Source organism: Equus przewalskii, chromosome 9, assembly GCF_037783145.1.
Source record: "Equus przewalskii isolate Varuska chromosome 9, EquPr2, whole genome shotgun sequence".
Taxonomy (NCBI): domain Eukaryota; kingdom Metazoa; phylum Chordata; class Mammalia; order Perissodactyla; family Equidae; genus Equus; species Equus przewalskii.
In genome coordinates, this window is record NC_091839.1 from 5,833,688 (window position 1) to 5,977,866 (window position 144,179).

Sequence of the window (144,179 nt, forward strand, 5' to 3'; positions counted from 1 at the left end):
GGCTGAGTGGTTAAGTTCATGTGCTCTGCTTTGGTGGCCCAGAGTTTCGCCAGTTTGAATCCTGGGTGCGGACATGGCACCACTCATCAAGCCATGCTGAGGCGGTGTCCTACATGCCACAACTAGAAGGACCCACAACTGAAATGTACAACCATGTACTGGGGGGCTTTGGGAGAAAAAGGAAAAACAAAATCTTTAAAAAAAAGAAAATATGATTTTCCTTCCAGAAAAATGATACTTGAAATGCCAAAGGAAAACCAAAAGAAGGAGCACCAGACACAGTGGCTACATGGGTAAAAGTATTTTGTTTCTTAGTAATTAACTCTCTTTAAAAGATAATCTACTGTTTAAAGAATAATAGACATTTGTTGTGGGGTGTATGACATGGAGAAGCAAAATGTTCAACAATAATGGCAGAGAGAATGGGAGGCAATAAAAAAAGTTTGTGAAGTTCTTACGCTCTGTGTGACGCAGTTTAGTATCACTGAGAGTACACTATAATAAGTTAGAGATGTTTATCAGGAGTCAGCAAACTACAACTCAGGTGCCAAATCTTGTTGTTTTTATGTGGCCCATGAGCTTAGAATGGTTTTCACACTTTAAATGCTTAGAAAAAATCAAGAGGAATAACATTTCACAACACATGAAAATTATTTGAAATTAAGATTTGTTTTCATAAAAAATGCCTTAGTAGAATATAGTCACACTCTTATTTATATATGGTCTATGGCTATTTAGGTACTGTGGTCACAGAATTGAGTAGTTATGAAACAGACGACGTGGTACTTTCACTGCTTCACAATGCTGCATGTGCACGCTTACAGTGATGCAGTTAAAACTTTTTTTGGTAGCAAGGAAAGAGGTTTATTATCAAAAAGCAGCCAGATGAGGAGATGGGAGCTAAAACTCAAACCCACCTGCCTTAAGGAAAAAAGTTGGGGTTTTTGTCTAGGGTTTTGGGTAGGACAGTGAGTAGGAGGGCTTTGGGGATTGAAGTTTGAAGAGTCCTCTGCACAGGCACGACTGTCTTTCATATTTCTTCATAGATCACGTGCAAATTCAGGGGGTTTATGTGTTGCATGTGGTGGATTTTTAGTCTGTGACGCCTAAAGTTTACAATTGGTTGTTCTAGCTTCTCAACACTCCCACACTACATTGAGTCCAGCTGGGGGCTGTCAGCAAGCTGTCTCATCAGTGGTCCTCTTGCTGTCCTACAAAATAAGCTCAGAAACTTTGGTTACTCTGTCTCCCACGCCAACCTTGGGGATGCAAGGCACAGTTGCACGCTAAACCAGGGAATATGTTAACACATTCATTCTCAGTCTCAGGCCCACCCCCTTCCCTCACTCTCTCCTGGAGTCTCACTCAAGCCCCCTCTGCTCCCTGCCTCTGGCTCTCCCTCCCACTTTTTTAAAAAAAAATTTCTATTGAGTTAATGATAGGTTACAATCTTGTGAAATTTCAGTTGTACATTATTGTTTGTCAGTCGTGTTGTAGGTATACCTCTTTACCCTTTGTGACCACCCCCACCCCCCTTTCCTCTGGTAGCCACTAATCTGTTCTCTTTGTCTGCATTTTTAAATTCCGCATATGAGTGGAGTCATACAGAGATTATCCTTCTCTAACTGGCTTATTTCACTTAACATAATTCCCTCAAGGTCCATCCATGTTGTTGCAAATGGGATGATTTTGTTCTTTTTTTACAGCTGAGTAGTATTCCATTCCACATCTTCTTTATCCAGTCATCAGTTGATGGGCACTTAGGTTGCTTCCATGTCTTGGCTATTGTAAATAATGCTGCAATGAACATTTGGGTGCTTGGGACTTTTGGAATTGCTGACTTCAAGCTCTTTGGATAGATACCCAGTAGTGGGATAGCTGGATCGTATGTTAATTCTATTTTTAAATTTTTAAGGAATCTCCATACTGTTTTCCATAGTGGCTGCACCAGTTTGCATTCCCACCAACAGTGTATGAAGGTTCCTTTTTCTCCACAACCTCTCCAACATTTGTTACTATTTGTTTTGGTTATTTTTGTCATTCTAATGGGTGTAAGGTGATATCTTAGTGTAGTTTTGATTTGCATTTCCCTGATGATCAGCGATGATGAACATCTTTTCATGTGCCTATTGGCCATTCGTATATCTTCTTTGGAGAAATGTCTGTTCATATCTCCTTCCCAGTTTTTGACTGGGTTGTTTGATTTTTTGTTGTTGAGTTGTGTGAATTCTTTATATATTATGGATATTAAGCCTTTGACGGATGTATGACTTGCAAATATTTTTTCCCATTAGTGGGTTGTTTTTTTGTTTCAATCCTGTTTTCCCTTGCCTTGAAGAAGCTCTTTAGTCTGATGAAGTCCCATTTGTTTATTCTTTCTATTGTTTCCCTTGTCTGAGAAGACATGGTGTCCGAAAAGAGCCGTTTAATACTGATGTCAAAGAGTGTACTGCCTACATTTTCTTCTAGAAGCCTATGGTTTCAGGTATCACCTTTAGGTCTTTAATCCATTTTGAGTTTATTTTGATGAATGGTGAAAAAGGATGGTCAATTTTCATTCTTTTACATGTGGCTGTCCAGGTTTCCCAGCACGATTTATTGAAAAGACTTTCTTTTCTCCATTATATGCCCTCAGCTCCTTTGTCGAAGATTAGCTGTCCATAGATGTGTGGTTTTATTTCTGGGCTTTCAGTTCTGTTCCATTGATCGCTGCACCTGTTTTTGTACTAGTATCATGCTGTTTTGATTACTGTAGCTTTGTAGTATGTTTTGAAGTCAGGGATTGTGAAGCCTCCAGCTGTGTTCTTTTTTCTCAGGATTGCTTTAGCAATTCGGGGTCTTTTGTTGCCCCATATGAATTTTAGGCTTCTTTGCTCTATTTCTTAAAAGAATGCCATTGGGATTCTGATTGAGATGGCGTTGAATCTGTCGATTGCTTTAGGTAGAATGGACATTTTAACTATGTTTATTCTTCCAATCCATGTACATGGAATGTCTGTCCATCTCTTTATGTCATCATCCGTTTCTTTCAGAAAAGCCTTGTAGTTTTCGTCTATAGGTCTTTCACTTCCTTAGTTAAATCCACACTGAGGTATTTTGTTCCTTTTGTTGCGATTGGGAATGGTATTGTGTTCTTGAGTTCTTTTTCTGTTGGTTCATTACTGGAGTATAGAAATGCTACTGATTTATGCAAATTGATTTTATACCCTGCAACTTTGCTGTAGTTGTTGATTACTTCTAACAGTTTTCCAATGGATTCTTTGGGGTTTTCCATATATAAGATCATGTCGTCTGCAAACAGCGAGAGTTTCACTTCTTCCCTCCCTATTTGGATTCCTTTTATTCCTTTTTCTTGCCTGATTGCTCTGGCCAGGACCTCCAGTACTATGTTAAATAAGAGTGGTGATAGAGGGCATCCTTGTCTCCTTCCTGTTTTCAGGGGGATGGGGTTCAGTTTTTGCCCGTTGAGTATGATGTTGGCTATGGGTTTGTCATATATGGCCTTTATTGTGTTGCGGTAGTTCCCTTCTATCCCCATTTTGTTCAGAGTTTTTATCATAAATGGCTGTTGGATCTTGTCAAATGCTTTCTCTGCATCTATTGAGATGATCGTGTGTTTTTTATTCCTCAGTTTGTTGATGTGGTGTATCACGTTGATTGATTTGCGGATGTTGAACCATGCCTGTGTCCCTGGTATGAATCCCACCTGATCATGATGTATGATCCTTTTGATGAATTGCTGAATTCGGGTTGCCAAAATTTTGTTGAGAATTTTTACATCTATGTTGATCAGCGATATTGGTCTGTAGTTCTCCTTTTTTGTGCTGTCCTTGTCAGGCTTTGGTATCAGCATGCTGTTGGCCTTGTAGAATGTGTTAGGAAGTGTTCCATCCTCCCTAAGTTTTTGGAATAGCTTGAAAAGGATAGGTATTAAATCCTCTCTGAAAGTTTGGTAGAATTCCCCAGGAAAGCCATCTGGTCCTGGGGTTTTATTCTTTGGGATGCTTTTGATTGCTGTTTCAATCTCTTTCCTTGTGATTGGTCTGTTCAAATTATCTGCTTTTTCTTGACTAAGCTTTGGGAGATTGTACAAATCCAAGAATTTATCTATTTCCTCTAGGTTATCCATTTTGTTGGCATATAGTTTTTCCTTGTATTCTCTTATAATCCATTGTATTTCTGTGGAGTCTGTTGTTATTTCTCCTCTTTCATTTCTGATTTTGTTTATTTGAGCTTTCTCTCTTTTTTTCTTTGTAAGTCTGGCTAGGGGTTTGTCAATTTTATTTATCTTCTCAAAGAATCAGCTCTTTGTTTCATTGATCCTTTCTACTGCCTTTTTGTTTCAATAGCATTTATTTCTGCTCTAATTTTTATTATTTCTCTCCTTCTGTCGACTTTGGGCTTTGCTTGTTCTTCTTTCTCTAATTCAGTTAGGTGTAGTTTAAGATTGCTTATTCAGATTTTTCTTGTTTGTTAAGATGTGCCTGTATTGCGATGAATTTTCCTTTTAATAGAGCTTTTGCTGTATCCCATATGAGTTGATATGGCACGTTATCATTTTCACTTGTCTCTGGGCATTTTTTGATTTCTTCTTTAATTTCTTCAATGATCCATTGTTTGTTCAATAGCATATTGTTTAGTCTCCACATCTTTGTGCCTTTCTCAGCTTTTTCCTTGTAATTAATTTCTAGCTTTATAGCATTATGATCAGAGAAGATGCTTGTAATTATTTCAATTTTTTTAAATTTGTAGAGGCTTGTCTTGTTTGCCAACATTTGGTCTATCCTTGAGAATGTTCCATGTGTGTTTGAGAAGAATGTGTATTCTGCTGTTTTGGGGTGAAGTGATCTATATATGTCTATTAGGTCCAACTGTTTTAGCTTTTTGTTTAACTCCCCTGTTTCCTTGTTGATTTTCTGTCTGGATGATCTGTCCATTCATGTGAGTGGAGTGTTGAGTTACCCTATCACTATTGTGTTATTTTTGATATCTTCTTTTAGGTTTGTTAACAGTTGCTTTATGAATCTTGGTGCTCCTGTGTTGGGTGCATAGCTATTTATAAGCATTATTTCTTCTTGATGAAGTGTCCTTTTATCATTATGTATTGGCCCCCTGTGTCTCACTTTACCTGCCTTATCTTGAAATCTGTTTTGTCTGATATAAGTATTGCAACACCTGCTTTCTTTTGTTTGCTATTAGCTTGGAATATTGTCTTCCACCCCTTCACTCTTAGCCTGTGTTTGTCCTTGGAGCTGAGATGTATTTCCTGGAGGCAACAAATTGTTGGATCTTGTTCTTTAATCTATCTTGCCACTCTGTGTCTTTTTATTGGACAGTTCAATCCGTTTACATTGAGAGTGGTTATTGATGCATGAGGGCTTAATGCTGTCATTCTGTCCCTCATTTTCCCGTTTTCCTGTTTCCTTTGTTTCTTGTCCTGTGTGTTTTAGCCTACCCATTGACTTCTACAATTTCTTATGCTGGGTTTCTTGTCTTTTTCCTTATTTATGTTTTGTGTCTCTGTTCTGTTTTTCAGTTTGGTGGCTACCCTGAAGTTTGTATTCAGAATCTCATGCATAACATAGTACATTTTCTGGTGGCCTCTTACGTCCTTAGCCTAAACTGATTCAGTCCCTTTCCTTCTCCCCTCCTAATTTATTATTTTCATCTTTTATTCCAACTTGTGTTGTGAGTTTGTGGTTAGAGTTATAAGATTGTCTTTGCTTTGGTGGTTTCCTTCCCTTTATCCTAATGCTATAATTGAATATTTGCTATCCTGTTCTGGTTCTATGTATTTGTCTCCCTACTCTGTATTTTGTGACCCCTTTCTCCCTTTTGTTCTTTTTTCAGGTATGAGAGCCTTCTTGAGGATTTCTTGCAGGGGTGGTCTTGTGGCTATGAAGTCCCTTAGCGTTTGTTTGTCTGGAAAAGATTTAATTTCTCCCTCATATCTGTAGACATTTTTTCTGGATAGAGTATTCTTGGCTGTAGATTTTTATCCTTTAAAGTTTTGAATATGTCATTCCAATCTCTCCTAGCTTGTAAGGTTTCTGTAGAGAAATCCGCTGAAAGTCTGATAGGGGTTCCTTTGTGGTTTATTTTCTTCTCTGCCTTGCTGCCCTGAGTATTCTTTGTCATTCATTTTTGCCATTTTTACTACTGTATGCCTTGCAGAAGGTCTTTTTACATTGACAAATCTAGGAGATCTGAAAGCTTCCTCCACACACATTTCTTTCTCAATCCCTAGATTTGGGAATTTCTCTGATATTATGTCGTTGAGCACACTTTCTGCTCCATTTTCCTTTTCCACGCCCTTGGGAATTCTGATGATTCTAAAGCTGCATTTTCTCATTGACTCAGATATTTCTCTGAGATTTTCTTCAGTTTTTTAAATTCTTAGTTCTCTTTCTTCCTCTGTTTGGAGCCATTCAGCCTGTCTATGTTTGATTATGCTATTTTTCTCCTCTATGGTGTCTACATGGGCGTTCAGGGAGTCCGTATTCTGTTTTATCTGATCCATTGTATTTTTCATCCCTAGTATTTCTGATTGATTCTTCCTTATAGTTTCAATCGCTTTTGTGAAGTAACTCCAGAACTCGTCGACTTGTTTGTCTATGTTTCCCTTTATCTCGTTGAGTTTTTTGATGATAGCTATTCTGAATTCATTTTCACTTAGTTTATCTATTTCCAAGTCCTCAGGACATACTTCTGTGTTTTTATTGTTTTCCTTTAGGTCTGGAGCTTTTAGAAATGGCTGGATGGTAGAGGAGCGGTTTTTGCACATAGTGCTATTATTCAGTTTCAGTTACAGCCTGTTACCACTAGATGGGGGTCAAGAGCCACGTGTTGTGAGCCCTCCACCTTCAGCCACAATGGCAGTGCACAGCACTGGTTGGGTGAGGAGGGGCACCTTCTCCCGTGTGCAGACCTGGACTCTGATCAGTTGTCGCCCTCTGGGCTCCCAGGGCCCTGGCTTGCTGGAGTTCCCCCATGTGAAAGCCTTCCCCCGTTAGAGGGTTTCCACTGCACGGGTCTGTGGGAGTCCTGGACAATCCTACGGACACTCCTCTCCTCCTCTGCTCCTTCCTGCATGGAGTCTCCTGCAGCAGTGATCCCAGTCTCTAGGGGAGGGAGCGAAGTTCTCTCTTACCCCATTCAGCTCCTCTGAGGGCAGCTCCAGCCTCTCTGCCCTCCCTCGTTTGACTGCTGTGGGTCTCTGACGATTTCTGTGTTATTAGGATTTCTTTGGTTGGAATGCAGTTGCTCCCCTTAGTTGTAATTTGGAGGGGAGAGAGTCCTGGGCGAGCTCACTCTGCCATGTTGCTGATGTCACTCCTCTATAACTTTTTTTTAAAGTTTGGCACCTGTGCTAACGATGGTTGCCAATCTTCTTCTTTTTTTTTAAATTTCTTCTTCTTCTCCCCAAATCCCCCAGTGCATAGTTGTATATTCTAGTTGTGAGTGCCTCTGGTTGTGCTATGAGGGATGCTGCCTTACCATGGCTTGATGAACGGTGCAGTGTCTGCACCCAGGATCCAAACCAGTGAAACCTGGGGCCACTGAAGGAGGACACGAACTTAACCACTTGGCCATGGGGCCGGTCCCAGCTATAAGTTAAAAATAGGTTGAGTGACATGCATATCTCCATACCTTGGCATTTTATTATTGTTTTTACCAGTGTACATCCATCATGTCAAAATAAGAAGGGAAAAGTGGACTTCAAATATGATTGTTTTAAGGCACAGCAGAATGTGTTATTTTGTTATTGAATTAAATGACAGAACATTGTGCTCAATATACAATGAAGCTATAGCTGTGATAGAAACAATAAATCAGTAATACCAGATTAAGCACTCCTCACTATTCACAAAAAATGTGGTCAGAAAAATTTGGAAATTTACATTGGAATATCTTATCACAGTAGGTACTTTGTGGAAAATAATTGAGTCTATCATGTGTGAGTGAGCTAGTAATGTCAATGGTTTATTCATTCACATAGACTTAACTATTATCAGTTCCATGAATTTTGGCAGAAATAGGAACTGAATATCTTGAATTGCTCCCTCATATAGCAGTTCAATCACATAGTAGTGGCAGTTTATTGTGATTTTTTAAACTCAGTGACAAGAATAAAATTTTTTTGAATGAGAAAAACTTTCAATTGCTATTATTGAACACAATACATTTGGAAATTAGCTTTTGCTTCAGACTTGATGTTTCCTAATGACTTCAAGCTAAAATTACAAGGCAAATAAGCACTTACAGACAAAAGTTAAACCACAGAAAATTCTTTTCATCAAAAACTAACCTTTTTGCAATCACAATATCAAGCAGCTTTAGTTATAACGAGAGAGCTTCACTTCACACATTTGCATTTGATATGGTTCCCAGGCTCCAACTACAACTACAGCATGGGTTTCAGACCTTGATGCAAGTGAAAGAGAAATTTCCTTATTTAAAAACCCATTTAACTGTGCCACTGAGGAATTTCCAGACAGGAAATCACCACAATTGGAAGTGATTAATCTGCATGTGATTACATGCAAAAAGGGCAAATGTCAAAAAGAGAATCTAATTGAATTCTATAAATGCCACCCAAGTGATAAAAATGCTCATGGATTGTGTCAGTATTTGATAGTATATCAATGTGTGTCAAGAAAGTTTAAAAGATGAAATAGTAACATTTTATGGGTGCTATATTGAATTTAATTAAAATTCATTGTACTTTTTTTTAAGTGGTATGGGTAAAATCTCATCACAGATGAGCATTAACAGATGAACATTTGTAATGTATTTTGATAAAAACACTAACTTTCATCTATAGTTAAGTGAAATGTTAGCTCCCCCCAAATAATTCTTTTCATTGCATTGATATACCTATATTGCAAAAAAATAGGTCAATTATTATTTTATTTTGACTTTTAAGAATTAAAAATGTGTGGAAATTTGTTTTCTCAATTGTTATATATGTACTGATTTAATATCCTTGACTTTTCCTCTTGGCCTAAAATAATTATTATTTGGCCCATTAGAGAAAAAGTTTGTCAGTCTCTGATGTGTACTATAAACTCTAAATCAATCACTAAACTCAAAAAAGCTAATAAATCAATTAAAGGAGATAAAGTAGAATCATAAAAAATAATCCAAAAGCAGAAAATGAGGGAAAATAAAATAAAGAACAGATGGAATAAAGAGAAAACCAATAGCAAGATAGTTAGTTGAAACCCAACAGTATGGATAATCAAATTATCTGTAAATGGTTTAAATGTTCTAATTAAAAGGCAGAGATTTTCAGAGTAGATAAAAAGTAAGACCCATAATATGCTGCCTATAAGAAAACTGCTTCAACTATAAAGGCACAAATAGTTTAAAAGTCAAAGGGCAAAAAGAGATAAACCATTGTAACAATAAGCTAAAGAGCACCAGAGGGGCTATATTAACATCAGAGAGTTGACTACAGGCAAAGACATATATGTACCTAATAAAAGAGTTTTAAAAATGCATGAAAAAATGATATGCAAGAAATAACAGACAAATGTACCTTTATAGTAGGAGTTTTAAAAACCATTACATAATTAGTAGAACAAGTAGAAAATCAGAACATAGAAGTCATGAACAACACTCTTGACCAACTTGACCAACTTGACATTTACAAAACACTCAACAAGAGCAGAATACACATTATTTTCAGGTAAATGGAACATTTATCAAGATAGTCCACGTTCTGGGTCATAAAACAAATCTCAATAAACAAAAAAGGATTCTTTTTAAGTCATACAAAGTATGTACTCAAACCACAATCAAATTATGTTAAATTGTACAGACCAAAGAATACATCAAAGGGGAAATTAAAAATTACTAGAACTAAATGAAAATTAAAACATAATGTCAAAATTTATAGAATGCTACTCAACCAGTATTTTGGGTGAAATGTATAGCACTAAAAACCTTTATTAGCAAAGAAAAAAGATCTCAAATTAATGATCTCAGCTTTAGAAGGTTGAAAAATTCTAACCAAAATGTAAAACACTCAACTGTAAAATTTTTTTTAAAAACAGGAGAAAATCTTTTGTTTCTGCTGAAATGATCCTATGGTTTCACAGAACAATTAGAATTAAATCCAGATTTCTATGGTGCCTTACCTGTGCATCTGGCCCTGCTACACTACCCCATCAATTATCAATTTCTATTCTCCCTGTCAAGCCAAACTGGCCTTGACCTGGTTCCTCCAACAGACTAAGCTCTTACCAACCTCAGGGTCTTGGATATGCAGTTCTGTTTTCCTGGACTGCTATTCCCCACCTTTGAACCTAGCTAGGGCGTCTGCATGTTGCCTAGGTCTGAATATCACCTAGCTTACCGCTGGTTCCCATTCTTGTGCTTTAAATTTTAATGTCCACCTTCCACCTCCTACAGACAAGAATACTGTGGCCCAGGGCTAAGTGACATGGCCTTGTGTTTACTGTTACATGGTTATAAACAGTGGTTGGTCTGAAATCCCAATCCATCACCAGAGTCTAGGCTCTTAGCCACCAGGATCAGCTACAGGTACAGCCACAGCCATAGCACAGATGGCCATCCTGAGGGAAGACACGGTCTCCGAGAGGCAATGCATTCCCAATGACTAGAAAACTATACTATGCAACATACATATATATATATATATATATATATATATATGTGTATGTATGTATACATACACATATATACTATATATACACACTATATATATCTTTAATAAGCAATCCTCGTTATTTGCAAATTCACCTATTCTCTAAAATATATTTGTAACCCCAAAATCAATACCTGTAGTATTTTCACAGTCATTTGCAGACACATGCAGAATGGTAAAAAATTAGTCACCCAACATGCATGTTACCAGCTGAGGTCAAACAAAGTGTCACTCTGCCTTCCAGTTTCAACTCTCATACTATAAAGTGTCCTTCTCATGAACTATTTAATGCCACATTTTTTGCATTTTTTCAGTGGTGATTTTGCTGCTGAAATTGGCCTCCAAGCCTAGTGGTAAGGTGTTGTCTAGTGTTCATAAGTGAAAGGCTGTGGTGTGTCTTAGAAAAAAATACATGTGCTAGATAGGCATCATTCAGTCATGAATTATACTGCTATTGGGTGTGAGTTCAATGTTAATAAATCAACAATATGGCATATTCAAAAGTAGACAGGGGAAATTCACTGGTACATAAGGCCATTCCAGAAAGTGTTAAAACATTTATAGTGTGTTATGCAGCTATGAAAAAGATGGAAAAATGGCTAAAGTTGTGGATTCATGAAATGAAGACTGATGAAGAAAAAGCACAGGAGACACCATTGTTGTAATGGTAAAAGTCAAAATTTACGATCACATTACCCAGGTCAGGAAAATGTTGAAACCCTGATCAGCTAGTGCTAGCTGATTTATACATTTCAAAAGGCAGTACAACATGACAAATGTTCAACTTGCAGGCAAGTCAGGTTCTGCAGATCAGGGGGCTGTGGAATAATTTTTTAAATGCCTTCTAAGTGTTATACAGGAAACGTGTTATGTGGAAGAGCAGGGTTCAACGCTGATGAGACTGGCTTGCTTTACAAGGCTGTTGGCAAATGAACCCATACGATGCAAATGGCCTCCAAAGCTCCCCAACTTTAAATTTTTCAAATATGATGCAACCGTGCTATTGTGTATCAATGCCAAGGGTAACTTTAAGTGCAAGTCCCTAGTGATGTACAGAGCCCCAAATCCACAGGAAATTAAAGGAAAAACCTGAACCATGTGTCAGTCCACAGTAGGTGGAATGAAAAAGTCTGAGTGATGTCAGAAATATTCTGCTTATCCAAGAAGTTGAATGCTATCTCCAGGGCAAAACTTCTGCCTCCACAGTTTTATTAATTTTGGATGATGTTTCAGTTTATTGCCATGAAGAACTTGAAAATGCCCACCCCAACCTAGACTGTATCTGTCTTCCAACGTTTCAACTAGGGCATAATAAAATCTTTCATGTGCACAACACAAAGGAGCTTTATAGCAAAGCTCTCAACACCAACAAGGACACCATGATGGACTACTGGAAATCAGTCACTATTCGCACTGTTACTGTGTTGGCACAGCCTGGGATAGCATCAAGCAGACTATCAATAACGGTTGGAAAAATGTTTGGCCAGACTGCCTAAAAAATTTCAAAGGCCTTGAAGGTGTTACAGAAAATATAAAGGACTGTGTCATACATATCATGCACATCACAGGGTGAGTTAGTGGAAAAGGCTTCAATGACGTGATGAAAGATGTGGAAAAAATTTTGGCAGAGAAGGCAGTAGAACCCACTAACAAAGACAGCAAAGTAAGGCATCAGCTCAGTGATGATGAGGATGGTGATGAAAACCAGTCTAAGACTCCAAGAATTGTCCCTCGCATAGCAGCCAAAATAGCAGAATGAAATTCTGCCTTGGGAAAATTTTCAATGACATGAAAGAATGTGATTCTATGCTTGAATGCAGTCTTAAATTAAGAACCTAACCTCTACTCGTGTTCACTCCTTATGGTGAGACAATTAGAGATTTGACGCAAAAAGCCAAGCAGACAAGGCTGATACAACTTTTCAGGCTGGTTCAGGAGAGAAAATTGCTGATGCCATCAACAAGTGGCAAGAGTCAGTCCTGAGGTAGAATGGCTAGATGTTGACATGCCACCCTCGTCAATGTCTTCCGCTTCTACAGAGTTAAGTTCCTTCAACCTCTCCCTTGGTTTTCTTGGGGCAAGCCAAGGGCAAGAGGTTTATCCACACAGTGCACTGCCCCATCACACATCCTGCAACTCTATCAAAATTAGAGTTGTAGTTAATGTTGATTTTTAATTCATTTGAGTTAATATTTAATGTTTTTCTAGGACTTTCTTTGCATGACTGTACTGTATAGCATTTCCTGTGTTTATTGTAGGAGCACTGCATCTATTGTTTACATGTGTGTATGACTGAGTGAAAGTTAAAGCAGTAATGATAGAACACATTATACAAAGATGATGTAATTGAAATATTTTTATTATAATGAAATACTGCATATATTTATAAGAAACATATATTAAATAAGGTGTCTTTAAACAGAGAAAAAGCATTCCATAAAGGTTATGTATTGATTGGTTGAGGAAAATGTGAACAGAGGCTCAAAGGAAACGAAACCTGTATTTCCCCTAGGAGCAATGGTCCAGCATTCACTAATTCAGTGTTCGTGGTGAATTTATAGAATCTAACCACCATAACAAGAATTGACTGCACCTATATAGGCGTGTGTGTGTGTATCTGTAAGAAGTATTCCATGACTCAGGCCTTTATATTTCTCACAGACTTATGCTTCTCAAGGGTGGACAGGACAATGTTTTGGAGTAAAGAATACTTTTAATAAATGTTGGCAGAGCTGCCCTGAATGGTCCAACCCACCTGACTATGGATGTATAAAAAACACATAAAGGGGATGAGGCCTTTTTATCTCTTGTATCCCCAACACCACTCCCCCCAATGACAAATTGTTACAAGCTTGGCAGGGAAACTAAAAAGAAGCCATAAACGCATTTCTTTTTCTTTTCTCTTATACATTTCCTCTTCTACCTCTCCTTGTTCTTTTAAAATACTCGAGATGAATTTGTAGTATAAACATGGGCAGAACTGTTGCTGAAATTCTTCCTAAATGCATGATAACCCCTGGGTCTCTCTTGTGGATAATTTTCAGATATAGCATAAGGCTTTAGGCAGGTCAATTTCTAATGACCCTTCAGATGACCTTCCTCAGAAAGCTTTCACATGGATAGCAATTATGATGGTTCTCTTCAGTATGAATTATCAGATACTGAGTAAGATATTTCTCTGGCCAAAAGATTTTCCTGAATAGCTATATTCAAAAGGAAAGGTATTTCACCAGTATGAGTGCACTAAAATTGAAGTGAACACACTTGCAAAAGCTCTTCCTACATCTTTTAAACTCTGGTATGAATCTTTCGATGGTGAGTGAAAGATGAACTGTGGCTGAAGGCCTTTCCACATTCACTGCATTCAAAGGGTTTCTCTCCAGTATGAGTTCTCATGTGTTGAGTTAAGGCAAAGTTGTCACAAAAAGCCTTCTCACATTCTTTGCACTCATAGGGTTTTTCTCCAGTGTGGATCCTATTATGCCGAACAAAATTTGCAGGTTGGGTAAAGGCCTTTCCACATTCTCTGCATACATAGGGTTTTTCTCCAGTGTGAATCCTCATGTGTCGAGTAAAGGAAGAGCTATAGTAAAAGGCTTTTGCACATTCTTTACACTCCAAGGGTTTTTCTCCACTATGGGTCCTGTTATGTCGGATAAAAACAGAGTGGTGTGTAAAGGCCTTTCCACATTCACTGCACTCATAGGGCCTCTCACCAGTGTGAATCCTCATGTGTTGAATTAAGGAAGAGCTGTCACAAAAGGCTTTCCCACATTCTTTGCACTCAAAGGGCTTCTCTCCAGTATGGGTCCTCTTATGCCGGATAAAAGTGGAGCGGTGAGTAAAGGCCTTGCCACACTCGTTGCAGTCATAGGGTTTCTCTCCAGTGTGAATCCTCATGTGTTGAGTGAAGGATGAGTTGAGGCAAAAAGCTTTTCCGCATTCTTTGCACAAAAAGGGCTTTTCTCCCGTGTGGGTCATATTATGCTGGATAAAAGTGGAGCGGTGAGTAAAGGCCTTTCCACATTCACTGCACTCGTAGAGTTTCTTTCCAGTGTGAATCCTCATGTGTTGGGCGAAGGAAGAGCTGTAGTAAAAAGCTTTCCCACATTCTTTGCACAAAAAGGGCTTTTCTCTAGTGTGGGTCATATTATGCTGGATAAAAGAGGAGCGGTGGGTGAAAGCCTTACCACATTCTTTGCACTCATAGGGTTTATCTCCAGTGTGAATACGCTGGTGCTCTGTGAGGTGAGACCTACGTTTGAAGGCTTTTCCACACTCGATACACTTGTATGGTTTTTCCCCAGTATGAAACCTCATATGTCGAATGAAGTCTGCCATATAACGACAGGCTTTCCCACATTCACTGCATTCATAGGGCTTCACTCCAGCATGAATCTGTTGATGCCGAACAAGGGCCCAATTCTTGCTAAACCCTTTTCCACACTCCTTGCATTTGTAGAGGTTATTCCTTGCATCAATCACAGGGTCTTTTCTTGGTCCCTGGGAATCATGTTCATGCAGAGCATCTCGTGTAGTGACTCGCTCCTGTAAAACCCTTAAACACAGACTATCATCTGTTTCCAAATCATGTTTACGGTTCAACTTCCTAGGGCATGTCTCCTCGTCAGGGTCTGTTCCTGGCCTTAAGTTCCCTTCCTGCATTTCTGACAGCTTTTCCTGATCTCTTGCTTGCCCCAATCTGGAATCTCTTGGGGCTGCCTGTGTCACTTGTTCCTTGAAAGGAGCTTCCTCGGTGAAGGCCAGGTGGGAAGCAGCAGTAAGCTCTGTGGTCTCGTGTTTTCTTCTTTCACCTGAGGAAATCCAATACAAAAAAGGTGTCAGTGACATCAACAGAGAACAAACAAAATTACCACTTTGGTGGTAGAATGAAGATGAAAGTAATGCCTCTAATGCCCATGGCATTTTTACATCTCTTAAACCCAGGTTCACAATTTCTTCCTTTACTAATCCTTGGACTCTAGATATCTTTAAAAGGTAACCCAGGAGGAAAAGCTGGGGCAGAGGACAGAGAATCTGGAGTGGAGACTCCTCCTCACTCCAGGATGGGGGCTGGTGAGCAGAGTAATGATTACACTGTATGTAATGTCTGTGCTCTAACATCTCATGGTGCTATGACAGCACAGGGAGGGTGCACCTAAGTTGGCCCAGCTGCGAGACAGAATGAGGTCAGCGAGGACCACCTGAAAGGCTATGTGAGCTTATTTCCAAAGGAGAGTAGGAACTCCCTGACAGAGGAATTAGGAGAGAGATTGCAGCAGGTGACAGGAAGTACAAAGGTTGAGAGTCTTGAGAGAAGGCGAAGTGAAGAGGATGAGAGGATGGTGGAGATGAGGATGGAGAGGCAGGCAGGGACAGAGGAGAAACAAAATCTCAGGATTCTGAACTGTGTGAAAGTACAGGAAGGTGAGAAGCAACTGGGTGCACATGTTGAGTCTACTACTATGTCTGAGTAAAGACTAGGTGAACAGACACAAAAGAGTAAATCTAGATGAAGAAATTATAAAATAGCACATTAATGAAGATCTATATGAAAAGAAAGATTAATAATATAAGTTGTCACTTCTCTTCAAATTCATCTATAAATTCAATACAACTTCAGATAAAATCCCAATAGGGTTTTTCATGGATATTGACAAGCTGATTGTGGAATTTACAGAAAAGCACAAAGAGATCAGGATATCTCTGAAGAAGAAGGGTAAAGTAGGGGACTTGCCCTTTGAGGAATTAGGATTATGATGAAATTATATACATCAAGGTGGTGTGATGTAGGCACAGATATAAGATATACTATCAAAATGTAATAGGAAGAAAACAGAACTGAGAGCTCAGAATGTATATACGAAACTTTGATATATGACGAAGTAGCAGAGACACCAGTGGGAAAGAAGGGACTATTCAATAAAATGGGTCTAGTAAAGACATCTGCCATATGGGGTAAAAGGAAATTGTATTCCTACCTCACACCACACAAAAAATTCTCTCCAGATTGATTAAGACTTAACAGTTAGAAGCTAAACATTAAAAATGTTTAGTAAATAGTAAAAATGAATATCTTTGAGATCTTGGGAATGAGAGAGATTTCATAAACAAGATACAAAAGCATTAATTATAAAAGACTAGTCAATTTGACTAAACTACATAAAATTTTTAAAAAGACAAACAAAGGTGCCTATATTAATATCAGATAACATAGACTACAGGGCAAAGAAAATGAAACAAAGGAGAGATATATTATATAATGATAGAAGGATCAACCCATCAGGAAGACATAACAATCCTAAGTCTGTAGGCACCAAATATCAGAGGCTCAAAATATATACACCAAAAACTGATTTGAAAAGAAAAATACACATAACCACAATTACAGCTGGAAACTTCAACACTCCACACCCAAAATGAAAACTGAACATATTACTATGAACTTACATTTCACAGAAGATGTATACTGGCCAATCAACATATGAAGAGGTACTCAACCTTCTTGGATATGAGGAAAGGGCAGATTAAGACCACAATTAAATTCCACTTTATACTCACCTGACTGAAAAAACTTAAGAACCTGACAATATCAAGTGTTGGAGAGGATGTGGATCCAAGGAATCTTTCATACAATGCAGGTGAAGTGTAAATGGGCATAACTAACCATTTTAGAAAACAACAGAGCATCCTCTAGTGAAGGTCTCCTTTTGTTTACCTTGTAATTCAAAAATTTCAGTCCTAGGAATAGAACTAAGAGAAAGTCCTACACATGTGCATGAGGACACATGTATGTGAATTTTCATGGCAGCACTGTTTGTGGGTAAAAAAACCTGGAAACAAGAAATGCCCATGAGAGTGCATAAATACAAAGTGTTACACTCATGCAAACAGCTACAGAAGAAAAGAATGAGTAAACTATAGCTATATGCATCATGAAGCTTAGTGATATACTGTTGAACAAAAAGTTCAAATCCCCTAAGACAATATAAACTATGGTATACTTTTTATAATCATCTAAATAAAAAAGTGAAATATACTCACATGAGTACAATGAAACAGTTTTGCAAATTTTTTGAGAATGTCAGTTTTTAATGGCAAAAATGATATGTACATATCTTAAATTTATTTTTAGCAGTAAAATATACATAATACAAAATTTACCATTTTAAGATGAAACAATCTTTTTTTTTTAAGATGAAATAATCTTTAAAAGTAACAGATAGGATAATTAGATGAAGCGGACAATTCCTTAAAAGACTCAAATTACCAAAACTGACACAAGAAAAAGCAGAATATCTGAATAGCCTTATATTTACCCAAAAAACAAATTTTGTTATGAACTGAATGTTTGTGTTACCCCAAATTCATGTGTTGAAGCCATAACCTCCGATGTGTATTTGGAGATAGGGCCTTCACAGAAGTAATTAAGGTTAAATGAAGTCATAAGGGTGGAGCCCTGATCTGATAGGATTAGTGCCCCAAAAGAAGAGACATCAGAGAGCTCTCCCTCTCCCCTCCACAATCCCCAGCACCACAGACCACACCTAGGAAAGGCTACGGTCTCTCTTTGTCTTCTTATAAGGATGCTAATCCCATCATGGGGGCTCCACCCTCATGACCTCATCTAAACCCAGTCATCTCCCAAAGGCCCCATCTCCTAATATCATCACACAGGGAGTTAGGGCTTCAACATATGAATTTTGGGAGGACACATTCAGTCCATAACCAAGTTATATGAGAAAAAGTATCTAAATCAATCAGCACGGTGCATGGCAAATGTTCAGTAAATGGTAGACCACTATCTATTATAATTATTACAGTTGCATTTGCCAATGAGAATGTCAACAGTAACCCGAATAAGAACATTTCCAGTACTGTGGTGCTGAGAAATACCACTACTGGGCCTCCAAGAGTAATGGGGAAGATACCTCCTGCTCACCAGTATGTGGAGCAATAAGGACTCTCACACATGACCGGTGGGAATCTGAAATGGTGTAGTCACTTTGAAACTGATTGTTTTTCTATTAAAGCTAATCATATACCTATACCATGACCCAGCCAGTCCGCTCATTTGTATATTCCCAACAGAAATGTGTGCTTATAGACAAGAAAAAATACGATTGAGAATATCCATAGCATTCATAGCATTGAGAACATTCTTTGTAATGTCTGGAAAATGGAGACCAAGCCAAATGCCCATCAACAGAAAGATGGGTATAGTATCTATTCATTCATTGAGATATTGCACAGTAAGAAATTAACTCCAAATATATGCAACCACATGAAGGAATCTCAGAGTCATGATTATCAAAAGAAGACAGGACAGTATTATGTATTGTGGGGTTTATTTATAAGCCTTCAAAACTCATCTATAGTAATAGGGTCCTTTTGTAGAAGGGGATATTAACAAGGAAGGAGCACAAGAAGCCTGTGAGGTGCTGGAAATACTGTATTTCTTGACCTGTGAGGTGAATACTCTGGTTTATATATGTAAAATTTCATAAAGATGAACCGTTAAAATTTGTACCTTCACTATGTATAAATTATACCTCAGTACAAAAATTAAAGAAAACAGTCAAAATAGTAAAGAGGAGTCCTGTGTAGATGTCTCTTCTAAGAATGAGAAAACTCCTCCAAGAAGCTTGGCTGTTCCGAGTCAACAACATTTAGATACTATTGAGGAGCTAAGAACATTTTTTGGTCTATGTTTCCCCCACATGTCAGGAACTTCACAGGTTTTTTTATGTCAAATAGAGAGAAGATGAAGATATAGAAGAGGTAGGAAATAAGAAGCATGTCCCCTGAAGCAGTGAACAGACTTATGTAGGGCTTCCCATAATCCCTGCCTCATGGTGTTCACACCCTTTTAGGATCCCCTGTGCCTGGACCTCGATTTGATTCTAAAGAAGAGAATATGGCAAAGATGATGAAATGTAAATGTAAGAGAGAAAGAAAGAGAGAAAGCGTCCCTCTTGCTGGAGTCTCTCACACCATTACTTGATTTGAAGAAGTAAGCCGACATGTTGTCAGCTGCCTACGATTGCAGCTTTGCAGTTGACCCAGCCAAGTTGTGCCTGGACTTCTGGTCCACAGATGAGAGACAGTAAGTGAGTGATATTTTAAGCTACTGTGTTTGTGGTAATATTGCCACACAGCAATAGAAAACTAATACACCTGAGAAGGCAGGTGAGGTGTGATCTAGACTCTGCTGGGGGAATCGGCCATGGCCAGGGATGAGAACTCCTCTGCAGAAGCGAGAAGGAAGCTGCAGGGATGAGTCAGTAAGGGCTAAGTGCAAGAAAACCAAGTGCACAGCCTTCACTTTCAACAGGAAGTAGGTCGTATGCTGAGATCATCAGTGGCTACGGAGGTGGTGAAATTTGGAACAAGACATGAGTGGGTGGGGAAGCGGATATAAGACAGAGCTAACCAGAGGCGCAGAGTAGATCTGGGGAGACCAGTTAGGAATTTGTTAGAATCATGCAGGCAAGAGATGATGGTAGCCAGGACTAGGGTATTAATGCTGGAACTAATGGAACTGGTGAAGGCAATGGATTCAGGAAACATGTATGATGCAATATGATCAAGATTCAGGGATGGCTGGATATTCAGTATGAGGAAGATGGAGGTGTTGAGGGGTTGTCCAAGTTTGTTTTTGCTTTTGTTGACTTACTGAATGGCAGGACCATTAATTGAAAATGGGAGACAGGAGGAGCAGGCAAGATCATGAAGTCTTTTTTAGGCATGATGGGTGTGAGGTGCCTTTGAAACATTCAAGTGAAGATGTGGAATTGTAGAGAGGGGTGAAGGTGTGAGACAGACTCTGAGGGACTGAGGAAGGGTTGACCAGAGACACTCATGAGCTGTCCGAACAGCCTGAAGGAAGAGGGGAGGGGAAAGATCACGAACCTGCATTGGTGCCTATCCATATACTTGATGGCTCCAGTGGCCCTTAGCAGCCCAGACGTGGGGCTGACAAAGGTAAATATCCCCTTGAGGTTTTACAAGACAGGAAGACAAGAAGGTTAGGGACTACTTCTGAATATCTGATTCACAAATGGAAGGATGCATGCATGGATATATAGATAAATAAATGATTGGATGGAGAAGGTGGAAAAGGGTAGGATGCAAAGTATAGCTGGAGATAGTAATCTGCAGAAAAAGAAAGGACTGTCTTTTCTGAATCCGGAAGTAAGTTTGAGATACCATTATTCATTATGACTAATAATACGTGATTATTACTAACAGGTAACTTCTGTTCAGCCACTTACTTTGGGCCAGGCCATGTGCTAACAAGCAGATTCGTGTTATCTAATTATATTCCCAAACAATTCAATGATGCAGAAACTATTATTACTACCCTTTTCAAATGTAGCTAGGTTTAGCAGACTGAGTATATGTTCATCATACCCACGGCCTCTTCTCCTTGGGCACAAATCTAAACCACATTTCCCAATTTGATACAGAGCCCTAATGTCTAATGCCCAGTTATGATCAATGGAATGCCAACAGAAGTGATGTGCATGTGAAAGTGGTTATGACTACTCCCCTTCTCTCCTATTCGTCTTAGCCAGCTGGATGATGGTTGGCCGGGGCAACCTGAAAGCCAGGTATTGACAACAGAAGGCACCTGGATCCCTGAATAAATATGTGGTACGGAGTTCCCCTGCTGACCCACATTAAACCATGGCATGAATGAGAAAAAACTCTTAATCTGTTGACCCACCAATTTTGGAGTTTATCTTTTGCAGCAGGTAGCATTAACTCAGCCTAACTTGTATACCAAAGGCACAGAGAGATCTTGCAACTTCCCCAGGGTCATGAGGCTGGTGAGTGGCCAAGCATTTAGAGCCTGTCTCTTACCTAATAAACCACATTTCAACCCTAGGAAAGGCAAAGAGTGTGATGGGGGTGGGAAGACAAGAAACACAGTTCAAGGTGCTCCATGACCACCCAAGACCCCAGGAAGGCCACAAAAAGAAGCTGCCCATGGAATTTCAGACACGGTGACCTCCTGGTAGTCTGCCAGCTGCCACGACATGCACCTGCCATGACACCACCTGCCAGACTCCCAGCCACCTACCTGTATAGGTGCTTTTGAAGCGGACTTTCTTCCCTGACCACAGTTCTTGCCCATGCTCCAGAAGGGAGATCAGCTCTGGTTTGGGAACAGGATGCCCTGTGCATAGAGAAATAAATCGGGCCTGGGTTTACAGGTAAAGACAAAAGGAAAAGTCCCAAGTATACACTTTTAACACACCACCATGAAACCCCAAAAAGGGGACTTCTCCTTCCAGGTGTTCCCTAATTAAGTCAGTAGGATTCAACCTCCCTGTGCATCAGAACTGCCTGGAGGTGTCTGGTTCCAGTCACAGAACAAATTAAACCAAATCTCGGGGCATAAGGACTGAACATTGGTAGTTTTTAAAGCTCCCCAGGTGATTCTGGTGCCTAAAAATGGCTAAAACACCGGACTAAATCAACTAGTGAACGGCATCTAGTGATAGCTGTCTGAGGTGGGCCATGACCAAAGACTGCTGCCCATTCTGCAGAGAGGGCCTAACCCAGGCTGGGAAGACAGGGCTGAACGTGGGCACCTGCTGCCCTACTTGCTGCTGCATCACCTTGTGGTCACTTCGAGGATGCTGGCCTGATGACCAAGGAGAGACTGGTCCAAGGCTGGGGCCAGGAGAGAAAGCACACAAACAGAGAGAACTGGGCTGGCATCTACCAAGGCGGGAGCCAGCACCACCTCAGGCCTTCTCCTTAGGTGGAGTAATACATTCTTTTCAGGGACAAACCAGTATGAGGTGATTTTCTGGTATATGCAGCCAGTGTGTTCTGCCAAACGTGAAGGCTTGAAGAAAAACTCTGGAGAGAAGTCAATCACTGAGGCACCAGGATCCCCGGAAACTTCAACCAGAATGCAACCAGTTGTCACACAGCAAATGTTCCCTGATGTCTGCTATGTACCTGGCACGGGCTTGGTGATAGGACAGCGGATAAGGTGAATCAGACCTTCCTTCGTCTCTGTTGAGGAACTCAGCTCCTGCCCCCTCAGGGACTTTGCTCCTGGTGTTCCCTCCACTGGAATACTATTCCCCCGTCTCTTTCCAATAACTTATCACAACTGTCATAAAATAGCATTATATTCACGCTTTTGATGACTGACCTCCCGGGAGGGACTATGTGGACACAAGGCCGGAAGAGCCCTGTCAGAGGGAACCATCTGGGAAAAGGGAGACTCTGGGCCTCCATTCAATTTGTACTCAGACCAATTTCTGGGCAGACTGGCCACTGAAGGTGTAGGTGGGAGAACATGTGGGATTTATTACATTTTTATATATAATAAATATATGTATGGCACTTGCTGTGTTCTATGTTCTATTCTAAGTACTTTACAAGTGTTAGTTCACTTGGGTGAAGTGAAAGGTTACTATAAAAATACGATAAAATCAAAATAATCATATCAAGTCCCAGCAAGCTCATGCTGCCTGCTCAAGGCTGTGAGTCCTTTGGCTGTTCTGTCTGCTGACAGGAAAGTTAGCCAACAGCCATGGGAGCACTAAGGACTCAGCACTAAGCCAGACTCTCTGAACAGCAGTCAGGAGGCAGGAAAGAGAAGGGACAAAGGAACAGCTTTCTCAGAGGCCATCACTGCCATTTGATGAGTGCCTGTGCACCCTCTACAATTACCTCCCACAGCAGCAGAGCTGCAAGACCCAGGCCTTAGGAGACAGGGACAACTGTGCAGGAACCAGGGGCCAAAGAAGCCCCTCAGCTGCGACTGTGTTGCTTAGAAAGATACGAACAGCACCAGTCAAACATGTTCCTGCCTGTCTGATTCACCCCCTTCTCGGAACACCTCCCCTTGCCCACAGGTCCTACTAAGGCGACTGTGAGGACATCGGCCCAACCAACCTGAACCAATCAGTCTTAATGGGATCTGGAATAAGGACATCAGACTGAGGCCAGCTCGTGCTGCAGGCTTGGTAAAAGCGTTGACAGCTCTGTTTCTTATACACCAATCCCTGGGGCAGATACAGGGAAACTAATCAAGAGGAGGTTAGATCAGAACATGCTGAGGCTGCGGGGAGAAGGGAAGCTGGGTTCCTGAGTCCTTCTCAACCAGCCGTGCTTAGAGAGAGAGGGTGGACTGAAAGAGGCCGTGGGTACCACACGGGAGAGAGATGAGGCCTTACCCAGAGAGACCAGGAGCCCACAAGTCTCCAGCATCACCTCCTGGTATAAGGTCCTCTGGGCCAGGTCCAGATGTCTCCATTCCTCCACAGTGAAGGTCACGGCCACATCTTCAAATGATACCAATGCCTGGAAAGTCAAACAGAGGTGGGGTCGTGGCTGTATGGCTATTAGATGAGATTAGAGCCTATTGCTCGGTTACTGGCAAAAGTCCAGAATGACACAAGGCCTGAATCACTGAGTAATCCTGAGAACCTAGCTCTGTGCCTTTGACAGAATACAAAGGTGTGGGACAGAAAAGCCTCTTCTATGGGAAGCCATTGGAGAGTGACCCAAAACAACGATAATCTCGGGTGGACTGTGAGGAGCAGGCAGTAAGTGCTCTGGGACGTTAGAAGAGCGGGGGGCGGGGGATAATAACTCAAATAATGACAACAGCAGCAGCAGAGCCTCACGGGTCCACACTGCCTGCACCTGAGGGCTTTACACTGTGTTCAAGCAACCAGAAGTCTCTAGGTCTGGAGCCAGACTCCCAGGGTTTAAACCCAGCCTTCTAAACCAACACCAGCTAATTTGAGCCTCAGTTTCCATGTCAATACAATAATAGTTCCCACTGCACCAGGTTGTTGTGGGGATTAAAGAGAAAATGTTCATAAAGCAAACACTGCAGTACCCAGCACACGTCCGTGCTCGGCGCATCTGCGAATTTCATTAACTGTCCCACAGCCCATGAGGTAGATGCCATCCTCTCATTTGCAATCAGCAAATGAAGGCTCAAAGTCATCCAGTTACATGTCTAATGAGAAGGGGCAAGATTTGAACCCACATCCCTCTGGTCCAGACATCATGGGGGGTTTAGATTTAAATCTAAGTATGACCGGAACCCGGGAGGGTAGAATCTTTCATTCATCAGCCACTTACTGAGCACCTGGTACAGGCCCAGCGCTGCTCTACGCCTGGGGAATAGAGCAAAGGAGCTCACGCTCTGAGGTCGGGGAAAGATCCTGGGCATGAAACTAAGTAAATGAGCGAGGTAAGTCATATGGCCCCAAGGGCTCCGAAAACAACAAGAGACAGTGACGCGACTGCAGACTGAGGCAACTGGGGACGACCTGAGGGGACACTGAAATGAGGCTGGAATGAAGTCGGGGGCAAGCCAGGCGAGGAAAAACGGACCTGAGACAAGTCCGGAAGGTGATCAGAGCTCTGACGAGAGTAAACAGGCTGAGCGCTGGGGAGTAACTTACGGTCTGTTGTGTGTTCACGTCCCAAGGACGTAACCCGCCTGTACACCGTCATCAATGAATGTTGTAATGGATTCCCTTTGCAAGTATAAGGAAGCGTGTTAAACAGGAAAATGGATTCGCTGCCATAAGCGGCAAGCCAGCTTCAGCTGTAACGCACAGATGGCACCTGCAAACTTACAGCCAGTGACCACCGTGTCTTCCAGCCTGGTCAGGGCCCTTCTACTCCTATTGGAGGAGCAGCAATTCCAAAAGCCGTGCTCCCACCTCACCTCTGCTCTCGAGGCTCTCACCAGCCCCCAGCTTCCAGCTGGGCGAGGCCTGGGGGCCAGACTCCCCCTGGAGTGAGCCTAAGGTAGGAGCAGGAGCAGGGGAGGCCCTCTCCAGAACCGCATCCAGAGTGATGCTCTGGGTCGTGCTGAGCACTGACGGTCACATGCATACCCTCTCGGGTTCCCTGAACTGAGAGAGAACTGTGTCTATTCCAGCTTTATGCCCGAGGGAACGCAGGCCAGGCGCAGCGAAGCGACAAGCTCAAGGCTGGCGCCAAAAGTGGGCGCCTCTGATCACCTGCGGCCGGCATTCAGAACCCCGGGCTGGACGCCATCAGACCTGCCGCTCCCCCACCCCATTCCCCCAGCACCTCAGACGCAAGAGCGTAAGCGGGAGAGGTCGAGTCCCGGGATGCCCTCATGCCCGCGCGCCGGCCCGCGGGACCCCACTCACCCGCGCCGGCGCCGCCATGGGCCAAGTGGGCGGCGCGAGGCCGCGAGAGGCGGCGACAAAGGCCAGTCCGGCGGGCTCAGCCCGTCCCTCACGCCAGCCCTGGGCCGGGCGACCTGGGCCCTCAGTCCACGACGGCTAACAGGCACGCGGGACCGGGGCGCCGCCTCCAGGGGCTGGGGGACAGGGTAGGCGCCGAGGCCCAGGGGTGCGCTCGCGGACAAGCGTCACTGGGGGGCCAGGGCTCAGACAAAAGTGTGGGGGTGGGGCTTGTTCTCCTCACTGCCCTCTGCTCGGGCACCGAGACCCTCTGCAGGCAGCCGCTCCGCAGGGATCCAGCCAGGAGAGCCCGTAAGGACACACCAGTCACAACCAAACGACGTCTTAAGATACGATGCCGGAAGTCCCGCCCTCGCTGCCGCAGGAAACGCCCCTCTCTGCTCTCCGTCCGGGGCCCAGCACCCGCCGCCGACATTCGTGGCACTGCCTTCTGGGTAATGTAGTTTCTGACTGCATTCTGGTGAACAGGGGATGGCACTTCCTGTTTTCTGTGAGACAAGGTCCTACAATTCCAAGGAGGACGCGAGGCGTGGCTTCCCTTCCTCCTAAAGGAGACTCACACACGTTTCAGTGGCCCTTAGGCAATGCCCTGGCCTCAAAGGCCTCTAACTTGTAACCCATGCCCTGGCTTTCCTGTGTCTGCTTGTGTGAGTACTTCACCTCTCTGAGCCAGGATTTACAATGAAAAATTAAGATAATTCTTTAATACAGTGATTTTAAATGTTCCCCTAATCAGTGTTTCCAACCTGCAGACCACATCAGCACTACTTGGGAATTTGTTACAAATACAAGTTCTCAGGCCCCACTTCAGACTGTTGATGTAAATAATCCATAATCAATCTATAAATCAAAATTGGAGTGAGTTTATTATGAGCCGCATCCGAGGACTAGCCCAGGGCTTTCTTTTTCCAACGAAGGAAGGGCACCAAAGAAGTGGGGGTGTACAGAGTGATTATATACCATCTTGGAACAAAGAGCATACATCTTATATGATAGGAATGTCACTTTAACAATAGTCACGAGATTGCTTTGCTGGCACAGATCAGTGAACACAGCAGGGTGGTGGTCATGAGGTGAGTGGTCACAAGGTGAGCACAGCAGGTCAGTGATTAATCCTTAGTTTAGAGAGAGATGCTTATCCTTAAAGAAATCCTGATATGGGGGGAAACTACATCCCTATCTTTAAGGGCACCATTCTTGTCTTTGGGACACATAAATATTTAACGCAGATGTATAATGCATGCTCAACAGACCACATCAAGCCCTTTTGGAAAAACAAGGTCAGGCCAAATTGTTTTATCCCAAATGGCTTCCCCATGTACTCCAATATATCATATTGTTTTTCATTTATTTACTAAGACCTACTGAATCAGATACTCTGGGGTGGGGCCCAACATCTGTGCTTAAACAAGCCCTCCAAGACATTTTAATGCTCCAACATATCTGGGAAAGCACTCTTTCAATTCCAGTGGATAAATGAGACAAAACTACCTACTTGGTGGGCAGGCCTAAGTGGATAGTGGAGTTGATATGGTTTCTAGTTTGTTATTTAAGATGACATGTCATTATTCATGTCTAATTCATAGGAACCAGGACTTCACCCCTCTCCTTCCACTCCTTCAGCCCTCAGGGCAGGCAGGCTCAGGCAGAAATGAATGATCATGAGACAGCCTAGTCTGATGTCCAGCAACTCAGGGTTCTGGGTCTTGTTCTCATAAAATCACTGTCAACCCATTACCTAAACCTGCAGTCCACAAGAAGAGAGCAATACATTCTGGGGGTTGCGAGATGTGAAAGCATTAAGTGCAAAGAGGCATCCCCAGGATGCAGCAGAAACGAGAAAACATAAAGAAGTCACAATTTCCCCCTTCCGGCCAAATTCCATTTTCCACAACTCATTCACATGGTTCCCAAATGTAAGGGAAGCTGGGACATGCTGTCCTCCAGAGCATCCTGGAAAAGTTAATGGGATTGATGAGCACCCAGCCAGTTTCTAGCACAATCCCTTAATTTGGTCACCAGATATCCGCTTTACTATTTATCCTCTACATTCTACACTCTCACTCCTTAATGTGACAAGCCAAAACCCCATCAGTCTCTGACTGCAGCTAAATTCTAGGATCTCAGGGTGATGTGTTTTGTTAATCATCCAGTGTAGGCTTTGTTCCTGTAAGATCAGGAAGCTCTAAACAAAGCTAAAAATGGTCTCCACCCAGACCTGATACACAGTTGAAAGTCAGGGACATGATGGAAGGACATAAACTACTGGAAAAAAAACCCCTGCCAACCTAGATTTCCATGCATAGCAAAAATGTCTTCCAAGAACAGTGTGAAATAAGACTATTTAAAGTCAAAAATGTGAAGTTTAATGGAAAAATAACCCATACAAAATGACAATCTAAAGATTGTGTGTAAGGTCAAAGTAAAGTGATTCTAGTTGAAAAGTTTGCAATGATCAAAGGAATGAGAATCCAAGAGAGAGGTGGTTTTGTGGGTTTATACCATCACTCATTAGCTATATGAAATTATTATATTTCCTTTTGGAATTAGAAAGATGGAATTACCATGTATATCCTCAAAATCACATAAGCTAATATGGGGAAAATTGTTCTAAATCCCCTATATTGTCCAAGTGGAAGGCAAAGCAATTTATAAATCTATAAAGTGTTAAAGATCTAAACAGATGGAAAGATATTTTGTGGTAATGATTTGGAAGATTCAACATAGTAAAGATGTCAAATCTCACCAAACTGATATATAGTTTTAATGCAATTCCTATCAAACTAACAGAAAGATTTTTCTTTATAAATATAGACAATATTATTTTATATTTCACATGGAAATACAAAGAAAGTAGAATAGCTAAAACAGTTTGGAAAAGAAGAATGAAGTGGGAGAAATCACTCTACCCGAAGCTACAGTAATCAAGCCTGTGAGGTACTGGCGGAGAGACTGATACACTGATCAATGGAACAGAACAGAGAACCCAATAGCCCCAAACAAGAACAGCCACCTAAAATATGATAAAGGTGCCCAAAAGCAATTCAATGGAGAAATCATAGTTTTTTAAATAAATGATGCTGGAGCAATTGGCTATCCATAGCCTAAAAAAGTGAACCTCAAACTATAACCATACCCATCATACAAAGTTTAACACAAATGGGTCACAATTGAAATGTAAAATGAGAAACTATAAAATTTTAGGATGTAGGAAAAAATTCTTTAGAATCCAGGGTTTGGTGAAGAGTTCTTACAGATGACAGCAAATGCATGCTACATAAGAGAAAAAATAAATTGGACTTCATCAAAATTTAAAAACTTTGCTCTGAGAAAGACCCTATTAAGAGGATGAAAAGACAAGCTAAAGATCAAGAGAAAATATTTTCAAACTGCGTATCTGACAAAGCCCTCCTACCTAAAATATATAACACTCAACATTAAAAAAAATCCAATTAGAACATAGCAAAAGATAATAAGAGACATTTCACCAAAGATGATAGACAGATTTCAAATAAACATGTGAAACAATGTTCAACATCTCTAGCCACCACCATTAGGCCAATGCAGATGAAGACCACAATGGGCTATCACACCACACCTATTAGAACAGCTTTGAAAAAAAGGAACCATACCAACAACTACCTGTGGAACAGTTTCCTCTGAGAGAGATCTGGAAACTGGATAAAAAGAACCTCCATGACAAAAGACAATACAGACGGGGGTGGAAGAGGCCGAGATACAGCCCTGCTGAGGAAAGTACTACACCCTAGTCGTGGTGCTTCACAGTCAGGAGCGATCTCAAAGGTATGGAGCTTTTCCCACTTTTCCTGGAGAAGCGGGGGATTCAAGCTCCACATTAGGTACCCTAGCCCTTAGATCTAGCACAAGAGAAACAAGATCCCATGATACCTGGCTTTGAAAACCAATGGGGAATATGCCCAAGAAAGCCAGAACTTCAGGGAAAGAAAAACCTGCTTTTAAGAGACCCATGCACAGACTCACTTGACCTGGAAACCAGCACAAAAACACGAGATTGAGAAAAACACATAGTCCATTGGTAAAAGAGACTCACTTACTAAGCCCAGAGTACATCCCAGGAGAGGCAGGAGGTGGCTAGGCCCACCCCCCAGGGATGAAACTGGTGGTAGCCATTATCATGACCTAGCTCAGTCATGCTGACACAGATGCTAGAAGGTACCATTGGAATTGTTCCTTCAGCCCACTAGAGCAGGCCCCACCCACTAGAGGACCTGAGGCAATCAAGTGCAGCCAGGCAGCAGGCAGCCCACTCTAGGGACCAGTCCCAGCCCAGTTGTGAGCCTGCAGTAGACTTGCTCCTGGCAAATAGCCACACAGGGGGCATCCACTCCACCTACCAATGCCTGAAATGGTTGCATGCTGCCATGTCTGTGGTCTGCCCTGCCCATCAGTGCTCCTGAAGCAGCTGTGTACCTATTGCAGAGCTGCATAGCCAGTTCTTGCCTGAGGCCTGTCTCACCCGAAAGTGAGCTGGCAACAGCCATGCACCATGCAACTAGCCTCACTGGAAGCCGGCCAATGCATCCAGGGCAGCCAAGCACTGCAGGGCCATGCAGCTAACCACACTGGGGGCCTGCAGCAGTTGTGTGCCTCCAGGCCTAGCAACCACACTGGGGACCTGACTCGCTTACTAGCAAAACTGCAGTAGTTGAGTGCTCCTAGACCTCATAGCCAGCTATGCCAGGGGATTTCTCCACCCAATAACATGCCCCTAGCAGTCTCACACAGCCAGGTCCCACAACCAGCTGTCCTTGGGGCCAGCACAGTCTACCTGTGTGCCTGCAGTAGTAGGAATCCAACCACAACAGAAGGGAACAAACAGCTCACACAAGGGACGATGCTGGAGCACTTGGCATAGGTGACAAGAGGGGAGCACACTCCTGGGCCCCATAAGACATCTCCTATATAAGGCCACATTTCCAAGATCAGGAGACATAGCTGATCTAGCTAATACACAGAAATAACCACAGAGAAGTAAGCAAAATGAGGAGACAGAGGAATATGCTCCAAGTAAAACAACAGGACAAATCATCAGAAAAAAGAATTAAATGAAACAGAGATAAACAATCTGCCTGAAAAAGAGTATGAACTAATAGTCATAAGCCTGCTCACTAAACTGGGCAGAAGAATAGATGAACACAGTGAGAACTTCAAAAGAACTAACAGGTATAAAAAAGAATCAATTGAAGCTGAAGAATACAGTAATGGAAATGAAAAATTCATGAGAAGGAATCAACTGCAGAGTAGACGATGCAGAACAGATCAGTGATCTGGAAGAAAGAGTAGAGGAAATCACTCAAGCTGAAAAGAAAAAGAAATTAAAAAGAATGAGGACAGTCTAAGGCACCTGTGGGACAATATCAAGCTTACTAACATTCACATTATAGGTGTCCCAGAAGGAGAAAAGAGACAAAGGGGCAGAGAACTTATTTGAAGAAATAATAGCTGAAATCTTCCTAACCTGGAGAAGGAAACAGACATCCAGGTACAAGAAGGACAGAGAGCACCAAACATGATGAACACAAAGAGGCCAAGACACATTATAATTAAAATGTCAAGAATTAAAGATAAAGCAAGAATCCTAAAAGCCCCAAGAGAATAGCAATAAGTTACATACAAAGGAAACTCCATAAGACTATCAGCTGACTTTTCAGATGGAAAAGTCCAGAAGGAAGTGGTATGATATATTTAAAATGAAGAAAAGAAAAACTTACAACCAAGAATTCACTACCTAGTAAGGTTATTATATCAGAATGGAAGGAGAGAAAAAGTTTTCCAGACAAGCAAGAACTAAAGGAGTTCATCACCACTAAACAAGCCTTACAAGAAATGCTAGAGGGACTTATTTAATTGGAAAAAGAAAGACCACAAAGAGGAATAAGAAAATTATCAAAGAAAAAACATCACCACTAAAGGCAAAGATACAGTCATGGTAGTGGATCAAAGACCTCTAAAGCTAGTATGAAAGTCAAAAGACAAAAGTATTAAAGTCATATATACCTATGATAAGAGATTAATGGATACACAAAAATTAAAAGAAGTAAAATCTGAAACAAAAAACATAAAATGGGTATAGGAGAGAGCAAAAGTGTAGGGCTTTTAGTAAGAGATTGAACTTAAGAGATGATCTATTTAATATAGATTGCAATCTACATAGGTTATTATATATGACCACGAATGAAAAATCTATAATAAATACACAAAAAGTAAAAAGAAAGGAACCTAAACATAACACTAAAAGCCATCAAATCACAAGGGAAGAGAGAAGAGAAGAAAGGAACAGAGAAAAATTACAAAAAGATCCAGAAAAAAGTAACAAAATTGCAATAAGTACATAACTGTACTTTAAATGTAAATAGACTAAATGCTCCAAACAAAAGATTGAATGGCTGAAGAAAACAAGACCCATATAGATGCTGCACACAAGGGACACACTTCAGACCTAAATACACTCACAAGCTAGAAATTAAGGGGTGGAAAAACATCCTCCATGAAAATGGCAAAGAAAAGAAAGCTGGGGTAGCAATACTTATATCAGACCAAAAAAAAAGTCTTTAAAACCAAACTGTAATAAGAGCCAAAGAAGGGCTATACGTAATGACAAAGGGAACAATCCAACAAAAGGATATAACACTTGTAAATATCTATGTGCCCAAGAAAGAAGCACCTAAATATATAAAGCAAATATTAACAGACATAAAGGGAGAAATTGACAGTAATACAATAATAGTAGGGAACTTTAACACACCACTTACGTCAAAGGATAGATCATCCAGACAGATGATCAATAAGGAAACACTAGCCTTAAATGACACATTAGACCTGATAGTCTTAAATGATATATACAGAACATTCATCCCCAAACTGAGGAATACACATTGTTTTTGAATGCACAGGGAACATTCTCCAGGATAGATCACATATTAGGCAACAAAACAAGTCTCAATAAATTTTAGAAATTGAAATAATATCAAGCATCTTTTCTGAGCACAGCAGTATGAAACTAGAAATCAACTACAAGAAGAAAACTGGAAAAGTCACAAATATGTGCAGATTAAACAAAATGCTACTGAACTACTATTGTGGCAAGGAAGAAATCAAAGGAGAAATAAAAAAATATCTGAATATAAATGACAAGGAAAATATGACATACCAAAATTATGGGATACAGCAAACGTGGAACTAAGAGGGAAGTTTACAGCAATACAGGCCTACCTAAAGAAATAAGAAAAATATCAAATAAACAATCTACCATTACACTTAAAGGAAGTAGAAAAAGAAAAACAAACAAAGCCCCAAATCAGTAGAATGAAGGAAATAATCAAAGTAAATAAGAGCAGAAATAAATGAAATAGAGATTAAAAAGACAACAGAAAATGTGGATGAAACTAAGAACTGGTTCTTTGAAAAGATAAACAAAATCGACAAACCTTTAGTCAGACGCACTAAGAAAAAAAGAGAGAAGTCTCAAATAAATAAAATCAGAAATGAAAGAGGAGAAATTACAACGGATACCACAGAAATACAAAGGATTATAAGAGAATACTGTGAAAAACTATATGCCAACAAATTGGATAACCTAGAAGAAATGGATGAATTTTTAGACTTATACAACCTCCCAAAGCTGAATCAAGAAGAAACAGAGAATGTGAATAGACCAATCACAAGTAAAAAGATTGAAACAGTAATCAAAAATCTCCCAAAAAACAAAAGGCCAAGGCCAAATGGCTTCTTTGGAGAATTCTACCAAATATTCAAAGAAGATTTAATACCTATCCTTCTCAAAATATTCCAAGAAATTGAAGAAGACAGAATGCTTCCTAACTCATTCTATGAGACCAACATCACCCTAATCCCCAGACCAGACAAGGACAATGCAAAGAAGGAAAATTACAGGCCCATATCACTGTTGAACATAGATGCAAAAATGTCAACAAAATATTGGCAAACTGAATACAGCAACACATTAAAAGGATCATGCACCATGATCAAGTGGGATTCATACCAGGGACACAGGGATGGTTCAACATCCACAAATCAATTAATGTGATACACCACATTAACAAGATGAAGAATAAAAATCACATGATCATCTTAATAGATGCAGAGAAAGCACTTGACAAGCTCCGACATCCATTTATGATAAAAACTCTCAATAAAATGGGTATAGAAGGAAAGTAACTGAACATAATAAAGGCCATATATGGCAAACCCACAGCTAACATCATACTCAATGGGGAAAAACTGAAGCCATCCCTCTGAGAACAGGAACAAGACAAGTGTCCCCACTCAAGCCACTCTTATTCAACATAGTACTGAAGGTTTTGTCCAGAGCAATTAGGCAAGAAAAGGAAATAAAATGTATTCAAATTGGAAAGGAAGAAGCAAAACTCTTGCTGTTTGCGGATGACATGATTCTATATATAGAAAACCCTAAGGAATCCATCAGAAAATTATTAGATAATCAACAACTGCAGCAAAGTTGCAGGGTACAAAATCAACTTACAAAAATCAATTGCATTTCTGTACTCTAATAATGAACTAGTAGAAAGAGAACTCAAGAATACAATCCAATTTATAATCACAACAAAAATAATAAAATATCTAGGAATACTTTTAACCAAGGAGATGAAAGGCCTTTACACTAAAAAATATAAGACATTACTGAAAGAAATAGATGTCATAAAGAAAAGGAAAGATATTCCATGCACATGGATTTGAAGAAGAAACAGTTAAAATGTCCATATTACCCAAAGTAATCTACAGATTCAGTGCAATCCCAATCAGAATCCCAATGACATTCTTCACAGAAATAGAATAAAGAATCCTAAAATTTATATGGAACAACAAATGACCCCAAATAGCAAAAGCAATCCTGAGAAAAAAGAACAAAGCTGGAGGGATCACAATCCTGGATTTCAAAATATACTACAACGCTGTAGTGATCAAAACAGCATGGTGCTGGCACAAAAACAGACACAGAGATCAATGGAACAGAACTGAAAGCCCATAAATAAAACCACACATCTATGGACAGCTAATCTGCAACAAAGGAGCCAAGAACATACAATGGAGAAAGGAAAGTCTCTTCAATAAATGGTGCTGGGAAAACTGGACAGTCACACGCAAAAGAATGAAAGTAGACCATTATTGTACACTATACACAAAAGTTAACTCAAATTGGACTAAAGACTTGAAGGTAAGACCTTGTACAGAGTTCTTTGACCTCCCCGCCTTCCAGGGACACTGGGATCTGGAGCCTACGTGAAAGAATGTGTCTGGGTTTGGAGCCAAAGATGGCCACTTCGACCCTGACCCCAAGGCACAACTTACTAAGACGGTGTCCTGCATCATGTTCCTTGTCTGGGCTGGCCACCCCAATGGGCACCTAACCAGACTATAGAAACATCACATCCATGGGAACAAAAAGATAAAAACATCCCATCCATGAGAACAAGAAGAAATAACTCAAAATATCTAAATGTCTGAAACCTTAAGTCAGAACCCAGAAAATATTAGAATAAAAGGGAGTCACAAGCATAGAACCAATTGGGAGTCTCACTGAGGGAAGGAAACTTTGCCTCAGACCCGGACAATTGGCACCCCTGCCTGCCGTACAAACTATTGGGACTTCCCCAGCTGATTGTGGCATGGATGTTCTAAGTACCAATTTGTTGTTTGCTTCCCCGCTCCTTGTTCTGTTTTCCTTTATCAATAAACTTGGATTGCCTAAACAACCAAGTAGGTACCTGTCATTCCTTGCCCTTTGTGACTGTGGACAACAGACCTAAAAACATAAAACTCTTAGAAGAAAATATAGGCAATACATTCTTTGACATTGGTCCTAGCAGCATCTTTTCAAATACCATATCTACTCAGGCAAGGGAAGCAAAAGAAAGAATAAACAAAAGGGGCTACATCCAACTAAAGAGCTTCTTCAAGACGAAGGAAACCATGAACAAAATGAAAAGACAGCCCACCAACTGTGAGGAAATATTTGCAAATCATATATCTGAGAAGGGGTTAATCTCCAAAATATATAAAGAACTTGTACAACTCAACAACAATAAAACAAACAACCTGATAAATATATGGGCAGAGGATCCGAACAGACATTTTTCCAAAGAAGATATACAGATGGGCAACAGGCGCATGAAAAGATGTTCACACCACTAGTCATCAGGGAAATGCAAATCAAAACTACAATGAGATATCATCATGTACCTGTTAGAATGGCTGTAATCACCAAGACAAAAAAATAACAAATGTTAGTGAGGTTGTGGAGAAAAGGGAACCCTCATCCACTGATGATGGGAATGCAAACTGGTGCAGCCACTATGGAATACAGTATGGAGATTTCTCAAAAAATAAAAAATAGAAATACCATACAACCCAGCTATCCCACTACTGGGTATTTATCCAAAGAGCTTGAAGTCAGCAATTCAAAGAGATTTATGCACCTCTATGTTCATTTGTTGCAGTATTATTCACAATAGCCAAGATGTGGAAGCAACCCATGTGCCCATCAACTGAGGAATGGATAAAGAAAATGTGGCATACATATATACATATACACACACAATGGAATACTACTTAGCCATAAGAAAAGACAAAATCATCCCATTTGCAGCAACATGGATGTTAAACAAAATAAGCCAGACAGAAAAACAAACACCATATGATTTCACTCATATGTGGAAGATAAACAAACGTATGGACAAAGAGAACAGATTAGTGGTTGCCAGAGGGAAAGGGGGTTGGGGAGTGGGTGAAAGGGGTAAATGGTCACTTATATATGGTGATGGACGAAAATTAGTCTATTGGTGGTGAGCACGATGCAATCTAAACAGAAACTGATAAGTAATAACGTACACCTGAAATTTCACAATGTTAGAAACCATTATGACCTCAATAATGTAATTTAAAAAAAAGAAAAAATAGATAACTTGTATAGCCTTACATCTATTACAGAAATTAAATTTCTATTTAGAAACCTCCCCACAAAGCAAACTGCAGGCTCTACTGGCTTCACTGTGGATTCTACCAAACACTCAAGGAGGAAGTAATACCAGTTCTGCACAAACTCTTCCAAAACATTGAAGAGTAGGGAATGTTCCCCCAATACATTCTGTGAAGCTAGCATTATGCTTGATACCACAACCAGACTAAGGCGTTACAAGAAAATGACAGACCAACATCCCTCATGAACATACATGCAGAAATCCCCATAAGATTTTAGCAAATCAAGTCCAGCAATATATAAAAAGGATCATGCATCAAGACAAAGTGGAGTTTATTCCAGGAATGCAAGGTTTTCTTGATATTTGAAAAGCAGTCAATGTGATTTACCAATAAGACTGAAAAAGAAAAAACCATGTGATGGTAGTAGGCAGACTCTAAGATGGCACCCCCAAATCCATACTTCCTGGTGTTTTCACACTTCTGTGGCTCTGTTCCACATTTTACCAGGGTTGGTCTATGTGAACCCTAGACTATAGTAGCAAAAGCGAGGACATACCACTTCTGAGTTTAGGTTATAAAAGACACTGTGGCTTCTTTCTTGGATCCACTTTCCTGTTCTTAGATCACTTGCTTTGGGGTAAGACATGCAATGAGAATCTCTGGAGAGATGCATGTAGGAAGGAACTGTAATCTCCTGCCAACAGCCATATGAATGAACTTGGAAATGAATCTTCCAGCCTCAGGCAAGTCTTCAGAGACTCCAGCCCAACCTGCCTGCATGACTGAAATTTCACAGGGAATCTGAACCTGAACTGCCTAGTGAAGCTGATCCCAGATTGATGTAAAATTCTAGAAAATGTAAACTATAGTGACAGAAAGCAGATCAGTGGTTTTCTGAAGATAAGTGGGTGAGAATGGAGAGATTACAAAGAGTACAAGGCAACTTTGGGTTTCATGGGGATAATTGTGTATTAAAATTTATCAGATTGTACACTTTATGTGTAGTTTATTATATATAAGTTGTACTTCAGTAAAGCTGTTGAAAAAACAAAACAAAGGTAATGAATACTCAAATGCATCATTCCATAATTATTTTACTACATTTTGCATATGATCTAGAGGCTATTTATGTCTATTACATCTGTGTGGTGGAAACAGAATACAACGGTGTGGATATTTCATGAATGAGATTCGACTTCTGCCTGGTGGCCCCCTCATAAAGGCGACTTGCCCAGCTCAGCTCTGGTGTGAGTTGTGTTGAACAAAGAGGGAGCATGTTCCCCACACTTTGCAGGCGTTTCTCCAGAGTGAAATTTCTAGTAAGGGATGAAGTGAAGCCTTTGGCTGACACTTTCCCACATTTCCTGGACTAATAAAGTCTCTACAGGTTATGAATCTTCTGTGCTGAATCAGGGAGTACTTTGGGCTGAAAGCTATCTCACATTCATTGCACCTAAAATGCCCTTCTCTTGTGTGAACGTTTTGTTGGGGACTGAGGTGGGAGTTTGTGTTTTCCCATGTGCATTGCACTCATAAAGCTTTGTTCCAATGTGAATTCTCTAATGTTTTTCTGAGGCTGGATCTTCAGCTAAAGATTTTCCCACATTCCTTAAACTTGCCAGGCCTTTCTCTAGTGTGAACTCCCCGATGCTTGACGAGGATGGGGCTCTGGCGGGAAGGGTTTCCCACAGTCACTGTGCTCATGAGGCCATTCTGGGTTGTGGAGTTTCTGGTGCTGCGTCAGACCAGACCTTTTGCTGAAATATTTACCACATTTGCTGCACTCATAAGGCCCTGCTTCAGTGTGAACTCTGATGCGTAATGAGAGTGGAGGGCTGTCTAAAGAATTCCTCCCATGACCCACATGCACAGGCCTTTTTCCAGAATGGAATCTTTGATGCTGAACAAGTGTGAAATTGTGGTTGAAGGCTTCCAAATTCTCTTGCAATGCCTTCACACAGTGGGAAAAGCCACTGAACATCTGGTGTTCCTGTGATACTCCCCCAAACCCCATAGGCCATGAGTGACCTGATGCTGGAGAAAGTCTGATGCAGTCAGTGGTGCTTCCCAACCTCCCTACCTCTGAAATGTTTCTCTGATGTGTTGTCTCTTAGGTCTTCACAAAGGAGGCCCTGCCCTCCTCCCTTCTGATGGACTTCTCTACATTCTGCTGCCTCTGTTGCTGGTGAAGGTTTCCACTAAACCAGAACTCCCTCCACACACCACACACACGTATAGTTTCTACCCTGGGTGTGTGGCTTGGTATTCAGCCAGGTGCAAAAATTTTAAGAGCAGATCATACATATTACAGGGGAAGGTCTTCTGGGTGGAAGGACTTGCCTTGGGATTCCTGACACGTGACACTCCTTCCATGACACTATGCTCTGAAAGGGACCCCTTACCCTCCACTCCATGCCAAAAAACTGAAAGCAGAGGAATGCTGGAGAAATTCTTGTTAACTTTGGTGGGAGGAAATGGCCCTATCACTGATGCGTGTCTGACTCAGGAACAAGTGCATGGGATTGTTGGTAAGGTGAAGGTGCTGAGGTCAGGGTGAGGGAGGGGTGCTGTACGCTGGGAAGCCTCTAAAGGCCACAGAACCCAGGGGAGGCCCTACTAGTGCCACATCCTTGACAAGGCCAAGGATACAAGGACAAGGTGTAGGACTGGAGGGAGAGGAAGGTCTCCAGCTCACTTCTCTGTAAACACCTTTCAGCAGGGCCTTGGCTGCTGGTAACACATCAGCCCTGTGCAGCAGGGAGTGTCCAGGCCCAGGAAAATCTGGTTGCAACTGCATTGCTGGTGTTTGAGTACTATTAACAGAAATTTGCACAGCAAAAGAAAGGCAATACAAGCAAATATAAACTAGTGAGACAGCTACCCTGGCACACTGGCTCCACAAAATATAAACTGCAACCCCGCTTAAAACAGGCTTAACATATTTTCTTTAGCTTACAGGAAACCACAAACGTAGGAAGAAGAAGATGGCAGAGACATAGAATCAAAAGCAGTTACAGCTGGTTGAGAACAATATGGCCACCTGAGCTAACCTCACATAGACCCCACAGCTGATTATATGCTCATTATAACACACCAACACAGTAAATGACACGCCTTCCTGCAGTCATGTCAAGAAACACCAGACGAAATAAGAGAAGGAAAGAGGTGGCACCCCAATCACCAGAAGAAACCGCCCAGTTCTCCATATTACCATGAATATTCCTCCCCTTCATTGCTTCGACCCTATAAAATGGTGCACAGACACTCCAGAAGGGGAGAAGTTGATTTGTGAACTTTGTTCCCGCTTCTCCATTCTTTGGCCATTGAATAAATCCTGTGCCATTGAGCGCTCAGCTTTGGTCTCATTTCAAAGTTGTGACACCCAACAGAGAAAGGACCCCGAAAGGAAGGGCAGGAAGCTCTTCCTCGGGTCTCTCCCTGGTTGTGGGGGAGAGCTCAGCTGATAAGAGAATTGGCCACCACGGAGGGATTGTAAGCTAAAGAAAACATGTTGAGCCTGTTTTAAGTGGGGCTGCAGTCTGTGTTTCATGGTGGCAATGGGCCAGGGTAACAAATGCCCCTTTCCTCTGTTCTGGTCCTCATTCTTGACGGGTGTAGAGGGACAAAGGTCAGGCTTCTGTAGCCGCTTCCTGCTGAATATGGGTGTTGTCAAGGGGCTGTTGGGGGGGCAGTGCCACTTGGTCCCCAGAACCTTTTTTGTGCTAGTCTCAAGTAAGTCTGGTTGTCACCTGGCTTTAGCCACATCTGTTCATATCCCTGTGATACGACCATCTATAGCTTGATGGCCTCTAGCCGCTTGTTTACAAAGGTAGTTATGAAGGTTTGGCTGGGATCATGTTCACAGCAATGAGGAAAAGACTTTTAGAGTCATGAGCAATAGTAAACCAGGTAAGAGGAAGACATTAGTCAAGGAACAGACTGACCCAGAGCACGATGAAGTCTTCTTGAAAGGCAGCTCTAAGCTCAAAGCTGAGCTACAGCTGTGTTGCATGTGTCCAAAGGGAGGTCTCCTATAACTTAAGTGTAGAAATGATTACAGTCACCAAGGGTGGCCTTGTTTAACTGAGGTGTAGTGAGATTGCTTTGTTGCTCTCTCTCCATGCTGGACAATGGTTCACTTGGGACTTTTGGGTGGGCATGGGCAACAGGCCCAAAGGAACCAGTGAGTGGAGTAGCTGGGCCTGAGGCATGACAAGGTTTTTAGAAATCTGAAGGAATCTAGCAGCTTAAGGTTGTAGTGTTTTATTTCAGGAGAGTTGTCTCTTAGTCTCCAGTCGTCTAGAGGCTCTACACTGCCCTGGGCTGGCCCATAGTTCACCTGACCCCTCTTTCTTTTATGGGAGATTAAGTGTGGTGTGGAGCTTGTATGGTTGAGAGTCCCCCACTGGTTAGGTTTCTGACTGGAGGAATAGGCAGTTACCTGGGGGAGGGGGTCCGACACTCTTGGAGTTAATACCCTGGGGAGATTAGTCATCAGTGTGTGTGAGGATGTATGTCCTGGAATGTTCTATTGATAGCCCTCAGGCTTGATCATGTATTCCCTTGTTCCCTATTTTTGATGGGTAAAATGGGAGTGTTGTATGGGGACGTATATGTCCTGATTAATGCTTGTTTTGTCACTCACAGGGAGGATTTCTTTTGTGTCACTCACAGGGAGGATTTCTTTTGTGGCTCTGGCTTTAGGGAGTATTGTTTTCCCCAAGGTCAGTGTTCTTTTGTTTTAATTTTATTTTTCAGGTATGGTACTGGCCATTTGTCCCACCTGTCCTCATGTCTGTATCTGAGTTAACCTGGTTTAGAATATTTTAGGGAATGTCTTTCTTTTTAGGTATGGGTATGTCTTGTAATAAGGCCATGAGCCTGACTCCCTGATCTCTGGGAACGCGGATTTCTATTTTATCTTGTTTTCGGCTTACTGAGGCCTCCAATTTTGATAGCACATCCCTCCCAAGGAGGGGAACAGGGCACTCTGGAACATACAGAAAAGAATCTCTTAACACTTTTCACTTTATTTCACAGGTTAAGGGCTCCAGAAACCTTTGGTTTCTCCTCTTTGTGACACCCCTTTTATGTCACATTTTCTTTAGAAAGGTTTCCCTTTTAGTATTTAATACCTAGAATATGGATCCAGCATCAAGCAAAGATTTAACAGGCTCTCCTCCTGCTGCTAAGGTTCCCCGGGCTCCTCAGGGGAGAGAAGGATTTTGTTCCTGGAGCCAACTGCGGAGCCCCATGGCCCCTTCGCATCTCGTCTGCAGTCATGGGAAGTAGCCATGACATGGTCTCGTCTGACCCCTTTCCTCTGTGGGGTTTGTCTGGACAATCTCACCACCAGTGCCCTTCCTGCCTGCAGTACGTACAGTGATTAGACCCTGACTCTGTTGGTGGCCTTTTGGTCTCAAGGTGGAGGCTGGGGTCACTCACCAGGGGTGTTTTCTTCTTCTCCCTTGGGTTACCTTGAGCAGACTGCAGGGCCACTGTGAGCAGAGTAGCTTGCCTCTGCATCTTTTGGTCATCTTTTATTTCTTTTTGCCATATTTCAGTTGGTAAACACTCTAAAGGCCACCTCCACTAACTGTGCAGAACTGGTTTCAGGCCGTATTGTCAATCTTTGGAGTTTCCTACGGATATCTGGAGCACTTGGAGATATGAGACAGGAACCAAGAACCACTTATATTAATAACATTTACCAGCATAATACAACCTAAGATGGTTTATCATCATTTATTTGATAATGTTTGCCATGTAGTTTAACATGTCAAATAAGTCTAACTAGTTTAATATCTTTTTCTTTATAGAAAGAGAGAACAAATTATTTTTAGAAGTCTTAGGGCCCCACTGGAAACCCCTAAAAAGAAAGACTTTACTTAGAATTTGAACCTTGAGGAAATTTGTCAAAAAATATCAAAAGGTTTTAGAACACTGTTAGTTATCCATTTAATCAAGGTTACAGAAAATGTCAAAGACAAACAGAGAGAATGGAACAGTTTACAAAAGAAAACCCTAATGGAGAGAACTCAGCCTCCTTAAGCATAGGAAATTATTTTAACAAAACATAGATTTTCTGTCTTTTAGGTAGACTTACTCAAAGATAAAGAAAAGAACCCTTTTGTAATCTCTTTGTCAACAGTACACCAAAAGTTTAAGAAGATTATCCTTCTGAGAGAAAAATCAAATTTTTAATTTTTAAACTTACTTTCGATATTGAAACTAATTTGTTTAGCTCCATTTATTTTACTCTTAGTTGACTTGATCATGTAAAAAATCCTTTTTTCTTTTTTTTTGGTGAAGAAGATTTGCCCTGAGCTAACATCTGCTGCCAATCTTCCTTTTGTTTTTTTTTTTGGCTTGAGGAAGATTATCCCTGAGCTGACATCTGTGCCAATCTTCCTCTGTTTTGTATGCGGGATGCCACCAAAGCATGGGTGCTGATGTGTAGTGTAAGTTCATACCTGGGATCTGAACCCATGAACCTGGGCTGCTGAAGTGGAGTGTGCTGAACTCAACCACTGTGCCATGAGGCTGATCCCCAAATCCTTTTTTTCCTCAGGGTTTTACTTCCACAAAGTTTCTGTCACTTGCTTTTTTACATTTAGAATCTGTCCCATACCTTACTTCTTTTTTTCTTTCCTAGTACTTTAGGACAAGTTTATCTTTCTTAACAAAACAAATAAAAATATCTCTGGTCTTTACGCCTCTGTTACTGAAAACATGCATCTTACTTTCCCTGAACACAAAGATTTTTTTATTAACTCTCTGTAGTTTTAATTACATATATTAATCAGAATTTTTAACCCTTACAGACCTTAACTTTTAGTGAAACCTAAGAAGTAAGCAACCATAAACTGTCTTTTACATTAGTGTTCTGTGGCTTAGCAAATTTATAAGTACTTTTCATAATTTCTAGAAGCATGCTACTTTGTAATACAATCTTTTAGTAAAACATAAGACATGTTTACTATTAAACTTAAATATCTTTTAGTTTCCCTGTAATAAGAAGTCAAAAGTAGATAAACATAGACAGGTTTAGTAATAACATTTCAGTATTGTTTTCTTATTTTAAAATGACCTACATATTTAACGAATTTTCTTATCATTTAATTTTACCTAGTGAAACTTTAACACTTTAAGTTACCAAAAAGATTTTGGAAGTTATTTTAAATATACATGTAATAAAATATAATTATTGTCAAAAGTTTATCCATAAAGTCTTATCTTACTTATATTTAAACCATTTGTTTTCAACAGTCATGCTTAGATTACTCATAAAAACTTTATATGACATTAAAGCAGGTAGCCGTCATCTTAAATTGTTTTAAGTACATTCATCAGAACACATAGTTATTGTTAAAAAGTTCTCCCCAAAAACTTTTACCTTTTTTATATCTACCCTTTTCCACATCTATTTAGTTTACCGGTTTTCAATAATTATTTAGATTGTTTATAAAATCTTTATATCAGACAAACTAGCTATTATTTTTGTTGACAAACTATGTAACACAGACAACACGAGTTTGCTTGACTCATAAAGGCTGTATGTTTACATTATATCCTATGTTGATAACTCTGATGACATGTCTATTTTAATTAAACCAACAAATTTAGACAAGTTTTTATTTACCTAAGATAATTTTATATCATGTTAACTTGAAAGACATCTGGGCTAGTTTTTATTACATTTAGAAATAATTTATATAACCACTTATTATAAGTCAACTAAATAGAGCTCTCTTTAGAAATTATATCATCCGGACACACATGCATAGGCATGTAGACAGTCATAAACAGAGATCTTTAAGATTTTAGCCATGTCTCAGGCACAAATTTCAAAAGAATGCTGGATCCAAATTACGACCTGTTCAGATGGCTGAAGATTTTCACTAAAGATTTTCTTTTTCCTTTTTGTTGTAAGGATCCTTTTTATGGCTGTATTTAAGTTAGAAGCTTCTGTATATTAATCAAAGAATGAGTTCCATTGGGAGAGGTTTTCGATCCTCTTTCTCCAAGGGTGGCCTTAAGGCGAATGTATCTGAAACGAAGGTTCCCCAGGCCAGCCATTACAATTTTAAAATGTTTTAAAAGTTTACTTATTTTCAATTTAATTTTAGATCTGGAATTTGGGGAAGTCGAAGGAGGGGAGCTCAGCAAGAGAGGAGGGAGGAGCCGCAGATTTGGTTTCATTTTGCTGGCATCTTTGCTTATTTAATTATTTTTTCTTAAAGAAGGAGTACGGGATTTTTAATCTTGTTTAGAAGCCTCAACAATTAAAATAGGATTCCCATTGGTTGTTTGATTTTTTTTATAGCCGGTTGTTTCTCCAATTATATTATGCAATACGCCAGTTTGAGTAAACTGAAATTGTCCCATATTGGCCATTTTAAAATGAGATCTCCTTTAGCATGTTTAATTAACGTTGTCTGAAGGGTGGATTTATTTGCTCTCACAGTATCAGGAAGGAGAAACGTTCCCCAGGAAGACACAATATTTATCTCCACAATATAATTTAAAATATGATTAGGCAAAAGAGATTTTACATAAAGCCCATCATTTTCAGCTGGTCCTGCTGGAAAAGGTTAGTGCAAAGACAGAAACAAAAAAATCTTGACAGCTCAAGAAAAACCAGACCAAGCGCTCGGAAGGCAAGTACCTTGGCCCCGTCGTGCATGAGTTCCGTTATGTACCAAAAATGTCTTCTCCAGTTCTGAGCCTAGCTTCTTTCACCACCAAAAGCAAAAGCAACCTCTCAAAGGTGGACGATTAAGGAGACTAAATGACCCCAGGAAGATCTAATCTGAAAGAAGGGAGGTCGATGGAAATTCCCCAGCAGAAAGTTGTGAGGGAAAGAATGGGGATGGGGGTGGTGAGTTTCCCCCAAAGACTGCTGATAAAGAAGCAGAAACAGACAGATGTGAGAGGCCTAGGAGACAGTTTGTTAGGGAAACAGAGAAAGATACCAAATAAGATTTCTGTCATTTTCAAGGCAAAAGCAAAAATAAACAAGTGAGACGACATCAAGCTAAAAAGCTTCTGCAGAGCAAAGGAAACAATCAACAAGGTGAAAATGTAACCTACTCAATGGGGGAGAATATTTGCAAATCATATATCTGATAAGGAGCTATAATCCAAAATATAAAAAGAACTCATACAAATCAACAGCAAAAAACCCAAACAATCTGATGAAAAAAATGGGCAGAAGATCTGAATAGACATTTTTCCAAAGAAGACACAGAGATGGCGGACGGGCACACGAAAATGTGCTCAACATCGCTAATCATCAGGGCAATGCAAATCAAAACCAGCATGAGATATCACCTCACACCTGTTAGAATAGCTATTATCAAAAAGACAAGAAACAACAAGTGTTGGCGAGGATGTAGACAAAAGGGAACACTTGTACACTATTGGTGGGAATGTAAATTTGTGCAGCCACCATGGAAAATAGCATGAAGGTTCTTCAAAAAATTAAAAATAGAACTACCATAGGATCCAACAATTCCACTTCCAGGTATTTGTCCGAAGAAAATGAAAACACTGACTCAAAAAGATATATGCATCTCATGTTCATTGCAGCATTATTTACAACAGCCAAGATATGGAAACAACCTAGTGTCCATCGATGGATGAATGGATAAAGAAATTGTGGTGTATATACATATACAATGGAATATTATTCATCCATAAAAAAGAATGAAATTTTGCCATTTGCAGCAACATAGATGGACCTTGAGGGCATTATGCTAAGTGAAGTAAGACAGAGAAAGTCAAATACTGCATGATCTCACTTATATGTAGAATCCGAAAACAACAAAACCCAAAAAACCAAGCTCACAGATACAGAGAACAGACTGGTGGTTGCCAAAGGAAGGGGGGTGGGATGGGGAAAATGGGTGAAGGGGGTCAAAGGTACAAACTTCCAGTTATAAATAAGTCACAGGGATGGAAGGTACAGCATGCTGACTATAGTTAACAATACTGTAATACATATTTGAAAGTTGCTAAGAGAGTAGATCTTAAAATCTCTCATCACAAGAAAAAATATTTTTGTAACTATATATGGTGATGGATGTTACCTAGGCTTATTGTGGTGATCACTTTGCAATACATACAAATTTTGAATCATTATGTTGTACACCTGAAACTAGTTATAATGATATATGTTAATTATACCTCAATAAAAAAATAAAAAGAAATGTATACACCTCACAACACATTAATTGTAGGCCAGTGTTGGAGAACACTGCAGAATGCGCAGTGGAAAGGGTGAGACATGGAGATCAGAGGGGATGGACTGCCAGGGACCTAATGTCAGAGTAGAAGTGACAAGTGGTAAAGTTTCAAGAATGGGGAAGGGATGATGTGGAAGGGATGATGTATGGCCATTAGCCTTGGAACCCAAACAATAGTGAACAGGGGACAAGTTGCTGGTATACTCTGACCTTAGGCCCGATGTCATGCCCTCCCCCAGCTCCCATTTACCAGGCCAGACACTCTCTGAGTGCCTCTTGCCATGCCTATAGTAACGGCTGCTCTGTTAAGGCACACAGGGCTCTCTTCCCGCATCTCTAGTTGGGGACCTAGAAGATGCAAGTCCTAAGGGAAAGACATTGCCCAGTGAACTACTCCACCACAGACTACAGGAAAGAACTCAAATGGCGGTCCCAGCCAAGTAGTGACCATGTCAGTGCCTGTAACTCCCGACACAGACCGACCCCAGGAAATGTCAGCTAAAAAGGGGACAGACCCTGAATCACAGAACCATTCTGGAACTGGATGACCATCTGAGCAAGGAGTGGCCAAGCCAGATGGGATCCATGGGGCTGAGGTCTAGACTCCTGACTCTGGGCCCCTTACCCGCAAGGCTTCGGGGCGGCAGTTGTTGGGGCTTATAGCTCAGAGTAGTGCAAACAGCTCAGTCCTGGAACCCACAGCTTACATGCCAGGAAAGTGGGGAAGGAAGAAGTGCTCATGCTCTGCTGTGGGAAGGACAGAGCTGCCTCTGGGGAAGAAGGGCAGGCAGAAACCAACTCAGGTCATCTGGTAGATGTGGAGGCCTTACCCAGCGAGGCTGTAAGTGCAAAGTTGCCCAGCATGACTTCACGGTACAGGATTCTCTGAGCCTCAGCAAGCCTCCCCCACTGCCTCCAGGGAGAGGTAAATGGTGATATCCTCAAAGGTCACACAGCCCTGCCATGATAGGGACAGCTGATTCCATGGTCAGCTTCTCTCCACAGGGCCCCTGTCCATCCTGCCATCCATCCATCCCATGCTCACCCTCTTCCCCAACTCCCCAATTCCGAGGAGATACCAGACTCTGGTGCCACTGGGGCTCACTCTCAGCTCATACCCCTTGATCACTGTGTCAACCCACAGCAACAACAGACAGGCAGGCTGAGAGGCACCAACTCAGCTCAGGCCTGGTATGCAGGGTACTTTAAAATGCACCTGGGATTTGTTTTAATCAGGTGTCGTAAGACGACAGACACCGAGACAACTGCCTTTGAAAGAAGAGTTCATTACTTACAGTTCCCAAGAGGAGGGTGCATGGCATCCATGCAGGGTCACCAGGAAAGTGCCAGGGTCAGTCAGGAGGCAGAGGGAGCGACAGGAAAGCAGGGGCCAGAGACTTTACTGTGGTTCTTACAGGAAGGAATGGGCAAAACAGGGTAGGCAAGCTGAGCAGGTTTAGGACGGGATAGTTTGAATAACTGCCGCAAGCTCTGGGCTATAGGGTGGTCCCCAGTTGTCCAGAACCTGGCCCTGGGATGACTTAGGGCAGGGGGATAGTGTCCGACTGCAGGAGCCTGATTAAAGGCTGTGGGTGGGGTATGGACTCAGACTGGTTGGTTTGCACATCAAAGACTTGCTCACAGGTAAGCTGTTTACTGTCTGTAGGAATTAGCTAGCCCTGGGAGGGGCAGTCTCTCCAGGATCAGCAAGGCCCCGAGATGTCAAAGCATCATAAATACAGGAAATAAAAAGACACCATTAATACACAGGGCCCAATGCCATCTCCTGGTGTCACCACGATCACACCTCCCAGATACAAACGAATGTGGGCTCAGTCTTCTTCCTTGACCCCCAATACCAGGGCCCTGGAGCCAACAGTCCCCACCTCCTCCCCACGTGCTGCTCTCTCTTTAGACTGCGCTTCCCTCCCAACTCCCCACCCATGAGTTCCCATCACCACTGCTACCCAACCCCGGCCTCCCCATAGCCATCTCCACAGACTCCCCACAAGTCACTCTGCACACAGCATTCCGAGTGTTTGGCAAACGCAAACAGGATCTCATCTTGCCCAAGACTTTCTGTATTAGTTTCCTAGAGCAGCTGTAACAAAGTACCACAAACTGTTGCCTTAAAATAACAGGAATTTATTCTCTTCAAGTTTTAGAGGCTGGAAGTCTGAAAGCGAGCTGTCGGCAGGACCAGGCCCTCTGACGGCTCTGGGGGAGAATCCCTCTTTGCCTCGCCTGGCTTCTGGCCTTTGCTGGCAGTCCCCGGTGTTCCCTGGCTTGTAGAAGCATCACTCCAGCCACATGAGTGTGTTCACATCATCCTCCCTGTGTGTGTCTGTCTCTGTGTCCAGACTTCCCCGTTTTATAATGCACTCATACTGCATTAAGGCCCACTCTAATGACCTCATTTTCACTTGATTACCTCTGTAAAGAGCCTATGTCCAAATAAGGTCACATCATGAAGTGTGGCGTGTTAGCACTTCAACATACCTTTTGTGGGGAACATAACTGAACCCAAAACACCTTTGATGGCTCCCAATGGCAAGGGCAGCACCTGATGCTGTTTTGAAGGTCTCCCGCACAGCCCTGCTCCTGGCTTCAACGTCAGTCATAACTACACACATATGTCTGATACCCTCGATCCTCTTTCTTGTTTGTGTCATTCTGTCCCTTCATCACCAAAGGTCACCAGGTCAAAAGCCCAGTATGTCCATAGAAGGGTGAATAAGCACCACCCCAGGCCTTATTGTAATGTTACCTCCATTCCTGCTAAGCCTCAGCATCCATCTCAAATCCACCCCCCTTAGAAAATTCAGCTACCTGTCAGACCCTGGTCTTCCCCACAAGCACCCCTCATGGCTGCTATTTTCTCTCACCTGTCCTTGTGACCCACCATCCTCACCCATTTGCCCAGGCAAGCTAACCAGTCCTCAGGGCCCACCCTCCCCTTTCTTTCCTTGTGTTGGCACTGCCAACATGACCAGAAGATTCCTCCTCTTCTAAATCTAACCCAGAAGTCCACACCCATCTGCACAGCAGATGCCACGTTTTGCATGCTTATAAGCTGACTGCTTCCCCAGCACATGATAACTGTGGATCTAGTTCCACCCATTCGTAACCTCCACTCAGCGGTCTGCGGAACACCCGACTCAACATGGCCAAAATCTAACTTGAATTATTTGGCTCCTTTTTAAAATTTTATTTTAAAAAATAAATCACTGGGGGGGTTCCCAACTACAGGTAAGCCTATTGCCTGATGGCCAAATTCTTATGGGCCACGTGACTCAACACTTGAGAACATGTCTAACTGCCCTTAGGCCAAAGTGGAAGTGCAGGTGACATGATTTCAAGTACGTGACAGCAGTTGAAAGTCACTGTTCATCCCTAATTCTCAGGACTGTCACCTGCCTCCTGCCTCCCCTTTGGCCCTCGGGGCAGTCACAGCCAAGTGCAAATGTCTGACCATGAGATGGGACAACCTGATGTCCAGTGACTCTGAGTCACCAGGTACTGTCCTCATACAGACTTCATCAGCCCATCACGTGTAGCACACAAGTGAGCGCCAAATTAAGTGTAAGGGAAGCTAGGTGCGAGGGAAGAGAAAGAGAAATTGCTGAGCACTTAGCCAGTTTCTAGCACAAAACATCAATTTGGTCCCCAGAAACCTATTACACTATTTCTCCTACACTCTCAACACTCTCACCCCCTTTTATGTGACAATCCCAAATGCCATCCAATCATTGCCTCTATCTCAATGTCAGAATTTTTGTTCCTAACCTAACCTCAGACCTGGAAGCTATCAACAAAGTGATAAGCTATTTGTCACCACTCAGTCCCAACTACAGTTGTGGTTCAGGGACATAGTGAAGGGACCTGTTCAAACTACTAGAAAAGTAACTATTAACTTTCTATACACAGCAATAGTGGCTTTAGAGAAATAGTACAAAACAAAACTACTTCAAGTCAAAAATGAGAAGTTTAATGTAAAATTAACCTGCATAAAATGAAATTCTTATCTAAGGATATTCTATTTAAGGACGATGGAAGGTGATCCCAGGTGAAAGATCTTCATTGACAGGAGAAATGAGGATCCAAGAGAGAGGTCTATCTGTAGATTAAAAAAAATGCTCATTATCTGTATAAAACATGAATAATATTCCATTGTGAAGTTACAGTGATGGAATTACCATGTATAGTATAGCCTCAATTATATATATATATACACACACACACACACACACACATATATTGAGATGGGAAAAACTGATTAACGTTCTAAGTCTCTCAATATTGTCCAGGAGAAAGGTAAAGTATTTAAAACTGTGTTCTATTACGTTAAATAAGTGTAATTTTTAGCTTAAGCAATACTAAGAATCAGAGTTTAAACTTGCAAACTGGAAGAAAGAAAATCTGGATTGTAAATAAGTAATTGACAGAAACTTTAAAAAAAATTATCACCTAAAGAACAAATGAGGCAAAACCCCCCACAACATAAAAGGATATATTTAAATCCAAATGCATCACTATTACATTAAATGAGTATGGGAGAAACGTTCAAATTAATAGTGATCTTTACTGGCCCAAAAGACCCTTCATGAGGGATTTTTCATCAGCGAATTTAAATTTTCATTCAAAGCACAACTTATTCCATGGCATCCTCAGCCACTGCCAGTGGAAAAGGAGCCGGGGGTGGGCAGGGATGTCCTAGGTTTGGCTGGTGGGGTGTCAAGATCTTATGTTGAAGGTCATCAGGGTCATGACCAGGGCATTAAGGCCTAAAATCAGCTGAGACATCATGGGGAAACTGTAGTACATATGTTTTTACTCGGAAAATCCCTAGGTCAGCAGCATCCTCCGGAAAGGGGGCTAGGGGCGGGGATGGGGGGTGGTGGCGGTGGAGGACAACACAAAGGAGGAAAACTGTTTGTGATAATAACTAAAAAAGGAGCTTCCATTTAGCAAGCACATCCATGCATCGAGCACCGCGTACAGACACTGTATCCTTTAACCTGCACAGCAGCCTGAGGGGTGGGTCTGCTCAGTTTAAGAGGAGGAAACCGAGGCCCAGAGATCTCTGAGTTGCCCTCAATAATGTGTGGTAAGTAGCTGGGAATGGTGCTCCAAAGAGCCACAGTTCTGGCCCCCACCCACATGGCTTCCTTTCCCAGTTATCATCTAATCTCTGCAGGGCCAGGTCCCCTGTGTGTGAGTAACAAGGCCAAGGGAAAATGAACTGCCCGAGTAACCCTCATGTGAACAGGGAAGAATCCTGCCTTTTCTGTGTCCTGGAAATGGCAGCCTTTGGCTTCACTTGGTCACTCAACATGTTGCTGGGGCTGATCAAGAAACCTAAACATGAGAACAGGTTATGCCCCACAGTCCCAGAGAGGTAGTGCGCTGTCTTTTAAAGACTGAGATGGGAAAAGTCATTCCCCGGGGTTCACTCCATTACCCCAATCATCCATACATCCTATTAGCTCTGCTTCCTAACATGTCCCCAGTCATACCCTTCCAAGTGCAGTCCTGGGCCAGTCCACCATCAACACGCTCCTAGACTGTACAGTGGCCTCCACCATGTCCCCCACTTCAGTTCTTGGCTCCACTGAATACATTTCCCCACAGGCCAGTTAGAGGGAGATTTAAAAATACATCAGATCATGGCGTTGTCCTACTAAAACCCTCCCACAGCCTCCCAGAGCAATTAGGGTAGAATCTAAATTTCTCACAGTGGCCTAGAGAAACCTGTGCATCAACCTCTGTACTCCCCCCTTTTTCACTGCCTGCCACTCTCCTCCTCTAGCCATACTGGCCAAGCTCTTGCCAGTCTCAAGATCTTGGCATATGCTAATCACTTTTGCAGGCATACTATTCCCTACCATTGAACCTGACTTCAGGGCCTGTATCCCTCAGGGGTCTGCATGAAACCTGTTCTTTAGTGTCTGCTCTCCTTACTGTGCTTTACAATTTAATGACTATCTTCCCACTTTGACAGACAAGAATGCCGAGGCCTGGGGAGAAGAGATACGTCCAAGTCTGGTGATGGGAATAGCTCAGAAGTGCTGGAATCCCAATCTACACTCAGTGTCCAAGCTGTCAGCAACCAGCAACTAGACTACTCCTCCCCCTTTACATCTTTCCTCCAAGACTCAAGGTCTGGCCCTGCTGTTCTTTATACCCTTGCACATACGCACTGGTCAGGTTACTATCATAGCAGCAGTGTTGTTTTACTGTACCTGTTTTCAAGGTGTTTCACACACTATACAGTGAGTTGTCCTCTTGCTCAAAAGCCCATGCCTTAGTCATCCATGTGTCTTCACTACCCATGATGTGTCAAGGACACAGTGTGGTAACGTGGATGAAGGATGACTTATAACTCTTGCTCATCATATCAGCAAGAGCATACTAGACCCCTTTGCACACAGAAGTGAAGACTGGATGAGGGAACTAAACAACCCCAAGATGTCCTTCATCCACTGGACTGCACCTCATTCATGCTTTGGAATAAACTGAGGCTCAGGTTTCTGTGTGGGCCATGTTATAGCACAGAACTCCCTGGTACAGAATGGAGGGCCCTCTCTGAGAAGCAAGGTGTGATCTGGGAGAGAGGGCCTCTGACCTCTGTGATGCAGGGGTTCAGCTACAGGTAAAGCCACGGCTACAGCAGAGATGGTGTACCTGAGGGAGGATGGGATTTCTCTTCAGTATGAGTATGGATCTTAGATGTTGAGTCAGATCATTCTACTGGCCAAGCAATTTGCCACAGTGGTTATATTCAGAAGTATGAGTTCCCTGTAGGAGTTCTCTGAAGTACACCAAGGCTGCCCACGTGTGACAGACCTACCTCAATTTCCCACACTCACAGGGTTTCTCTCCACTATGAATCCCTCAATGGCTAGTGAGGGATGAGCTAAGGCTTACGACTTTTCCACATTCACTGCACTCATAGGGCTTCTCCTCACTGTGATACCTTGTGTGTCAAACTAAGGATAGCTTGTCACGAAAGGCTCTCCCACATTCTTTACACTCAAAGGGCTTTCCTCTAGTGTGGGTCTTATGATGCAAGACAGAATCAGAGCAGTGGGTGAAAGTGTTTCCATATTCATGGCATCTGTAGGACTTCTTTCCAGCATGAATCCACATGTGTCAAGTTAAGGAAGAGCTGTCACAAAAGGCTTTCCTACATTATTTGCACTCCAAGAGTTCTTCCCCACTAGATGAAATCAGAGTGGCCTGTGAAGGTATTTCCACTTTCACTGCACTCACAGGCTGCCTGTCCAGTGTGAAAATGCTGGTTCTCTGTGAGGTGTGCCCTGCAGTTGAAGGCCTCTTCACACTCAGTGCATGCATATGGCTTCTCCCCATGGGGGATGCTGTCGTGTTGAGTGAGGCCCACCCTCTCGAGAAAGGTTTTCTCATACCAGTCTCATTCACAGGACTTCACTCCAGGGTGAATCCACAGATGGTGAAGAAGGAAGAAACATGAATTTGGTCATATACTGAGACATCAGCAACTGTGAGTGTGGTGAAGATTTGGAATAAGGTCTGAGTGGCTGGGAGAGCTGATGCAGGAGACAGAGCAGATGTGCAGAGATCAGCTGGAAGTCTGTTAGCATTGTGCAGGTGAGAGCTGGTGATAGCAAGGACGGGGTTAGTGGTGGAGCTGATGGAGGTGATGGATTTAGGAGATGTGTATGATGTAGAATGGACAGGACGGCTAGATGTTGGGTTTGATGGTGATAGAGGTGTCGAGCTGTTGTTTGAGCTGACTGTTTCCTACCTTCTCAATTTCCTGGATGGAAGGAAGCACCATTCATTACAACTGGGGATGTGGGAGGAGTGGGCAAGATCAAGAGTTCCTTCTTAGCCTTGACAAATCTGAAGTACCTTTAAGACATTCACATGGAGACATGGGATTGAGGAGACGGGGGAAACTTTGGAACAAACTCCAAGGAACTGAGGAGGGGCTGGACATGTAGCTGGCTGTGCAGCCAGAGGGAATACCAGAGAAAAAGAGACCGTCACCCTCTGGTGGCACCAGTCAACACAGTGATGGCTTCAGGTGCTCAGAGCAGTCCAGATGTGGAACAGACAAGGCTAAAGACACCTAAAAGTTTTACAGGACAGGAGGGGCAGGAAGACATGGGGAAAGGACTGCTTCTGAGTGTCTGACTGACAAAGAGAACAATGTATGTATATACGGACAGTAAACGGATAAAGAAGGTGGGAAATGGTAGGATGCAGAGTATAGATGGAGGTATTAATGGGAGAGGAAGAGAGGTTCTTTTCATCTGAGCCTTGAGGAAACATATGATATTACTATTACTCATTGGTCATTACGATTAATGTCATTTCATACATAATACCAATACAAATAGCTAACTTTTTTGAGTCACTATGTGTTAGGCACTATGATATGCAGTTCTATATATTTTCTAATTACATCTTCAAACAATCCAACGAGATAAAAACTATTATTACTATCATTTTCTAAATGTAGGATGAGCGTAGCAGACTGAGTAGATGTTTACCAAACCCTTGCTCTTCTCCTTGGGCACACAGCTAAACCATTTCCTAGCCCGGAGAATCCAGGTGTGGCCAAAGGCCCAGTTTCCATCAATGGAATGGCGATGGCAATGTACGTGCAAGTGGGTCTGACTTCTTTCATTCCTCTCATTTCCCCTCTCCTCAACAGAAGATGCCAGGAAAGCCTAACATTAGGTCACATGCTGACAACAGAAGGTACCTTGTTCCCTGAATAACTGTGTGGTACAGAGCTCTCTGCTGACCTGCATGGATCTTGGCATGAATGGGGAAAAGAAAAAAACAAAAAACTCCCTGTGCTGAGCTGCAGAGGTTACCGTTTCTCTGTTATAGTAGCTAGTGTTATCTTAGCCTATTTTTAACACTGATGAGATCTTGCAACACCCTCAGTCACAAGGCTGGAGAGGGACGAAGCCAGGTATTAAGCCCAAAGATATGGAGCCTACAGCCTACCATTTACCCAATACAACCTACTCCTCCTCGAGTAGCAGGGAAGAGTGTAACTGGGTGAGAGGATAGGTCAAAGGGCTCCACGGCCACACAGGGCCCCAGGAAGGTCACAACAAGAGGCTTCCCAGTGGCCCCTACTGATCTGCAGTGACGCCCTACCTGCTGGTTCTTGGCCACCCACCTGGACAGGAACTTTAGCAGAGGCCTCTCTTCACCATGCAAAGATGTTGCTAATTCTCCAGCAGGTGGATCGGTTCTGGTTTGGGAACAGGATACCCTGATCATGGAGAAACAGGACAGTAGTGTTTGAGTAAAGGCAAAAATGAGCCTTTCTATTCAGTATGGTATTCAAGACAAGGATGAGATGTTGGAATGAGGCTGCTCCCATCCACACAAAGCAAATGCTGACCTGGGACCTGGAAACCAAGAGCACAAACACCATCCTTGGACCAAAAGTCTGTAGAGGGTAGTGATGGCTGTCTACTTAACATCCATCCCCCGTGGTCTCCATCCTACAGAATCCAACACTGTTCAGGGGGCACCCTTCCCTTTATCCCCAGAAAGTGACACCCTCATTCCAGAAGCTATTGTCTAATTAACCTAAGTCAGCATCTCAACCTCCCTGGGCATCAGAACCACCTGGGGATGCATGAAGCAAATGGAACCAAATCTCCAGGGAGGAGGCCTGGCCGTGAACACTTTAAAAGCTCTCCAAGGTATTCAGCTGTCCAGGGAGGACTGAAAACCCAGGCACTACTCTACATCAACAGATGCCTGACTGTCTGACCTTTTCCTGTTTTATTTGGGAAATGGTGGGTGTTCTGCTGTTCCGAAGCTATGATATGTGAGGGTGCAAACGGAGGCAAAGGGAATCTGTATGAATCAGGGGACATCTGCATCAACAGTCTCAGGACAGAAATCAATCCTTGGGCTATGAATCTCACAAACAGGATGTTGAGCGAAAGACTCCAGACACAATGCAGAGCACACTGTGTGATTCCATTACATAACGTTCAAGAACGGGCCAGTCCAGTCTCTGAGGACGGAAGTCAGCAGAGTGGTGCCTTTTGGGGAAGCGACTGGGAGATATGGGGAGAACCTGCTGCTCCACAGCATGGTCTAGGAGGAAGGCACATGAGTGGGCACACTGAAAGTGTACACTGAGCTGGACACTGAGGACTGAACATTTTACTGAATAAGCAAGCATATTAAAATAATAACTCACGCTCAAAAATGTCATTGTTGTCTTTGGGCAGCAGCTTTCTAGAGGGGAGCATTGGGTGCAGAGTGAGCAGTTTTGGAGCAAACTCTGCACCTCACAGGGATGCTGTAAGAATTAAATTAGTGGAGCAGCAAGAATCATGTCAGGAGCAGGGCCTGACATGGCGTGAATGCTCAGGGGATGTTAGCTGTGACCCTCATTATAAACTGCTTTTCTAAAGTTGACCCATATTTTGTTTACTTGATTAATTTCTTCAGAAAGGGAATCTCGTAACACTTGTAAATGGTAAAACTAGTTTCACTTTTCACAACTCAGTTATCATCAAAATACAATAACAATGAAATCAAAATAACAATCTAAGTTCCGGCAAGCTTACACGGCCTGCCCTGCACTATGAGTCCAGGGCTACTCCTTCTGCTGAAACAGAGTATTAGCCAAAGCTAGGGGAGGCATCAAAGATTTATCACCAAAGCAAGACTCTCCTGACAACAACCAGAAGGCAGAAGAGAAGGGAAAAAGGATCAGCTTTCTCAGGGTGTCCATCAACGACAGCTGATGATACGCCTGCACGCCCTGTAACATCATCTCCTGTACCAGCAGAGGACTGTGGCCCAGGCCTTACGAAGCAAGAGAAGATCGTGTAGGCATCAGGAAAAAAAGACACCTTTCAACTGAGGCTGGGTAGTTTCAATGTTGCCAGTGGCCTACTTGATTCATGGAATTTTTGGAGAATGGCCCCTCATCTCTGGCCCCTGCTCACTGGGTCATCGGGACACATAACCCAGCAAGGCTTGACCACTCAGTTTCCCTCTCGTGAGAATCTGGAGTAAGGACTGTGCTGGGTACTGCAGTGAGAACGTGGGCTTGGTTTAATTCTTGGTGTAGTTCTTGATTTCACTTTCTGCTTTTTGGCACCTCACAGAGCCTGGCGGGGCACAGGAAGACCAGGAAAGAGCGGGGGAGACAGGAACACAGCAGGAGTTAGCGGTAAGAGGAAGGGTGGGCTCCAGAGGCCTTGTCTACTAGTCAGGCCTAAGGTGAGAGGTGAAATGGAGAAGGAGGCTGTGGGTTCCCCACATGGGAGGAAGGTGAGCCTTACCTAGTGAGACCAGGAGCCCGCAGGTCTCCAGCATTACCTCCCGATACAGGGTCCTCTGGGCCGTGTCCAGTTGCCCCCACTCCTCCCAAGTGAAGGTCATGGCCAAGTACTTAAAGGTCAACGACACCTGGAAAGTCAAACAGAGGCATCAACGTTGGCGTTGGGGCTGCTGGATGAGCTTAGAGCCTGTTGCCCGGTCACTGCTGAAGGTGCAGAGACCCAAGGCCTGAATCACCAAGCACATCTAGTGAGCCAGGCTCTGTGCTGTGCTCACTGTGGACGCAGATGCTGCCTTTGGACATAATGCAGTTGTGCCACAGAGAAAACCCATCAATGGGGGAAGCCATTGGCGAATGACATAAGGTTAGGACAAGCCTACCGGACTATAAGGTGCAGACAGGAAGTACTCTGGTGAGTCAGAGTATGGGGACATAACGATACAAATTCCAACAATAACAGCAGCAGAGTTGGGCCTCAGTGGTCCTCCCTACACGTGGGCACCACACTAAGGGCTTCATATGCTGTGTGAAAGCGTCTGAGGTCCCAGCTCTGGACCCAGATTCCCAGGTTTCACTCCAGCCTCTAGAAACCAAGCTTTGCCAGGTACGTGACCTCGGGGAAATCACTTCATCTCTTTGAGCCTCCACTTCCCCAAAGATAGAATAGTTCCCATTTCACCAGGTTGTTGTGAGAATTAAAGAGAAAATGTTTCAAAAGCAAACACTGGAGTGGTTGGGTTACGTAAGGACCCAATATGTGTGTGTGTTTAAGAGTTTGGAATTTTCTCTTTTGTAACTAGTAGACTTTATTTTTTAGAAGAGTTTCAGCTTTACAGAAGAAGTCAGCAGATAATAGAGCTCCCATATTACCCCCTAACCCCTCAGTTTTCTCTATTAACATCTTACATTAGAATGGTACATTTGTTACAATTAATGAACCAATACTGATACATTATTATTAACTAAAGCCCATAGTTTATTCAGATTACCTTATTATTTACCTAATGTCATTTTTCTGTTCTAGGACCCTAACTGGGATACCATAGTACATTACTTATGTCTCCTTTGGCCCCTCTTGTCTGTGATAGTTTCTCAGATGCCTTTTTTGATGATCTTGACAGTTTTGAAGAGTACTGGTCAGGTATACTGTAGGATTTCCCTCTACTGGAAATTAACTGTTTTTCTCATGATTATGGGTTTTTCTCATGGGGTTATGGGTTTGGGGGGAAGAAGATCACAGAAGTAGAATGCTATTTTCATCACATCATATTAGAGGTACATACTATCAACATGATTTATGCCTGACTGTTGATGTTGACTTTGATCACTTGGCTTAAAGTAGTGTTTGTCAGGACTCTCCACTGTAAAGTTACATTTTCCCCACCATCCATACTGTACTCTTTGAAAATAAGTCACTATGCACAGCCCACACTTAAGGAGTGGGGAGTTATGCTCCGTCTCCTACAGAGTGAAGTATTCACTAATTTATTTGGAATTCTTCTGCACAGGAGATCTGTCTCTTCTTCCCCATTTATTAACTTATTCAATAACCTTTTTACATTAGTATGTACTCATATACTGTGGGCTACAATGCAACATATACATATCAAATTGTTCCATCTTTGGCCATTGGGAGCTCTTTCAGCTGGTTCCTATGTCCCTCTGATGTACCCCCATTGCGTGGTTTTTAAAACATTTTATTGCAGTAACATTGGTTTATAACATTATATGAATTTCAGGTGTATGTCACTGTATTTCAATTTCTGTGTAGATTACATCATGTTCACCATCCAAAGACTAGTTATAATCCATCACCACATACACGTGTCTAATCACCCCTTTTGCCCTCCTCCCTCGCCGCTTCCCCTCTGGTAACCAACACCCCAATCTGTCTTTATGTGATTTTGTTCTTCTTTTCCCAAAGCTCCCCAGTAGTACATAGTTGTACATTCTAGTTGTAGGTCCTTCCAGTTCTGCTATGTGGGCTGCTGTCTCAGCATGGCTTGATGAGTAGCGCTAGGTCTGCACCCAGGATCCGAACCAGTGAAACCCTGAGCCGCCGAAGCAGAGGGCACAAACTTAACCACTGGGCCATGGGGCCGGCCCCTATATGATTGTTTGTTGTTGTTTTTAGCCTCTATTTATGAGTGAGATCATACAGTATTTGACTTTCTCCCTCTGACTTGTTTCACTTGGCATAATACCCTCAAGGTCGATCCATGTTGTCACAAACTGCCATTTTTCATCATTTCTTATGGCTGAGCAGTATTCCATTGTGTATATATACACCATATCTTCTTTATCCATTCGTCCCTTGATGGGCATCTAGGCTGCTTCCAAGTCTTGGCTATTGCAAATAATGTGGCAATGAACGTAGGGCTGTATGTATCTTTATGCATTAATGTTTTCAAGTTCTTTGGATAAATACCTGGCAGAACAGCTGCATCATATGGTAGTTCTATTCTTAATGCTTTGAGGAATCTCTATACTGTTTTCCACAATGGCTGTACCAATTTGCACTCCCACCAGCAGTGTATGAGAGTTCCTGTCTCTCCACATCCTCTCCCACACTTGTTGTTTCCTGTCTTGTTAATTCTGATGGGCATGAGGTGATATCTCATTGCAGTTTTGACTTGCATTTCCCTGATAGTTAGTGGTGTTGAATATCTTCTCATAGGTCTGTTTGCCATCTGTATATCTTCTTTGAAGAAATGTCTGCTCAGATCTTTTGCTCATTTTTTTTCTTGAGGAAGATTAGCTCTGAGCTAACATCTGGCGCCAATCCTCCTCTTTTTGCTGAGGAAGACTGGCCCTGAGCTCACATCCGTGCCCATCTTCCTCCTCTTTATATGTGGGAGGCCTACCACAGCACGGCTTGCCAAGCAGTGCCACGTCTGCACCTGGGATCTGAACTGGTGAACCCTCGGCCACCGCAGTGGAGTGTGCGAACTTAACCACTGCACCACCAGGCCAGCCCCTGCCCATTTTTAATTAGATTGTTAGTTTTTTTGTTCTTGAGATGTATGAATTCTTTCTATATTTTGGATATTAACCCCTTATAAGACATACGGTTTGCAAATATCTTCTCCCAATTGTTAGGTTGTCTTTTCGTTTTGTTGATGGTTTCCTTTGCCATGCAGAGGCTTTTAAGTCTGATGTAGTCCCATTTGTTTATTTTTTCCATTGTGTCCCTTGCCCGGTCAGACAGGGTATTTGAAAACATGCTGCTAAGACCAATGTCAAAGACCATACTGCCTAAGTTTTCTTCTAGAAGTTTCATGGTTTCAGATCTTTAATCCATTTTGAGTTAATTTTTGTGTATGGTGTAAGATAATGGTCTACTTTCATTCTTTTGCATGTGGCTGTCCAGTTTTCTCAACATCATTTATTGAAGAGACTTTCCTTTCTCCATTGTACGTTCTTGGCTCTCTTGTGGAAAATTAGCCATCCATAGATATGTGGGTTTATTTCTAGGCTCTCGATTCTGTCCCACTGCTCTGTCTTTTTTGTGCCAGTACAATGCTGTTTTGGTTACTATAGCTTTGTAGTATATTTTAAAATTAGGGAGTGCGATACCTCTAGTTTTGTTCTTTTTTGTCAGGATTGTTTTGGCTATTCAGGATCTTTTGTTGTTCCATATAAATTTTAGGGTTCTCTGTTCTATTTCTGTGAAAAATGTTGTTGGAACTTTGATAGGTATTGCACTGAATCTGTAGATTGCTTTAGGAAGTATTTGTAGAACCATTTCTGTACTAATCCTGAAAAATATATAAACGACACTTGTGCACAGTAAAGTTGGACTTGCTAACACCAACCCAAGTCTCACGTCCCCTTTATTTTCCCCTCATTGCGCCGACGCCGTCCATCCCTCAGGAACCTGGACTCAGCCGGGGCGGGACCCCGGCAGCTTTCTTTAGTATTATGTTTGGGTTCCTTTCTCTTAATTATTTGTCTATTTATTATAGGTTTCTGTTTGTGATTACCATGAGATCCATATATAGTAACCTACGTATATAGCTCTATATTAAGATGATGGTCTCTTTAGTTTGCTCTCTTGCTAAAAGCTCTTTTACTCCCCTCCTCCCACATTTTATGTTTTTGGTGTCACGTCTAACCTCTTTTTTTTGTGAGTGTGCATTCCATTACCCTCTTATGATGGAAATAGATAATTTTATACTTTTGTTTTTTGACCTTCATATTAGCTTATAGGTGGCTGATGTGCTACCTTTACTGTATTTTTGCCTTTATCAGTGATTTTATTGCTTTTGGGGGAATAATTTTATTATTCCTATTTGTAGTCTTCTCTTTTCCACTTAAATAAGTCCCCATAGCATTTCTTGTAAGGCTGGTTTCTTGGTGATAAACTCCTGTAATTCTTGCTTGTATGGGAAACTCTTTATCTTTCCTTCCATTCTGAATGACAACCTTGCTGGGTAGGGTATTTTTTGCTGTAGGTTTTTTTCCTTTCAGCACTTTAAATATGTCATGCCACTCCCTTCTAGCCTGTACAGTTTCTGCTGAGAAGTCAGCTGATAGCCTTATGGGGTGTCCTTCGTATGTAACTTGTCTTCCTCTTGCAGCTTTTAGGATTCTCTCTTTAATTCTTGACATTTTAACTACAATAGGTCTTGGCATGGGCTTCTTTGACCTTATCTTGTTTGGCGCTGTCTGTGCTTCCTGTACCTGGATGTCTGTTTCCTTCCTTAGGTTAGGAAAGTTTTCAGCTATTTCTTCTTCAAATAGATTCTCTGCCCCTTTATCTCTCTCTTCTCCTTCTGTGACATCTATAATATGGATGTTAGTGTGCTTCATTAGACTGTCCTCGTTCTTTTTAATTTTATCTGTTCGGCTTAGATGATTTCCTCCAGTTTTTTGTCCAACTTGCTGATCTGTTCTTTCGTATAATCTACTCTGCTATTGAGTCCCTCTAGCAAATTTTTCATTTCCAGCACTGTATTCTTCATTTCTGATTGGCTCTTTCTTATATTTTCCAATTCTTTGTTGAAATTCTCACCGAGTTCCTCCATCCTTCCTCCAAGATAAGTGAGCCTCCTTATGACTTTTTGTTTGAACTCTTTGTCAGGCTGATTATTTGTTTTGTTTAGGTCTTTTTCTGGGTTTCCATCCTGTTCCCTTACTTGGAATGAATGCTTTGTCTCATTTTGCCTCTTTCTCTGTGTCTAAATATATGTATTAGGGAGGTAAGTTATGTCTCCCGATCTTGAAGAGATGGCTTTATGTAAGAGATGCCTTATGAGGCCCAGCAGTGTGCTTCCCTCTCATCACCAGTTCCAAACATTCCAGGAGTGTCCCCCATGTGGGCTATGTGTATCCTTCTGTTGTGGCCGGGTTGCTCTTGCTTCAGGTACTCAGGGGGGCTAGGCTGTGCCCCTGGCTGGTTGTAATGCTCAGCTATGTGTGGCTGCTATGGACCCTTCAGTCACTTTATCTGGCATGAGGAGCCCCAGCATAGTTGGCTGCTAGGTCTAATAGCACTTTTTATGTTAAGTGAATAGGCCCCCAGCGTGGCTGGTTCCTAGGCTGAGGGGCTTACAATTGCTGTAGGCCCCCAGCCTGCAAGGCAGTTGTGACCTCTCTCAGTAGTACAGCTGGGTGGGCCTGGCCCCAGGCATGCGGCCCACAATTCTTCCAGGCATTGGAAAGTGGGGCAGATCCCCTATGTGGCTGTTTGGGAATCACAAGTCTGCTGCAGCTGACAAGCCCCACCACCCACAGGGTCACAGACCCAGTCAACACAGTCTTGCCCCGTGCATGTGCCCCAACCTACTGAGGTGGACCTAGCTGCCCCACTGCAGAGGTCCCACACACTCCACCAATGCAGGTCTGCCACTTGTGCATGCCCTGCCCCACAGAAGTGGACCCACTGCCTGGCTGCTGAGGTTCCAGGCACCCTGCCTATATGGGCCCACAGGTTGCTAGAGGGCTTGCTGTTGGGTAGAGCCAGCCCTTAGGGCAGGCTGCCTGCCCTGGCTGAGCTGGATTAAACTGGCACTCTAGTGGGTGGGGCAGACCCCAGGGCTAACAGGCCAGGGGAAGACCTCCAATGGCCTCTGCCAGCGTCTGTGTCAGCACATCTAAAATAGGTCACACTAATAGCTGCCGCCAATGTCTCAGTCCCTGGTGAGGTCTCACCTTTCATGGAGATGCACCCAGAGTCTATGCAGTGAGTCTCCTCTCATCAAAGGACTGTGCAGCTTTCTTTCTGGTGATTCTAGGTTGCTTTCCAAAACAGATGAATTTATGCCAATGGGCCCTTTAAGAGCAGGCTTTTTTCTCCTTATGTCTGATAGCTTTTCTGGGGATATTCCCTTTTGTCATTAATAGCCAGCAAAGCCAGATATTAAGACACTTGTCTCTGTTGTGCTGAGTCCAAAAGCTGCTTATTGTGGTAACACACCTCTGCTCAGATCCTCCACTCCTCCAGGGATCGCTTCATACCTTGGGGTTGCTCCTGGCTGGCTGTGAAGCTCTGTGGCTCACAAAGTGGCTTTTTTCTCTACAGAAAGGAATTTCTGCCTCTTCCACAGTCAGCACTGTCCCTTGTTGAGGGGGTTCTTTTATTCAGTGTTCAGTGGTCTCTCGGTGGTAACTGTTCCAACAGTAGTTGTAGATTTGTTGTATCTGTGGGAGGAGGTGAGTTCAGAGTCCGCCTATGCTGCCATCTTGACACTGTCAATGTTTGTGGGTTTTTTTTACCACTTCCTTACTTTCTGGCACTACAAGATGTTCCATGCTCATGTTGTATATATCCAGCCCCATCCTAGACAGCCATTTCTCCAAGGAGCCCTGGTTTGCTTTATCAGGGAACTGCATTAAAATCAAGATCTAGGCACTAGGTGTGCTCACTGCTACTGGGGTGTTGTTGCTTTCAGGCCTTCTCAGCTGACAAAACAAAGAAATATATGTGTCTGTACTAACCTATGTATATACCATCTGTATCTATATTAAATTAAACATGAGTTCTTATAAGATGTCTCCAACTCTAATCCACTACCACATGGATCACTCTCGCCTTCTCCCTTTGCTTACCTGTGAATTCTTACTCTAACAATGAGAAATCTGGCTCCCATGTTCCACCAATCATTTACTTAATAGTTCCATTCTATTATACAGTCATCTGTTGCTTAACGAGGGGCCATATTCTGAGAAATGCATCATTAGGTAACTTTGTCATTGTGAGAACATCACAGAGTATACTTACATAAACCTAGATGATATAGCCTACAACACACCTGAGCAATATGGTACTAACCTTACAAGACCACTGTCATACGTATGGTCTGTCATTAACCAAAATGTTGTTATGTGGTGCACGACTGTATGTGTAAATCAGTATCAGTATTATTCCCTGTACTCCCATGGGAACAATTTTATCAAGTAAAGTGAATAGCTGCAGTTGATTATGCCTTTAGCCTTATAGACTCCATTTATTTCCAAAGTTCCTTAGGTCAGCACCTTTTCCCCCACTCCCTATGTGAGCTTCTTTCACATGTTCATAACACAGATTCCCTTGTCACAGAGATTCTCTTGCATTATTTTCTGGTATCCTTCAACCTCCTAAATTGTTAGTCTAATTTGCATAACTAAGGTTCACTCTGTGTTGTACAGTTTTATGGGTTTTGAAAAACACGTGACTATTACAGAGAATAGTTCCACAGCCATAAAAATCCCCTGTACTTTATACATTCATCCCTTCCACCTTCCCCTAAACTGGCAACCACTGATCCTAGTTTATCTACAGTTTGCCTTTTGCTGAACGTCACATAATTGGAACCATACAGTCACTTTTCAGATTGGCTTCTTTCACCTAGCAACTTGCATGTCAGAATCCTGCATGTCTTTTGGGCTTTGATAGCTCATTTTCTTTTATCACTGAATTCCATTGTACGTATTTACTACAATTTTGTTAGTTTGTTTTGGCCCATTCACATACAGAATGACATCTTGGTTGCTTTCAGTTTTGGGTAATTAGGAATAAAGCTGCAATAAGTGTTCACGTGTGAGTTTTCAGGTGGACATAGGTTTTCATCTCAATAGGGTACATACATAGGAGCAGGAAGGTGGATCATATGGTAAGATTATGTTGAACTTTTTAAGAAATTGCCAAACTGTCTTGCAAAGTGGCTGCATTAGTGTGCTTGGGCTTCCGTAACAAGATATCACAGACTGGGTGGCTTAAACAACAAAAATTTATTTTCTTACAGTTCTGGAGGCTGGAAATCCAAGATTGAGATGACAGAAGATTTGGGTTTTGGCAAGAGCTCTCTGCCTGGCCTGGCTTGCTGTGTGCTCACATGGCCTTGAGGGAGGGGGGGGGAGGAGGGGAGAGATCAGGGAGGGAGTGTTCTGGTGTCTCTTCCTCTTTTTATACAGACATCAGCACTATTGGGATTAGTGCCCCACCCTTCTGCCCTCATTTAACTCTTTTTTTTGGGGGGGGGGGTAAGAAGATTGGCCCTGGGCTAAAATCTGTGCCAATCTTCCTCTACTTTGTATGTAGTATGCTGCCACAGCATGGCTTGAAGAGCGGTGTGTAGGTCTGTGCCTGGGATCCGAACCCATTAACTCCAAGCCACTGAAGCAGTGTGTGCAAACATAACCACTATACCACCAGGCTGGCCCTGTCCTTATTTGACTTTCATGAACTCCTTAAAGACCCTGTCTCCAAATATAGACACCCCAGGGGTTAGGGTTTCAAGATTACAGAACTGTAACATTTTGCATTCCCAGCAGCAATCAATGGGAGTTCCTTTTGCTCTACATACTCACCAGAAGTCAGTATTATCAGGTTTTAAAAATTTTAGTCAGTCTAATAGCTGTTTGGAGGGGTATCTCATTAATGTCTTAATTTGCAATTCCCTAATGATATATGATGTGCTTCTTTTCACATGCTCAGATCTTTTGCCTATTTTTCAACTGGGTAGTCTGTCTTCTTACTGTTGAGTTTCAGTGTTCTTTACCTTACGTATTTTGATGCTCTATTGTTAGGAGCATCAAAACACAAGGATTTGTTATATATTCTTAGGATTGTTAAGGATTGCTAGATCTTCTTAGAGAATTGACTCCTTTATCATTATGTAATGCCCTTCTTTATCCCTGAAAAGTTCCCTTGTTCTGAGGTCTCATATTAATATAGCTACTTCGGCTTTCTTTTGATTAGCACTAGCAGGGTATATCTTTCTCTGTCCCTTACTTTTAATCTATCAGTGTCTTTATATTTAAAGTGGTTTCTTGTAGATAACATAAAGTTGGGTCTTTTTTTTAAATCCAATTTGACAGTTTCTGTCCTTAGTTGTATTTAGGTCGTTCACATATAAAGTAATTGTTGATATATTTGGATTAATCATAATGTTTATAACTGTTTTCTATTTGTTGTGGTTTCTTTTTAATATTCCCCCTTTTCCTGCTTTCTCTGGTTTCAATTGAGCATTTTATATAATTCCATTTTTTCTCCTCCCCTGTTAATTATACTTCTTAAAAAACTTTTGTCAGTGGTTGCTCCAGAGTTTGCTACATCTATATACTTACTACTAGTCTAATTACACTTTGAAATGACAATATACCACTTCGTGGGTAGTGCAGGTACCTTATAACAGAGTATTCTTAATTCCTCTGTCCAGTGCCTTCTAACACTAACATTTGTTCCACCTTTCCATATGCTATAAACATTCAATATATTGTTACTATTACTTGGAACAAACTTATTAGATCAATTAAAACTAAGAAAAAATAAGAGATTTTATTTTACCTTCATGTTTTCCTTCTCTGACAGTCTTCCCTTCTTTGTGGAGATCTTTCTGACCTATATCATTTTCCTTTTCTCAGGAGAATGTCTTTTAACATTTCTTGCAGGGAAGCTTCCCTCAGACTTTATCTGAGAAAGTTTTTATTTCTCCTTCACTTTTGAAGGATAGTTTTATTGGATACAGAATTTTAGGTTGGTGTCTTATTTCTTTCAACCCTAAATATTTCACTCCACTCTCTGACCATGTGAATGGTTTCAGATGTAATTCTTATCCTTGTTCCTCTATAAATAAGTTATTTTTCTTACCCCTCTTCTGGTTTCTTTCAAGATTTTTTTTTTCTGTTTTATGCAGTTTGAATATGACATGCCTAGGTGTAGATTTTTTGATATTTATCCTGTTTGTCATTCTCTGGGCTTCCTGGATCTGTGCTTTGGTGTATGTAATTAATTTTGGGACATTTTCAGCCATTTTTGCTTTAAATATTTCCTGCTCCTCCCATTTTCTTCTCCCTCTGGTATTCCCATTATGTGTCTGTTACATCTTCTGTAATTATCCCACAGTTCTTGGATATTCCTTTCATGTTTCTCATTCCTTATTCTCTTTGCATTTCTGTTTGGGAAGTTCCCATTGACATATCTTCAAGCTCACTGATTCTTTCTTCAGCTATGTCCAGTCTACTGATGAGCCATCAAAAGCATTCATTTGTTACAATGTTTTTGATTTCTAGCATTTCCTTTTGATTCTTAGCATTTCCACCTCTCTGCTTATATTACCTGTTTTTATATGCTGTCTACTTTTTCCAATAGAACCTTTAACATATTAATCAGTTATTTTGTCTCAATGTAGTTTTGCTACTTTTATCAATCCTCTCACAGCTACAAAGTGAACACCAGCATCTTCTCCGTATCAGAGTCAGTGACTCTAGCAAGTTGTTCAGAATGTCCTCAGTCTAATGAGAAAAGGCAAGATTTGAAGCTAGGATTCTGTGGTCCATGTAAACCCTATTCTCCTCCATAAATTCAGTAACAAGGATGTGACACAGTTCCATTATCTGTTGCTCTTATATTCATTTCAGCCACTCTTCAACATATTTCTGTGGACATGGGCCAAGGAGCAGAGCTGTCATTACACTCCTCACAGAAAAGGCATCTGAGGGGTCCTGACACCTGCCTGGGCATTGGGGCACACACGCCACACAAATGACCTCTCTGGTCTCCTCAACGCCATGTAGGAATTGTTAACATTCCCATTTGGACCTGAGGAAATGGAGGCCAAGTGCAGAGAGGGGAATTTCTCAAATTCCCAGCCAGGAAAGGGGCACAGCCAGAACTCACACTGAGTTTCCCAGACTCTGCAGCTTGTGTGTGGTGAGAGGATTCTGAGCAGCTTCCCGTCTCTCTCACTGGCACGCTGGGGATGGAGAGGTCCAGCAAAGTGAGGGGGATGGGATGGCAGAGGACAGTGGACTGGGTGAGGCACAGAAATCAAAGAAGGCCAGGGGCATGGGGGACAAAGACATGGTTGCAGCTATGGCGTAGCAATAGACCTACTCTCAGGGATTAGATGAGGCTGCCTCTTACCTGGGATGCAAAGGTGACACTGCCAACCGCATGCCCACTGCTCACCAGGCTGGGTTGGTCCAGCTTGGGTCAGAGTGGAGGGAACAGCACAGTGGGGAGGGCGTAGGAAACCTGCAGCCCCCGGAGGGCCTCTGAGCTGTGAATATGTTCTTGTCTCCTCCACAGGACCCTGTTTGCTCCCCCATCTACGCTGCAACTCCAAGATTCCTCTCCTGCCCAGACTATCTGCTGAGCCTCAAACCATTAACTAACCATATCCCAACATCTCTACCTTGGGGCCTGCTATCTCCAGCTGGAGCTCAGCCCCACTTCTATGAGTGTGTAGTGCCTTCCCTGAAAACTTTCTACCCTCACTTCAAAGCTGTTTCCATGGATGGCATCACCACCTCTAGGGCATCCCTAACAGGGTCACTGGCACCACTCAGATGCATCCCTACCTCTCATTGCCACATGCAATGATTTATCCCCAACATCCTGTTGGTCATCACCCAAATATCACTTCAGGGTGCCTCCTCCTCTCCGTGTCTCAATACTCAGCTGTCGCTTCGCCATCACTGTTAATATTGTGGATATTGGGAGAGACTATGAAGGAGTGAGAATTTCTGATGTGGCTCTCCTACGTCTTGGTACCTGTGGTTGTTCTTCCTTATAACCTCACATGTGACCTTAGCCCTGAAGGCTCATCCCTACCTTTCTAGGTAAAATGAAAATTCCCAATAATGGCTGCTAATCCACAAAAGCATTCCCTACCTCTCCTGGAACCATCTTTGATCAATCACATGAGCTGACCCCTATGTGAAACCCGTAAAGCCCCTGCCCTCCTGCCCTGGTCCGACTGCTACTTCCAGGCCTTCCTGTCTGGCATTTTAAAGTAAAGGCTTCTGCTACCTGGTTCAAGCTTGTCTCTTCCAACAATGTGTCCTCTCATGCTCACATTCAATCATCAAATATGAGTGAGTCTCTAGGTTGTGCCAAGATACACATCCCAGCTCCTTGTTCTGACATCCATCAGTGCATCATCAAACCTGAAGGAATGGAGGGACTGTTATTCTCTCCAAGCCAGGGGCTTCCTGCCTCATCACACTCAACCCATGGGAACTATGTGATTGTATGCATGTGGCCTATACACCAGGCATTGGGGCACCTCATCACATGCCTGTCTCCCAAGTCTCCATGGGGTATTTCTATCACCATACTTGCTGTGGTGTGTCAGTACCTCCATCCTGTCTCAGAGGTCTCTGATGTGTTCTGCATGTCAGATGTATGTGTCTCATGTGCGCCACACATCTTTTCTCTTATGGATGTGGTATATGTGTGTGCGGGTCTAGGTTGTGTTGAAGAGTGTCAGCAACCTAACACCTGTCACACAGTCTCCCAAGGGTATGCATGGGAGGATCCCAAGATTGTACTTAGGTTTATCACAAACCTGTCACGCAGAGTCCCCTAAGTATAAATGTATGACTCTTGGTTGTGCAGCGGTGTCACCATGACACACCTGGTACATTTAGTACCTGAAATATTTGTATGTTTTTAGACTGTGCTTCAGTGTACTGGCAAAACATACTGTTACACCACATGTTTCCAGGTGTGTCACCATCACACATCTGTCTTATCCATATACCTCCAAGTGCGACCATTACACACCTGTCTGCCAGGAACTGATGCAAATTATCCATCTCATAAATATTTAGTTTACAGGAAAGATGGGAGTAGGGTAAGTGTGTTAAATCAGAAAGGCGCAAGAAGCCAAATCTAGAATGAGAGCAATTCTAATGGACAAGAGACCCAGAAACTTTGACAAATAAATAAGAATAAAAAGGAGGTATATAGTAGCTATATGTTAAGAAACTTATGAGACATGCCTACTAAAGTCATATGGGGGGCTGGCCCTGTGCCTTAGTGGTTAAGTTTGGCGTGCTCCACTTTTGCGGCCCCAGTTCAGTTCTTGGGCACAGACATATACCACTTGATGGCAGCCATGTTGTGGTGGAGACCCACATACAAAACAGAGGAAGACTGACAGCAGTTAGCTCATGGCAAATCCTCCTCAGCAAAAAAAAAAAAAAAAAAAAAAAAAAGTCATATGGACACATTTTGGCACTGAATGCAATGAATCCACCTTAAAGAACAAACATATTTTGGAAACAATTGAGAAAACTGAGCAGTGATAAAATATTCCATGATATTTTAAAGTATTTTTACTTTGTGTAATAAAGAGCCCTTATAATTTGAAAATGGTTATGAAGAGGTTATGAATTAAATGATATGTGTATGACTATAAGTAACCCAGTAATGAGCATGGGGATAGATGAATCAAGAATGGCCATGAAATGATAAATAATGAAAGACTGGGGAATAGTTCATGGGGCTTCATAACACAGTCCTTTCCAGTTTTATATATATATATATTTGAAAACATCCATTACCAAAAGGAAAATATGTCCTTGTAGTAATAATTTTGTTAATAAAGATGGATTAAAAACAGCAGGAAAAAATATTTTGGTTTCAGGAATGTGAGCATTATCAACAATATCAAACTGGGAGATGCAATCATCATGGCAGTGTGAAAGGATCCCTTTGTCTCTTCTCTTCAATCTAGAGCTAGTAAAACATCCATAACCCAACAAAGGCTACATTGCCCAACACACCAGGACACGAGACAGATCCACACATTGGTAGATACAAAGGTGGGTAGATTAGAGCATAGAGAGGAGGCTAAATGAGGGACAGCAGAGGCAGAACCCAGGACCCTGAGTCCCTGGCAGAGGTGGTTGAGCCAGCTGTCCCCAGCCCGAGAAATCTCAGTGGGCAGCAGCAGAGGCACATGTGCGACTCCAGTCAGCCAGCCATGGGGGCACTCGCAGCCATGGGAAGCAGAGCAGCAGCAGAGGCAAAGCCCTGTGATCCCAAGCTCCCTGCCATGGCTCAGAGCCGAGTAGCAGTGGCAGAGGTGAGCACAGGACTCCTACATCCCAACTGCAGTGGCACCTGCAGTCTCAAGGTAACAGGCAACAGCTGAGCTGGTGCCCTGAAAACACAGCTGTCTCCCCACCCTCCCTCTCCTCCTGCCATGGTGGCAGAGTTTCTGATTCAGGTAACCCCCAAGACGCAGTTGAGGCATCAGCAATCCCTGTGCCCTCCATGGCAAAGCCAGCAACTGCAGTGAGACCAACAAGAGCAAGGCACCAGTGGCCCCCAGAGGTACAGGCAGCGATGATGAGAGTACCAGTGATGCCCCCAAGAGAGGGCATGGAGGGTGGAATGTGCAGATCCTCAAACAGAGTCAGAGGCAGCACAGATTAAAAAAACCAAAAACTAGCACTACAGTTCCACCTACTGAAAAACAAAAGAAAGGCTTCTAATCTCCAAGCAGTTGAAAAGTTTGAATCAAAACAAAGCTATACCTAAATAAGAAACATGTTTGCCACAACAAATGCTCTGACAGAGGAATAACTCAGCAAGCACCACAAAAAGCCATGGTAACACGCATCACAAAAAGAAAATAACAATTCTCCAGAAACCAAAAATAAAGTCCTGGAAGATCGTGATATAACTGATAAAGAATTCAAAATAGCTATATGGAGAAACTCAACGAGCTACAAGAAAACTCAGAAAGACAGTTCAGTTAGCTCAGGAATAAAATCAACGAAGAGAAGAAATACTTTACCAGAGAGACTGAAACTCTAAAAAAGAACTAGACAGAAATTCTGGAGCCAAAGAACTCAATAAATGAGATGAAGAATGCATTAGAAAGCATTGGAAATAGAACAGATGACATGGAAGAGAAAATTAGTGAGCTCAAAGAGAGAAACCTAGAATAATGCAGGTAGAAGAGGAGAGAGAACTAAGACTTAAAAAAATGTAGATATTCTACAAGAATTATCCGACCCCATTAGAAAGGGCAACAGAAGGATAATGGCTATCCCAGAAGGAGAAGCGAAGGGAGCAGAGAGCTTATTTAAAGAAATAATAGCTGAGAACTTCCCAAACCTGGAGAAGGAACTGGACATAAAAATCCATGAAGCTAATAGAACATCCAATTACCTCACTGCAAAAAGATCTTCTCCAGGACATGTGATAATAAAACTGTCAAAAAACAATGACAAAGAAAGGCAGTCAGGGGAAAAAAAGACAAAAACCTACATGGGAACCCTAATTAGGCTATCAGCAGATTTCTCAGCAGAAACACTATACACCAGGAGAGAGTGGAAAGATATATTCAAAATATTGAAAGAAAAATTCAGCCAAGAATACTCTATCCAGCAAAGTTAACCTTCACATATGAAGGGGAAATAAAGGCTTTCCCAGACAAATAAAAACTGAAGGAGTTCATCGCCACTAGACCTGCCTTATAAGAAATGTGAATATGAATAGACTGATCACTAGTAAAGAGATTGAAACAGTAATCAAAACCTCCCCAAAAAACAAAAGTTCAGGACAAGAGAACTTCTCTGTTCTACCAGAATGTTCTACCAAACATTCAAAGAATTAATACCTATCCTTCTCAAACTCTTCCAAAAAATTAAAGAGGTGGGAACACTTATTAACTCATTCTATGAGGCCAACATCACTCTGATATCCAAACCAGACAAGGACAGCACAAAAAAGGAAAATTAAAGGCCAATATCACTGATGAACATAGATGCAAAAATCCTCAACAAAATACTAGCAAGTCAAATACAATACATTAAAAGGATCATACACTACAATCAAGTGGGATTTATTCCAGGGGTGCAAAATCAACATCCACAAATCAATCAATGTGACATACCACATTAAAAAAATAGAGAATAAAAATCACATCTCAATAGACGCAGAGGAAGCATTTGACAAAATTCAGCAGCCATTTATGATAAAAACTCTCAATAAAATGGGTATAGAAGAAAATTACCTCAACATAATAAAGGCCATATATGACAAACCCACAGATAACATCATACTCAATGGTGAAAAGCTGAAAGCTATCCCCCTAAGAACAAGACAAGGATGCCCACTCTTGCTACTCTTTTCAACACAGTATTGGAACTCCTAGCCAGGGCAATTAGGTAAGAAAAAGAAGTAAAAGGGATCCAAATTGGAATGGAAGAAGTAAAACTGTCACTATTTGCAGATGATATGATTGTATACATAGAAAAAACTAAAGAATCCAACGAAAAACTTAGAAATAATAAATGAATACAATAAAGTTGCAGGGTATACAATCAACATACAAAAATTGGTTGTTTCTACAAACTAACAATGAAATAGCAGAAAGAGAAATCAAGAATACAATCCCATTTATAATTATAACAAAAAGAATAAAATACCTAGGAATAAATTTAACCAAGGAAATGAAAAGACCTGTCCACTGCAAACTGTAAGATGTTTTTGAAAGAAATCAAAGACATCAAGCAATGGAAAGATATTCCATGCTCATAGATGGAGAATTAACATAGTTAAAATGTCCAGGGGCTGGGCCTGTACCCGAGTGGTTAAGTCTGTGCACTCCACTTTGGTGGCCAGGGATTCGCCAGTTCAGATCCTGGGCCCAGACCTACACACTGCTCATCAAGCCATGCTGTGGCAGCATTCCACATAGAACAACTAGAATGACTTAAAACTAGGATATACAACTATGTACTGGGACTTTGGGGGGAGGAAAAAAAAGAGGGAGATTGGCAAGAAATGTTAGCTCAGGGCCATTCTAAAAAAAAATGTCCATATTACCTAAAGCAATCTACAGATTCAACCCAATCCCTATCAAAACTCCAATGACAGTTTTCATGGAAATTAGAACAAAGAATCCTAAAATTTATAAGGAACAACAAAAGACCCCAAATAGCCAAAGCAATCCTGAGAAAAAAGAACAAAGCTGGAGGTATCACAATCCTTGATCTCAAAATATACTACAAAGCTATAGTAATCAAAACAGCATGGTACTGGCAGAAAAACAGACACACAGAGCAATGGAACAGAATTGAAAGCCCAGAAATAAACCCTCACATTTATAGACAGCTAATCTTTGACAAAAGAGCCAAGAAGATATCATATAGGAGAAAGGAAAGTCTCTTCAACAAATCGTGTTGGGAAACCTGGACAGCCACACGCAAAAGATGAAAGTAGACCATTATCTTATACCATACACAAAAACCAACTCAAAATGGATTAAAGACTTGAATGTAAGACCTGAAACCATAAAACTCCTAAAAGAAACCATAGGGAGTAGACTCCATGACATTTGGTCTTAGCTATATATTTTTGGATATGTCTCCTCAGACAAGGGAAAAAAAAGAAAAAATAAACAAATGGGACTACATCAAACTAAAAAGCTCCTGCGTGGCAAATGAAAACATCAACAAAATAAAAAGACAACCTACCAATTGGGAGAAGATACCTGCAAATCATATATCCAACAAGGGGTTAACGTCCAAAATATATAAGGAATTCATACAACTTACCAAGAAAAAAACAGACAATCCTATTAAAAAATGGGCAGAGGATCTGAATAAACATTTTTCCAAAGAAGATACACAGATGGCCAATAGGCACATGAAAAGATGTTCAACATTACTATTAGGAAAATGCTAATCAAAACCACAATGATATATCATTTCACACTCATCAGAATGGCTATTATTAAAAAGACAAGAAATACCAAGTGTTAGAGAGGATGTAGAGAAAAAGGATTTAGTGGGAATGTAAACCGGTGTAGCCACTATGGAAAACAGTATGGAAATTCCTCAAAAAAATTAAAAATAGAACTATCATATGATTCAGCTATTCCACTTCTGGGTATTTATCCAAGAACATGAAAACACTAATTCAAAAAGATATATACAGCCCTAATTTAACTGTAGCATTATTTACAATACCCAAGACTTGGAAACAATCTAGGCGCTCTTCAATGAATGAATAGATAAAGAACATGTGGTATATATACATAATGGAATACTACTCAGCCACAAACAAGATGAAATCTTGCCATGTGTGACAACATGGATGGACCTTGAGGGTATTAGGCTAAGGTGAAATAAGTCAGATGGAGAAAGACAAATACTACGCAATTTTACTCTTATGTGGTAGATAAAAAAAATAATAAATACACATGGATACAGAGAACAGATTGGTGGTTACCAGAAGGGAAGAGGGGTAGGGGGAGGATGAAAGGCTAAAGGGGGACATTTGTAAGGTGATGGATGGAAACTAGACTTTTGGTGGTGAATATGAAGTCAAAATACAGAAGTCAAAATACAATGATGTATACTTGAAACTTACATAATGTTATAAACAATGTTATCTCGCTAAGAAAATACCAAACTGTACGCTCTATGTGCAGTTTATTTTAAGTCAATTATATCTCGATAAAGCTGTTAAAAAACCAAAGGTACTGCACACTCAAACCTTGTCCTTCCCCATCATTTTATAGTTATCTATATTCTTGGGTTTATTTACAGAAACTTTATCAGTATGGTTGAAAAAGAATATAATGATGTGCTACCGTGCATCTCTTCTCATTCCATATTCAGCGTCATCGTGTTGGCAGCTTGAAACTGGCCACTGTCAGAACCTGCTAGGTAGTAAAGGTGAGATGCCTTCTACAACAAAAACTTGCAGTGACACGAATCTGGCACGGACCCTAGGTGGACTACAAAGTGCAAGACAGCTCCTGAAAGCTTCCCACAAACTTGGGGCTTATGGAGAATTTCCTCACTGTGGACATTCAGATATATAAGATTCAACTTCAGGTGGACACATTCCTCACAAAGGCTCTCCTCCGGCATTCTTATATTGAACACGGAGACTGCACGTTCCCTGTATGTCTAAGGGGACTCCTCTGTGTGAATGTTCTAGTGCTGAATTAGCTAAGACTATCAGTTGAAGGCTTTCCTACATTCACTACACTCATAAGATCTTTCTGCAGTGTGGATTTTTCTGGTGCTGAATGAGGTAAGACCTTTGATGGAGACTTTCTTAACTTGCTATGCTCATAAAGCCTATCTAGGTGAATATTTGGTGCTGAATCAGAAAAGACCTTTGACTGAAGGCTTTCCCACATTCAGGGCACTTTTAACACTTTTCTCCATTGTGGATTTTCTCATGTGGAACAAGACAGACCTTTGGCTAAAGGTTTTCCCATATTAGTTTCAGCAAGCTTTCAGTGAGAACTCCGAGTAGACCTTGAACCGAAAGCTTCTGCATATGTGCTGCAGTTCATGAGGCCTTTCTCTGGCATGAAAGCTTCAGTGCCGAAGAACTGAATAAGGTAGGTACTTTGACTAAAGACTTCCTCACACTCAAAAGGTCTTACTCCAACATGAACTTTCTGCTATTTAATAAGGCTGGAGCTTTCCCTAAAGGCTTGCCCACTCTCACTGCATTCAGAAGGCCTTTCTCCAGTGTGATTTCTCTTTGGTACAATAAGCCTAAAGTTTGGGCTAAAGAATTTCCTACAATTGCTGAACTTCCAAGGCCTTGCCCTACTGTCAACTCTGTGGTGTTCAATGAGGCCAGAGTTGTGGCAAAGAATTTTCCACGTTACCTGTATTCATAAGACCTTTCTCCAGTACGAATTTTCTGGTATTCAATAAAGTTGTAGCTTTGGCTAAGGAATTTCCCATATTCACTGCATTAATAAGGCCTTTCTCCAGGGTGAATTAACCAGTGAGAACAGGTTTGTATTTGCAGTTCAAGCCTTTCCCACATCTGTGGAACTCGTAAGTCCCTTCTCCAGAGTAGACTCTCGTGCTGAACAGGTGTGTGTTTGGGGTTGAAGGCTTTCCTGCATTTGCCACACTTGTATCAACTTTTCCTACTGTGAATGGCTGCTCCACACTTAGTGCCGCTGTGTGGCTTCTCCTGTTCTAGGTGGCCTGGTGCAGGACAAGGTCCAAACTGACCAGCAAGCACTTCCAAATTTCTTCACAGGTAAAGGAATTCCTCAGCACATGGAAATGGCTGCTCTTCACAAACACGGTCCTGTCACATCCCTTCTGAAAAGTTCCTCTCTACCGTGCTGCTTCTGATGAAGGTTTATATCGAAAGAATTGTTTCCCACATGCCCCATAGGTGTATGATTTCTGCCTGAGATGTGTGCCCCTATCCTAAGCCAAGTGCAACATGTCTTTCAAGACTGAGACACACATCTCACAAGGGTAGGCTTTCTGGGGAAAGGGGACCTGCTTTGGGAGTCCTGACCTGTGACAGTTCTTCTAAAGAAACATTCTGCTCAGAAGGTGCCTCCTCATCTCCCAATTCACACCAACAACCTGAAAACAAAGAAATGCAGGTGAAGAGCAATTAACTTTGGTGGGAAGGGCAACTCCATAACAAATGTGCATCTGAAATGCCAATGAATGAGTCTATGTGAGTCCATAGGACTCATATAGTCCAAAGACACAGAAAGAGGGGAATGAAGGACACAATGAGGGACCGAGTGAAGGACAAAAGGAGGAGGTGCAGCATAAAGAGGAGAGAGAGGTCTGCAACTAACTCTGAATGGTTTTTAGCACTTGTCTTGTCTGCTGAAGACACATGTGCAGAAGGATGTGTCCAGGCCCAAGAAAACCCAACTGCAACAGAGTAGCTCATGTTCAAAGACTATTTGAGGACACGTGCACACCTCACAACACAATATGCACAGGCCAATGGTGGAGAACACTGCAAGAGGGAGCAGTGAAAAAGAATGGATGAGATGTGGAATCCAAGAGTTGAGGATTAGCCCTGGGCTGAAAGTCAAAGTAGAAATGATAAGTTGGTAAAGTGTCGAGAATGACGAAGGAAAGGTAGAAATGAAGTATGGCCACTGGCACCAAAGCAGTAGTGGAAACAGGACAGATTCATGGTATGATGTGAACACAGCCCTGATGTCATGCCCTCTCACCTGCCACTCAATAGGGTTAGGGCCCTTCTGAGCTCATTTTCTGTAGCTGAAATCATGTCAACCCTGAGACGCACCCACTGAGCTCCCTCCTACCCCCAGCTGAACACAGTTCCTGGAGGACCAAGTTCTAAGGGAAATACTGGACAGGTGAGTGGCCAGCAGTGGCCTAGAGCAACTCAGAGTGACACACCACAGGAAAGAAAATTAAATATTACAAAAAGAATCTCAGGGGAGGATCTTTCAAGAACAGCCCATGGGCCACATAAGTAGCGACATGGCAGTGACTGTAATTCCAGGCATAGGCAGATATGGGATACGTCAGCTAGAGGGAGGCAGCAGAACCTGGGGCAGAGAGGTCACCTGGCCAGGTAGAGGGAGAGCAAGGTGGGATCCAAAAGGCTGACTGCAGGACTTCTGACCCGTTCCCCACAAGGCTCAGGGCAGCAGGTATTGGGGCTGCACAGGAGGAGGACAGGACAGTGCAGACAGCTCAGCCCTAGCAACCCAGGGAATTGGAGAAAGAAGCAGTGTCCAGGGTCCTGACGTCAGAAGGCCAGCTCTGACCCTGGGGAAACGGGGAAAGGCAGAGGCCAGCCCAAGGTACTGGGGCAGGTGTGATGATCTCACCTAGAGAGGCCACAAGCGCAAAGTTCTCCAGCATCACGTCGCAGTACAGGAGTTTCTGAGCCTCATCAAGGAGAGCCCATTCCTCCCAGGAGAAGTACACGGCCACGTCCTCAAAGGTTATACTACCCTGCCACGATGAGGAGAGAGAACCATGAACAGCCTCCTTCCCGAGGACCCCCAATCCATCTCCCCACATATCCACCCCACGCTCATACTCCTCCCAAGCTCCACCACTCAGACGAGGTAGCAGACCCTGGTGCCATTTGTGCTGTCCCCTCCCTTCATGGCCCCAGTAATTACTGTGTCTGACCCTCAGCAACATTAGGCAGGAGGATATATGGATGTCATTTAAGCTCTGGGACTGCCATGGAGGGCTCCACCTGTCCTGCCAGGCAATTCCCCCTAAGTCCCCCAGATGGTGCCTCCTAAACACAACTAAACTTGGGCCCACTCTTCGTTCTTAAGTTCCCAATACCAGGGCCATGGCGATACCAGTTCATACTCCCCCTCCGGGTGCATATCGTTCTTCAGACTGTACCTCTCTCACATCTCCAGACCCCACAGCCACCAACACCTTCCTGCGCCAGGCCATAAATCTCTCTGTGGCCTCCCCGTGTATTACCCACCACGCGGCATCAAGATTGTGTTTGGCAAATTCAAACAGGATTCAGTACTACTCCAGACCTCCCATGGCTCCCACTGCCAGGAGCAGCCTGGAATCCTGCTATGAAAGCCTCACTTCCTGGTTCTGTGGCTTGTGTCCACCTCAGCCATTCAGAACCATACGCAGACTTCAGATCCCACCGGTCCTCTTCCACTCCTCTGTCGCATTTGCTGTCCCCTCATTAGTCACAACCTTCCTCTCTCAACCTAACCTATGTTTAAAGCCCAACCCCAGGGCTTCCCTCCCCGAGCCTAGCGATTTACCAGATAACCACATTTTCCCCTGAGCTAATCCACCAGCCTGACTGAAACACTCTAGGGTCACCAAAAGATCCTGGGAATTCCACAGAGATGTGAATAGGAACCTGCCCCAGCCTCAGTGTCACTACTTCCTCAATTACGCCTAGGGCTCTGCATCTGTCTCAATGTCTACTCTTCCCGTGGAAGCCTTGGCCACCTGCCAGACCATCCTCTCCCCACACCCCCCCTTCATGGTCAGTTCTCTCCCTCAATTGTGCTTGTGATGCCCACCACCCCTAACTAGGTGCCCAAGCAAGAGATCCAGTGCTGGGCCCCCATGTTCCCCTTCCTGGCACACTAATAGCATTACCACCATGACCTGAAGCTTCCTCCTCCTAAACGTGACCCACAGCTCCACACAGACTAGCCACCACCTTTTGGATGCCACTCCCCAGAGTTCCAGACCTTTGTGTCCAGCTGCCACCTTGATGCCTTCACTTAGTGTTCTCTGAAACATCTGATTCTTAACACGGCCAAAACAAATCTCCCGATATTCCTACTGAAAATCATTGCCAACTTTCCTTTTTTCCTTCCAAAACCTCGGGATAATCCCTGACTCCTGCCTTTTTCTCTCTTGCCCTCAACATCAGAAAATCCGATCAGCCATACTTAAAAAACAGATCCAGAATCTAAGCACTTCTCCCACTTCCACGGCCACCACGCTGGCCCAGTCACCGCCAACACTCACCTGGACTATTGCATTACCTCATCCCTGGCCCTCCCGCCTCCTCACCCACTCCCAGAGTCTGTTCTCCACTCTGCAGCCAGAGGGCCTGTTGAGACCTGGGTCACAGAACCTCAGTGTCCCCATCATCTCCAGGAAAACACCCAACTTCTCAGGCCGCCATTCCAGGCCCAACCCTTACTCTCCTGATCACCAGAAAGAAAAGAGACAGGTGGTTCTCTGGACACTCGCAGCCCTGCCTCACCTTCAGGCATTAGGACACGCTGGTACCTGTGCCTGGGACAGCCTTCCACACCTGTTTCCACTGGCTGCCAGACACAGGAGTCAGTCGACATAAACCCTGGCCTAGACTCAGGACCTTGGACTTGGGGTTTCTCAAGAGTCTCCAGGCTGACGGGCTGGGAGAGTGGCAGACTGAGTCCCAGGGCATCACCATCCCAGAGACCACGTGTGTGTCTGTGTGGAGGGGGCTGGGACTGGTGGGAGCCCACTCACCTCTGTAGGGTGATTAAGCACGTCTGCGTCCATGGAACCTGTGGGAAGAGGGGGGCTATGAGAAGAGGCCTCCACGGCTCAGGCCTCCTTGCTCCCCTGCCTGGCTCTGGAGCCAGCTGACCTTGGCTGACTGTGGAACCTCTGATTCTCAGTTGTCAGTAAAGCCTCTGACCGGCTGTGTCTCACTGCCCTCATCACTTCTGTTCCAGTTTGCTCTTCCTCTGAGCAGCTTTTGGGAAACTTTAAAACCCCTAACTCGGAAGGCGGCCCGGCTCTGTTCACAAGCCTCCCCGGCTCCAAGTGCCACCAGAACGTAGGTACACCCCTCTGCCTGCCCCCGCCCCACACTCTGTTCTATACAGACACCACATGGACCCCAGACTTCCCAAATCGCTCCTGGACCCGGAGCCCTTCCAAGCCTTTGCACGTGCGGATCCCTCCGGTTATAACGCTCTCACGTCTCCTCACACTGGCTTTCAGAAACGGGGCCATCACATACGAGCGGCCCCACCGTGCTGGACACTTGGGCCTAGGCCGCAGTGATCCAAACAGGTTCCCCCAATTTCGGGCTGCAGGATTCCACAGTGGGAGTGGGGCGGGTGAAGGCCCGAGGGACTCCGCACCGCGAGCGTCGGGTCCATCAGGGGGCCGCTGAGATCGGAGCGTGTGGGCAGATCGTGACAGGAGCGGCGGGCCACCAGGGCGGGGACCAGGGCACCACAGACTCCAGCCCAGCGCTGACGCGGGATCACCCCTTCCGTGCCCCCTGCGAGCCTCAGATTTACCCCTGTGCAGCGAGGACAGCGCTCCCGCTCGAGTTCTCCGCCTCCGCTTACCTCAGACCTCAGGCGAAGCAGCCCCAAACCAGCCAAAGCGACCCCCAGCCAAGTGAGACCGGAAGTCCCGCCCCTATCTTTCGCGCCAAACACGGAACCGCCCCTCTCCTGCGCCTTCATTGGATCAGCGCTGCTGCCGCTCCGCGCAGAGCACTCTGGGTAAGAGGAATCTGTTCCTCGCACGCGGCGTAGGGCGCGCCCCTCCTTCCCGCCAACTCACGCGAAAGGCGTGCTCTGGCTCTGAGCCAGGGGAAGGTGCTTTGCATCCTCTCAAAGCAAAAGCATGCACGTTTTCGGGCAGTGCTGTTGGCAGTTGATCCCCAAAGTGTTGATACATATTGTTTCAGACTCCATCAAGCTCAACATGTTCCCAGAGGCTAAGTATATTATTTCTGATGCTCCCAAAGGCTACAAATCCGATTGGAATTATCATTCCTTAGTGTCACTGAGACCCAAAATGCGTTCACTCGTAGCTGAGAACTAATAAACGTTACCTTACTGTTCTTCAAATGCCTGTAGTCTGAAGTTTTAGAGTCGGTTTTGTGAATTTCTATATGTTCTGTCAGGGATAAGAGAAAAAGGCCTCCAGATGGGGCTGTGACAACGAAGACAGGAGAGCAATGTTATATTAGCCTGAAGCAAGTGGACACACTGAGGGTGTTATGTCCAGATATGATTCTTTTTCATTCTCGAAGACATTAAGCGTTTTCCCTCCACCTTGGAGGGAAAGTTAAAGAGTACATTTAGAGTTACCAGAATGGTGAAAATGAACAGGGATCTATGGTGTCATGTTCATTCACTGCTCAGAAAATGTTCAATGAGCATCTATGGTAGGTGCACGGGAGACATCATGAAACAAGTGAGACAAAGACCCCTGCCTTTGTGGAGCTTATGCTATATTCAAGGAAGACAGACAGGAAACACGAAAGAGAAATACTAAATTGTATATGTTAAGAATGTGGTAGGCACAATGGAAAGGAGACAGTGAGTGTGCTGAGAAGTGGGGAGATGGGATGTAATATTACACAGTGCAGCAGGGGAGGCCTCCTTGTAAAAGGGTAATTGAGTAAACACTTGAAGGACGTGAGCAATGAGCCATGTAGGATTTTTTTTTAAGTTCTAGGTAGAAGAAACAAGTGGCTAGGCACCTTCTGAGGGTGGAGCCCGGCCGGGGTTTGTGATCACCTGCATCCTGGGGCTTCCTCACAGGGTCCCTTAGCAGTGGAGAGCCTGGGATCTCCAGACAGCCATTCCTCTGCTTAACTCACTGCAGAGATCTTTGGGGATGTCGGTGAGAACTCTGGGATCCACCCCTTGGAGTCTGCAAACCTCCAGCCCTGTGGACTGGGGTCTGGGACAACACACAGAATTGCCTTTTCTGGAACACTGGTTCTCTGCGTTTGATCTGTGGGCCAGCAGCAAAACATGACCTGGGAGCTCTTGAGAAGTGCAGACTCTCAGCTGCAGACACAGACCTACCGAATCAGACCCTGGGGTTAAGGCCCCAAAATCTGTTTAAAAAGGTCTCTAGGTGATTTTGATGCAAGTTTAAGAACATTGCATCCTTCTGTGGTGATTCCTGTGGACAGGGCTCATGCATTTTCTGCTGTTAACAGGAATCCCTAAATCTAAATCTAAATCTAAATCTAAAGCTGCAGGATTTTTTTTTTAAAGATTTTTAAATTTTTTTCCTTTTTTCTCCCCAAAACCCCCGGGTACATAGTTGTATATTCTTAGTTGTGGGTCCTTCTAGTTGTGGCATGTGGGACGCTGCCTCAGCGTGGCTTGATGAGCAGTGCCATGTCTGCACCCAGGATTTGAACTGACGAAACACTGGGCTGCCTGCAGCAGAGCTCGTTAATTTAACCACTCCGGCCATGGGGCCAGCCCAGCTGCAGGATTTTTGAACTGAGATTCAAAATGCGTCTGTGCATGTTAGTGTTCCTAATACTTAAAAGAATTAATCTACAAAATGTCAACACTATATACATTTTTAAAATAAGTGAAAAGTCTCTGATAATTCTACCTTCTGGAGCAAAACGTTTGCAGTGTTATATTATCCTTTGAAAATTGTGTCTTCACATGTATGCATCGCTCTATGTATGTGTATGTGTGTTCAGCTATATCCTTATACACGTTTTTCTGAATAAAAATAAAGTTATACTTTGTATACTGATTTGCAGTTTACTTGTCTCTCTTAATATATCTTGGTCAACCTAAAGCTACCTCTTCATTTTACACCCAGTGCCTCCTGATCTACACCTCGTACTCCTAAAGCTGCTTCCTTTAAAAAGCTGCTTGCATTGTTGTCTGCATGCACCGTGGCTGCCCAGATGCGGTGGGATGAGCCCTGCTTGGGGCCACCGGTCGCCCCTTAATTCCTGCAGGACCGCTCCTCTAAGGCCACGCAACATTACGCGGAGGGTCGCGGGGTCTTCCTGCGAGGGTCCGGTGCGCAGGTTGAGGAAGGGAGTCCGAGAATGGCGGAGGCCAGTTGGAACGTCTTCCCAGGTCTCAGGACTCCAATGCGTCCCGGTCCTGGCTGGTTGGTTTCACGTTCGGTCGCGGCCCCCGCCGTGGAGTCCAGGAGCCCGACGGCGATGTCGCATCACGCTAGCTACGCAGTGCCATCACAGGCCAGGTTTCCCGAGATTGTGCAGGCAGATGTAGAGGAGATGGCCGGCTCCCTCCCCACACGGGGGCGCCCTCTGCTGGCGGGGAAGGCCGTCCGGGCGCGGACCGGACCCTTGTGGGGCCTGGGCGCGCGAAGTTCCTTCCTAAAACCTGCTTTCTCTCGAGTCTGGGAGCGGGGTCCGCCGCTCTCTAGCCTCCCAGCTGAGAAGCCACGGGTCAGGATCGCCGCCGCGGCGGGCGGGCGGGCGGCTCCTGTAGGTGGGGACTCGGCCGGCGCCCAGTGGGGAGCACCTGGCGGGTGAAGGGAGAAGCGGGGACTTGACCTCGGAGCGAAGGGTCAAGAGTGGGTCCGCTAGGCAGAAAGCCGGGACTAACCCTTGAGCGAGTGGTGGGGACTCAGCTTCTGGGACCAGCGCTGGACCACTTAGCCTGTGACGCCAAGAGGGTCCCACCCAGGAGGGCACCCCTGGGAGGACTCGGCACCCTCCCGGGGGACCTGGCGGCTCCCCCTACTAGCAGGAGATCCATAATCTACAAGAACTGACAAGGAAAGTGGAAAAGAACTTTGAGGAGAGTTCAAGAGGGGGATAAACCCTTACAAGGTAAAAGAGTGGGTCCAAGCAGTGCCTGAACCACTGTGGTTGGCTGTGCCTGCGCCAGTTCCTCTGAAAACCTGGTTCCTCTGAACCCCTCTACCAGCAGCCAGCAGCCGCTGCCCCTCGGGGGATGGGGCACATATACTAGGGCAGGGGTTACTTCTAAGGTTGGTCTCTCTGGGGTCGCCACTGAACGCCCAGGGAGTTCAGGGAGGTCTCTCCCCTCGGGCTGGTCAGGAATCGAATGTATCTTGAACTGTAGTCCTCTGCAACCTTTGCTCAGTGCTCAGCCCCCAGCAGCTGTTCTCACCAGGCTTTCTGCAATCTTGCCCAGAACCCACTCAGTTTTCCACCCAAAACCCAGGGGACCCCATACAGATTTCTAGGACTGCTTCTCTGCATATCCCATTTTATGGGAGGACCACACACAAATCCCAATTGCCCCTGTGGCCTGAAGCTCTGATCTCTGTTGCCTCCACCCTATCCTCTCTGGGCTCCACTTCCCTGAGCAGTTTTGGAAAGTGTTCATGGAGCTGGGCAGGAATTGTGGAGGCAGGACTTCAGCTGCTGTGCTTTCCTAGCTTCAAGGGTCACAGCCCTGCACTTGATACCGAACCTGAAGTGAGTTCGCTCACCCGTTGTGCAGTAAGCCAATCTCTGACACCGGGGGTGGTGGAAGAAAGTAGGAATTTTATACTTGCACAGCACTGAGCAAGGAGAGAGGGCAGCTAACGCTGAAATCCCAAACTCCCCGAAAAGCTAAAAGGAAGGACTTTTATTTGGGGTTTTAGGTAGGGGAGGGGGAGCATATGGTCTTGCTGGCTGGAGCTTTCCCACCAGCCTGTCTTTGGCCTTGACACTATTTGCAGAGAGGAGGGAGCCCATGACCTTGCTGATCAGCAGCTTCCCCACCACATGTATCTCTTTGCAGGGAGGAGATAATCCAGGTGCTTGTCCTTGGTGGTGTCTGTCTCCATGGAGGATAGTGGATTCTGGAGCCAGGAAGCCAGAGAGTAAGCAGGGAATGAGTGTTTTGGTTTTAACCCCATATATGCTGGATTTTATGTGGGGAAACTGATATCAGGGTTGGAATCACTCTCTCTGTGGTCAAACTTCTGAAAGCAGCTGCTTTGTGTAATTTTGTCCAGTTTTACAGTTACTTATGGCAGGAATGTAAGTCACAACCCTCTACTGCTTTACAGCCAGAGTCTAAAACCAGACACTTAAAGAAAAACAAAGTGATTCAAAAATCTAATTCTCAATGTGGAATGTTATTTAAACTTTGACAAATTAGAGCTAAATTTTGGATTCTAACAGGTATTGGGTAAAATATAAAGCTCCAAACCAATTCCCAAATTTTATATCAGCTGATTTATAGTCATGTGGGATATTCACTGACACTATTGTGTCCACTAGCTTATAACCCTTTTGAAGCTGAGCCAGATAGAAAGATAGACATAGATATGTTTTCTTTGCCGATATGAAACCCACTAAAAGCCAGTGTAAGAGCAAATCATGCAAAGATTGAAAAGGATAGAGAGTGGCGGGTTTAGAGCACTATTGATGCTGGCCCTGATACATCAGTTCTCCTACATTAAACCCAGGATATATGGGGTTAAAACCGAAAGCACTTGGCTCCTTTCCCTCCTTCTCCAAGTTACATTCATATGTAAATATCAGTTTCTTTAAGCTTTGTATCCTTGACATTTATTACTGGGAAACTGATCTCCAAAGAATATCAAGAAGCTGAAGCTTTTCAGACCCCAACTCCTGAACTTCTTGGCACCACAATCCACCCTCCTTTACAGAGGGAAATAAGAGATCTTGTTCACAAACAAAGGTTTATAGCAAGTTTGTCCATTAAAGAAAAATACTGAAGCAACCCAACTGTCTTTAGTGGGTGAATGGTTGAACAGACTCGAGAACATCCACACAACAGAATACCCATGTTCAGTTCTGGGTGCATGGTGACTTCATGCCCCATAGACAAGAGTTCTATTTCTACCTGCCACAGTGACCCAGAAGGAATTGTTTCAAAATGATGTATGAATTTTCCTGCAGAGAATAGACTTTCTCCAGAAGCAAAGGAATGTGCATTGTGATTCTCTGAGACTTGCCAAAACCCTCACACTACATATTTTCCTAACACTGACACCTTCAACACCAAAGCGTGTGCTGACCTATATGGCTCAAGTGGCAGGACTGCTTGTACCACAGCGTGGGCCTGCCACAGAGCCCTTTCCTGCTCTTGGCCTTACTCAAAGCTGGTAGATTTCTATGCCACCTGGTACATGAGCAGCATTCCTAGGTGTAGAAATGTGGCCTCCAGAAGCCAAAGAAGATTGACAGGCATTGTGCTTCACTGTTTTTGCAAGGAGAGTCAAGAACTATCAGAACAGATAAAATTTTAAAGAATGATTATACCAAGTGTTGGAAAGGATGTGGAGAATCTGGGAATCTAATATAATGTTGGTGGGTGTAAAATTGTACCACCACTTTAGAACATAATTTGGCAGTTTCTTAACAACTTAAATATTTCCCTATCAACTGTCGAGGCACTGTACTCCTAGTTATTAACTCAAGAGAAAGGCAACGTAGCTTCATAGAAAGACTTCACTATGAATTTTATAGCAGCTTAATTTTTCATAGCCTCAAACTGCAAACAACCCAAATGTCAATTAACAGATGAATGGATACATAAATTGTGTTACAGTCATACAATAGAACACTCCTCAGCAATAAAAAGAATGAACTACTGATACAAACAACATGGATGGATCTCACAATAATTATGCTGCATGAAAAGAACTGTACAAAAGGGAGTCAATACTTGATGATTAAATTTATATAAAATTCAAGAAAAAGCAATTTAATCTATAGTGAAAGTAACAAATAAAGTCACCTGGGGATAAGAGCCAGGGAAGGCAGGGCCCACAAAAAAATCCTGGAATCCAGACCATAAGATTAGACAAAGTCTTTCAGTCTTTCCCAGAAGATCTTGGTCAGCAAGGAAATTTAGGCCAAAACTGGACTGAGAACTGTTTTCTGTCACAGTGCTATCCACTTCAAGGCACACAATTCTAACACACACAGATCTAGGAGCACATCAAAAGCTGCTCACTTCTTCATGCTGGTAGAGCCCACTTCTGATTTCAATTCTCTCCACATAGTAAAAAGAATTCCCCCAAATTTAAAGATGGATTAAACTCATAACATTAAAAGTAGCTGTTCCAAAAGTCACACAGCAAACCAGAGCAATGCAGGGTAGTCAGTTCCAGGGTCTGAGTGACTGAGGCTGGATAAATCCATCACAAGCATCCATGAGACAACAATGTTCTTAGCATCCAAGGAAGCCTCTGCAAGCTGCCAGAAAAAACCTAGCTCAGGTCCTTGTGGCCAAAGATGGGTTATGTCCACCCCCACACCAGTGAGAGAAAAGGTAGGGAGCCTCCTCTACAGGCTCAGGGTACTCATGAATCTCTCTAGGAATTGGGGAGCAAGCACCGATTTCTGACTTCCTTGAGCACGCTGGGGTGACTGGTGCAACTGTGGGGCCCAACAAGCTGGCAGAGGTGAGGTGGCTTCTAACAGAGGCACTGGCAATGACCTAACTCTAGGAAGGGCTCTGGGCAGGTGAGAAACTGCAATTGTAGCTTCTGAAAGCTTACCACATACCTGGCACCCATAAGGCATCTCTCCAGCATGGAGGTTCAGATGTATGATGCTCTAACTTCTGGCAGATGATGCCTTCACAAAGGGTAATCTCAGAGCTGCCCTCTGGTATGAGCTATGTTGAACAGGGAGACAGCATATCCACTGCACTCCTAAGAACTTTCTCCAGTGTGAACTTTCTGGTGCTGAATGACATCATGCCTTTATATGGCTTTTCTCTAATCTGAACGTTCTGGTGCACGAACTTACAGATGCAGCTGAAAGCACTCCAACACTGGCTACACTGATAAAGCCTTTTTGTTCTGGTGCAGAACAAGAAAGCTCCTGGTGAAGGCTTTCCCGCAGTTGCTGCACTCCTGAGGCCTCTCCCGTGTGAATTCTGCAGTGCTGAATGCAGCAGGAGCTTTGGCTAATGAATTTCCCATATTTGTCATCCACGTAAGACCTATCACCAGTGAACCAGTTTCTAGTGTGCAATAAGAATGCAGCTTTAGCTAAAGACTTTCACACATTAATAGCACACACGAGGCCCTTCTGCACTGTGGGTCCTCTGGTGCTGAACAATGGGGTCTTTGCAGCTGAAGGCTTTCCCACATCGCTGTACTCATGGGGCTTTGCTCCAGTGTGCTTTCTCTGGTGCTGAACAAGGTGGAAGCTTCCATAGGATTTTCCACATTCAGGGCACTTGTAAGGCCTTTCTGTAGTGTGGATTCTCTGGTGCTGAACAAGAGCGTCTTTGTGGCTGAAGGCTTTCCCACATGTGCTACACTTGTGATTCCTTTGTCTAGTGTGAAAGGCTCCCCACATGCAGAGCCCCTGTGTGGCTTGCTCCTGGTGTGAGGGGCCTCTTGCTGGAAAATGCCTTAGCTGGCCGAGAAATCCTTCCCAGTATCCCTACATGTGGAGGGTTTCTCTGACATGTAGGCTCTGCAGCTCTTCATAAACAAGGCCCTGCCTTCATTCCTGCCGAAGAGTTGTCTCCACTCTGCTGCTTTGGGTGTGCTGAACGAGAACTATTTCCCACATGCCTCACCTGGGAGCGGTTTCTCCACAAGGGCGTGTCCCCAGATGCTCAGCCAGGTGCAAACCATCTTTCAAGATGGGGCCACACATCTCTCTGGGGTAGGCCTTCTAGGTGGAAACTCCTAAGAAACTTTTTCTATAGAAACATTGTGCCCAGAAGATGTTTCTCCATCCTCCACACCACACAAACAACCTGAAAGCAGAGAAATGTTGGTGAAATGTATTTTGGTAGGAAGTGGCAGTCCCAACACAAATGTGTAACAGACACACTCAGGAAGGAGTCCACGGGATTGATGGCAGAGTACGGAAGCTGGGTCAGGGTGAGGAAGGGCCTTGGAGCAGTGCTGGAGCTGTTAAGGTCAGAGAATTGGGCAGCCTCTCCAGGGACAAACACCCAACAATGAGGTAAAGTGCAGAGGAGAGAAGCAAGGTGACCAACACGTTCCCCTGCATCAGATTTCAGCAGGGTCTTGTCTGCTAGTAACAGTTAAGTGCTGTGCAGAAGGGTGTGCCCCGGCCCAGAAAAATGTGAAATACAGTCAATCCTCACTATTAGCATATTCTGTATTTGCAAGTTTGCCTATTCACTAAAACTTATTTGTAACCCCAAAATCAATACTTTCATACTTTCACAGTCACTTGAGCACATACACATGCAGAGAACAGCAAAAAATTTGAGTTGTCCAATAAGCATGTTCCCAGCTGAGGTCGAACAAGGTGATGCTCTGCCTTCTTGTTTCAGTGCCATTAGGTAAACAAGTGTCCTGTGTGTGATATATTTACTGCCATGTTTTTAGCATTTTTGTACTTTTTTGGGTGATTTTGCTGTCTAGTGCTTCTATGCACAAGAAAGCTGTGACATGCCCTATGGAGAAAAAGCTCTGTCAGTCAATTCCCCTGGGGTAACCTGACCATACCACCCAGACACAATCAAATATCGGCTCAGCATTCTCCCTTAATCCCGCTGCACTAGAATCATGGGGGCATTAGTTCACTCTCTGTCCTCATGAGCCTTTGCCAACACTTCCCTCTCATCTCTGGACCCTACAGGTTGACTCCCATCACCACTGCCCCAGCCCTGGCCCATATTGGAGTAATCTTCATGGCCGCTCCACACACAGCATCTAAGGAGTGCTTGGCAAATTCAACCAGGATTCTGGACTACCCAGACCTCCAAAGGCCATCACTGCCAAGGGTAGCCCTGAGTCTTGCTTTGAGGGCTTTCCTGTCTAGCTTTGTTCCTCGCTTCAATCTCAGCCACCCAAACCCATGTGCAAATGTCAGACACCCTCAGCTTCCTCCCGCTTTTGCATTGCACATGCTGTTGACTCACCAGCTACAGCCTTCCCCTATCCACTCAAGCTCCTATGGATCCCACCCCAGGCATCGTGACTCTCCCAGCTAATTCCATTCACACCTCAGCTGATCCCCCAGCCTGAATGAAACTCTCCAGCTCCCACAAAGGGTCACTAAAACCCTGCTGAGTGCACAGAGGGGTGAAAAGCACCAGCCCTGGCCTCATTCTCATCTCACCTTCATTACTCTTATGCTGTGCCTTTGCAACCACTTCATGTCCCCTCCTCTTGTAAGCCTTGGCACCCGCCAGACCACCCTCCCCTACATAGACCTCCTCTCCTAAGCCTCCCCGAAGTGGCCACTTCTCTCCTTCACCTGTCTTTGTGACTTCCACCATCCTTAACCAAGTGCCCAAGAAAGAAATCCAGTCCTTGGCCCCCATTCTCCCCTTCCCAGCCTGCTAGTAGCACTGCCCCCATGACCTGGAAAGTGTCCTTCCTAAATCTCACCCACAGACCCACACCAGTCCGCACATCATCTGCTAGCGGTGTCCAACTAGAATTCCTCCCCTAAACTCCAGATCCTTGTATCCAGCTGCACACCTGTCACGTCCACTCGAGTGTCTCCAGAACATCTGACTCAACATAGCCAAAACCTAACTCCTGATATTTCTTCTGAAATTTACTCCAGCAACTGAGTTCCCTCTCTCATGTGATAGCACTTTCACTTTTCATCTTCTAAAGCCAAAACTCTTAGTGTCATCCCTGATTCCTCCCTTTCTCTTGCTCATCCTTCACATTAGAAAATCTAGTTGGGTCTACTTAAACAATAGATCCGGAATCTAATCGGTTCTCCCACCTACACAGCCATCCCCGTCTGGTCCAGCCACCACCAACACTCCTAAACACTTATAGAAGCCCTTGATCAGGTCACCTCCTCTCCTCCTTGACCACCAGTCAGTTCTCTACTCGGCCTCTAGAAGGAGCCTGTTAAGACCTGATTCAGATCACTGTCCTTTTCTATTCTAATCTTCTATGGCTTCCACTACCACAAATTAGTAGCCCAATTCCTCAGCCTCCCTGTCTAGGCATGATGCCTGCCTTTCGGTTCCCTATTTCTGTCAGATATAAGAGAGCCCTGTGGTTCCTTGAACTCTCAATTCTGTCTCACCTCCAAGTACTTGCATATCCTGGTTCCTGCCGCAGCAACGCTTTAGACATCACATCCCCTTGGTTACCAAAACCTGCAGTCATCCCATAAAAGTTCTAGCCTGGATTCTTGACTGTAGGCCGAAAATGATCCCAACAAGGGAAGGGAGAGCGGAAGGAGCAGAGTCCGAGGACACCTTCATCCTGTATGTTAGGAAGCTGGGGCTTGGGAGTCCGAGAGAGTGAGAGGTTGGGGAACTCGCCAGGTATCTGAGGCGTGTCCTGCGGAACTCTCCAGGTTTCGGAGCCGTGTCCACCAGAGCCGTCGCCGCCACGGAGCCCAGCGGGCGCAGCAGCGCGGGGTAGGCGGGCGCCCAGGGAGAGTCCAAGCTCAGCCGACCCCACACCTGAGGCCTGCCCTGGGGTTGGGGAGCCGAGGAGTGTGACCTCGGGCTAAGGATCGCACCGCGAGCAAGCCTCAGACTCCCTAGCATAAGATGCATACGAGGCTCAGGGCGCCGTTTACGGGGATTCGGGCAGAGAGGACCCAAGAGTGCGGCGCCAGCGTGCCCCGCTGGACACCTCCATTAGAGGGAGGTCACGGCGTGTACAAAGGCGCGAAGGACGGCCCCACGCGCTCACATCCTTCCTGGCTCTGTTTCGAAGAACCAACCAAGGAACCCCAGCCTCCCCCGCAGATCGTACAGAGGCTGCTGAGACCTCCCCCACGACACGCTAGGAACGCGACGCCGAAAGTCCCGCCCCTTCCGCTGTCCGCCATCCCGGAACGCGGCACTCTGGGTAATGTAGTTTTTGCGCTGCATCTGGCGACCTTCCTTTCTCCAGGGAAATAGGTGGGTGGTGCCTCGAGAGGCTCTGGAAAAAAGAGTCTGCAGGTTACCCAGAAGAGGGCGGGGCTCCGCTTACTCTTAAAGGGACCGCACTCGATTTTCTATGGTTAGGGTAACCCCATGACTGGCGTACACAAGTCCTGATGGGGTTGGGGTGGTAATGTTTTCTAAATTGCTTCTCTCTTTCCAGGCAGTGTGGGCCTGGGCGAGACGATTAACCTCTCTGGGCCTCCGGGGAAAGAGATATGAAATGAATAATAAAGATAATACTTCTCTCTAGGGGCTTTGTGAAATACCCCTAAATGGTCCTCTAATTCAGTGGTTTCCAAATTGTGATCTCAGGACCAGCAGCATCAGGATCACATGGGAATTTGGAAATGCAAGTTTTGGGGCCCCATCCAGACCTAGTAACTTAGAAACACAGGAGGTGGAGTGGTTGGAGGGGTAGGGGGAAGAGGGTGGGTAAGACCCAGGCACTCTGTGTTTTAACAAGCCCTCCAGGGTATTTTTTTAAAATTGATTCATAACAGTTTAAATCATTGTGAAATTTCAGTTGTACATTACTTCTTATCTGTCTCCACGTAAGTGCTCCCCTTCACCCCGTGTGCCCACCCCCCATCCCCTTCCCCTGGTAAGCATTGAACTGTTTTCTTTGTGTTTATCTTCCATATATGAGTGAAATCATATGGTGTTTGTCTTTCTCAGTCTGGCTTATTTCGGTTAGCATAATACTCTCCAGGTCCATCTATGTTGTTGCAAATGGAATGATTTTGTCTTTTTTATGGCTGAGTAGTATTCCATTGTATGTATATACCACATCTTCTTTATCCAATCATCAGTCAATGGGCACTTGGATTGTTCCCATGTCTTGGCTATTGTGAATAGTGCTGCAACGACATAGGGGTCTATATGTTACTTTGGATTGTTGACTTCAGGTTGTTTGGGTAGATACCCAGTAGTGGGATAGCTGGGTCATATGGTAGTTCTATTTTTAGTTTTTTGAGGAATCTCCATACTGTTTTCCATAGTGGCTGCACCAGTTTGCATTCCCACCAACAGTGTATGAGGGTTCCCTTCTCTCCACACCCTCTCCAACATTTGTTATTTTTAGTCTTGGTGATTGTGGCCATTTTAACAGGTGTCAGGTGATATCTTAGTGTAGTTTTGATTTGCATTTGCCTGATGAGTAGTGATGTTAAACATGTTTTCATGTGCTTATTGGCCATGAGTATATCTTCTTTAGAAAAATGTCTGTTCATATCCTCTGTCCATTTTTTGATTGGGCTGTTTGTTTTTTGTTGTTCAGTTGTGTGAGTTCCTTACATATTATGGAGATTAACCCCTTGTCGGATATATGATTTGCAAATATTTTCTCCCAATCGGTGGTTTGTCTTTTTGTTTTGATCCTAATTTCTTTTGCCTTGCAGAAGCTCTTTAGTCTGATGAAGTCCCACTTGTTTATTTTTTTCTTTCGTTTCCCTTGTCTGAGAAGACATGGTATTTGAAAAGATCCTTTTGAATTCTATGTCAAAGAGTGTACTACCTATATTATCTTCCAGGAGTTTTATGGTTTCAGAACTTATCTTCAAGTCTATGATCCATTTTGAGTTTATTTTTATGTATGGCATGAGATAATGGTCTACTTTCATTCTTTTGCAAGTGGTTGTCCAGATTTCCCAACACCATTTATTGAAGAGACTATCTTTTCTCCATTGTACGTTCTTGGCACCTTTGTCAAAGACTAGCTGTCTGTAGATGTGTGGGTTTATTTCTGGGCTTTCAGTTGTGTTCCACTAATTTGAGTGCCTGTTTTTGTACCACTACCCTGCTGATTTGATCACTATGGCTTTGCAGTACATTTTTCAGTCAGGGATTGTGATGCCTCCAGCTTTGTTCTTTTTTTCTCAGGATTGCTTTAGTAATTCAGGGTCTTTGGTTGCCCAATATAAATTTAAGGATTCTTTGTTCTATTTCTGTGAAGAATGTCATTGGGATTTTGACTGGGATTGCATTGAATCTGTAGATTGCTTTGGGTAATATGGACATTTTAACTATGTTTATTCTTCCAATCCATGTGCATGGGCTCTCTTTCCATCTCTTTACGTCATCATCTATTTCTTTCAATACTGTCATAGTTTTCATTGTATGAGTCATTCACCTCCTTGGTTAAATTTATTCCTAGATATTTTATTCTTTTTGTCGCGATTATAAATGGAATTATATTCTTGAGTTCTCTTTCTGTAAGTTCATTATTTGAGTATAGAAATGCAACTGATTTTTGTAAGTTGATTTTGTACCCTGCAACTTTACTGTAGTTGTTAATTATTTCTAGCAGTTTTCTGATGGATTCTTTAGGGTTTTCCATTTATAAGATCATGTCATCTGCACACAGTGAGAGTTTCACTTCTTCGCTCCCTATTCAGATTCCTTTTATTCCTTTCTCTTACCTAATTGCTCTGGCCAAAACCTTTAGGACTATGTTGAATAAGAGTGGTGAGAGTGGGCCTCCTTGTCTTGTTCCTGTTCTCAGAGGGATGGTGTTCAGTTTTTCCCCACTGACTGTGATGTTAGCTGTGGGTTTGTCATATATGGCCTTTATTATGTTGAGGTAATTTCCTTATTCCACATTATGTTAAATATTTTTATAATAAATGGCTGTTGGATCTTGTCAAATGCTTTCTCTGCATCTATTGAGATGATCATGTGGTTTTTATCCCTCATTTTGTTAATGTGGTGTATCACATTGATTGATTTGTGGATGTTGAACCATTGCTATGTCCCTGGTATAAATCCCACTTGATCATGATGTATGATCTTTTTGATGTATTGCTGTATTCGGGTTACCTAATTTTTGTTGAGGATTTTTGCATCTGTGTTCACCAGTGATATTGGCCTGTAGTTTTTCTTCTTTGCGTTGTCCTTGTCAGGCTTTGGTATCAGAGTGATGTTGGCTTTATAGAATGTGTTAGGAAGCATTTCATTTTCCCTGATATTTTGGAATAGCTTGAGAAGGATAGATATTAAATCCTCTCTGAAAGTTTGGTAGAATTCTCCAGGAAAGCCATCTGGTCTTGGGCTTTTTTATTTTTGGGGAGGTTTTTTGATTACTGTTTCAATCTCTTTACTTGTGATTGGTCTATTCAGATTCTCTATTTCTTCTTGATTCAGCTTTGGGAGGTTGTAAAAGTCTAAGAATTTATCCATTTCTTCTAGACTGTCCATTTTGTTGGCATATAGCTTTTCATAGTATTCTATTATAATCCTTTATATTTCTGTGGTATCTGTTGTTATTTTTCCTCTTTCATTTCTAATTTTATTTATCTGAGCTTTCTCTCAATCAATGAAACCATTGATCCTTTCCACTGCCTTTTTTGTTTCAATTGCATTTATTTCTGCTTTGATTTTTATTATTTCTCTCCTTCTGCTGACTTTGGGCTTTGTTTGTTCTTCTTTTTCTAATTCAGTTAGGTGTAGTTTGAGATTGCTTATTTGGGATTTTTCTTGTTTGTTAAGGTGAGCCTGTATTGAGATGAATTTCCTTCTTAGTACCACTTTTGCTGCATCCCACATGAGCTGCTATGGTATGTTTTCATTCTCATTTGTCTCCAGATTTTTTTTTTGATTTCTCCTTTAATTTCTTGAATGATCCATTGGTTGATCAATAGCATGTTGTTTAGTCTCCACATCTTTGTCCCTCTGTCAGCTTTTTTCTTGTAATTAATTTCTAGCTGCATAGCATTGTCATCAGAAAAGATGCTCATTACTGTTTAAATCTCCTTACATTTATTGAGGCTTGCCTTGTTTCCTAACATATGGTCTATCCTTGACAATGTTCCATGTGCGCTTGAGAAGAATGTATATTCTGCTGTTTTTGGCTATTCTATCCAAATGTTTTATATATGTCAGTTAACTCCAACTGGTCTAGCTTTACATTTAACTCCACTGTTTTCTTGTTGATTTTCTATCCGGATGATCTGTCCATTGATGTAAGTGGAGTGTTGAGGTCCCCTACTATTATTATGTTGTTATTAATATCTCCTTTTAGGTTTGTTAATAGTTTCTTCATGTACTTTGGTGCTCCTGTATTGGGTGCACAGATATTTATCCGTTATGTCTTCTTGGTAGAGTGTCCCTTTGATCATTATGTACTGAGCCTCTTTGTCTCTCTTTACCTGTCTTATCTTAAAGTCTGCTTTGTCTGATAGAAGTATTGCGACATCTGCTTTCTTTGGTTTGCCATTAGCTTGGAGTATCGTCTTCCATCCCTTCACTCTGAGTTTGTGTTAGTCATTGGAGCTGAGATGTGTTTCCCGGAGGCAGCATATTCTTGGGTGTTGTTCTTTAATCCATCTCACCACTCTGAATCTTTTTACTGGAGAATTCAATCCATTTACATTTAGGGTGATTATTGATATATGAGAGCTTAATGCTGCCATTTTATCACTCGTTTTCTGGTTCTCCTGCATTTGCTTTGTTTCTCGTCCTGTGTGTTTTGGTCTACCAATTGAATTATGTAGTTTTTTATGTTGTGTTTCTTTGTTTTCTCCTTATTTATTATTTGTGTCTCTGTTCCACTTTTTTGTTTGGTAGTTACCATGAGGTTTGTATTCAAAATCTGGTAGATAAGATAGTCAACTTTCTGATGGCCTCTTATTTCCTTAGACTAAACTGATTCAGTCCCTTTCCTCTTCCCCTCCTAAGTTGTTTTTCTCACATCTTATTCCATCTTGTGTTGTGAGTTTGTGGTTAAAATAACAAGATTATTTTTGTTTTTGGTGTTTTCCTTCTCTTTATCTTTAATGTTATACTTGCATATTTGGTAACTTGTTCTGATGTATAGCTACAATTTTCTGATTTTGTCTACCTATTTATCTCCTTACTCCATGCTTTGTAACCCCTTTCTCCCCTTTTTTTCAGGTATGAGGGCCTTCTTGAGGATTTCTTGGGGGGGGGGGGTCTTGTGGCTATGAACTCCCTTAGTGTTTGTTTATCTGGGAAAGTTTTTATTTCTCCATCATATCTGAAGGATATTTTCGCTAGATAGAGTATTCTTGGCTGAAAGGTTTTGTCCTTCAAAGATTTGAATATGTCATTCAAGTCTCTCCTAGCCTGTAATGTTTCTGCACAGAAATATGATGATAGCCTGATAGGGGTTCCTTTGTAGGTTTTTTCTTCTGCCTTTCTGCCTTTAGTATTCATTCTTTGTCATTCACTTTTGCCAGTTTCACTACTATATGCCTTGCAGTGGGTCTTTTTATGTTGCCGTATCTAGGAGATCTGATAGTCTCTTCCACATGGATTTCCATCTCCTTCCCTAGGTTTGGAGAGTTCTCTGCTATTTTTTCTTTGACTAAGCCTTCTGCTCCATTCTCCTGCTCTTCTCCCTCTTGAATACCTATAATTCTTATGTTGCATTTCCTAATTGAGTGGGATATTTCTCGGAGACTTTCTTAATGTCTTTTTAGTCTTAGTTCTCTCTCCTCCTCTATCTGGAGCATTTCAACATGTCTATCCAATTATGCTGATTCACTCTATGATGTCTGCTCAAGCATTCAGGGAATCCATGTATTTTTTTTAATCTCTTCCATTCTGTCTTTCATCTCCAATATTTCTGATTGATTCTTCTTTATAGTTTCAATCTGTTTTGTGAAGAAGCTCCTGAACTTGTTGAACTATTTCTCTACATTCTCTTTTAATTGGATGAATTTTTTGATGATAGCTATTTTGAATTCTCTGTCATTTAGATTACATATTTTTGTGTCTTCAGGACTGATTTCTGGGTACTTGTCACTTTCCCTCTGGTCTGGAGATTTAATATAATTTTTGATGCTGCTAGAGGGCATGGCTTTGTTCTTTTGCATCCTGGTATTATTTGGTTGCAGTTACCACCTATTGCCATTGGGTGGGGGTCCATAGCCACATATTCTGAGCACTCTGTGTTCCACAGGATCCCAGGTGCTGGAGGCAGTGTGGGCGGGTGGGGAGGAGGGACTCTTTCTTCTGTGTGCTCTTGAGGTTTTCTTGCTCTGCCCTTGCTATCTGCTCTCCTGGGGTGTTGGCTTGATGAAGTCACCACTGCATTAGCTTTCACTGGGGTAGAGGCTTTCCCCTAGGCTATGAAGGACCTTGGGGATCTTTGATATTCCTGTGAACGAGCTCCCCCTCCCCACTTCCTTCCCTCTCTGAGGCTGCGTGCAGTACCGTATTGCAGTCTTTAGGGGAGGGAGAGAATTTTTCTCTTACCCTGTTCCACCTCCTCTGAGGGGGGCTCCAGCCTCTCCGCCCTCCGACATGTGGCTGTGTGGGTTTCTCAGATGTCTTTTGTGTTGTGTGGATTTCCTCTGCTGGAGTATGAATGTGTTTTTCATTGTATGGTGGAAGGGAGAGATTACTGGGAAAGCTCACTCCACCATGATGCTGACATCACTCTCCAAGAGGAATTTTTTAAAACATTGATAAAATTCCACCAAGACTGAAGGAGAAATAAAAAGAGAAAATTCAAATTACCAATATTAGGAATATACAAGGGGGACATGACTCCTGTCTGAAAGACGTTAAAATGATAACAGACCATAAACACCTTTCAAGGAAAAAATTTGCAGGTCCAAATGTTTTTTCCTAGTGAACTCTGTCAAACGTGAAATGACATTATTTTACCAGTTTTACACAAAGTGTTTCAGAACACAGAGAAGGAGGCAGATTTTCCTAACTCATCCTATGAATTCAGCCAGTACACTAATACCAAAACCTACAAGAAAAGAAAATGACAGCCTAATCTCTCTCATACCATAGATGTAAAAATCTTTAACAGCATTCTAGGAAATCACATCCAACCAAATATAAGGGTATGACTTAGCATAACTAAGTGGGGTTTTTCTCATTAATGTAAGGTTGTTTTAACTGATTAATTGGTTAATGTAAATCACCATATTAAGAGACTAAAGGAGAAATGTCATATGATTATCGCAGTAGTTGTGGGAAAAGTAACTGACAAAATTTACATCCCTTTCAAACAAATGCTCAGCAAGGTATGAATTGGAGGGATGTTTATTACATTTATGTAATAAAGCACACCTACAAAAAAAATCTTCAATTAATAGCATACTGAATGCTTTTACCCTATGATCAGAAACTGGCAAAGGATGTCCATTCTCTCCATTTGTATTCAATATTTTACTGGCCATCATAGGAAAAGTGGGAGAATTAACAAAAGACATACAGACTAAAAAAGAAGGAAAAGTGCCTTTGTGCATAGAAAACACGAGTGTGCATGTAGAAAATCCAATGGAAGCTACAAAAGAAACTATAAGAAGTAAGAAATGTATTTAGCAAGGTTCCAGTATAAAGGCAATATATAAAAAGCAATTGTTTTCTCTGTGTACTACCAAACACCAATAGATGTAGAATGCATACCTATGTATTTATACATATATCATACCTGTGGACTGGAAAAGTGAATGTTGTTAAGTTATCAATTTGGGCAGGGCCTTGAAAGACGACCTAGGGAATTATTACAAGTGATGTTGGTGCCCTTGGGTGAGGGTTTTAAGCCAGGGTAGATTCTGAACCCACCTGATGTGTGTCTTCTGTCCTTGTACCTGGGAGAAGATCACTTACAGACAGCTGTGCAGGCCCAGATCTGCTGGTACCAAGCATCCACAGCTCTGAACAGTCCCCACATAGCTCGAGTGGTGCAGAAAGTCCTGAAGTGATCGCTGGGACTCGCCCTTTGCCCTTTGTCACCTTTATCTTCAAGCCCCCTTGCTCTTTACTCGTGCACCCTTTCTCTGTCACAGGTTCCAACAGTGTCTCACAAGCACTGGATTGAACAGTGCGTGTTTCACCTCAGAGGAGGTAGGAAACCTTCCTGGGTTCTCTACTCGACTCCAAGGAGAGGCCAGCACACATGCTGCTCTTCGCGGCAACTTCTTCAGCCAGCTTTGTCACCGCCCACCTGGCCCTGCGCTGCCCCCTGCCCTGCCATTGCCTACCAGCATTCCCCCATCTTGCCTGGATCACCCCACCAGCCCTGCGCCTCACCTCAGCCCTGTTTGCAGGCTCCTCCACTGCAATTTCGGGTCTTCACCCTTCAGTGTTAGATGCCCCTAAGAAGCATATCTGATCCTTCAGGCTCTGTCCTCCACTCTGGGGTCCTTACCTCCGCCTTTTGGAGGGGCTCTCAGACAAAGGCAGTGCTGTCTGCTTGTATCTCCAATATGTTCGTCCCCTCAGGAAAGATAGAGATTTTTCCTTAGGGCGCAAATACTCCCCTCTGTTTGCCACCTGAGTAGGCAGGCACCTCTGTGACGTCTTTGCTCACAGTCACCCTCCCAGACCTTTCTCCTAAGAAGACTGACCTGAGAGCCCTAGGATAGGGGAGGACAGGGCGAGATATGCCCTGCAAAGCCTCCAGTTTCCACCAGGTCCCCTGCCCCACTTCAACTGCTCATCTTCCCTTTAGCCCATGAGCTTCCTTTCAGCCATTTTGGGGCCCCTGATGGTCAGCAATAGGGAACCAGTTTCCCCAGTGCCCTGTCTTTGCTGTCTTACCCATCCCTGATTCTGCAGTCTCCTCCACTCCAGCAGCCAGCAGCTTTGCCGTCTGGGCATCCAAGCTTGCCTTTGACTCTGATGAAATTTATATGGCTACCACACCCATTTCCTAGTCTGTCATCTTCCAGCCTCCTCCTGTCTCCAATAAGAACTTTTTCACAATTTACCCAGTGCTTCCTGGTTCTGAGAACACATTGCTCAGTGACAGCATAGCCTTAGAACCAGGACCCACAGCTTGCCTGCACAGTGTGTCAGCATCCCACTCCAAACCTCAGCCTTCCCTTTACCCAGGAGCCCCATATCAATCTACATCTGGGAAAAAATTAATCCCAACCCTCACCTGGTGCCATTCATAAAAGTTATCTTGCAATGGCTCTAGACATTAATGTAAAAGCTAAAATTGTAAAACTTTTAGAAGAAAATGTAGGACAAAATTTTCACGACCTTGAGTAGGAAAAGCTTTCTTAGATAGAACATAAAAAGCATGAACCATTAACAGAAAAAAAATAATAAATTGGACCTCATGAAAATTAAACACTTCAGATCTTCACGAGATTCCGCTGAGAAAACACACAGATAAGCCACAGGCAGAATACGTATGTATGTATTACAAAGGACTTGTATCTAGAAGGTATGAGGAACTGTTACAGCTCTTGAAGACCATCTTAGAAATCTGCCTACTGGAGCGAGTGAAGCTAAAATATGCTTAGTGTTTTATCTTTTTAAATACTTTCTCATATGCTCATGTATTTTAACAAGCAAAAATATAACAATAATAACTATAAATGTCATTTGAAGGAGAAGAAAAAAATGCACAGATTCAGAAGTTCAAGTTAATACATTTCCTCCCTCTTTTCCATAAAGTCAACTGGAGCGTGTCTGCAGCAGAGAAATTCCCAGGCGTGCCGATCCCACTACCGAAATGTCACCTAACCTTTCCATTTATTATTCATTGATGTTGTTGAGTGGCCCTGGTAACTTCACACCATGAAATAATACACTAAATGTCATAAGATATAAAATATAAAGAATTCAGAGGAGGTTGTGAGATTGAAAAGGAAAAAACAGAACTTTTTTCTGAAACTGAAGCTACCTTACAGCCTCTGCAGAGTTGAACACTGAAGCAAAGAACAAACCAAAAGGGAAACTGATCAGGGCTGCTAGACATCTGATAGAGGCAGGTTCATTGGAGAGAGGCTTGGGTTAGAAAGGAGTCCAACTGCAGGAGAAGCCACAGTGATGCTCTGGTTCCAGTGGAGCCAGGCCTGGATGAATTATTAGCACATTTTGGCTTGAGGAACCCTTTAAAGATGAAGAAACAAATTCTTCCTTGAAGTATCAGACCCTTGGCAAAGTAGTAGGGAGCAAGACTTAAAGAGTGCATCATATCTTATCTCTTTAAGGGCAGCATGTGAAGATAGACTCAGGAGAAATAAAACTGCAGAAAAAAAGCTAAGCTTTCAAAAGACAATGTCTGCCTGCAGGTGCCTGTGGGAGTTGCATTTGAGAAAGAGAAGTAGGTGTCTTGGCCGAGGATCTAGCCAGGTCTGGTCAGGAGCAAGAAGCAGTGGAGCTGGGATGTACGCTGCAGCCTCAGGAGTGGCTCCAGGCCAGGCTGTGCCAGAAGCACTCACCCCAGTCACTGCATGCCCACATGCAGAGACTGAACAGCGTGCTACGGACCGAAGAAGCTCCCGGACGAGATTACCATGTACTCCTCACTCACATCAGACCAGCTGTGCCCTGCCAGGGAACACAGAGGTGTGCATCCAACTTCAGCCCCACTCTTTCTGGGGTCCCTGCAGGCGGACTTGGGGAGGGGTGGAGTTCAGCATCTTAGGTCCCTGGACAAAAGTTCTGCTCTGTACCCTATGCAGCCAACTTCTAGACATTGAAAAAAAATTAATTTGGCTTTATTGCTCATCAGAACGAGTTGAATGTTAAATTATTAACTAATATAATTGAAGAATTTGAAGTTTTTGGTTGGAGTAGAACATTTTGATATGTAGATTAATAGTGTCATATTTATACTCTTATCAAAATTGAAATGAAACATCAGGCCACCTTCCCAGTACTAAGATAGAAAAAAGGGCCGTGGAAATTAAGAGACAAAGGTGGTAGGCTTGCATACACAGCACTCTTAATTCCTTTTTCTTTGTTTCTTCTGTGGTATTTGTTATTTCATGAAGACCTTCAAGTTTTAGGTGAGTTTTTCCAGTGGTTGAGATATTTCATATTTGATCATTCAAAACGGAAATTCTTCTAGAGCAGAAGATTGTATGGAGTGCATCTCAACTTTGTCTGTCTTTCTTCCTTCATCTTTTCTGTTTCATTATACACGGTATGCTTTTATTTTAGTGATTTTTGTAACCTCAACTTTTTAATATAATTTAAATACAATTTAATAAGCCCAATTTAAGTGTATAGATCAATCACTTTTGACAAGTGTGCACACTTGTGTAACTACCATCACCATCAAGATATACAACAGTTTCATCCCCCTAAAAAAGTTGCTCTGGCCTTTTCCCAACCAGTCACTGCACCCCAATACCCATGAGCACTCATCTGCTTTTTGACCCCATACTTTGGCTTTCTTCACTGGAGTTTGTTATAAGTAGATTCCTATGGCCTTCAATGTTTTGTGTCGAGTTCCTTTTACATGGCATAATGTTGAGATTCATCTGCATGACTCGCAATTAGTAGTTTATTCTTTTTTTTGATTGCTGAGTAATATTCTGTTGTATGACTATACTATAATTTATTTATCTATTCACCCGTTGATAGACTTTTGAGCTGTATCCAGTTATTGGACTTTTTAAATGAAGATTTTTTAATAAAAAACTTTTTCGTTTGTGTCCATGCCTTTCTATCAAGACATGTTTTTATTTATGTTGGATAAAACCCTAAATTTTGATTAGCTGTGTCAAAGGACACATGCAGTCTTAAAACTACAAGAAACTGCTAAAGAGTTTTATAAAGAGCATGTACAATTATGAATTCACACCGGAAAAGTACAAGAGTTCCCATTTTTCTGAATTCTTGCCAATAGTTGGTAATGTCAGAGGTTATGATAATTTTTTGTTCTAGTGGGTGTGTAGTGGTTTTATTTGGCATATTCTTGATGATTAATGATGTGAACTTCTCTTCATGGGCCCACAAAACACTGAAATGTACATTTTTGTGAAGAGTATGTTCAATTTTTTGCCCATTTTTTATTGAGAGTAAGAGGTGGGTGTATGCTTCAGTCAAAGAAGCATTGTTACATATATTTATTGTTGATATTTTTCTGAGCCTGTGGCTTGTTTGTACTTTCAGTTACAGTTTCTTTCAAGAATAAACTTTAATTTTGATAAAGTCTGATTTATTATTGTTTAATGCTTTCTGTTTTCCATCTAATTATTTTTCCCTACCCCAAGATCATTGAATTGTCTTGACAACTTTGTCAAAAAAACACTTGAGGGGCCCGCCTGGTGGTGCAGCAGTTAAGTGTGCATATTCTGCTCTGACGGCCTGGGGTTCGCTGGTTTGGATCCCGGGTGCGGACATGGCACCACTTGGTGAGCCATGCTGTTGTAGGCATCCCACATATAAAGTTGAGGAAGATGGGCACGGATGTTAGCTCAGAGCCGGTCTTCCTCAGCAAAAAGAGGAAGATTGGCAGCAGACGTTAGCTCAGGGCTAATCTTCCTCAAAAAAAAAAAAAAAACCACTTGAAAAAAGAGCAAAGTCCTCTAAACATTTAAGAAAGAAATAATACCAATTCTACACAATTCCCAACTCATTTTATAAGGTCAGAAGGACCCTGATTGCAAAACTAGAGAAAGATCTTACAAGAAAAGAAACTAAAAATGATATCCTTATGAACATAGAAGCAAAATTGTAAAATGTGCAAAAATCTTAAACAGACACTTTCCTCCCTAAGATGAAAGGATGTGAAATAAGCACATTAGCCCGCAGGGCAATGAAAACTAAAACACACTGAGATACTACTGCACTCTAAATCGAATGGCTAAAATAAAAAATGTTGACAATACCAAGTGCTGATGAGGATGCAGAGTAACTGGAATCCTCTAAATTCCTGGTGAGACTGTAACATTGTGCAGCCACTCTGGAGAAGAGTATGGCATTTTCTTATGAAACTTATCAAAGGACTCCGCAATTTACTTATTTTAACCTAAAAAATGAACACATATTTCTCCAAGATCTTGTACATAAATATTTAAGGTAATAATTCCAAAATTGCCCCAAACTGGAAACAACCCCCAAACCATTCAACTAGTGACTGGATAAACAAGCTATTGTATAGCATATAATTGGGTCCTCCCCAGCAATAAAGATGGACAGACTATTTATTACATGCAACAATTTGGATGAATCTAAAAGCATTGTTCTGAGTGAAAGAAGCCATGCTCAAAAGGTTACAGACTGTGTGATTCTATTTATAAAACAGTCTTAAAAAATCAGTGGTTGCCAGAGTTTTGGGATTAATGTAGGATGTGACTGAAAAGGCTAGAATAAGGAAGTTTTTTTTGGATGAGACAAGTCTTCCATAGCCAGATTATGGTGGTGAGTGTATGTCTACCCCTGTGTTAAATTCATAGAAATGTACACCAATAAAAGTCTATTTTACGTATTTCAATTTTAAAAGTAAAATTTAGAAAATTCACAAGAAAATGTCAGCAAATCGAATCCAGCAAAATATAAAAATTATTCTACCATCCAGACTTCCAAAGTGACTGGGAGAAGAGTTTGAAAAATTTTCTCCCCAGAAAACAGTAATAAAACTGCAAAATTCCCCAAAAGTATTTAGTGTCTCCGGGGCTTGACGAAATGACATTCAGCAAATTGAGAAGCCGTTAGTCTAGAAAATCTGCTGAATCTGGCAAGACCAGTTTGAGTCTGTGGCATTTCAGCCAGAGTTTGCTCCCATCTCCCCAGCTCTGTGCTGCAAACAATTTGTTCTGTTAGGGCAGAAGCACATGAAGACCACAGAACCACAGACCACGTGAAGACTAGTGGCCCCAGAAGACGTGAAGAAGGACCGTTAGAGATGATTCAATCCGAAGAACAGAAAAAATAGCGAAGAAAGATGAACAAAGCCTCAGATAACTGTGGTGTAAGATTAAATGCAGTAAAAATGTGTCAATGGAAGCACTAGCGTGTGGGACAGACAGAAGCTGCCACAAATAATAATCAAAGAAACAGTGACCCAAACTTCCCAAATTTGATGAAAAACATTAATCTTCACATCAGAGAAGCTTAATGAACTCTCTGTGGGATAAACTGAAAGGATTCCACTGTAGATAGAAGCAGTCGAATGGTTGAAAGACAAAGACAAGGAAAAAAATTTAAAGTAGCAAGTGAACAATGACTCATCACGTGAAAGAGAACAATGAGTGCTACAACTGACTTCTCTTCAAAAACAACATAGGCCTACGTGAAATGGGGTTGCACGCTCAAATTCTGAAAGAAAAACTGTTAACCAAAAACTCAATAGCCAGTAAAACTACCTTACAAAAATGAAGTTGAAACAAAAACATTTTAAACAGATAAACAAATAAATAGATAAACAAAGACTGAGACAGGTTATTGCCAGCAGACCTACCTCACATGATATAATAAAGAAAGTTTTTCAGGTTGGAAGGAAGTTACATCAGATATTAATTCAAATCCATGGGAATATCCCGTGTGTGCCAGTAAAGGTAACAGGCAACTAAGACTGCATAAATCCATATAAAAGACAAGCCACAGATTAGGAGAAAATATTTGAGAATCATATACCTGATAAAAGGTTGGTATCCAGACCATACAAAGAATTCTGAAAACAAGAAGAACAACATAATTTAAAAATGGGAAATATTTGAATACATATTGTATCAAAGAAGATATAAAAATGGCCCAAAAGTTCATGGAAGAAGTTCAGCCTCTTGCTTATACTCTTGCAGTAAGTGAATAAATGCTTGACTGTAGTTTCATTTTGGTTCGTTGTCTCAATCAGCTGCTCTGACACCTGGCAGCTCAGTGATCTCAAGTTAAACTCAGCTCTTGACAGGAAGGACTATTTCTGTCAGGATGATACTTCTTTTCTGTAAGTCTTATACTTTCTTTTGTTCCTCACTTCCTACATTGCTTGCCTTCTTTTGTGTAATTTTTTTCTAGAGTATTATTTTGATCACATTCTCATTTCTTCTTCTGTTTCTACTTATTGGTTACCTGAGGATTACAATTAAAATTTGAACTTCAGAGCAATCTGGTTTGAATTAATACTGACTTAGCTTAAGTAGTATACGAGAGCTCTGGTATTATACAGCGACACTCCCTTTATGCTGTCATCGTCATAGATTACATCTTTATACATTGTATGCCTATTAACATAGATTTATAATTATCGTTCTATGCATTTGTTTTTAAATAAGATAATATCTGCAAATCAAAAATACAATAATCCTGGCTTTTATATTTATCTATGCAGTTACCTTTACTAAGGTTCTTTATTTCTTCATATACCTTCAAGTTACTCTGTGGTGTCCTTTCATTTCGGTTTGAAGGACTCTCTTTAGCATATCTCATAGAGAAAATCTGTTACTAGTGAAGGACTCCTTCAGACATTACCATAAAGGTCTTAATTTATCCTTCATTTTTGAAGGATAGTTTCACCACATATAGAATTCTTATTCTAGAGGGTTTTTTTTTCTTTTAAGTGTTTTCAATGTGTCATCTCAGTGCCTTCTGTTTTCCGTGATCTCAGATGAGAAATGAGTGGTTAACGTTATTGAGGATCACTTGTATGTGATGAGTTGCTTCTCTCTTTCTGGTTTCAAGATTTTCTCTCTGTCTTTGTCTTTCAACAGTTTGATTATGCGTCTTGGCATGGATCTCTTTGAGTTTATCCTACTTGGAATTTATTGAGCTTCTTGGACTTGTAGATTCCTATCTTTCATAAAATTTGGAAGGATTTTGGACATTATTTCTTCAAATATTCTTTCTGTCCCTGTTTGTCTCTCCTCTCCTTCTGGGATTTGTATTATGATTATTTTGGTGCAGTTGATGGTGCCCTGCAGATGTCTTAGCATTTGTTTATTTTTCTTCTATTCTTTTTTTTTTTCTGATCCTCTGATTGGCTATTCTCAATTGACTTAGTCAACTTCATTGATTCTTCTTGCTCAAATCAGCTGAACTCTACAATTATTTTTTTTATATTTCAGTTACTATAATTTTCAGCTCTAGAATTTCTATTTGGTTTCTTAATTTCTATCTCTGTTTTGACATTTATATTTAATAAGACATCATTCTGATTTCCTTTAGCTCTTTCACATATTTAAGACAATATGTCAATAAGTATAAATCTTTTTAACTTCTTTTTCCAGTAAATTTAAATTATTGTTCTAGTAAGTCCAATGACTGGACCTCCTCAGGGGCAGTTTCTATTAGTACCTTTTTTTCTGTGACTGAGCCATTTTTTCTTGTTCTTTGCATTTGTCATAATTATTTGTTGAAAACTGGACATTTTAAATAATATATAATGTGGAAATCCTGGAAATCAAATTACCCCCCATCCACAGGGTTTCTTGTTGCCGCTTGTTTGGGGTTATAGCTGTTTTCTTGGTTGGTGAGTTTTATGAGCTATTTTTGTTAAGAATGTATTCTTTGTCATGTATGGTCACTGAAGTCTCTGTTCCATTAGCTTAGTGGTTATCTAGTGGTTTGATGAGATTTCCTTAAGCCCCTGGAGCAAAACCAAAGCCAAAATGCAAGAACTCTCTGTCTTTTCAGATTGGCTCTGTATGGGGGCACTCCTTCATTGCTTAGTCACGTCATTCATGGATTTACTTTATCCTTCACTTCCTGGTCACGAGGACCCAAAATTTAGCAGCTTCTTTCTTCATTAGTCATTCTCCTGCGTGCTGTAAGTTTTTAAATGAAGATTCTAGAGTTCTAATAAATTTTATTTTGACAGTTTTTCTCTTCTTAATTATTGCTTTAGTGGATGGATGGGGTTTGGAATTTCATACTCCTACATTATTGGTGAAATTAGAGATCTTATTGCTATACATCCATATGGTGATCTAGTAGATTTATTATACGCATTTTTAAATTGAGATATAATTGATATATAACACTGTGTAAGTTTACAGTGTACAAGATGTTAATTTGATATATTTATATATTGCAATATGATTATCACATAGCATTAGCTAACACGTCTATCATGTCACATAATTATGATTTCTTTTTGTGATGATAACAATTAAGATCTAATCTCTTAGCAATTTCAAAGTTCATAATATGGTATTGTTGACTATAATCATAATGCTGTGCATTAGATCTCTAGGACTTACTTAATGGTTGCAGTTTTGTACCCTTAAACAATGTCATCCACCCACCCCCTACCCCTGCTCCAGACCCTGGTAACCACCATTCTACTCTCTGGTTTTATAAGTTCAGCTGTTTTAGATTCCACATATAAGTGACATCATACAGTATTTATCTTTCTCTATGTGACTTATCTCTTTCAGAATAATCCCATAAAGTTCCATCCACGTTGTTGCAAATGGCAGAATTTCCTTCTTTCTCACGACTGAATAATATTCCGTTGTAGAAATATACCAAATCTTCATCCATTCATCTGTTGATGGACACTTAAGTTGTTTCCATATCTTGGGTCTTGTGAATAATGCTGCAATAAACATGGGAATGCAGATATTTCTTTGATATCCTGTTTTCATTTTCTTTGGATATATACCTAGAAGTGGAGTTGCCAGATCATATGGTTGTTCGACAGCACATCCATAAAATGGAATACTACTCATAAATAAAAAGGAACAAACTATTGACATATGCAACAACTTGGATGAATCTCAACGACATTGTGCTGAGTGAAAGAAGTCAGGATCAAAAGGTTAAATACTATATGATTTCATTTACAAGAAATTCTCAAAAAGAAAAAAGGCATTCTGAAGAGAACACATCAGTGATTGCCACAATTGAGAGTTGGAGGGAAGACGTGGATACAAAATTTTAGTGCAAGTGAGATTTTTGGGATGATTGAACTCTTCCATATCCAGATTATGGTAGTAAAACTCTACAAAAATTGTACAAAAAGTCTATTTTACTATGTAAATTTTTAAAATTCACAAGAAAATATCAGGAAATCGAATCCACCACAATATAAACAATGATACTATCAAGACTTCAAAAATAGCTGTGTGAGGAGCTTGCAAATTCTCTTCCAGGAGAAACAATAATAAAACTGGGAAAAACCGTCAACGTGAATGAACATTTCTAAAGTCTTGAGCAAACATCATACAATGAATTAAGAAGCCTTTATTGAAGAAAATCTACTGAATCTCAGAAAGAAGAGTTTGAGCCTGTTGGCTTTGAGCCAGGTGCTTATTCTCGTCCCCCAGCTCTCTGTCACAAAAGATGTATTCTGGTTGGAATAATGAAGACTGATCAGCCTTACACTGTTCAGCTCTATTTCCTTAGACATGAAAATGAGGTTAAATAAATAGTGTTTAGTTACATATAAAATCATTATTAATATAAAAATTGAATTAATGCATATATGAATTGATAATAAGTATTGAAGACACATAGAGGAAAAAAACAACTGAAGGAGACGTGTTCAAATATTAACATTTTATGTTCAAGTGGTAATAACAGTAATTTTTTTTAGTGAGTTCTTTCATTATTTTCAAATTTTCCTTTAAGGGCAATTTTTTCCCCCAATGAAACAATAAATGCATTAATTAATAATTAATTACTTCAGGTAAGGCCAGCTCTGGGTGAGACGGGGGGAAAAGAAAATTCTTGGGTTCCGGGACCCTGAGGAATTTACTTACCCCTTGGTCCTCCATAACAAGAGAGAAAAAGCAGTGAGAACTCTGCTCTCCTATTTTCTGCTATTTTTTTGTCTGGTGCCTGGAGGTTCAAACCACTTCTCTTATCTTCAGTCTACTCTAATGTTGGGTAAAAACTGACTTGGGCACTCTGCTGACAGGTTGTTGTTTCTTTGTTCACACCTAAGGACACTGAAACACTGGTCACATCTGGAAAATGAGGTTTCACAACACTTTTTGCTTGCACACACCAGCTCAATGTGAAGATAAAGGTGCCAACCCTTGGCTCACCTCAGAGAAAATGCCCCTCGGGCACATGTGGGACTCCTTCCACATCTCCCTCTGTTTTGGTTCAAGGAGTTGCTCTCCTTGCTAGCGTCCTGTCTTACTTCTGGTATCACTTTCTGCATTGAAAAAATTTTTCCATATCTACATAAAGCACTAGATATGTAAGTAAATTAGTATTCTGCTCACCACAAACTTAGTGGCTTAAAATAACATATATCTATTATGTGACAGTTCTTATGGGTCAGATGTCTGGGCATAGCATAGCTAAGTTCTCTAATCAGGGTCTCACAAGACTGAATTTAAGGTTTTAACCATAGTGGCAGTCTCATTTGGAGCTGTGATCTTCTTTGAAGCTCATTCAGGTTGTTGCCATAATTTAGTTCCTTGAAGTGGTTGGAATGAGGTCATTGTTTTTTGATTGTCTGCCAGATAGAAATTGCTTTCAGCTCCTAAAGGCTGCCCTCAGGTAATTGCCTTGGGGCTCCCTCCATAAGACTTTACAACAAGGCCAATTGATTTCTTCCAGGCTTCTAAAAGGCTAAACAGAAAACTGTGACTCTGAGGCAGAGAAGCTGAGCAGGGCTTTCAGTAGTCTCAGGGACCCCTGAGAGAAAGAAATCTCAGTTCAGGGCCAACCAAAGAAGGGGCTTTCCTGTGAAACTTCTGAGGAGCAATATTCCAGGTGTAAGGGTAAGTAGGAGATGCCCAGCCTTCACAAAGAGTGAAGCCAGCTCTGATTTTGATCAATCCCGGGAGAAAGTGTGCTTCCCCACTCTAACTGCCTGCTAGGTGCAAAAGTAAGTCCCTTCTGGAGTATTTATGGTAGCACCAATAAGCATAAATACGTATACAAAAGATGTGCAGAACTGCAGGAGAATTACAGATTTAAATGTGAAAGGTTAAACAATAAATATTCTAGTAGGAATCACTGAAAATATTCAAGAATATGAATGTTCATAGCAGCACAAATTTCTAATACCCAAAAATGGGAAGAATTCACATGCCCATCAGCAATAGAATGGATAAATAAATTATGGTATATTTGTTCAAAGGAATACTATACAGCAATATAAAACAACAGTCCACTGCTAAAATAACAACATGGATGAATTTCATAAAGAATGTTGAATTAAAAAACCCAGATGCAAAAAATGTACACACTTTGAAATCAAGAAGTATGCTGCCTCCAGCTTTGTTCATCTTTCTCAAGACTGATTCAGCCATTCAGGGTCCTTGTGGTTCCAGATGAATTTTAGAATTGTTTTTTCTATTTCTGTAAGAAATGTCACTGGTGTCGACAAAAATAATCCATAACCAATCTATAAATGAAAATTTGGGTGACTTTATTCTGAGCTTAAATCTGAGGATTATAACCCGGGGCCTTTCTTCCCAAAGGAAGAAAGGGCACCAAAGAAGTGGGGTGCACAGACTGGTTATATACCCCCAGAGAGGATGTTTCACATAGGATTGAAATGTCCCTTTTACAATAGTTGTGAGACTGCTCTGTGGGCACAGCGATTGATGGAAACAGCAGGTAGGTCTTCTGTCTCAGTGAACACAGCAGGGTGGCAGTCTGTTGTCTCCAGCTGAGTGGTCACAGGTGAGCTGGGTGGTCAAAGGTGAGTGCAGCAATCAGTTCCTAGCCTAAGGAAAAATGCTTATCCCTAAGGAAATGCTAATGTGGGGGGAAGTTGCACCTTTATCTCAAGGGCCTTTGTTCTGGCCATGGGAAATGTCTAAGCAGATATGCAATGCGTGCTCAATAGCCACAGTCAGGCCCTTTTGGAAAAAACAAAGTCAGGCTGAATTAGGTTTATACCAAATGGCTTCCTCATATACTCCAATATATCCTATTGCTTGCCATTTTTATTTGTCACTGGGAATCATTAGGGATTGTGTTGAATCCGTAAATAGCTTTGGGTAGTATGGACATTTTAATAATCTTAATTTTTCCAATTCACGAACATGCAATGCATTTCCATTTGCTTGTGTCTTCTTTACCTTATTTCATCAATATTTTGTAGTTTCCAGTGTATACATCTTTCACTTCCTTAGTTAAGTGTATTCCTAAATATTTCATTTTTTTGGTGCTATTTTAAATGAGATTGTTTTCCTAATTTTCTTTTCAGATAGTTCATTGTTAATGTATAGAAATACAATTGATTTTTGTGTGTTGATTTAGTATCCTGAAACTTTACTAAATTTATTAGTTCTAACAGTTTTTTTTTTTTAAAGATTTTATTTTTTCCTTTTTCTCCCCAAAGCCCCCCGGTACATAGTTGTGTATTCTTCGTTGTGGGTTCTTCTAGTTGTGGCATGTGGGACGCTGCCTCAGCGTGGTTTGATGAGCAGTGCCATGTCCGCGCCCAGGATTCAAACTGACGAAACACTGGGCCGCCTGCAGCGGAGCGCGCGAACTTAACCACTCGGCCACGGGGCCAGCCCCAGTTCTAACAGTTTTTTAATGGAGTATTTAGGGGTTTCTATATATAAGATCATGTGACTGGCAAACAGGAACAATTTTACTTCTTCCTTTCTGATTTGGATGTGTTTTACCTCTTTTTCTTGTCCAAGTGCTTTGGCTATGACTTCAAATATCACATGATTTTACTCTCTGCTTGTGTAGTTAACCTCATATAATCAGAGAGTGGAATGGTGGTTACTAGAGATTGGAGGGGGAAAGAGAGCACTGCTCAACCACAGCCATAAAGTTTTACTTGTGCACGATGAGTAAGTTCTAGAGATCTGCTACACATCATTGTGTGTATGTTTAATACTGTGTTGTACACTTAAAAAGTTGTTAAGAGGATCTCACCTTGAGTGTTTTTGCCACAATAAAATTAAATTAAAAAGAATGTACACACTGAATCTATGTATATCAAGTTTTAAAACAGGTAAAACTAATCTGATGTTAAAAGTTTATGGGAGGGGGATAGCAAACAGGAGTGAGTGTGAAAGAGATTCCAATGTCCTAATAATGTTTTTTTTCTTGATTGTAAGTTTGTTTGTTCATTCTGTGAAAACATATGGAGCCATCTACTTATGACTTGTATGCTTCTGTGTATGACCGTTATGATTAAGGTTTATTAGAGAGATAGAGAACCCTAAATTCTTTCTCCAAGATGAAACATACCCATTGAATCAGTTTGTACTCTATACCACAAGTGACAGAAAAATCTACCTCAAACTGCCTTAAAAACAAATGAGACTCCAGAGAAGACATACAGATGGCCAATAAGTGCATGAAAAGATACTCAACCTCATTAGTCATTAAGGAAATGCAAATTAAAACCATAATGACATACCAGTGCACACCAACTAGAATGGATACACTAAAACAGATGAAAAATAGCAAGTATTGGTGAAGACGTGGAGAAATTGAGAGTCTCATACATTACCTTGGAGCGGTTCCTCAAAATATTGCCATATAATCCATCAACTTTTCTATTTGGCATAACGCCCCAAATTAAAAACATACCTTCACACAAAAACTTATATGCAAATATTAATAGGAGCATTTTTCATAAGAGCAAAAGGTAGAAACAATTCAAATGTCTATTGACTGATGAATGGAAAAACTAAATGTGGTATATAAGTACAGTGGAATATTATTCAGTCATAAAGAATGAATGAAGTACTGACTCATGCTACAATCCATGAATAAATCTTGAAAACATGCTAAATGAGAGAAGCCAGACTCAAAGACCACAAATTTTATGATTCTATTTATATGAAATGTCAAGAAGAGGCAAATCTGAAGAGAAAGAAAGTAGGTTAATAGTTGCCTGGAGCTGGGGGTAGCAACAAGAACGAACTCTCACCAGACATGAGAGATCTTATTGAGATGATGAAAATGTTCTAAAATTGGATTATAGTGATGGTCGCATCGGTACATTTACTAGAAAACATTAAACAGTACAGTTAAAATGGGCGAATTTATATGGATGTACCTCAAGAAAGTTATCAAAAAATATGTAAAGAAATGGGCCAAGAAATAAGAAAATGCAAAAGAAAAAAATGTACAATTGAAAAGATTATCAAGCTTACTGGAATTTAGCCTAAAAAGCACTAATCAGGCAAACAAGTAATATGATATACACATATGTAATATTCACAAAGCCAATCAATGAAAATTTTAATATGAAAATTATTAAAGCTATAAGGCCAAAAAAAAGAACATGTAAATTGAACATGAGAAAAAATAGATGTTACTGGAATACGTAAAGGTGCCTCTTGCAGAATTTAACAAATCTAGCAAAAGAAAATTCAACAAGGCCATAGAGAATGTGAATAATTCAAGACCGATGTAACGTATATGTAGATATTGCGACCTGTGTATCAGCCTATACTCTTGCTACGTCCCAGGAACCTACAAAGATCAAGCATCTCTGTTGCCCAAACTAAAATCCTTAGTAAAGTTACAAAAGAGGGATTTTCTAATTTATATCCCCTCATCACGATCCAGTAAATAGTAGCAGATAATGAAAAGATTTTCCAAAAGTCTTCACTCACTTGGAAATTTTTAAACACTCATGAACAACCCCCAGATCAGAGAGGAAACTCCGAAAGTGAATTTGCAAACCAAGCGCCAAATAATGCAAAGAGAGACAGCTCACAAAAAAGAGGTTACAGGAAACAGCTCAAGTTGCACATTGTGTTGATTATTGAGCTATTGTCACCAGACTCCCACCTTTCCTTTCTGTAATCTGCTTTGTGAGGCTGGGGCTCCTCACTGTCTCTTACATCAGTTGACCCCTCCTCAGAAAATGGATAAACACACTCTGTCTGGTGTATTCATACAGTGGGTTCCTAACTCCAAAATAAAATGGAAAGAACTATGGATTCATGCAACAACACAGATTAATCTAAAAATCGTTATACTGACCAAAAAGAGAGGCACACAAAAACCTACCTAATGCATGATTCCATTTATATGAAATTCTAGAGAGGGAAAAACTAAGCTATACTGTCAGAAAATAGATCAATTGATGTTTTGGAGGATCCAATGTTTTGGACGTGTGGAGGGACTGAGAGCAAAGGGGCAAAAGGGAATTTTTCGGATGATGAATACTATTAGATCTGTATCTTAATTACTTTGTTATGTACTCAAGTGAATCTATTGGTCAAAACTTACCAAATTCTACGCTTAAAATAGCTACATTTTATTTTACATACATTTTACCTCAAAGACTGGATTGGAAAAAAAATGAAGAGTATAAAGAATATCATCCTAAAGTCCTTGTTTTGCAAGCAGATTTTGCTACACAGATGAAATTGACCATTATCATGGCAGAGAAGGCTAACTCTTCTTTATAACTGTTATGAAAATATTTAAACACCAAAAAAATCATTTGGAAAAGAATAACACTAAGGTCGGGGTGTGGCAGAGAATGAGAAGACAGCAGAGGGGAGGAACAAGGCAAGAACGAAGCAATCTTGGGTGCAGAAAAGGCTTGGTGAATATGAGGGCGAAGTCACAGGCCCTATTAGGAGTAATCTCAACATCCGCCTGAAGGGAATTTCGTGGGCTGTGGACCCCAACTCCCGGGACCCATGTGCCTGGACTGCGGGAATCTGATCTAGGCCAGATCCCCTCTCCCTGGAGCAGGCGGGTCAGCACAGAGAGAGAGCAGCTCATCCCTTAGAGAGGACCACTGATGGGAGCTCAGCCCTTAGGGAGGACCACGGATGGGGAGGCGGCCCTGGCTCCTCCCAGTTGGCAAGTCCTGATTTGCTCACTGCTGTGATCCAGCTGTGACTCTGGGTTCAGTCCATCTCTCCCCTCACAATCCTTCAGGGATTCTTCTCGTAAAGGTGAGTTTTGGCTGTTCTGGCCTTCCACATAAGTGGGGACATGCAGCATGCACTGTTTCTCGTGTAAGGCCTCTTCTAATTAGTAAGATGCTGTTTCGATTCATCTCTATTGTTGCCCATTATCAGGGATTCTTTCCTGGATAGCTGAGTAGTATGAATACTTCACAATTTGTTTTTCTATTCTCTTACGGATTGGCACCAGAGGTATTTCCCGGGTAGGTGAATGTTTAGTTTTATGAGAAACTGTGACTGTCTTTCATAGCAGCTGCACCATTTTATCTTCTCACTAGAAGCGAGAAGCCTTCCAGGTGCTCCCCATCCCAGCGAGCATTTGGAGCTGTCAGACTTGCGACCTTCACCCTTTCTGGTGGTTGCATAATGGTCTCTCTCACTGTGGTTCAATTTTAATTTCCCTGATGGCTAATGGTGTTGAACATTTTTTAAAGGGCTTAGTGAACATTTGTGAATCGCTTTTTGGAAAGGGATTGTTTAAATGTTTTGCCCATTTTTTATTGGGTGGTTGGTCATATTATTATTATTGTTATTATTCTTATTACTATTTATCCTAACGGGAAAAAGAGATTCAGCAGGAACAGCAAAAGGAGAGTTAGAATTTGGGCATCTCGTTTCATGATCAATATCTCGTGCAGGGATGGGTATAGGGGCAGACAGGGTTGGGGGCCTGGCAGGCAGGTCAGCCAAGTCAGTGTCCAGTAATAAGGCAGGAGCTGGGATGTGCAAGGTGCAAGTGGCAGGGGTCTCTGCAGTGCTGCAGCAGGCAGGAAGGAAGAACAGGCAGGCTGATTGGCACTGCAGTCTGAAGTGGCCTCAGTTTTATCCTCCAACACCTCGTGGTTCCGTTGGAGCTCAGCTTTCTCCTCCAAGCCTAGGTCCTCACCAATGACTACGCAAGGAACCCAGGAGATGGAGGCAGCTTTTCTCCTCCCAAAACACTAGCAGTGGCGGCAGCAAGGGGCGCAGACATTTTCGTTTACAGAGCCTACAACTGGCAGATGGCTTCGGAAAGTTCCTTCTTGACGGAGTATCTGAAGCTTTGTTCCCTGTGTCCCCTCTGACTTCAGTGAGGCTGGAGAGCTGGGTGGATGGCCTTCGTCCAGCTTTTGCTTTGTCCACCTCTTTGGCAGCAGGGGTAGGTTGAGAATGGGCCACACAGCCCCCTACATTCAGGTCAGTCCTCCACAGAGAGGGGCGGCCTCCAGGAGGGCTTTAAGAGCTGGGGATGACATGGCCTTTGGTGAATGTGTAACAGCTAGATCTTAAGTCAGCATGAGGGCAGCCAGCTTAGGGAAAGGAAGCAATATTGAATTACAGCCCTGCCTCACTAGTCTCTGTGAATATGTTCTCGCCTGCATGTAGCCTAGGTGATTAAGCACCTCTCACTTTTGCAGAATACATGATCTGATAGTTCTATGACTCTTGCTTACGTCTATTTCCCAGCCGCGGTAAGACAATAACTGTTCTCTGAGTTCCTCAGGAACATGACGACTTCCAGGAAGAAAAATCCTGCATTGGTACCCATCACAAATGACAGAAGAAAGAAAGAATGTGGCGCCTTGAAGTTCGTCACACGGGATGGTCAACACCCACAAACCCCCTCCTTCACTGTCGGTTTCCCCTATATAACTGCCTCAAGATTCTGTATGATTTGAGCATGCTTCTTCAGGACACCAGTCCACCATCTTCCGATTATGCTTAGCTAATCAGATAAATTCTTTCCTCAGCCACTGTCTTGTTTGTGATTGATTGGCACCAGGCTGCATTGAGCAGGAGCCCCTTTTTGCTCGGTTATAAATGGGCTCAGAAGATGTTTTCACTTTCTTATTCAAGGTGTCTCCTGGGAGCTGGGAATGGAGGTTTCCCTTGGAGGCCCAGGACTGCGCCGGAAGGAAGTGAGGGCCGCACCACCCCTGCGGGGTCCAGGGCCCTACCTGCTGAAGGCCCCCTCTCACTGCCAGCGAGGAGCACTTCTCTGACGGTCCATCCTGTGCTATTTTTCTCCTCTTCTCTGCTCTTCCTTTTGTAGGATCTTCAGGTGTGTCCCCTTTAGGCAAAGATCTAGTGGCGACGGGATGGCCCAGGCCTCGGAGAGGAGGCTGCCTGCTCAAGCGCCAAACGGAAGAGAGTCATTTTGCATCCTGGAGGAGGAATTGTGCCCGTTCCTGAGGAGAGGAGCAACTTGGAAGAGCAAGCAGACAGCAATGGCTTCTGAGACCCGAAGGTCAGACACACACACACCGCACCAAGGCAAGGACTCACAGAGAGGAGCACTGGGCCTGCCAGACCAGACCTTAGCTTAGCCTCTTAGCCGCAGTGTAAAATAGGGGCGATAAGGACCCGCGACTGCAGTAAACAGCCCGAACCAGGCCGGGAGGGTTATTTAGACCAGACAGGAACGGAGCGGGGCGGGCGGGTGCGAGGCTTGTTGAGGAACGTGCCCCCGAGGAGCAGTTTGCGCGCTGTGGGATCCTTGGAGAGGACTGGGACCCTCGGGGAGGTCTCCTGGCTGCCAGCTCTCCGCGCTAGGCACACACCGTCCAGCCGGCTGTGGTGAGACACCGTTGGAACGGGTGACAGAGACAGGGCGCGCGAGCCTAGGGCAGGAGGAAGTAGCGACAAAGGGCAAAGGGAGAGGTCCAACGGCCCAACCCCAGGTGGCCTCGACCTCCCCGGGACTCCGCGCAGATGTGAAGTATTGCGGGGGCTCACCCTCATATGTGCCCCCCACAATGTAGGGACTCTTTGGGTCTGCGGCTGCTCGACCCTGCAGCGCCTGGCCCGGGGACAGTAGCTTCTGCGATCAGTGTCCAAGCATCCTGCAGCTACTTCCCCGGGGTCACCGGAGGGAAGAACCTGCTCAGAGTCAGAGGAGCAGCCCAGCTCCAGGTGGGGATCAGGCTCACTGGGGGGGCTGGGTAGGAGGGACCGGATGCGGAGGGGGAGAGGGCTGCGCTGTCTCCCGAGGTGACTGGTGTACCAGGGAGCCAGGGAGGCTGCACAGGGCAGGTGCTAAGGTGAGGAGACACCAGAGCAGCATGGGGTGCAAGAAGCTGGGGCCTCTTCCTTTTAGGCAGTTGCCAATGATGACAGTTTACCCTCCGGGTCTCGCTCCTGCTCCCCTCCCCCCATGCAGGCAGCTCCGTGCTCAGGACACCTGACACCACCTCCTCCAGGATGCTCTGTAAGCGCCTCTCCAAGTGTTGGAGTCAGGCGCTTTCTCTGAGGCCGGCCTGGAGGGCTGAGAGCCTGGAGCATCCCTAGCTGGGCCGTCAAGGTTTCTGAGGGGAGGAACCTGCGTCCTGACGTGCCCGGATGCTGCGCCCCACATCGTCCCTTCCTGGCAGGCAGGTTTTCTTCACCTATTTTTACAAATTTGGTAAAACAGCATTTGAGTTTGAGAACCGTCCTCAGCTCACACAGGTGGAGTGGCCCTGCCAGGATTTGATTCTGTAGATGGTGCGTTGAACCAGCACACGATGGTGCCTCCTCAGCATGCAGGCATCACGGATGACCATTTTTATGGTCCTCGGGGTACTTAGCACCATGGGCACCTACAGTGAGCACACACACTGCCTGCTGGGAGGTCTTTCTCATTCGGTTCAACTCAGGTGTCACCACTGGCCACGATGGGCCTCGGTCTCCTAGGAGATGCAGAGCAGGGGCTGCTGTTGTCAGAACAGCTCCGTAGGGATTTCTTTTCTAATTGAGCCTTGCAGCAAACCGTGAAGCTCTCTGTGACTTGTCTTCTCCCAGGGCCAAGGACAGGTGGGCACAGGGTCATCCTGGCCTAAACGCTTTCTGCCCCAAGGGCACCAACATCTCTTGTAGTAATTCCAAAGACCAGCTTTCAGGGTCCTGGCCAAAATGTACAATTTATCAATATTAACTTTTCCAGTACAGTAGCAGGATATGTATCTCCATATATTTAGGTCTTTTAAAATTTTTTCTCAGCGATGTTTTGTAGGAGGGTCCACAAACTATGGCCTATAGGCTAAATTTGGCCCCAGTTGTTTTTATAAGGCCAGTGACGAAGTATGGTGTTAACATTTTTAAAGAGGTTTTTAAAAATAAAAACAAAGAAGAATATTTGAAAGAGACCATAGGTAACTCACAAAGCCTATAATATTTACTATCTGGCCCTTTAAGAGAAAGTTTCCAGCCGCTGTGTAGTTTTCTGTGTATACATCTTGTGCAGCTTTTGCTAATTTATTTCTAAGTTTTTTATGGTTTTTGTAAATGCTATTGCAAAATATATCTTTTCAATTTTAGCTTTCAATTGAACATTGGTACTATACCGAAAATACATTAAAAAAACAGATTGACTTGTATACTGACACCTTAGTAAATTCACTTTTGATTTCTGGTAGCTTCTTCAGCGATTCCTTAGGATTTTCTATATACACGGTAATGTTTTACATGAATCGTGTTGATATGAGCAAAGCTGCTTTAACTTTTCTGTTTTAATCTGGATGCCCTTTAATTCTCTTTCTTACCTTGACATTTGCAGGGACCAACAATTGTCAGCATACACCATCAGGCCTTTCTCTTCTAATTGAGCCTTGAGGCCAACCGCACTGTCTGTGATGCACAGCAGGTGGGTGCAGCAGCCACCCTGGCCGGAAAGCCTCGTGCCCCAAGGGCACTGACGTCTCGTGATAATTTCATAGACCAGCCGTCAGAGTCCTGGCTGAAACTGACAGCTTACCAATACTAACTTTCCACTCCACTATCGGACACACACACATGCACACACACACACACACACACACAGAGTTACACACGTCTTGGCATATGGTAGTATTCAGAAAAAAACAATTGCTTTATATATATATATCGACCTTATATAGCAGCAGTTGCTAAATTCACACCTTTCTTCTTGCGGCATCTTTCTAGGCTCTACAGGATTTTCTACAAACACAATCATGATTTGTATGCATTTAAGGAAATTTTACTTCTTACTTTTTAATTTGTGTCTTTTATTTCTTTTTCTTGCATTCTACATTTGCTACAACCTCCAGTAAAATGTGGAGTACATGTACAGACAATGGACATCATTTTCCAGTTCCTGATCTTCGGAGAAAAGTGTTCAGTGTGCCGCTAACTGAAGTTTTGTTTTTGATGTGCACATTACCACATAAAAGAAATTCCCTCTAATTTCCACTTTGTTAAAAGATTTTTTTGGAAGGAACATTAAATTTCGTCAATTAATTTGTCCACAGCTATTGAGATAATCACTTGGCTTTACTCCTTTATTTTCTGAATATGATGAATTACATTGATTTTTTCATAATCACTTTTTTGAGCTATAATTCACATACCATACAATTCACCCATTAAAGTGTAGAATTCAAGGGCTATTAGTATATCCACAAATATGTGCAAAAACCACCACAGTCCATTTTAGAACATTTTCATCACCCCAGAAAGAAACCCTGCGCCCCTTAGCTATCACCTCCCAATGCCCCTGTGTCCCCTTGTCCCGGGCAAACGCTAATCTACATTCTGCGTGGAAAATCTCTGGACTTGCCTATCTGGAGGTTTCATGTAAATGGAATCATAGAATTTGTGGTCCTTTGTGGTTGGATTCTTTCACTCAGTGTATTTTTTTTTATTGTAGTAACATATACGTAACATAAAATTCATCACTTTCATAATTTTTAAGTGGCATTAGGTACATTCACATTGTTGTGTCACCATCACCAGTCTCCATCTCTGGAACTTTTTCCTCCTCCCAAACCAAAACTCTGTACCCATTGAACAATAACTCCCCTCAGCCCCTGGGAGCCTCTATTCTACTTACTGTCTATATGGATCGGCCTATTCCAGGAACCTCGTGGAAGTGGAATCATACAATATTTGTCCTTCCGTGCCTGGCGTATTTCACTTGACATAATGTTTTGCAGGTTTATTTAGGATGGAGCATGGATCAGAATTTATTTCTTTTTAAGGCTGAATAATATTCCATTGCATGTATATATGACATTTTGTTTATCTGTTCATCTGTCGATGGACACTTGGGTTGTGAATGTCTTTTTGGCTATTGTGAATAATGCCACTGTGAACATGGGTGGACAAATAGCTGAGTCTCTGCTTTAAATTATTTTGAGTATATACCTAGGAGTGGAATTGCTGAATCATAAGGTAATTCTATGTGTAAATTTTTGAGAAACTGCCGTAATGCTTTCCCCTCAGCTGCATGATTTGTCACTCAAACAAGCAATGAACAAGCACTCCAATTTCTCCACATCCTTGCTGACATTTGTTATGTTCTCTTTCGTTGCTAACAGTCACTCTAATAGATGTGAAATGGTGTCTTGTTTAGGATTCAGTTTGAATTTCCCTATGATAAGTGATGCTGAACATCTTTTCATGTGCTTGTAATTTGTATATTGTCTTTGGAGAATGTCTGTTCAATGCCCATTTTTCAGTTGGTTTATTTTTTTTTGTGGTTGAATTGTAGGAGTTCTTTATACATTTTGGATATTGATCCGTTATTAGATATATGGCTTGCGAATATTTTCTCCTGCTCTAGAGTTGCCTTTTCATTCTCTTGATAGTGTATGTACAGAAGTTTTAAATTTTGGTGTGAAGTCTAGTTTATCTATTTTTTTCTTTTTTTGTTTGTATTTTTGGTGTCATATCTAATAAATTATTCCCAAATCCAATATCAGAAAGCTTTTCCCATGTGTCCTTCTAAGAGCTGTATACTTTGAGCCCTGTGTTTGGGGCTATTTCTGTTCCCACCATCATTCGGAGCACCTGGGGTGTTTGTGGCCAGAGCCAGAAGGGACACTGTACGTTTTTAGGAAGATACTTCTGTTCTAGGTTGTTAACCCCTTTTTTTCGTTAGTTTTTGTATATGGTATAAGGTAAGGGTCTCACTTCATTTCTTGCAGGTGGATATCCAGCTCTATCAGCACCATTTGTTGAAAGGACTGTCCTTTTCCCCATTGAATGGTCTTGGCACCATTGTCAAAGATCACTTGACCCTACAAGTGAGGGCGTATGTCTGGGCTCTCTCTTCTATTCTACTGGTCTGCATGTCTGTCTTTATGCCAGTAGCATGCTGTTTTGATTAATTTCTCTTTGTAGTAAGTTTTGAAATCAGCAAGTGTGGCTCTCAAACTTTCTTCTTGTTTTTCAAGATTGTTTTGGCTACTCAGGTCCCTTGAGATTCCATAGGAATTCTAGCATGGGTTTTTCTACTCCTGCAAAAAAGTCATTGGGAATGTGTGACTGTAGTAGAATGCCTGGCCTAAGTCTAATTTAAAGAAAAAGATCCAAAAGAGATATTCACACATTTAAAAAAGACTAAAATTGTCTTTGCACACAGCAGGGATGATGTGGCCTACAGTGAGGTCAGACGGTGGGGGAAACACAGGGCAGAAGCAAGAGTGAGTCACCCCATCTCTGCCTCCTGGGCCGCCGTCCCTTGCAGACCTCCGAACGAAGTCAGCACGTGGAGTTGCAGAGTGTGGCTACGTACGTGTCCTATTTACTGAGTCCTGTGAAACTTTGAAAAGTTGTCTGGCTCAACCTGTTGCCACTCACACAAGTCAATTCTTCACAGATTAGTCAGAGAACAAAGACGTGCGAGCAGGGGACGAATTAACATGAAGAAGGCTTTATATAGTTAACCTGGCAAAGAAAGTGAAAGGACCATGAAGACACTGGGTAAGGGGAGAGGGGCAGCTGTAGGCAGCAGGGGGAGGGGAGGTCCTACCAGTCCCAACGCTAGAGGAAGACTGGTCCCGAGCTTGGGTCTTCCAGGCTGGTAGTCGAAACTAGAGCGTGGTGTGGTTGGTACTTACAGATCTCTCTCTTCTCTCCACAGCGGAACTTCCCAAGCCAGTGTATCGGCCTCTGACCAGCCTCATCTTAACCCATCTCCTATGGCATGTACAAAAGGACCTTGAGGTGTGGGGCCTCTGCTTGCTATAGGAAGAAAAAGAGGTTAAGTTTGTGTGACGTAACTGGAATGGGCTGAGCCTCTTCCTAGCAGAGTGAAGTTCACTCGTGGGAGACACTGGCCATCTGCCACCATGTCTAGAGGAAACTTTTGCATCTGGGCCGTTGAGTTCCTGCCTCTTTCACTAGAAGAAAATGAATGAACTGGCGATTTACCACTTGCATCTGGGCAGGTGAGGAGAGTGCCTTAAAAAAGAGGCTGCTGTTGGCCAGGTCCACCACAGAGGCAGTTACTCTAACCAGAGGCAGGAGCAAAGTGTGCCTGAATCGCAGGTATTTTCTCAGTGGATTTGGCTCCTACAAAGCCAGCAGGCGGTATCCTGGCTGGCTAGGCCCCAGGTGTCTGACTGAAGGCTAGAACAGAAGTATCTTCCTAAAAACGTACAGTGTCCCTTCTGGCTCTGGCCACAAACACCCCAGGTGCTCCGAATGATGGTGGGAACAGAAATAGCCCCAAACACAGGAATGGTGCCGTCTCCTCCCACTGCACCTGGCGGTGCACCAGTGCCCTGGACTGGAAGGTCCCTCGTGCTCTGACTGGATTCACAGGTGTGGTGCCAGCCCCTCCGACAGTAACAGCTGTGCTCCCCTAGGTGTCTGAGAGAAGGCTGGAACAGAAGTGTTTATCAGCCAGGTGGGCCCCAAGTGCTCTGTCCATATGCAGGAAGAGAACTAGGTGCCTCAGACGTGGAATTGGGTTTGGGGACAGGCATAATGGCCTCAAAGCTGCCGCTACCCAAAGGGGCCTCGGAGCTGTTGGTGTACTCCCACTGCTGTGGGGGCCCCTTCTCTGAGAGTCCTGCCTTTGATCACTGTTTGATCATCCTCCATCACAGTTATGCTGCTGTCCCTTCTCACTACACACGTGTGCTTCCAACAAATAGAACCCAGGTTCTCTGACTGCAGGTGGGAACAGGCACAGGTGTGGTGTTGGAAACTTCAATGCTGCAGACGTCTTCTGGTCAGGTGTGTCCCAGGTAGTCTGACCGTAGGCAGGAACAGAAGCATCTCCAGCACAGTGATGTGCTGGCTCCTTCCCCTGCACTGATACGCTCCAGCAGCACCGCACGCATAAGATCTAAGAAGTGCCTCCCGGCACGCATTTATTCTCAGTGGTGCCGTCTCCTTCAATAGGAACAGGCGCGCTTTGGCTGGGCGGGCCTCAGGTGCTCTGACTGCAGGCAGGAAGGAAAGGTCTTGCAGAACAGGTTTCCACTCCACACAACTGGACTTTCTAATTGCAACAAGGGTGCTGTAGGCTGACAGCATCCTGGTGCTCAGGTCAAAGTATCCCCAAACATGACCTGTAGTGTTCTCCTCAGCCTTTCTCCAAAGCTGGGTGCCCCAGACATGGAACTGGGCTTTGGGACAGACACAATGACCCCAAAGCTATGCTACCCAAAGGGGCCTACATGCTGATGGTGCGCTCCCACTGCTGTGGGGGCCCCGCTCTGAGATCCCTGCCTTTTGTCACTGTTTGATCCTACTCCTGCTATGCTGTCCCTTTTCTGTGAGCTCCTAGGGCCACCATCTCAATCTCTTTTAAGCAAGGATCTGGGAACAGACTGGATGGCCCAGGCCTCTTATATGCGACCTTGTGCTCAGGGAGCAAAGGGAGGAGAGTCGCTTTGGCCTTGGAGAGGGGATCTGTGCTTTTCCTGAGTGGCACATCTTTGAAGTGCAAGGATACAGAATCATCATTCTGAGGGGCCCACCAGGACACCAAGGGAAGGACCTCAGAGATGAGTGCTGAGCCTATCAGATAGGATAGGGCTCTTGGGGGTGATATAAAACTGAGGTGGGTAAAGGCTCTGGGTCTGGGGAGAACCTCCCGGGGCTAGGGTGAGGAGAGGCACAGGCGCTGCCAGAAGGGGGAACAGACCAGGCAGGGGGAACAGGGAGGGCGATGGCTGGCCTGGCATGGGGGCTGGGCAGAAGAGACACTTGCTAAGGAAGTTGCCCATGAAGGGCGGTTTGTGCACTGCTGGGTCCTGGGAGTGTGGTGCACAATTTGGAGAGCTCTCCTACCTACCTGCTCCTCCCAGGTGAACCATGCACTGTTCAGCCTGATGCTTGTGACACAGCATCAGAATGTGTGACAGAGGGAGGGGGCATGCCCGCAAAGAGCAATGAAGAAAAGGTATGAAAGGGCAAAGGATGAAGCTGAGCTGCCCAGCCCCAGCAGAATTGTCTAGCACTTAGAGACAGCCCTTGGCAATTGTTTGGCATCAGACACGCCCCACCGTATGAAGGACTATTCAGGACTGTAGATTCCAGGAGCCTGCATAACTGTCAGCCCCTAGGTCTCCAGGTGTGTAGGTTCCTCAGAACCTGACCCAGGGACAGCAACCAGTGTCTATGAGTTTCCCAGCCCTTTTCCCTGGGGTCAGGGTAAGACAGAGCCTGCTAGTGCCAGAGCAGCCTAGGTCCTGCCAGGGTGGGGGCTTGCGCGGGGGAGTCAGGGTAAGAGACAGGGGCTTGGGGCAACAGGAGCCAACTCTGTTTGTGCCGTCACTAGTGTGCCCAGATGTCTCAGGATGGCGACGGGAGGCTGTGTACTAAGGCAGGGAAGACGGACAGAGCAGCGCGGGTGCGACTTACTCCAGACACTTCCATTCAGGCAGCCACCTCAGACGCATCAGTTTACCCCCACTCACTCCCCTTCTCGTGCTAGTAGCTCAGGGCTACCAGACATCACCTCCTTCAAAGACCTCTCTGTCACAGCTCCAAGTCCAGGAGCAGGCGTGCTCTCAGTGGCCTCCCTGGAAAGGCACAAGTCCCCAGTGTCTCCAGAATTTTCTGAGGTGGAGCTGCGGTGCCCTGACCTGCCCGGATGCTGCACCCCACAATACCCTTTCCAGGGAGGCAGGTTCTCTTCACTTGTTTCTACAAATTTTACAAATTACAAACAGCATTTAACTCTTCGAACCCTCCTCAGGTGGCCCACATGGTAGTGGAGAGGCCAGGATTTGAACCCAGTCCATCCGATTCCAGAGCTCATGCATTAACCACCCGACTCTGGTGCCTCCTCACCATGCAGGCATCATGGTTGACCCTTTTTATTGTCCTCAGGGGACTTAGCACCATGGGCACCTACAACGAGCACACGCACTGCCTACTAGCAGGTCTGGATTGGTTCAACTCCTAAGGCACCCACAGGCCACGCTGGGCTCCGGTATCCTCGGAATCTTCTGGGAGCTCTGGAAAGGAGGACACAGCACCAATTGTCAGCATCACCCCTTCAGGCATTTCTTCACTAAGGGAGCCACGCAGCAAACCACACAGCTGTCTGTGAGCTTTCTTCCCCCAGGTGCAGGATCCACCCTGGCTGAAAAGTCTTATGTCCCAAGGACACCAGCGTATGTTGTAATAATTCCATGGATCCACTTTAAGGACCCTGATCGAAATTAACAACTTTCCAATCTTAAATTTTCCATTCCATCAAAATGGTACATATTTCCTTATATTTAGGACTTTCAGATTTTCTCTCAGAAAACACTTTGCTGTAGGGATTGACAATTAACAGCCCATGGGCCAAGATTGTGCCGCAGCCTGTTTTTGTAAAGCCAATGAGCTGAGGATGGTGTTAACAACTATTAAAGTTTGTTAAAAAAAAAAAAAAAAGAAAGAAAAGGAAAAAGAAGAAAAAGAAAAATGGAGAATATGCAACAAGACCATATGTAACCTGCAAAGTCTGTGTTATTTATTATCTGGCCCTTTACAGAAAAATTTGCCAACACCTCTTTTGTAGTTGTAGTGGTGTTAGACAACACTTGCTAATCTATTCCTAAATTTCTTCTATGCTATCACAAATGGTACCTTTTAAATTTTAGTTTTCAATTATTCATTGGTAGAAAATACAACTGATTTTTATATGTTAACCTTGTATGCTGGATTTTGTCATTTTTGTAGTGAAGTGTTTAAGCACACTTTATATAAAGATATTTCTAACAATCTATTTTCAAGATTCATTCAGCAGGTGTTATTTTAGTGAATGGAAGTAATACCCATTCTGTAGAACTTGTAGTAATTACTTCTAGTATTTTCTTTGTAGATTCCTTAGGATTTTCTAAACACACAATCATGTTTTCAACAAATAAAGATAGTTTTACTTCCTTTTTATTCTGTAGCCTTTTATTTATTTTTTATACCTTTATATTTGCTATAATTACAGTAAAATGTTGAGAAAAGGTAGAGCTAATAGGCGTCTTTTTCCCACTCCTGATCTTAAGGGAAAAGTGTTCAGCAAGCGATTAAATGAAGGTTCGTTGCACTTTATCACTTGAAGGAAATTTCCTCTAATTACTATTTTGCTGAAAGAGATTTTCTATTTCCTCTAATTACTATTTTTTGAAAGGGATGTTCAATTTTGTCAATTACTTTGCCCACAGTTTTAAGATAATCACATGGCTTTTCTCCTTTATTTTCTAAATGTGATGAATTACTTTGACTGCTTTCTGAGTGTTAAACCAAACTTGCACGCCTGGGACAAATCCCATTGGTACTCCTAGATCATCATTTTATATTTGGTTGGATTAGATTTCCTAAAATGTAGTTAAAGATTTTTTATCTCTGTGTTCATGAGGGATATTGAACTGTGAATTTCTTTGTCATTAGGTTTGGTATTAGGATAATGCTGGCCTAGAAGAATGAGTTAGGAAAAATTTCCTCCGTCTCTACTCTCTGAAAGATTTTATATAACACTAGTAAAATATTGTCCTTACAAGTCTGATAGAATTCACCAGGAAAACCATCTGGATCTTTAGTTTTCATCATGGAAAGGAGTTTAGAGTCACTTGGCCACTTGTTGTCCTTTTAATATCTGTCAGATCTGTAGTGATGCACCCCTCTTTATTCCTGATGTTGGCCATTTGATTTTTTCCTTTCTATTTCTTGATATAACTTGCTAGAGGTTTATCAGTTTTATTAATCTTTTAAAAATCCACTTTTAGCTTTGTTAATTTTCTCTAATACACATTTTCTATTTCTACTCTTCTACTACTTCTTTATCTCTCCTGACTTTGGTTTTAATTTACTCTCCTATTTCTCTAATCTTAGGATGGAAAACTAAATCTTTGTTTTAAAATCTTATCTTTTGATACAAGCACTTAACTCTGTAACATTCTCTTAAGTACTGCTTGAGCTACATCTCAAAAATTTTGATTTGCTGTGTTTTAGTTATCATTAAATTCAAAATGTTTTCTAATTTTCCCAATTTCTTCTTTGACCCATTGGTTAAATAGAAGTTTGTTTTATTTATGCATATTTGAATATTTTCTAGATATCTTACTGGTTTTGATTTCTACTTTAATTCTATTGCTGTCAGGTAAAAATACTCTGCATGATTTCTCTCTCTTAAAATTTGCCAAGACATTTTTTTTTTTGCCCAGTATATGCTTATCTTCATGAACATTCCACGTACAGTTGAAAAAGAATATGTATTCAGTTATTTTTGTGTATAATATTTGCTATTTTATTTATTTTATAATTGCCAATTAAATGAAGATAAATCTTCTATGCTCTTACTTGTTTTTGTCTACCTGTTCTAATAAATATTGTGAGAGGGTTGTTAAAATCTCAAACTATTATTGTAATCTGTCTACTTTAGTTTGGACAGTTTTTGCCTTATATATTTTGAAATTCTGATATTAAGTGCATAAACATTTAAGATATTTTTATCTTCCTAGTGAATTGACCCTTTTGTCATTAGAACACGTCCCTCTGTATAGCCAGTAACAATCCTTGTCTTGAAATCTGATTTGACTGATGTTAATTTAGCCCCATCGTATCTGTTATTCTTAGAATGACCAGCATCCCAGGTTGCCAGGAAATGTCCCGCTTTCAGCCCTGTAGTCCCACATCCTGGAAAAACTCTCAATTCCTGGCAAAATGGGAACGTTAGTCACCGTTGTTATCCTAGTGTTCGCATGGTATATCTTGTTACATCATTTTGTTTTCAACCTCATATAAAACAAATATAGTTGGGTCTTGCTTTTGCTCATCCAGTTAAGGAAACTCTGCCTTTTAAATGGCGTGGTTGGTCCAATTATATTTAATGTGATTACTTATTTGGTTGCATTCAAATCTGCTATCTATGTAGTGTAGAATAATTCCAGGTGCTTCACATCCTTGCTGACATTTGCAATGGCAGATTTTTTCAAATTTATTCTGGTGACGTGTAGTGGTATCTCACTGTGGTTTTTTTATTTCCCTCGTTACTAACAATGCTGAGCACTTTTCGTGTACTTATTGGACATTAGTGAATATTTTTTGGTAAGGGATTGATAACATTTACTTTCTAGGGTTGCTTTAAGAGATTTTGAACATTGCATAAAGCATAATGTTAGTACACAATAAATGCCAAGTATTGTTGTTACTTTTACTGTTATGACTGGGTATTGCTTTCAGTTGTGGTGGATGCCATGTCCTCTTGCTGACACACTTCTCTCCATGCTTGGTAAGGCACAAATTCCTTCATTTTCCACAGGAACCACTGCCATCACTCCAATATGGACAGCAGACTTTTATTGAAATTTTAAGGTAATGGTAGGAGACGACAGGACAACATAGGCAAAAATTAAACTTTGAATAGAAGACTTTGCTATCCTAAAATTCTATTAGCCATTTCCCACCCTGAATTTCTCACTGGCCATGACCATCCATTGGCCCCCACAATGTCCTTTACTCTTGGGACCCTTCTTTCTCCTCAGCTTCTCCTTGCACCTGTCTCTTCTTGGAACCCTTCTCTCCAGAACTTTGCATGGAAACTCAAAATTCCTCTCTTCCTGTTATACTAAGCAATTCAGCTTTCTGTATATATATTTTCTTTTTTTTCCAGAAAATTCCTTGGAGTTGAAGAAGAGAGTTTCAACTTTAATAGTCAAACATGATCATAAAGGTGTTTTTCCAAAATAAGGCTCCATTTCCAACTTTTAAACTTTGCCACTCCATTGGAATACAAAAATTGCTATAGTTAATTCCTGTTTTAAATGATTGAGTTTTTCTTACTTTTACATACTTAGGTGTTATTAGTCCCATTTTACGGGTAGGACAGCTGAAGATCAATGAAGTTAAATGACTTTCTAAGCTTTAACAACCATTAAGGGATGGGAGTTGAATTCAAATCAAGATGTGTCTGACTCTAAAGATCATTCTCCCCCATCCTAAACCACACTCTCGGCATGTAACCTCTGAGCCTCTGCTCTCTCTCTCTCTTGTCTTTTTCCCCTGAATTTAAGTCCTAATTCAATTTTATCTTGGGTCTTTATCCTAAGTACAACAGTATCCTTTGCCACATAAAATCGTATGACGTGGGAAGTCACCAAACATCTGAGCCTTGGCAACTTATTCATGAGATGGCATCAACACCAGCTACCTCATCGCTGCTGGAGGAATTTGCCGAAATAACACATATTCCAGGGCTCTACAAGGAGTTAGACACCACTTTAATTCTAGCAATACAATAGATTAGGAGCTGCTCCAATTGTAACACACCTAAAATGCTACACAATCCGTGTTTAGAGAACATCTTAATGCGTAACTGAGCTGGTAGTAAAGGAAAGGAATTCCTCAGAGTATAGAAAGGGCGAGACCACGTAAATCTATGGAGCTAAGTGAGAGCTGAATCTGCTTTTACCCTGGAGTGTCTATCCATCCCTACAGGCTCAGAATCTCATTTTTAACAGGACATGTGTGCAGAGGTAGGAGATAAGCCTGGTCAGCTTGGAAATTCCCACTTAAAGTGGAGATTTCCAAAAGATGACACATTCATTAAGTAAATTGGAAAAACCAAAACCTATCTGACAAGAATGATGATGAAGATACAGATACATGGTGGCCTTGGATCCAGGTGGAAAGGACAAAAAGAAATTCCTCCTTTGAGAATTTCTAACCAAAGCCATCACCTCCATAGACTTGGAGCTGGATATCACACTATCCAACAGTTCCAAGTCAATCGTTTTGTTTACAGTAGTCCTGGGTTAGTAGTGTCCCCGCATGTCACACATATGCACGCAAAAGAATTTTTAAAGGACTATGGGCGCTTCTGTAACTTGTGGTCTGTTTCTCAGTGTGGACACAGAGCAAAACGCAATCCTAAATATCAGCGGTCCTGTCTAACACCACTCAGGTCCTAGGGAAGTGTTTCTGCATGTCTCTTGCTCTATGTCCTGGAAACAAAAGGCATTTGTGTCCCGCTTTCAGGAATATCTGTAGATTTTACCACTGCGAGTGTCTGAGATGGACACTGCTATGGAGTACAGAAGCTTTATTTTTTTCAAATCCTTCCGCTCAGACAGCATAAGTGCAATAGTTTTCTGCACAAGAAATTATCCTTTCCCCATGGTGCCCAGCATCTATTTTTATTACTTCTTTTCATGTTTCAATTCATGGTTTTGTATATGTTCACAAATTAGTGCAGTATTTATAATAGTTGCGTATGACAGGTGAAGAATGTTTTGAAATATTCAACAACTCATATTTCTCTTCTATTTGATATATGTAAGTCCAGATAGATCATGCATAAAACACAGCACCAACTCTTTCCAATGTGTTTTGTTTTGTGGGGCAAAATTATGCTCAGAGACTGAGACTGTCTCTGCCGCTGGTTTATTTAACACAGGTTCTCTGTGAGATTTATAATAGTTTCACAAGCCAGTAGCACACAGGATAATGTCTCTTAATAAGCCAATAAAGAAATAACATAACATACTCCAAACCAATGATATAGATTAATCACACTATTGTTCCAGGCAAGGGGAGGTGAAAGGAACAAAGTCCAAATCTCGTTCAAGGTGTACCTTTTTATACGAGTGGGCACTCGGGAGAGAAAGCTTGACCGACGGAGAGCTGACATCCACCTGCCAGCGCAAAACCAAAGTGAAAAGTCCTTGTTGCCAGAGTATGCCGCTAGGGAACAACAGCGTGTGTTGGCCAGCCGGCTGATCGCCTTCATGTGTCCACTGAGCAGTTTGTCACCACTACCGACCCTTACCACGGTCGAAGCAAATGCCCCAAGGTCTTTGGAGAGCTTAACTCAGCAGAGTGTTGCCTTGCTCAGACTGACACTCTTGGATATTCCTCACAAACTCTGGTTATTTGTAGTCTCAATGCCCCTTTGCCATAGTCGCTTCCCCACATGTCCTTACTGCTAAGCCCCTAGCAGTGTTCCTCATGGGCTGAGTGCTTGTCAACAACGACAGACGAGGGGGTGACATCCTTACACAGCTTATTTCACTCTTACAGCAGCACAACTTTGTTTTATTTTGTCTTTGTCATAAACAAGTGTGTTAAAACAATTGCACTTAAGTCATAAACAATCAGATTTGAAATCTTATTAAGCCAATACACAACACATTGGCAACGAGATGGACACAGAACGCTGTCATTGTGAATAGTTTCATTTTTATGAAAATGTTTCATATTTAACTTTCAGAGAACTATAATATAGATGTATTTAAATATTTTTTGTTTAAAATTTGATAATCATAATATAATTTGTATTTTGCCGTCTAATTTTAACAGATAATTTTGAAGTTTTTAAGAGAAAAATAACTATTTTTGTGAGTATATCTAAAAAGTCAATTTGATTTTCACTTTTTACATTTACTTTAGATTTTTGATGAAAATATACATAAACTCTTACACTTTAGATTGTTATTGTTAATAAAACACATTATATGCAAAATCCTGATTATAACATAATAATAGGTAATTTTGTTGAAATGTTGGCAAGAAAAATAAATAATATAGAGTAGAAAAATGAGTTTTTTGTGACTAATCTAAGCTTCACCAGCCCATCAAGAGAACAACTTGACATGCATAATAATAATGAAATTCACTCATTTGATATTTTGATGACTTTGTCTTATAAAAATTATAGATTTCTAAATATTCATTGATTCTGTCATTACAAGTTACATTTATCAAGATTGAAAGGTAGAACACAATGTATTTGACAGTATTTTGGCTTAATTTATTGTTTTAAAAAAATTAGACATATGGTATGAGGCCATCCTTTTCTACTCTCGCCCTGGTCTTTCTGTTAAGAACAAGAGCAGTCAGGCCTCTGGCAAATGCAAAGCCAATTCTTTCCTGGAAGGACCCATTAAACTCCAGCCTCAAATAATTCCACAGAGAAAGATCCAAAGATTATGATCTCACAATAAAAAATAAAAATCCCCCAAAACAAGAGGAAACAGGCTACCATGATTGAGAGAAAACCACACACACACACATGCACACACAAAATCTGGCCATCTAAAACTGGTGATACTTGAGTTATCAGATATAATACAAAATAAATTGTTTTTAATATGGTTGCTGTTTGGAAGTTAAAAGATTAAAGTTAAGAGATATAGATTATCCAACAAATGCCTGAGTTCCAGAAGGAGGTAATTGAGAGAAGAGGGAGTGATAGCATATCCGTATGGAAATCTGATCTGTGGCAATGGGGACTAGGCAGATAAGTTGAGAAAAGATAGATAATAAACTGAGCTGGAATAATTGATTGCTTATCATGTGGGAAAAAAAAATTCAGATCACATTTAGAATTCAATTATAGATGTCTGAAGTACTTAACTACGAAGTGTAAAACTTTAGAAGAAAATAGACAAAAATATTTTGTGACCTCAAGATAAGAAAGGGTTACCTAAATAAAAGACAAAGAGCATAAACCATAAAGGAAAGTACACATAAATTAAATTCAAGGACTCTGTTCATCAAAGATGTTGAAAAGAGAGTGAAGAGACACACCACAAACTGGCAGAAGATATTTCCATCACATGTAGCTGAAAAGGATTATTGTAAGGAGCACTAATGAATCAATAAGAAAAAGATACACAGCCCAACAGAAATCTGTCCAAAATATACAATTAGGCATTTTAGAGAAAGAGAAACTCAAACAGCCAATAAACATAAAAAGATATCTAACCTTATTAGTATTCCTAGACATGCAAATTAAAACCATATTGAGTTATTATTTCATATCCACCAGGTTGGCAAAAATTTTAAAGTTGGGTAATAAAACTGTGCACCATTACCCAATAAAGTTGAATGTGCACATATTGTATGTCCTGATAATTTAACTCCTACAAGTCTAGGTCCTGGGTAAACTGAGTGTGTTTGGCAGGCAGCTCTGTTCATAATATGAAAAACTTCAAAATAGTAAATGAATAAATAAATTATGAATGTAAAAATACTACGCGTAAGTGAAAACAAATAAATTACAAGTGTCCACAATAATGTGGTTGCATCATAAAAGCATAAAGTTGAACTAAGGGAAAATGTTGCAAGTAAATATATATAGTAAGATTCTGTTTACATAAAGGTGAAAAACAAATAAAACTAAACAATTATATATTTGGGAAAGCAAACCATCATGGAAAACTTTTTTTTTTTTTTTGCTGAGGAAGATTCACCCTGAGCTAACATCTGTGCCAATCTTCCTCTATTTCGTATGTGGGTTGCCACCACAGCATGGCCACTGATGAGTAGTGTAGGTCTGCCTCCTGAGAATCGAACCCAGGCTGCTGAAGTGAAGCATGCCGAACTTAACCACTACTCCACAGGGTTGGCCTCAATGGTGAAACTATTTTTAAAAGCAAGCATGATTAGCAAAAATACTACAGGATAGTGGCATGAGGGTGGACTGGGACTGAGTGTAACTGAGGAGACTGGGGGGGTTCTGTTCCTGACGCTCACCTGCATGGCACATTCATGGTTCTTCAGTTTTCATTATTCTTTAAACTGTTAATATACATGGTACATTATCTTTCTTTTTTATGTATGCTATGTTTAACTATAAAGACATATTTTTAAAATAGACGCAGTACAGATATGAGCAGGCTTTTATGGAAACTCAACCATAACATTGTTTTCATGGGAAAGAAGAGTTTTGAATTTCAAAAAAGCTGCAGTGTTGCAGTAAGTTGAGATATGTACAAACAGGCGTACACACACATACAAACCTACATACATGTTTAAATAAATACGAAAAAGTATTTTTTTGTTACGTCTTTGACATCTGAGGCCTTTTTCTTGGCACTAAGGGTAAAAAAAATCAGTAATTTTCATCGGATTTTTGTTTTGACACGTGTGCTCTTTAATCCCTGAGAACTCTGAAGATCACAGTGTGGCAAAAAAGGAAACTTGCTGATCTGAGAAAGAAGATCCCCAAATCGAAATGAATTCTAGCCTGTAATTTCTTGGGAGGAAAAATAACCAGAAAATGGGGAAAAGAAAGCATGGACTATCTGGCAAGCTGACGTGGAGCCTAGGGAAAAGAAAGACCCGTTCCCTCCAGAACATGTGCAGGTTGTACGTCCTTGCAAAGGTTCTGATTGTCCGGGCCACTGAGGTGTAGCCCAAGGCCAGAAGGTCGCCTCCTTCAGGACCCCAGGTCACAGTTCCGTGGAAACTAGTGGGCATTCAAAAGTCTATTAAAATGACTTGATTTGAAAATAACTTAGTTGTTAAATGCCCCTTGCACCTGTACCCCAAACCCAAGGATTGCCTTTTTTGCTCTCTCTTTGTTCAATGTCTGGCATTTATTTGTTAAATTGTGAAATGGTATCAGAAGAAAATGCAAACTTAGAGAAAAATATAACCAGGAAACTTGTAAACAGATTAGCATTTGATTCAAATGAGAGTCTCAGTTAAATTAACCTGGAAGATCTCAAACAGAAAATACCCAATATCTGCATAAGGAGGCATTACTGAAACTTTTTTTTACCCGCTGTCATGCATACCATCTTTTTCTCAGAGCATAAATTCGTATTAGCCTGCGAAAGCTGCTTTAACAAAGTACTACAGGCTGTGGGGCTTGTACAGCCATTGGTATCTTACGGCTCTGGGGGCTGGAAGACCCAGCTTGAGGTGCCAGCAGGGCTGGTTTCCGGTGAGCTCTGTCTTCTTGTTTGTAGGTGGCCGTCTCCTCACTGTGTCCTCGCATGGCCTTTCCTCTGTGCCCAGGGGCATCCCTAGCGTCTCTTCTTCTTTTTATCAGGTCACCAGTCCTGTTAAGTTAGGGCTCCACCCTTACCACCTCATTTAACCCTTAAATTACCTCATTAATGGCCCTGTCTCCAAATACAGTCAAGTTGGGAGTTAGGGCTTGAACACATAAATTTTGGGAAGATACAATTCAGTCCGTGAGAAAACGTAGCACAAGCTCCTTTAGAAAATGAAGATACAGAAGAATAAAAGGAGGGAGAAAATGTCCATTACCCAGGACAACATCACAAGTTTCTTCTGATCTACTTTCTTTACCTTTTTTGATACATATATATTCCTATTTTTCAAAAACTTACCATAACAAAAAAGGTTCATATCTTGTCTTTTTATTTTATGTATGCATGTTTAACATCTTTAAATGCTCTTCCAAAACACTATTTTTAATTATTACAAATCTATTCCACCATTCTTCTCGTTTTATTTGCAAGTGGCTTTATTTTATGGGGCATTAGATTATTTTCTGGAGATTATGAAATATTTTTATGAAATAAAATTATGAAATAATTTTAAAAATTATCTATTTATAAAAAATTCCTTGGTCATAGGGTAAAATCTACCTTACAGCCTTGGAAATATTTCTTTTAAGAATGATTATACTAATTTTCATGTCCACAAGGGTGTATGAGACCATGGGGCGGTCTCTACACTTTTGTGGAATTTTGTACTTAATATAGTTTTTAAATCTTTTTCCCAATTTGATAGGTGAAAATTGTACCACTTGTTTCTTTAATATTTATCATAATTATTATTATGGTTACTGAATATGTTTTTATTGTCTACTCTTGACTTTGTCTTGTTCTGACTACTCCCCTTCTGATCCACACAATCTTACTTCTTCCCAGACACTAAAATTTTTCAGCTGATTTCAAGCATTTATTCTTTTGAACGACCTTTAGATTGATCTTCATAGGAGTAAAGATTACTTTAGATTAATTTTGGAATAGTTGACATTCCTACAATGTCCGTTAACCTCGAGACCATGATTCAGTCTTTCATTTGTTCAAATTTTCTTTTATACTTCTCAATAAAATTTTACAAAAGTTAGTATGACCTACACGTTTAATGTTAAGTCTGGCAGAAGGACCAGCATTGGTAGATGTAAAATCAAGGTTTAGAACAGGCAAACAGGTAAAGTAAAACGCTTGATGGCCCATAAGTCAGCGAAGGGCCAGGACTCAACCGCCGGACCTCTGAGCTCCAAGCGTCAAGTCCAGCTCTCCATGTGTGAGCTTACTGCGCCAGCCTGGGCAAGAAAAGTCCGTGTTACTGGCTTTTCTGTTTTTTTTTTTTTTTTTGTGGGCCACGATCCCTGGCACTCCTCTCCTTTTTAGGAAAGGGAAGGTAAAATCTAGTTGTTCCATTTCGGCTAAAACCAGCCTAACCCAGCCCTGCCTTTTAGCCTCACAAATTGCCTAATCTGACCTGTGCCTTTAGCTGCACGACTATCTTACTGGTAGATACAATTTTCTGGTTTGAAGCTTTTGGAAGCAGGCTCAGAGGGTCAGGAAACTCGCCCCAGGTGGCACACCCTGCCAGCAAGAATGTATGGCCTTTAGGTGTCATTCCATGACACCAGCATTCCCTCAGATGTGCTCCGTCTATCCACTGCCTTCCTCTCTTACTCTTTGGCCATGACTGCCCGGGGGGTTGCGTCCCGCTCCCAGTGGCAGAACCCGAGAGCAGCAGTGGTACCAAGCTTCCTCGTGGAAAGGTCAGCCTCCCAGAGAAATGGCAGAAAATGGCAAACGTCACCGGCAGACTGAGAGGACTTGTGACACGTCCGCCTAGGTCATCTCCAGAGCCTACCTCAATTGCTGGAGTGGCCTTTTGGGGGATGGAGACCCCATAACTCTGATAAAGGCCAGAGTCAGAGACAGGCTGTCTGTGCTGTTCACGCACTTTTTAGCTTCCTGGGCTGGTGAAGTCTGGGGTGACATAAAAGTTACTTAACTTAATCCTCAAACAACCCCATTATCCAGATGAGGAAAGATAAAATGGCTTGCCTCTGATTATACAGCTAGTCAGTGATGAGGCCTCGATTTATGCTGGCTCTGTCTGACTCCAGTCCCCGTGTTCTCAGTGACCACCCCCGTCATTTCTCCTCACCCCCTCCCAAGGTCTCCTCTCCTGCCAGGTTGACTGCCATGCACCCCGCACAGCACACAGACCTTGGGCACACAGAGCTGAGCTGCTGTTGTTTGATTAGAATCAGTTTTTTAAGACTGAATCAGGTGCCAGCTTTAGGTAGGGAAAAGAAGGAAGAGAGATCTTGGGTTAGAAGCAAGGACATCAGAGGCAAAGATTCATCGCCACAAAGGGTTTAGCTTCAAAAGGACCTTTTATTAAAATGCGGCTTTAACCTGCTCGTTACTCTGAAGATCTTTTCCCTGCCGGTGGTGATGGTGTCCTGGGACAGAGTAAGACGAGGAGGACAGGAGGTGTCTCATGGGTGCGTCCTGGGCCCACAGCAGGGCTTCCCAGTCTCCTCAGAGGAGCAGCCATAACCCCTCTGCCAGCCTCCTACTCTCCTGTTCCTGCGATGTTAACATGACTTTGGCATAACAGAACAATGGCATTGTACACAGAACGTCAGACCTGCTTCCTTCAAAAATTAAAACATCCCCATGAGAAAAGTAGCAAAAGTAGATCATTCCAGATAAGAGTTCACATTTTAAACAGCAAATGAGGAGTTTCAATGGGAGATTGTCCCACTGTATAATAACCACAGAAATGTCATGTTTAAAAGCCAACATGAGAACCAGAAACGACAGGCACAGCAGCCACGTTCCTTTGCAGCTGAGTTGAGAGGTCAGAGATGGGCATGAGGCCTCCGGTGGGACGGGGCTGAACAGTGTGAGGCCAGCTCTGGGACCCCCTCACCCTGAAGGCAGGGCTGTGGGGAGAGCCGGACTGGAACGGAGAGACCTGGACGGCAGGTTCTGTTCTGCTGCCTCAGCTGGCGGTTAGGCCTCTGCGAGCCCCACGCGGATGTTTTAATTTTGCATTAGGGAAAAAATACCTTCCTAAATTGTTTTTATGCAAAAACGGTTGCTCAGCAGTGACACAGAAAAACACGCAACTTAGAATTGGAGACTAAAAGCTGGAAAAGGGCCCTAAAATTATAAATATTTACCAACCATGGAAGAGAAATAAAGATTGTAATGGGTGCCTTCTCTCTCTCTCTCCTGTATATGAGAGAAAGAAAGCAGTGGCAAGAAAATTCAGGCTCTTGCTGAAAGGCAGCAAAATCATTTCTAAGTAAAAGAGACAGGTTTACATGATAATTAGGAACTTCCTATTATCATCTAGAATTTTTATTCTGTTTATAGGGAGCTAGCAAGTCCCTAAGTAAATAAATTGATAAATTGAACATGGGACCAAGGCAATCAGCTGGCAGGTGGAGGGAAGAGTAGGGGGACCTGCTTTGCTCCCGGTGCACAGATGACGATGCTTTGGGATGAAGAAGCCAAGTGCCAGGACAGAGGGCCTCGACCTAGCATCACATTCCTCCCCGCCCGCACACTAAAGGGACCTCTTACCTTCTACAACTCGCTTTCAATTTCTGAAAGAGGAAGCAGTTTGGCTTAAAGCTGAAGACTTTTCCCTGCTGATAGGGAAGCAATATTTGCAAATCATATAGCAGATAAGGGGTTAACAGTCAAAATATATAGGGAAGATATATGAGAAATATATAACTCAGTAGCAAAAAAAAAAACCAATCCAATTAAAAAAGGGGAAGAGGATCTGAGCAGACATTTTTCCAAAGAAGATATACAGATGGTCAACAGGCACATAAAAGATGCTCGACACCTCATCACCAGGGAAACGCAAATCAAAACCACAATAAGATATCAGCTCACGCCTGTTAGGATGCCTGTTATCAAAAGGACAAAACATAGCAAATGTCGGCAAGGATGTGGAGAAAAGGGAACCCATGTGCACTGTCGGTGGGAGTGTAAATTGGTGCAGCTACTGTGGAAAACAGAATGAAAGTTTCTCAAAAAATTAAAAATAGAATTACCACATGATCCAGCAATTCTCCTTCTGGGTATTTACCTGAAGAAAACAAAAACACTAACTCAAAAAGCTATCTGCACCCGGGAGTTCACTGCAGCTTTATTTAGAACAGCCAAGATAGGCAAACAACATAGATGTCCATTGACAGATGAATGGACAAAGAAAATGT

General features: G+C 42.3%; 2 protein-coding genes and 2 long non-coding RNA genes across 9 annotated transcripts; 1 reads left to right on the forward strand and 3 right to left on the reverse strand.

The window, feature by feature from the left end:
• Positions 1–13,013: 13,013 nt before the first annotated feature.
• On the reverse strand, positions 13,014–26,281 carry ZNF599 (zinc finger protein 599). Of its 3 annotated transcripts, XM_070632544.1 has the most exons (5): positions 25,846–26,238; positions 25,123–25,197; positions 23,878–24,004; positions 21,759–21,854; positions 13,014–15,486 (listed from the first exon to the last, which is right to left on the reverse strand). In XM_070632544.1, exons 3-5 carry the CDS (start codon positions 23,909–23,911, stop codon positions 13,961–13,963), a joined length of 1,656 nt encoding a protein of 551 aa, XP_070488645.1. In that variant the 5' UTR covers positions 23,912–24,004; positions 25,123–25,197; positions 25,846–26,238; the 3' UTR covers positions 13,014–13,960. The 3 variants fall into 3 exon arrangements, with proteins under 3 accessions (XP_070488645.1, XP_008513301.1, XP_008513302.1); XM_008515079.2 differs by lacking the exon at positions 25,123–25,197 and having other exon boundaries at positions 25,846–26,281; XM_008515080.2 differs by lacking the exons at positions 23,878–24,004; positions 25,123–25,197; positions 25,846–26,238 and adding an exon at positions 23,597–23,770.
• A 24,834-nt stretch (positions 26,282–51,115) lies between these two features.
• On the reverse strand, positions 51,116–83,355 carry LOC103547708 (zinc finger protein 211-like). 4 transcript variants are annotated; one of them, XM_070632563.1, is made up of 7 exons: positions 83,232–83,352; positions 82,447–82,484; positions 80,304–80,430; positions 78,992–79,062; positions 58,472–58,598; positions 56,332–56,427; positions 51,116–51,267 (listed from the first exon to the last, which is right to left on the reverse strand). In XM_070632563.1, exons 2-6 carry the CDS (start codon positions 82,477–82,479, stop codon positions 56,381–56,383), a joined length of 405 nt encoding a protein of 134 aa, XP_070488664.1. In that variant the 5' UTR covers positions 82,480–82,484; positions 83,232–83,352; the 3' UTR covers positions 51,116–51,267; positions 56,332–56,380. The 4 variants fall into 4 exon arrangements, with proteins under 4 accessions (XP_070488664.1, XP_070488665.1, XP_008513315.1 ...); XM_070632564.1 differs by having other exon boundaries at positions 51,117–51,263; positions 83,232–83,355; XM_008515093.2 differs by having other exon boundaries at positions 51,117–51,263; positions 83,283–83,353.
• Positions 83,356–89,111: 5,756 nt separating this feature from the next.
• LOC139085434 (uncharacterized) lies at positions 89,112–94,435 on the reverse strand. The gene is made up of 2 exons (XR_011543716.1): positions 93,674–94,435; positions 89,112–91,400 (listed from the first exon to the last, which is right to left on the reverse strand). It is a non-coding gene; the product is annotated as an uncharacterized lncRNA (long non-coding RNA).
• A 27,181-nt stretch (positions 94,436–121,616) lies between these two features.
• Positions 121,617–131,104, forward strand: LOC139073457 (uncharacterized). The gene is made up of 3 exons (XR_011522212.1): positions 121,617–121,900; positions 126,849–127,531; positions 130,055–131,104. It is a non-coding gene; the product is annotated as an uncharacterized lncRNA (long non-coding RNA).
• Positions 131,105–144,179: the final 13,075 nt, after the last annotated feature.

Coding starts and splice junctions, on each gene's coding strand:
- LOC103547708 (XM_070632563.1), bottom strand. CDS start 82,479: ATGGACGCAGACGTGCTTAATCACCCTACAGAG. Junction 80,431..82,446: donor TGCTTAATCACCCTACAGAG/GTGAGTGGGCTC, acceptor TCATCGTGGCAG/GGTAGTATAACCTTTGAGGA. Junction 58,599..78,991: donor CTTTAGAAGAACTGTCACAG/GTCAGGACTCCC, acceptor TTGACTTTCCAG/GTGTCGTTGACCTTTAAGTA.
- ZNF599 (XM_008515079.2), bottom strand. Junction 21,855..23,877: donor TGGGCTCCTGGTCTCTCTGG/GTAAGGCCTCAT, acceptor CTCTATGCACAG/GGCATCCTGTTCCCAAACCA. Junction 15,487..21,758: donor CTTCAAAAGCACCTATACAG/GTAGGTGGCTGG, acceptor GGATTTCCTCAG/GTGAAAGAAGAAAACACGAG.